Source organism: Anarrhichthys ocellatus, unplaced genomic scaffold (assembly GCF_004355925.1).
Source record: "Anarrhichthys ocellatus isolate YVR2014 unplaced genomic scaffold, GSC_Weel_1.0 scaffold28, whole genome shotgun sequence".
Taxonomy (NCBI): Eukaryota; Metazoa; Chordata; class Actinopteri; order Perciformes; family Anarhichadidae; genus Anarrhichthys; species Anarrhichthys ocellatus.
The window spans coordinates 1,100,577-1,241,732 of record NW_022280058.1 but is presented as its reverse complement, the minus strand read 5'-3'; the positions used below and the strand labels follow the sequence as shown (position 1 = coordinate 1,241,732).

The following is a 141,156-nucleotide window of genomic DNA, read 5'->3' as shown; positions in this document are numbered from 1 at the left end:
ACACTTCATATTTTATGTTCAGGGTATCTGTGTGGCGTCTGTGAATCTGTGTGTTTGTATGGTAGCTTGAGCGCTGTAAGCTGTGATTGTGACGTGTGAGTCGGTGCATACCTGCTCCGAGTCTGATCCACTTTGGCCTGGATCAGAATGGCTCGGTAGCGTCTCACTGCCACAAGAGCCAAAACACCAATCACTGTCACCATGACGAGTAAGATGGCAAGACACGCGCCCACGAGCCGCGCTCGAGTCATCCTCACGTCACACCTCTGACCCATGTACCAGAAGTCCTCTCCTACAAGGCAGCTGAAACACAAACAAGAAGACGTTTGCATGTACAAAAACCTTCTTGGATGGAAGAGATGCAAACTGTATGTATTAATGCCTCTGTCTGGTCCTACCGGCAAACTGGGAGCTGGCCCGGGTGGTGAGTACAGATGCCATGATGGTGGCAGTAGTCAAAGTGGCAGACAGAAGAGCAGCTATAGTTTGAAGTGCCAGGGTTAAACACACACTTGTAGCCTGCTGGACACTGCAGTAACCAGTCGCACACATCGCCCTGCAGACCTGGAGGGAAGATATGTTAAAGAATGAGGCTGGTGTTATTCTTCATTTTGATTATTGCCAACAAATCCCACTGAACAGCTACATCTTAAATATTTGGTTTACTTTTTTAAAAGGAAACGCAATGTCCACAATCAGGTGCTAACGCATTTGTTGACGACAAGTTTCAGCTGTGGATTAATACACGTTTGGTGCACTGCACTATAATTAAAATATAATCTACAATGGACATCTACATAAAAATTAAAACAATAAAGTAGCCAAAAAATATAGAATATTACCAGCATTACTCTTTAAATGTGTCTGCCTTTATGTCAATGTTTAAGCATTAGCTGAAATACCTTGACGAATTGGCAAATCAAATAATATACAGTATAAGTCTTATTTAAGTGATTATGGTTACATGCAGAGTTGGCACGATAAGTATCCCTGTTGGCCCAAATAAACTGCCAGAAGAACATGCCTGTCAATGCACTTTGTCCAACAGCAAACATGCAGCTACAGTACTTGAGCCATTGTGAATTGGCATATATGGCAAACACCAAAAGTGAAAGCAGTAGAGTAAGATGATGACATACCACAGTAACCAGTTTAATATCCGAGTGAGCCAGACTTCATAATCAGATTTCCCATAACTAGATTGTGAGTTTAACTGAGTCAATCTGACTGTGTTATGATGTTTACATGAGTCTGCCTGTAACTGGGTTAATTAAGTAAGCAGGTTAAGAATGGAATTCCCACAGAGGACATCTGGGACAAGGGTCTGAAATGTGTTAATGTCTATTCCCTTAACGCCAGGCTCTCTTAGATGCAGTACAAAGGTTGCTTTACTCAAAAGGTGAAACTGCACAAAAATCTTCCCATAAATGTCACCAATTAGTGAGAAATGTGACCAAACAGAGGCAGATTTACTTCGTAGCTATGCATTATTATGCATGAAGCTACAAGAATCCTGCGTTGCAATATTTTCATTCTGTTCAAAGAATTTTAAAGTCCAAATAAGACCCGATCCACTTTTGGTCATACTGGGGGCCTGTGAAAAGTCTAAAAACCTACAGAGTGCACAAATCAACTCCTATTGAAAGACTGGAATGCCCTGTCAGGTAAACGTTAAGGACAGTAAAGAGATGACGGGATATCAGAGGAGAGCGAAGAACGAGTTGCAACGATTCGCCTGAGACCACTCAGGTGCCTGAAAAGTTAAGCATCTTTGGTCAGCTGTGCGTAGGCGGGCATCTCAAATTGCCTTACCTCCCAGTGTGATGTTGGTGATCTTGGATGATCTGAAGCTCCTCCCCTCGCACACAGCCTGAGCTAGTCCTGTTCGTTCCAACAGCGACGCGGGGCCAGTCGTGCCGAGCCACCGCAGAGCCCCGCTGGTTCTGAACTCCACCAGACTCTGCACTGCATGGCCACTGAAAAACGGCAGCACATCCACTTTCTGCAGCTTTCTTCACAAAACCCTATGCAGCGCAACCCCAGTTTGTGCCTCTCATGTTTTACCACTGTATTCGAATCACAGAGCTAAGCATCTTTTCTAAAAGATAAATACCTGGCAATCTATGAAAACCCCATTTAAAGAAGGGATTCAGGGCATTAATATAGCAGCAAACAATGATTTGCTATGTAGAGATGTATTGGAGTAATGTCTCCCTCTGTGTGGGTTGTAATCCGAGTTTCTACGTAATCCGAGTTTCTTGGTTGACACAGCCAGCCTCGTGTGCTTTTAGTGCATGTTCATGCATGTGAGCATGTCCACTGGTTAGCTCACTAATACGGCGGTTACAGCTGATAACGCCCCTCCGGTTTCCCCCTCAGGTAAACACTGTTAGCTTATCCGTCACCATGTTGAGAGCCGTTGAGAGGCAATAGAATTAGCTGATGGACATTGTGGAGCATTAAGCAGCTAAAGAGACAAAATACTGCCCTCCTCAGGAGTTGGAGGAGACCACAAGAGAGCTAAAGGGAGAATGTGATTTACATTTGTGACTTGACCAGAAACACAACTTCAAATGAAGGATAATGTAGTTCCATGTCTGCTGGACGTGATAATAAGAAACTGTTTGCCAATTACAACTTGTTAGTGCGTCAAAATGTCAACGTCCTATGACTTGACTTTAATGGTAATAGATGAGAGGCTCAAAACGGGGCTAAATGCAGCTTAGCTACAGTATATGTACTCTATAGGACTTCACCTGCTCCAAACTCCCAGCAGCCGGCTGAACCCCGGGGCTTTCTGAAGGTACGGCTCCACCTGAAAGAAACATAGAATGAGGACTTTGTAGCAGCCCCTAAATCAAACTCTAAAGCTATTGTATAATCGCACGATTTGTTGGTGCTTTTCTGCATGCCAGTGTGCGTCTGCGTGTGTGTGTGTGTGTGTGTGTGTACATCATCCCTCACCCAGGCAGCGGTGTCTTCCTCCAAACCAGAAGAAAAAGCCGATCTGGACTCTTCCACAACAATCTGCAGCAGCAGCTCAATTGACTCCACTGGACAAAACAGGAAAATAAATCCATTACAAGCCTGGACACAGAAAAAAAACTATTATTTAATCACACACAAATATGTACATTACCTCTGATGGCTGAAGGTTGGTCTGGCACGATGTAGAACTTGGGTGTGTGACTAGTTGTGGGGCTCCAAGCAGAGGTTAAAACAGGAGGTGTGAGTGCCAAACGGTTCTCCTGGCTGGGATGCAAGGTTGTCCACGATGGAGCTCCGGCTGTGGGAGTTAGTGTGGTTGTGCTGCCTGTAAACCATTGCCAAGACTTATCCTCTCCCTCTACTTCCTCTACCTCTCCATGTCCATAATCCGATTTTGCAGTTGTGAGTGAGAGCAAAGACGTCTGTACAGTAGTAATGTGGTTGTGGGGCTGTTTAAGCGTAACTGGGATATTAGTAGAAGACGTCAAAGGCAGGGGGTTCTGTGTATGAGGTGTGTGTGAAGATGTTTCTGAGGGCGTGGGCGTGGGCGTGGTTTCGTGGTCGACGAGTGGTGTGTGGGCAGCGGATTCAGTGGTAGAGGAGGGCAAAGAAAGGGGTGTGTGAGATAAATGTGAATGACCAGGTGATGGAGTGTGTGTTTGCAGCGTGTATGGAGATGTTGATGAGGGTATGGACGTACTGGACGACGAAGGAGGAACAGGAGTCGGTGAATTTGTGGGCGAGCTGTCATGTGAGAGTGTGTAAGTGGGACGCAGTGTGTATGTTTCAGTGGATGTTCCTGAGGGAGCTGAGGTCTGGACTACATCTCCCAACATCAGAGGTGTCGAAGAAGAACCCGTGAAACTCAAAGTCCGGTCATCAACTTCGGTGATGCCAGGCGATGAGGACATGGTGTCGGCAAAACGTTTGCGTGTACTCTGCGATGCCGTGTGTGTCTCGTCTTTGCTCGTCTGTGTGAGCGGGGAGGACGTGTCAAGAAGTGGCGAGCACGCAAGGCCCTCTGTGCTTTGTGGAGAGCTTGTTTCACTCTGTGTGGAGGAAGTGAAAGTGTGAAGGATCTCAAGTTTGTCAGAGGACTCGAACGCAGCAGTTTGATTGGTGACCTCTGACGCAGATGATGCCGATGAGTCAGTTCCACTCGTGTTTGGATGAAATGAAGCAGACTCCACGGCACCAACAGCGGTTTCAAGCTCTGCGACGTGGGCGGCGGGTGGATGAGTCCCGCTGGAGAGCTGTGAGGATGATGGTGACGGCGCAGTGGGTTCAATATCAGTGTGTGAGTCACCCTGCTGAGGTTCAGTGGGGGATTTTAGAGGATTAGAGGTGACGGCGGAGGTCAGATCCGAGTTAAGTCTGTCTGTGCTTCGCTGGCTCCTCCAGGAATGGGGGAGTTGTGTGTTTGTAGATAGCTTAGATGTCTGAGTGGCTGTATATTTGTGAATATATGTGCCAAGCAAGGTGTTGGAGCTAATGGCTGTTGCATGTGTCACTGCAATCTGGGTTTGAGGGAGCTCGTTGCTTGATTTTTTCCCCGTGTTTGTCGTGTGCGATGGTTGAAACAGCGAGTCTGTACGCTGAAAATAGGGGCGTGCTCTCTCTCTGGCAGATATTTTTCCATCGGCGAGGTGAGGAGCTCCAGATGTATCCGCTCCATTGTTAGGTTCTTCCTCAGGAAGCGGGAGAGTTTCCCTATCAGCTCTCCCAGCCACAGTGAGCACAGTGAGTCCCTGCGGGGGTGAGGTGGGGTGCAGCGGGCCCTGGTCCTGAGAGGAGGGACTAGACGCAGACCGAGGCCCGGAGCTCCACTCCAGACCTTCAAAGAGGCGACCTCTGCCCCCGTCTGTCCCCCTCACCACGTCTTGACCAACAGGAGCGGCGCTTGTAAAGCTGGTTCCTGTCCGTGACCAACGCAGGAGGTCTTGGTCTGAACGTGGGCTGGTAGGGTCGTCCGAGGAATTCCTCTCATCTTCCTGGACTTGATGACCAAAACAAACACAAAAAAACAGAGAGGGAGAGGGTGAGGAGAGACAAGAGTGGAAATCACAACATAACATATCTGTGTCTCACACCACAGTGAGTGTGATAACAACTTTCCGACGGACTCAAAGCTTTGAACAATACATTTCCACAGTTTCACATAGTACAGTCAATGTAACCATAATATACTAAACAAAACCTTATATATTCATTGAGACAACTAAATAAGCAGCTTTTTCAACAATTGGATCATACTCTCATGATCAGGGTGCAGGGAAGTGGGCCATCCTGACTCAACAAGTCAAACTAGATAATTGAGTAATTGGTTTCTCACCATAATAGGACAGCTGCATTTCATTTGAGGAGCGTCCTGCTCCTGTCCAAGTGAAGGTGGCTTTGTTTCCATCACAGTGGGAGAGCAGAGCCGTCCCCCCGCTCTCCAGGACCTGATCTGCTTCGTTCAAAACACAGCGCACTACTACGCTTGAACCACTGTCCAACCACACTAACTTTAAAAGGACCGTCGGACCCAGAGGAACACCTATCGTCCAGGTGCAAACTGAAACCGTCGGGGTTCTGTCAGACTGGTGGTTCATGGGTGTGTTGCTGGTGTCAGTAAACAGTCCAGGTAAAGTGAGATTGATGTGACCAGCAGGCTGTTTGTCCAGGCTGACATCTCCACCACAGTGGTGGTGCAGCAAGGCCAGTGTTTTATCTGAGGAAAGAGAAGAAGAAAAAAGACGCTGGTAAAAGAGGGCATCAATCTGGCATAAATCTGTGTGATGTTGCAGTGAAAAGTGATTTATTATGTCCAGTTCAAACACAGATAATTATCATTCTCCGATTTTTTTTGAAGCAGGAAAATGTAAAAGCAAAACCCAGACAATTAAAGGAAAAAACAAACTTAATAAAAATGCACAGATCGTCCCCCTCTTTAATCATCTCTTGAATAATTTGATGACCCCTATATATTTGGATCAGGGCTTGAAGCAGGGTACAAAACTCAACTCTACAGAAACCTACCAACCTCGTTTGTATTGACAGAAGAGCAGCGATGTTGTGACTTAATTTAAAAGTAGCTGAAAACGAAACAGCAGTTTCAGATAAAAGAAATACAAAGCTCGGTGACAATAAAAGGAGTGGGCTTCATAATAAGACAGCAGTTTACAGCAGAGGTCCTTACCTGTTGTGATAATAAAAAGCAACAGGCAGGCGTGGAGCTGCATTTCCAATCCTGAGACATTTCAGTGTCGGAGACCTTATTAATCCCAAATCCATATAGCTCAGATATACAGTATCTGTGCGTTATGATGAGGACGAGTGAACCGCGCAGAGCGAAACAATGATCTCCAGTTTTCCTGCGAGCAGAGCAGTCCCAGCGAAACGGAGAGGCGTCAGAAACTTTCCTTCTCCATCATTTCCTTCTAACGGAAACCACCGTGCTGTCAGGGGCACGGCGCCGCACGGTCACCCAAATGAGTTGCACGTGTGTCGGACGGTGCTCCTCGTAATGCGGGACGGACAGAGGTTTTATGTGCGCCCCCGGGCTGTTCCGTGCGCCAGTTTGTTTGATTCAAACGAACGTTTCCCAAAGATGAGAGGAAGGAATCCAGTGGTCGCGGCAGGGAGCTGGTTTTTACACACATGCTTAAACGCAACACAGGAAACCTTTACCACAGGAGGCATGGAGGCATGACAGGGCGGGGGCAGTTTATTAGTGCTTTTACATTCACACCCCACTGTGTGTCAGACAGGGAGAGTTGGAAACCAGTGCCCGGTAGCAGGATGGCTTCATTATCACTCATCAGACATGAAGATGAATTATAGAGCTGGAGCCTATTATTATTGTTTGTGCGCGTGGCCACATTGGGGCAGAATAACATCAGAACAAGCTGACAAACTTGAAATTAAAGGCAGGGTTGGTAATCTTCTTCTAAAATATTGTTTAAAATCTTATCACATCCTGACAGCAATCAATGAATCAAACACTGACGAAAAAGAAAAATATTTAGGTATCTAAATAAATATATATATAGGCTAGCAACCTTGGGTTGGTTTTTGGTAAATGTATCGGTTATCTGTCGTCTCTGGAGGATTGTTAAAATTGCTTTTCTTTTACACTTCTAAGTATCTATTAAAGGGTCTCACCGAGATAAGTCTTTATCTTTCTCATTAGCCTTTTGAAAATGCTCTCATCCATAAACTACCATTTGAAAATGTATATGATCTCATTGTTTAATTCTGCTCTAAATAAACCACAAAACAACAGACTTATAAAAAGATATTTTTATTGATGCAGGAAAAACTCTGAATAATGACGGTGTTACAGGTCATCTGAACTTTGATGATTTTAAAAGCTGCAGAGCTGATTGTTAAAACCTGGAAGTTTTCAACTGTGCCATCTTTATCTTTGCATATCCTAAGGGAGAGGACACATGCACTTTTCAAAGTGGATTATGACAACAAATGATCGTTTCTTACTGGATATCTGCAAAGGATAACGAACTCAAATCAATGCGAAATGTAGAGAACTCAGAATAACAGCACTTTCTCAAACTGCAATGTATTGGATGTATACTGTATATGTAAATATTTTAAACATCTTACGAATCCATTTTCCAAAACAAGATCGAGGATCTGTTCAGGCACACATACAGTAGAAATGGAAAAGGTTACAGGGAAACATACAGTAAATGGTCCTTTTTTGAAGACATGCACATACAAAAACAAGCTTTTACAGACGCACTTTCAAACATCGCGCATCACATGAAACTGTTTCCACGGGAGGAATCACTTCAACAGAGTCACAGGCACTCATGTTTTTATATAATGGTATTGCCAGGGTTAATAAAAGCTTGAGGTCTCACAGGAATAATCTGCGATACTCCTTGATGTTCAGTGTGATTTAATTGTTCGTACATGTCCGATAGTGCTTGGAACAAAATGATCCCATTAAACTCTTGTTTATTGGGTGGTGTGGATCATTAAAATAAATCGGGTCAGGTTGGGTTGGACTGTGTGTGTGTGTGAAGACTTGAGAGGAAAGTAAAGTATGTGGCTTCTTCCTGTCAACCAGTACGTAGGATGATGTGGACTCCAGATTCAGTAAAAACAGGACCGCTCATGTCTCCCACTTTGAGAGCAAAGGAGGCATCTTCAAAAGGCTTCTGCATTTGACCTAAAACATAAACAGATATATTATGTTGAAGTAATACATTCTTTTATCCACATTCAAATGAAAACTCACACATGAACACGTTGTAAATTATCATCTGTGACCTGTGGGTGCATAGATACTTTTCTTTATTAAAGTACATTAGGTTTTACTTTCAACTGTGGGCGTGTCACTGAGGCACAGCCAGTGAGTGATGGTTATTAAGTTGGAAGCTTGTCAAATATTGCCAGAAATTAAATGAAAGTAAAACAAACGTCAAAATAAATCTTAAAATAATAAAACTAACTACAAGTACCATGTAGTCCCACCTCTGCAGTTTACATCCACGTCTTTCCAAAATATCACCATTTTATCCTATTAGACATGTGATATTGTCATAAATAGTCTATGAATTCTTGAGTGTTTTGTGAGCTTGCAGTGAACTTCAACCACCAAAATCAGATCAGTTTAACCTCGAGTCCAAGAGGGCGTTTGTACCAAATTTGAAAAAATTCCCTCGAGGCGTTCCTGAGATATCAGGTTCACGAGAATGGACCGGATGGACAACCCGAAAACATAGGATATAGGACAGCAGGATACTGTAGTTTTTAATAAACATTAAATAAGAGTATTTGTTGCTGATTACTACACGTTCACCAGAGTTATCCTAAAACACACTCTTCTGCACCTCTCCTTTATTTCATATGAATTTTAAAAAGCTTAACCAGGTACTGGAGTACGTACCTTTGCCAAATAATCCCAGATCTCCACCATTCTTAGCTGAGCTGCAGTCGCTGAACTGAGAAGCCAGGGACTCAAACTTCTCCTCTCCAGACTTGATGTCTTCTATATACTCTGCACAGAAGAGAGGAAAAAAAAAAAAAAAAAAAACTTTAACATGTTGATCAGACGTGATCGAACCCCCCCCCCCCTCCAATGCCTTACGTACTCTGAATGAGCTCCAGGGCCTCGTCTTTAGTTCGTGTGATAGTTTGTTCTCGCCAAGAAGATGGACGACGTGACTGACTGTGCTTCACCAGGAGGTGAGAGCAGCGTACCTGAGTGAGTGAAAAAAAAAAAAAAAAAAACACAAACCGATCAGTGTCAAGAATCAATAAGACTGGTATGAATAAGTCAGTACCACCATCTAATACGACAGAGATAAGATAAATAAATTGTAACAAATGTGCTTTAGTGTTGTTAGTATCGAAGTAAATGTTTTTTTCTTACTCGAGTTGTAAACGTTCGGAAGTCATCAAGACTTCTTTCACAACAATAACTGATCGGGTCAGGAGTTGTAAACGTTCAGAAGCTTTTAATCCCTCAAACCTCAGTCGGCACAAACTGACGCTGTTCAGCCAAAGTTTGTTTTAACCCACCAAACTTTAATTGAAGTTGTAATTCACCAGCCACATAGACATTTTCCTGGCAAATCAAATGTTGTGGTGCAATGATTTTCTAAATATTTAACAAAGCACCATTAAAAGTGTCACTAGTTACAATTTATGAACTAAGAGGTGTTATTAAACATGTGGGACTGAAACCACAGCATGCAACCAGCAGGTTTGGCTCTAGTCTTACGGGGCTGCAATCATTTCTACAAACCACCACATGTCCCTGTGTTTTTTGTTTTTTTCAAATCCAAAACTTTACTTCTTTTTGGCAGGAAGCCCAAATCTTCATTAAGCCTCGTCCACCCATCACTAATTTCAGTCGTCACTAAACTAGTTCAGTCTTGTTTTTATGCCATCTTGTAAAACACTTTGTAACTCTCATTTTGAAGAGTGCTCTGTAATAAAAGTGTATTGTTATTATAATAATAAATACATTTAAAATATTACACATAATAACCTTGTCTGGCTCTCCACGGCCATCTCCCACCGGACGTTCCCACTGGCTGGCGTTGGTGATGTGGTTGAAGTAGTAGACTTTTCCTGCAGGACAAAGAGTGACAGCAAATAAAGATGCATTCAATTACTTTTAATACAAATGAAGGCAGCAGAACAAGCTGAAGACACATTTAATGGTGCTCAATATGAAATTCTGAACATATATATTGCCTCCACGAGGCTCTCAACATGGCAACATAAAGCATCGTTGTCCTGCGAGAAACACATATCTCTAAAGTCAACTTTTCATGAGCTCAGAAAAAGTGCTTTCAGCTTTGTGACGGTGCATTTTCCAGCGGATCCAAGTGAGGTTTTAAATAGTTTATTTAGCTGGAAAATGCATTGTCGCAAAGCTGAAAACAGAGCTGTTTTTCTGAGCTCATACGTTGTTCTCACAGGGCGGCAACTGTATACAAACATAAGATGATCTCATAGAATATGATGCATTTCTTTACATTAAACTAGCCAACATTACAGTTAAAATTAACATGGCTCAAACATCTACAGCAGTAAAATGCAACATAGACATTAATGCAGCACTAACGGAGACCAATTTACTGCTCAATGAGTACTTTTACTTTTCACACTTAATGTACATTTTAAGATTAAGATACACCCTTATTGATCCCCAGCAGGAAAGTGTTGTTTCAGCAGGACAGAAATAAATAATAGGCAATACATTGAATAAGAAATTGACAGTGGTGTAATTAATATGTGTGCATTAATAAAATTGAGTACTGTAACATATTATGTTATATGGTACATTATGATATAGTATGGTATATATGAAACATAGTAGAAAGTGCATCATTGTAATAAAAAAGGCACTACAATAACATAGCAGACCTATATAGTATTTGCTCACAATACTTTAAAATGTAATACTTTAAGTAAGATTTTGAATGCAGGAATTGTATTTGTAGTAGAGTATTTTTAGACTCTGTATACTTCTTCCCTTCACTGTTATGCTGCAGCTAAGTAAACCATAAAATAGTCATGTTTTAATGGGATTGCAATCTACTAAGCTTGTTTTTTTGGCCTCCCAACATAAATATGTAAAATCTGCTCAGGCTCGTGCAGTGCAGGTGACTGAGGCACTGGAGCAGAATGACGTCATGCGGAGGGCCTCGCAGCAGCAGCTCTGGCGCGATCATGAAGCAACACACCCCAAATAACAGCCAAACGACACATTTAGCAAAACACACCTATGAGACAGAGTTACCCGCCACTTGTTTCAGCACATCAGCATCAAAGTTAAAGTCTCATCTGCCTCGTTTTAACACTAAACCACGATGCTGGGTCTGCTAGCTCGTAAGCTAAATCCATAACGGTACATATTGCCATTTAGCTTAGCTAGCTAGCATATTTAGCTTCTCGAGGCTTCTGTCTCACCTGAACTGCGGCTCATTCTTTTCTCCCATCCACCAGGTAACTTCTCCTCGTCTGCCATTGGTATTTCTGCAGCAGCGTTTGCAAATTAAATTTCAATGAAGCTACCGTGTGTGTGACAGGTTGGGCTGCAGCTAAGCAAAGTACGACAGTTAGCAGCGTGTTTACGGTACGAGTTGTTTAGGAATCAGGTCCCGCCTTTTCACTGTCCTATCATAGGCTAATGCTGGCTGTCAATCACCGTTGTGCCCATTTGATTGGCTGAGAGGCTTATACACAAAACAAATCAGCTTTACGGACGGAGGACAGTCCACAGAAAACCATCTAAAAGCAATATTTGTTATTCTAGTGTGAATTTCCAGGTAGGAATGTCACATTTAAGTTAATTTAACACACTGTCATTGACATTTTAAAGACCGAATGTTGGTTTTCTTGTGTGCTTTGTAACATTACGCACATTGGTAAATACAATAGACGCTAATATAACGTTAGCGTGTTGTGAGCTCTAGCTAGCTGGTGTTGGCTAACACCAAACAAAACAACCTGACTTATTTAAACAGATTTTTACAGTTCAGGCTCTGCTTCTCTCACGTGGCCACATGGCTGTAGCTTCTAACTAGCTAAATGTACGACCACCATTGTCTTAAGTTTTATGGACAATTGTTTTGGAGCTACTCAACATTCACACATGTTCATGCTAACCAACTATCTTCATTTCTTCTTTGGCTGACAGAAACTGAAAATGATCGAGGTGGTTTGCAACGATCGCCTGGGCAAGAAAGTCCGGGTAAAGTGCAAGTATCCTTCTCTGAAACTCTGGAGTTACTCCTGAATAATGCGTCCTGCCACACGTGTTGTACCCGGGTCCACGTACAGCTAACGTGGAGTTGATTACAGAGATGCATTCGTTAACAAATGGAAATCTTGGATTTAAGGCCTCTTTTGAACTCAAAATATAGTATAAGGAATAAAACAAGTAAAAATTAGACTCTAAAGAAGACATCAAATAGTGCAAAAGTTAAATGATTGGGATACAATATATCATACAGAAAATAATATATATTTGTGGTAGACTGGTGTGCAGTAGTTGCAAAGTGAATTAATTGCCATTTTATTTAGGTAGTTTTGAAGTCCTAACTTCAAGCATTAAAAAATGCATATTTTCAAAATAAGAGCATTCTGTAATTCAAGACAACTTCCTCCAAGATCAACAAAAAAATATCCATCAACATATTTTCAAGAACCAAGTAAGGCTAGATGACACCATGTTAACCTGTGTTAGTTAAACCACGTTTGAATTGTTTTTCGGTGCCATCACATTGCTACTTCCTTAACTGCCATGTTTCAGTTCTGAAGACACTATTGGAGATCTGAAGAAGCTCATTGCTGCTCAGACAGGAACACGTTTTGACAAGATTGTACTAAAGAAATGGTAAGTTGCTTGTACTGGAGTACTGATCATAACAAGTGTTTCTGTGGCTGTCTTTTATTAGCGGTTGATTGTTCCTCCTCTGTGCCCACAGGTATACCATATTCAAGGACCACGTGTCTCTGGGGGACTGTATCCTATAAACAATCTTTGAAGCGGCTGCCTTTGAATTATTTGCATGAGTAGATCCCATTACCACTGATTTGGATGAACCTCATCTTCATAATATACTTGGAAGTTGCATGTTTTCAATTACTTTTTGAGGTCATTTTAACTTTGATGAAATATTTATTGCAGATACATTAACAAGTCAATATTGTGGATGTCAGCGGTAATAATGTATTTCTGTATGTCATCTGAAAACAGAAGAAGCATTTAATGGTAGCAAACTTTTACCAAGCGGAACTATTTTATCCTGATCGGTTGTACTTAACCACAACATCTGCAGATGAAATCCATGATGGGATGAACCTGGAGCTGTACTACCAGTAGACCAGAGGAGGACCACAGGTCGATGCCACAGATGACCCTCTTCATTGACAGACTCGCAGAGAAATGGAATTGGTCGCAGAAAACCACCTTGATCATCAGAGAGAGAAAGAGCAGTATCTACATAGACATTGCATTGGTCTCAGTTTTAGCGTATGATTTTGTTTGCCCGGAAATTGTGTGAAAGACATGTGCAGTTGTTTTGATATTTTGGAATTAAAGCGGATATTTACCTACCAACAAGGCTGAGTGCTGGTCATTGCTGTCCTGTAATCTTGACTGTAAACTCTTGTATGACTACAATGTAATTTTAAAATGTTTGAACAGAGATCATTGCACTAATTTCTCTGGTACATTGTCAAAATAAATGAACATGACCTAAGCTTATTAAGCAGAAGTATGATTGTGTACTTTTGGTCTCACTGGCATGAAGTATAGTACATGTATTTATTTAATCACTGTACAAACTTGATGTGTTACTTGAGAATTACAATTCTTTGCTACTTCTACTCCACTATATTTCAAAGATACTTTAAAGTACTTTTTACTCCATGTATCTGAAAGCTGTAGTTGCGTATTACTTTACAGATTAAGATTTTTCATGCAAAAGATCTAATCTGTTTATAAAACCGGTATGTAAAGTACCCAGCTGTATATAAAGCTGTTAAAAAGTACAACACTGAAATCCTGCATACACATTAATGCATCTAATTATACAGTGTGTAAAATAGACTCAAATAGCTGGATCAGGTATCCGATACCAGTTACAATCCAGTACATTTATCTGTATTAGTTACATTTTGTCCTACAAAATATTTTCAAGGATAGTGTGCTTCCAACTTTGTGACCATAGTTTGGAAAAGACCGTTTCAACATCACACTAACCCAGTCGTTACACCAAACTAAGCTAAGCATTACAATGCCGCCATGCAAAAAGCCAGACCTGTTGGGGAAGAACTTCATTGTCCTGCACAGAGCTCTGAACTCAACCACATCCACACCTTTAGGATGATTGGAACACCAACTGCAAGCAAGGCCTCTTGACACTGAATGGGAGAAAATACCTGCAGCCAGGTTCCAAGATGTTTTGGAAAGCCGTCCCACAAGAGTGGAGGTTGATACAACAGATTAATGCCCATTGTGTTGAAATGAAATGTTCAACAGTCACATGTGGGTGTAAAGTTTGAGCACATACTTCTAAACCAGGTTAGTTGTATAGACATGAACTAGACATTCAACCGGACAAAACTTTTATTCACAACACTAGACAGTCATTAGATCACAAGTAACAGCATCTTTCTTTCTCACTCGCACACAGCCACACTGGTGCATATGGGTTAATGCAATCGATGGAAACCAGGTATCACGTAGACCTCCACACATACAGTTTGGGTCTATACATCTCCCCTGGAGCCACATCAGCAGTAGTCAGAGTAGTCCTCCTCCACGTAGTTGGCTGGAAAGAACCCCACCTGGAAACAAAGGGGCAGTGCAGGTTAAGACAAGATGCCTGAAAACCTGAAAACCAGGCTACTGAGTGCACCTTTCTAGTTCTTTTTATGTTTGCAATTTCCTCACCCGGCCGTACACCTCTCCTTTCCACCAACCACTGTGAACTTTCTTGGAGAGGATCTTGATGGTGTCTCCTTCCCGCAGCGACAGCTCTGAGCGGTCCCTGGCTGAGAAGTCATACCTGGCCCTCACCTGGCCCAAAGTCCTCAGGCTGCCTCCTGTCAGAAAAGGCCAACGTTGCAACACAGGTGAGCTTCAGAGAATAGTAGAACATTTTGGAAAATCACCTTACTCTAATGTCGATCTTCTCATTTGACTCTCGGCAAGAAAGCAAATACGCATATTTCCCAAATTGTCAAACGATTCCTTAAACATGATCATAATAGTGGGAATGGACAGAGATGTACTGTACCTGGTGTTGTGTTTGCCGTGGTCTGTGGCGTGTCGTTAGGCGAGTTGCTTTCCTCTGGTTGTTTGTAAGGCGTACACAGCGTGGTGTCCACATCCTTAAAGTATTCCTTCAAAGAGTTCTGCTGGTAAAACTGAATCATCTCCTGACACAGGAAGAAGAACCGTAACAAGAGGGGAAGGAGAGTATGAGGAACATGTGAGAGGGATACAAATAATATTAATAATAATCATGATAAACTTTATTCATATGGCACTTTTCAAAACAAAGGTTGCGAAAGCGCTTTACAAGATACAATTGGTAGACAATTTAAAAGTTATATAACATTGACCAAATAAGAAACATTTTACAATAATTAAAACAATACAATATAAAAACATGAAGATAAAAGTCAAGAGAATGGCTTCTCTTCAGGCCAAAAACTCACAAATAAAAATATGTTTTTAAGAAGGATTTAAAAGAGGTTAAGAAGATGTTGGAAGCAGTTTGACAAGAGGAAATAAGTTTTAGTGTATTTCTTCTGGTCACTGGCAGATGCGGTTTAAAAGAACAGCAACTTACAATTATACCCTTGAAGGCTTTCTTGTCATTGATGCGGTACAGGCCTTCATTGGACGTGACCTTAATGTGTCTGGTGTCCATGTTGAACCTGCACGAGCAGAAAGAGGGTTGTTGATACAAGAGATGGCAGTAAAGTAGGTACTCTAAGATTAAAAACATTAATGAGACCCTATTTTAATTATTTGTCTAGAGTCTATGTATGATCACAAAGAGGTTGAATAGTGAGCATTGTTTAGTGCGATAGCTGAATGGTGTCGGTGCTCCTCTAAAAAGGAAAACAAACTTTTTTAACTTCTCCAAAGATTAGTGGCTTTCATATGAGAATGGGTTTTTGTATGAGGTACTAGTTCTTTGTTGCAAAACCTGCATTGTCTTGTTTTTGAGAGGAAGTGATACCAGAGCTCATAGGCATTCAGCAATTTATCTACGTTTAGTTAAGTCATCATTGAACATTGCTGAGCAAGCATGACTGATCATTTATAGGTCAACAGGCATCAGGTGTGTAATTTAGAACTTTAGACATCTGCTTTACAAACAGGGCTGCGACCATCATTCACTTTCATTATCAATTAAACTGCAGATTATTTTCTTATATTAATCCTTTGGTCCTTAAAATGTCACACAATTGTGAATAAAGCTCCCAGAGCTCAAGGCAATGTCTTCAAATTGCTTGTTTTTTCCAAGCAACATTCAAAAACACAAAGATATTTCATTAATTATAATTAAAGACGAAGAAAAGCAGCAAATCTTTAAAGTTAAGAAGCTGGAAACAGTTACGTATTCATTTCGACAGCATTTTAAGATGTAGCTTTACAGTAGGACCTTCATCAAAATTAAATATAGTCATTGAAATGTTGTTGCAACAATATTTTACTGAATACAACCATAACATCTAAAAAAATCTTCACTTTTTAACCAATTTTTGCCCAGTTTGAACCTAGATATCTAGCCATCTATCAACTTGTAAATGACCAAATCAGTCATCTTCAATCTGTACACAGAAAATAAAAGAAAACAAACATTCATTAAGATAAAATTCTCTTAACCGATAAATCTGCGAAGGCTTACTTGAGGCTGATAGCAAACTCTCCTCCATCTTTCTGCCGCACGAGGAATGTTCCATCGGACCGGGACATTAGCAGGTTCTTGGCTGCGGTTCTGTCCATGTTCCCCGCAAACCTTCAAGCACAGTGAGAATCGGAACCTTATGATTTGCTTAAAGCAAGAGTGAAAAAAGTTTGGCCTTTTGTTATTTCTTCTGTCAAAGTGTCCCGACTGCTGCAGTTTTAGTTTGTAGAAAAATAAAGTGTGTGACAATTGGTGCAGTCAGTAGATAACTTTGTGTTTTCGTTTCATTCCACAGTGTCATACTTGATGTTGCCACCAGGAAGCACTAAAGTAACTCAAGCCATTTTTGATTTCATTTAATTCATTGTTATTTGCTGCATTTTGAGTCCTCTTGAGCAAGAACATCATTGTAATTATAACGAGTATCATGATGATAGGTGATGAATAACTAAAGATTACTTTATGCATCCAAAGCTGCTTCAAAAGCACCAGCACTTTGCAGTATCTGATTCTGTTTTTGTGGGGGTTTTGAGGGTTTTCAGTATCAGCTCTGTGGTCTTAATCCTTCCTTGTTGCAGTGCACTGAATTACCAGCAGAATTACAGCTATGAGGTTGACAGGGGTTTGGTGAGAAAGTTATGTAACCGAGTTCCTGTTGATACTCACCAGTTGAATCCAGACAGGTCAGGGTTCTGCCTCTGGGAAAGGGTGAGATCACACAGAGGTTAGATTTAAAACAACGGTCTGTGGTCACAGTTGAAACTCTTTTTTTTTTTTTTTTTTTAAAGAAAAAGAATGTTTTCACATTATTTTGAGTTTGATGGAGGCTGTCTGGTGTTCAGGAGCTCATGTTGGCTCGTGGTTCGTACTCACAGAGATGATGGGCTGAACCTTTTGGCAGGGGAACCATCCCATCTGACCGACTGTCAGGTTCCTTCCCTGAGTGTCACACACACACACACACACACACACAACAGCAAATCACAGGCCGGACCAAGCAGTCATTGCAACATATAAATGAATAATAACATCAACAAGTAACTTATAAACAAATCACCACCCCAAAACAAATGATTCATATGCAGTTGATATCGATCTAAAATAATTTACACCAAATTTGTATGTAGGAAACTTTTATGTTTTTATGTTGTTCTAAAATATTTGCTGTTTTAAAGTCTGTTGTCTGTCTTTTTATATAGTTTTTATGGACACTGCCATCTTGACCATGACTCAGGAGGTTAAATAAATAAATAAATCATGCAACCATAACATAACTGACAAAGAAAGTGTGAGGAGTCAACCTTCAAACTACATTGGGCTTTTGTAAAAACGATCAGCAACAATGTAAATGTCAATCTTTTTCAAAGCAGGTGTTACTAATAACTTTGACGATGGCTCTGTGCTATTCAACCCTGAGAGTGAAGCAGCTAAATGGCATCCAGACATTAAGTTTGATTTATGTTCCATATCAAAACCTTTTAAATGAATCACAGTGGAGTGCTGGTTGGGCCTGAGGGAGGAAGTGGAACGAGATACATGGAGGAAAATGACGAAAGAGTCTGAAAGAGACAAACGCATCTCACACCTACACATTTACCAGAGGAAGCAGGGCTTGAAAACACAACTAGATTACGTGTGACCCCCCCCCCCCCGTCAGAGTGTATATGCTTGTATTTGTTTTTTAACGCTACCTCCCACCAAGGCAAGTCTGCATCCGCCCGGGTCAGCTCAATGATGTCACCTTTGCAGAGGTGTAGCGGTTGACCGAAGCCCACGGGGGGCGGAGGCAAGCCATAATACTCTTGACACACCTCCATCTTAGGAAATCCTGAGTGAGGAGGAGGAAGAGGAGACGTTGAGGAGATCTCATAGGCAATGCAAGAACTTTGACTCATCAAGTATTTAATTTTGTCTTGAACATTTAGGAGGTCGTTTTGGAGAGAAAGCATGACATGACACATCAGACGAAATGAGACCTAAGGTCTGCTTTACACTCGCTACAAATGGGACAGATGCCTCTATTGGAACTATCTCCAGGGAGATTCAATTTAAACATGTTATTTCTTACCAGTGCTTGAATGTCCGGAGGACCTCTGTTTATTCTGGAGGAACAAAAGACAAAAACAAAATTGGAGGAACCGTACCTCAACTTTTATCCATTTGCACAAGTTGACTGTTAAAAGGACGTTAAAATGTCCGTGTAAAATAGTGTGCAGGAAGAGGAAATAAGTCCAACAAGGGCTTATTCATCGCCTCGACAATGTCAAAGACAAACGTAGTCTTACCTTCTTCAGAGTACCAGCATGATCTGTAATATAAAGACAATTTAATGTGAGAGAAGTGATAATTATGCTAATTAGAAGTATTTAAACACACGCAGACAAACCTGAGTTTCGTCCGCAGGCAGGGACTCTGCCTAAACACTCTTTATGTGCAGTCATTTTACAGCGAGTGCAGTGATAGCCCTGGTAAAATATCCCTCTGCAGAAGACAGACGGAGAGATTCAAATGTTGAAAAAGATTTGGAGCTAAGAGTCAAACTGAGAGAAACAGCGAGTGAGACAAAGTACCTTAATAGCATCGAGCAGGCCTTGCAGGAGGTGGTCTCCTCGAAGCAGTGCATCTGGAAGTCGTGGTTGTTGGCTGTGGAGTTATCTGGACACATATTCGACCTGCAAACGTGAAGTACAACTGTTTTAACAAGCATTCACAGAGCGAGAGGGAGGATCCATTTGGTATTCCTGAGACTGAAGAAACCAACAACACAGTGCAGATTGCAAATAACAATCTACAAATCATGTGCATTTCCTATAGCGTTGAGCAATCAGCAAAGATGCAGCACAAGACCATGCAGCTAACATTTCGCAAACAGACTTTCTTTACTCTGATCTTTGGCAAGAATTCAGTGTGTGTATTTATTTCCATGTGTGTAGATGTGTGATAACTCACTGAGCCATCTCAAACTGTTCCAGCCATTTCTTCTTCAGTTCTCTGGTTTTGAAGAATAAATCGTACCCACTCCGCCCGTTGCAGTCCAGCAGAAGGAACAAATAGGACCACTGTTCACAAACACACACCGTTAGCTTCATCAATGCTTTATGGTTGTCTGGTATAATTGGTGCCACAGAGTGGTAGAAAGACCTTCTTATTGTCTTTTTCTCCTGTGGTTTCGTCTCGTATCTGGTAGTACTGTAGTTCAATGATCTCCTTTAGCTCAAACGTCTCTCCGCTCTTCTTCTTACAGATGAACATGGCCTTATCGAAGAGGAACGCATACCTGACGAACAGCCACAGATGCGACACAAGGTCAGATGTATGGCATTAACACACAAAGGACACACTGAGACACAAACAACACACACACACCTGTCCTGTTTAGACTTTTTCTCCGGGATGCAGATCTTCAGCTCTCCGTCGATCTTGGGCCGACCATATAAAGCTAGAGACTGAGACTGAAGAGCAGAGGAGAGTGAGGATGATCAGTAAAATATTAAACACAAGCCTAAAAGAAATTAAGCGTGAATAATGTGACCTCACCATGTTTTCTATGGACAACTGGAAGGTGGTGATCTGTCTGATGATCTCGTTGTCTCGCTTCACCTCGTTCACACACTGCGCCAAGTCCTGCAAACACGCACACAAAGACGAATGAATGAGCGTGTAAATATCCTAAATTAAGGTTGGTGATTAACATAAACACTTACTCTCATGGCGTCGAGAGCTGTGCGGAGGTTGTCCTTCTCTGTAGGGTCAGTGGTGTGCTTCATCAGCTCCTGCAGGCACAAACAGACAAATAATTGACACAAAATGGAAAAAATGAACATACATAAATTATTATATTAGTAGATGATTATAATTTATACATTATTCTAAAAGCAGGATTTTACTGTTGTAGTTGGTTGAGGTGGAGATATTTTGTGTAGGACAGCAGCTACTGATTATGTCTATGGTAGATTTATCTGCTGATTAATCGATTGTTTGGTTTTTAAAACTTCTCAAAATGGAGAGGAAAGCGTGTCACATTTACCCACACAGCGTGACAAAACACAATGCTGGTTTAGTCCAAACCTCAAAATAATTAAAAGGAAAAGCAGCAAATCCATGAAATCTTACAGTTGCCAAGTCAATCCGCTTATTCCTGTAAACTGCACGGTGTAACAAACAAAACATATTTCATAAATGCAACAATCTTAATTTGTAAAGTAACTAAAGCGGTCAGATGAATGTACAATATTTCCCTCTGAAATGTGGACTGAAAGTATAAAGTGATCGGAAAACCAAAGACTCAAGTAAATCACAAGTACCTCAAGTTTGTACTTAAGCACAGTACTTACAGAGTAAATGGGCTTAGTTACATTCCATCACTGCCACACACACACACACGTACAAACATACCTGTAACAGCAGGTGATATTTGAGGACCCTCTGCATTGGGACCATGAGTAAATCCCTGAGAGAAAAACGTCGACTATTTGCTCTGTTTGAACACTCCTAAAAGAGATAGAGAGAGTAAACATCTGCAGTTAACCATTGTCGTGTTAAGAGGATGTTGTGCAGCAGACCCAGCTTTCCCAAACCAAAAATTTCCCTGTAGCCCAGAAAGCATTTCCCGCGTAGACCATCATTATAAAAGCTACGGCCAGTTACTCTTTGTATTTTTAAACTAATATTTAATATTTCTCATACCTTATTGAGACTCTACCTGCACAAATTTGAACCTTGAAAGTACCCAAAAACAGTGCGTCCCTTTCTCACCTCCAGTTTCATTCTTATGTCCTCCCTCGTAGTCGTAAGCTTGTCCAGGTGTTTTGATGCCGCTTCCACCTGACTACAGTAACGACCGTACAGTAAGAGCCTGAGGAGGGGGGTGTGTGTGAGACGTATATTAGAATATATTATAACATACATGTATTTATAGTGTAACTGTACAACAGAAAAAGATGCGTCTGTGTGTGTGTCATGTACCTCTCCTTGTACTTCAGAAACACCTGGTACAGGTTCTTTGCTCCGTAATCGAGGATGGAACTCCGGACCTCCTCCAACATATTGCGATGGGTGTCGGCCAAATCCTACAAATACAAAAAAAAATGTAAACAGGGATAAATACATGAAGGTAAACATGAACTGTACACGTGACCAGGTGTGTAGCAAATCCTCTCAAGTACCTCTATGTTGATGAAGATACTCTCCATGTCTGTAACCTGGAGAAACTTTTGAAGAGGCTTCATAAAGTGCTGCAGAAATATAGAAGGCATGGTTGTTACTCTTGAAGAAATGCATGCTTGTGTGTGTGCCTGTGTGAGTGACTTTGTCCATGTGTGTAAATGCATGGATCTCCTTTTATCAGATTGTAAACGTGTGCACACCTGTAATATAGATTCCAGTGTATCGGAGTATTTCTCTTCCGTCTGTCTGATCTCCTGCAGGCAGCACTCTCGTTTGTCTACTCCGGTCTTCAGCTGCTGCAGAAACACGCAGAAAAACATGTGGAGAGGCATGACGAGACCGGACTTAACAGAAAGTTAATCTTTACATATGTTAGCTATAAAGGACATCATTTGAAGCATTAAAACTTTTTCTTCATATTGGTAGATTAATGTATTTTCTTGCTTCTCCTACTGGTTATTCAATGAAAGTAATTTTTGAACTTGTTTCATTCTTTTCACATAGAAAACAGTAGCAACAATAAATTGATGCATACATACAGTATTTGATAAAATACTGGCATATGACAAGAGGTCTCAAGTAAAAAAAGCTTAACTTTAAGCGGTCATAGGTCACAATTGTTGGAAATTTGGATCATCAGTCAGAGACTGGACCCTGGATTTCTGAACTACTGTGACCTGGTGGCCAAAAGAAGGCCGAAACCTTCCTTTTAGTCCGATGTTCACTTACAGTTTCAGGTTGTTCATCCGTCCTCATCAAGTCTTCATAGATCTCGTCTCCTTCGTTCTCCTCGTCCTCCACAAAGTCGTACAAGTCGTCATCCTCGTCCACCGTGTCACTGATACGCATGATACACATCATCATAGTATAAACATCACCTTCTCACTCCACAGAGAGCTTCTCAAGTTATTAGCAAACACTGGAAGAAGACTCTGCTGTATGTATTTTAAATTGACAATAATTTTCATCCTTTAAGATGATGATTTTAACATTATGAGAAGAAGACTTACTCAATCTGGTCAGACAGGCCGCTGTAGATCTCATCATCAGGAGTGCATCCTTCCAAAGGGAAAGGCCTGGAGGTGGAGAAAGTGTGTGTTTGTAGGCGATGGTGGTAAAGGAAGAACGGAGTAGAGATAATGACAATAACTTGTATTCAAGTAATTAATGTTCCTATTGAATTCACATTGTAGGTGGAGGTAGACAAGTTGCCATTACTGTTATGGCACTAAACAACACTGTCAAGCATTACAAGGATTTCACTTTTAAGTGTCAAGAAAACTGTTATATGTTGAAAATATAATCATTCAAATGCCATTAAAACTAAGGTTTTAATCTGAAAAACTGAAAACTTTTCAACACAATATATTCCAGCAAAAACAGACAACCTCTGCTCCATTAAAATAATTTTACATTATCAATCTCTATTTATTCCTTATCATTATGCAGCAATATAATATGTATATATATTGATATGAACTGAGCCATTCTGCATAATGGGTCCTTTTGGGAGGTCAATGCAAATAATTTTGTATTTTGTACAACTACATTACAGTGTGTTATAAACCATTTATAAAGAGTATTAGATTAGATCCTGATGAGCAGGTGGCACCTTGTATGTCAGCCTCTGCCAATCGGTGAACGAATGTGTGTGTGTGTGTGAATGTTGGCATGTAGTGTACGGCGCTTTGAGTGGTTGGAAGGCTAGAAAGGCACTATATAAAGTCCATTTATCATTTATTAATACTGCTTATGAATGCTAAAAAGAGGAGCATAAAGTAAGGTGTCAAAAAAAACAGCATGAACACTTTGATTACATAACAGAGGAAGGAAGTTACTTACTGGAGTCTTCCTTGTGTAGCAATGGATGAATGAGAGAGGATGGACAAAGTGTCTATAACCTGCCACACACAGAGACACAGTATATCGTTAACAGAGAGAGACACCGCCTGTTAGAGGCACAGTAAGAGCTGTTTCACACTTCAAACATTCACGCTGAATAATTCTTCTCTGACCTGGTTTCACTCTTATTCTAACACTATTTGACTATTTAAGCGAGAATTGCAGTATCATGATGAGTGATCTCAGATAACCATTTTCATGTAACGGGAAATAAACTCAAAGATGTCACACAGCCATCCAAATGAAACTGACTTTTTTTTCCTTATTAAGCAACAATGTGTCAGTGAGCTCTAATACATCTGCCTGGAGTTGGTGTTATGTGTTTAAAATGTTTTATAACTTCTCCCTTTCCAAAATCAAATTGTGACTTCTGTTCTAGTCGAAACTCAGTCCAGAGTTGCATACAAATCAAAAGCTGCCTCCTGAACTGAGGTTCTTTTCTTTCTGAGAGACAAATAGGAAGAAGGTGGGCCGGTCATGACTCTTCTGGGGATATGAAATAAACACACTGTCCGAAGAAAGAATGATATTTCTCAGTCGGTACTGCTGAGCAGCTTTGGTGTGGTTTCTAATTTTATTCAAGACAGTGTTAAGAGGGAAGAATTAACAAGAAGTGAAAGTCTGAAGGAGAAGTTTAGAGGAAAACATTTGAATAGACCGGTTTACAGTCATACTGCCATCTGATTACCAGACTTTGAAAGGAAGACATTTTGGGATATGCACTTATTAGCTTTCTGCTGGAGAGTTAGATTGGCATCACCATCATGTTTGTCTGTTAATTATGAAGAGTGGACTATCTACCGGACAAATTCTTGACACAAAACACCCTTAAAATGGTCAGTTGCCCTTTTTTTTTTTTAATGCCATCGCCCTTTTGAGAGCCGTGTGGAGGCAACAGATATGCTCCGAATATCGAATTTAGCACCTTTAAATTGTAGTGCCGGATTTTCAGTGTGGTAATACTACTTTTATTAAGGATCTGAATACTTCTTGTACCACTGTCAATCACGCTGTTCAGAGTACACCATGCCAGTGTGTTTTCTGCATTTTATTGTACTGGTTGACCGACTTGATACAGTTAAGTGAAATGAGAAGCTCGGTGACAGTAACTGCCTGTAAACTGAACAAGAACTGTAAAAAGACTCCACAGTAAAGTTGAGGTCCACCTCCTGAATCATTGTTCTTAAAGACATTGCTTCCTCTTATTTGTACAATCAAACAAGTGCACTTTTGAAATCTACAATTGTTCACACTAAACTGCTGTGGCTGCACTGCACCGAAAGTGAAAGAACTGTGAAATACTGAATTCCTTCGTTCACTCAGTCGTTTCAATTAGAGAATCACCAAAGTACTTCCTGTTAGGGCTTTGTGGGTGTCTGCAAGCTGCAGTGAGGACTCTGTTCACGCTTCTGACTTCTACCGTAACGACAGTAGAAAGAGGGCGCAATGCGTTTCCCTCATACATTACTGTAATGGATGGACGGATGGATATGGAAAGATGAAGTGGTGCGATACCTTTGCGAAGTCTCGAACATCAAACAGGTCAAAGGCTTCAAACAGCTCATTCTTTTTGAGATGAAACTTCTCCTGACAAACTCCCAGAAACGTCCGGATGTTCTTCAGGCAGAGGAACTAAAAACAAACACACACGTTATATTCACTTTTACTAAAACGATCCACAGAACATGGTGCTGAGAATGGTGCTGAGAAAAAGGTCAGAGGATCACCAAAGTCAGTAGGATTCATAACGTGAAAATCATAAATGTCTGTGCTGAATTTTGTGGCAACCATTCCAGTAGATGTTGAGATATTTCACAGGATAAGTGAAAACTTTGACCCACTAGTGGCACTAGATGCAAAGCCAGGTGATCACCAAAGTGAGTAGGATTCATCCTCTGGGGAACATGAATGTATGTGCAAAATTTCATACACCGCTAGCGACAAAAAGCCGATGGCTGACAACTTTAAAGGAATACCTGTGGCAACGTTCAGCGTAAGCACACGCACACACACACTACAACTTAGACTAAACATTTAAAAAGACAAATAATATGACGCTACAAACAAATAAACGATAAACGTGAAGCAGGAATATATACACAGCACATACAGTAAGACAACCAGAGTTACACATCACATGAAACGTGCAGATTCCAAACAGACTTGATAGATATTGTTGAACAAAGGAGAGCAAATTGTTTTCTCACATTAAGTGACGTGCATACTAAATACAGTTACACAACGCGTACATAAATACTTCTCAGCCACACGGGCCACAGGAAGACGAAGAGCAATGTACCAATACGAGGAAATGTCGTATACTAAAAGAAGCAGCGTGAAGGGCTTTTTCATTTTATAACCAAAAGAAACCACAGAGAGCGCAGTGCACAGCATTGTCTGACATATATCATTTTAGATAACTTCCTGAAGCAGCTGCTCTCTCTCTCGCTCACTTCTGCGTCTCTGTCTGTTCAGCAGTGGGAAATGCGGAACTCTAATTTGAGAAAAGGGGAAACGCTGAGTTCTAACTGATACTGCTGCACATATCGAATCACTCTGTCAAGAGCGCACACGGGGGCACATCCCTGCACCACAGCGTAGTGTTGCAAGAGCACAGGGAAAATCCTCTACTTGTGCAACATCATCAGGTGTGTGTGTGTGTGTGTGTGCACACATCACTGCGGACTGCCGTCTTCCCTTAATCACTGCATGTTTCTTAACCTCATAGGATTTCCCAGAGTTTCACATGCATGTGTAGAAGCACATTAACCCCTGCGCGCGCACACACACACACACACACACACACACACACACACACACACACACACAGTGAGTCCTATCATATATGATCAAGGACTTCTATTGGCACATTTAGGCCAATCCCGTGACAGCCTGTCTTTGTCTCATATTTTCCTCACAGCCTGATTTTGAATCCTCTCTTCTGAGTTCGCGTGCTTGTTTATTAGTTAACATGATGTCTCAAAAGCCTGACAACAGGTTTACATAAAAGACAGTCCATGATCCAAGTTTTAAGTGTGGATCCAGATCCGGGTGAACCCTGGTATTTCTCGAAAGGATTTCTCAGGTGAAAAGATTGATGCCACTCTCAAGTCTGTCGGGTAAATATGCTGGAGCCAGAAGCCGGTTAGCTTAGCTTAGCATAAAGACTGGGAACAGGGGGAAACAGCTAGCTAGGTTTTCCAAAGCTCAATCAACACATATCTTGTTTGTTTGATCCGTACAATAAAAATTCAAATATGACAATTAGCCTTTTAGTGTCGAGTTGTTTCTTGGCGGAGAGAAGTTTCCAGGCTACAGAAAGTTTCAAGAACCTGTTCAGATAAAACAGCTAATAATATTTTTAGAAAACAAGACTTTTAAAGTTTAATAATATAGATTTGGACCTCTCAGAGTACTGCCTAGCTGTTTCTCTTTTCCAGTTCTTCATCATCATCCCCTCCTCAATCTCTACAGCTCTACACTCCCCTGATGGGAACAGATAGAGATCACAGTATTTTCCTATCGGACACCTTGGAGCTTCAGTGCGGCCTCCTGGTTGCTATGGAAATGGCCTATGGAAATGGATCAGGAAAAGGTTTTTGTGTGTGTGTGTGTGTGTGTGTGGGTGTGTGTTACCTGGGACATCTGTGGGCGCAGGTTGATCTCTCTCAGGTTGACGGCCTGAGGCAGCAGGTTGTTGAGTAACTGGCAGAGCAGCACGCCATCTCTCAGCACCTGAGCCAGGTCACACACCTGGCACAGCACACACACAGACGCAAAAAATCAGACTGAGGAACCAAGACATGATGCGTGTTCACGTGCAGGTGTGTGTACTCAATGTGGCACAGCTGATTTACCTGGGCACTCTCCAATGTGACCCGATGGTTCTCAGGAAGAACTCGACAGTCAATCAACCACATCGCACACTGCCGCCACAACTCCATCTTTGTTTTCTGAGGGACAGATCGATTGATTGACACGCCAGATACATTATCACAGGCACAATATTTCAGTAACCACTGATCACTATCACTCTGTACAACATCCAGTAGTCAGTCAGATCAAGTTCAATCTCTTCCGACAATCAGAGATGAGTTAGCTTCACAAGAAGCCATTTGTAGAGTTCACACTGAATGTATTCACTGTCAGAATTTGCACACACAAAATTCTCTGGAAGTGTGAGGTTTGTGTGTGAGGTTTGTGACAGTTTAACTTCTCCCATTGTCCTCAGTAAACTGGAACCTGGATATGGAAATGATTAAAGATGTATTCAATCAGTCAGAGACCAAATTAGTAGCAAATCAGTTGGCCTCCAGCGAACACTGTCATTCGGTCCCTTGAGTGAAATATTGAGGCGGCCCACTTCAAACTCAGTGGAACACCAGAAAAAGAAACTACTCCATTAGAAAACGTAATACATTTCTAACTATATCAGTGTGGGATCACTACTACAATCAGCTCTCACCTTCAGTTTCTGCCGGCAGTTCTCTGTCTTCTCTCACGATGTTCTCCCTCCTTTCATTGTCTGACTTCAGCGCTCTCGTTCTGCCTCTCTTCCGTGGTGGGTGTTCTGCAGATCTGCACTGTGTCGAAGACTTTGACATTATCCCGCAACTTCCTTTTTCGTCTGACGCACCCTCACATTCACACACATGCATACACACAAAGCTGCTGCTGCTGCTGCTGCTGCAGCTGCAGCCGAGCGGCACAAGTTGATAAAAGCAAAGTGTGAAATGGGGCCGTATTATTTGTGTACCAAGAAATCAGATAGAATAGGAATGGCTGTGTATTTGTGCGTGTGCAGTACAGAGTTTATCAAAAGACAATTGTGTTGCAAGGGCAACCACATTATTTAGACTAGTGATTCTCAAGTGGTGGGTCGCGGACCCGTTTTCAGAGAGAAAATAAAAAATAAAATCCTGTTCTTTTAATTTAAAGGGGATTTTTTATGCAGCGGAGTGCCGTCTATTCATACTCCTTAACAATATTTGGCGTTAATGCCTTGTAATGCTAATATCAGCAGCGGATAAACTGAAAACTATACCTCTGTCAAATGACACTATAAGTAGGCGAATTGAAGACATGTTGGATGACAACAAACCACAGCTCGAATTTAGGCAAGTGGTCATTTTACATTACAAATGGACGAATCTACAGACATAACAAACAGAACAGTTTTACTCGTTTATGTGAAACATGTGTGGGAAGGGGACTTAAAGGAACAATTTATCTGCACAAGAGAGCTCCCTACTACTACGACTGCAGAGGACATTTTCAGCTCAGGTTCAAACTGCACCATCTTTTTATTAAATATATTTGAGAAGTTGAAAATGTTCCTCGATTTGGGTCGTGGCTTTAAGGGACGATGGTGGGTCCCGCAGCCAGACCAGTTGAGAACCACTGATTTAGACAACCCCCCCAAACAAACTTCTAATGTGGTAAAATTACCTCATTTGATGCATATGCAATTTGATATGCAAGTTTATGGAGGTCATATGCACAATTTAAAGGCATCAAGTTGAAAGTTTCTTCACAAAGATCTATTTTTATGTCGCTAAAAGTTTTTAAGAATTGCACAATAAAAGATTTAATTTGTTACAGTATCTTGAGAGCATTAAACTATCTTGAACTACAAAAGTAAAATCTTATATCTACATAGGATTAGATGTATTGTTTGATTGAACTCACAGCTGAGAATCCTAACAATAAAAACTCATTCACATGAAACATCTCAAACAAAAACTTTATGTTACTTTGCAGGTTTTTCATGCAAAAAACATAAATTTAAAAATATTACTCATTCTTAAGGATTAAGTTCCCAACAGCATGTAGCAAACTTACAATTATCTACCTGACAAACAGCTAGAACATACAATCTTTGACAGGGGCCATTTTTGTGCATTACAAGTACTTTTACTCTTGAAACTATAAGCATCTTATTGACCCACCTGTATGGCGGATTTAGCAGTTTTACCTTCAAATGTCCAGAGCATTTTACGGGCATGCTTGATGGGTGGAGAATAAAATGCATTTATTGCTGTATAACTCATGTGACGAAGTGGATGAGAAAACACCATTTGTCCCCAGATTACACTGATCTATAAAGCTAAACCCTGCTTGTCAATTGTTTGTGTACCATACCCACCATGTGTTCTAGAGGTTAAAGGGGGAGGCACCCAACCATTTCCTCTATTTATACACTGGATGATGTCTTCAGTGATGTCATTGGGTCAAACAAAGTATGGGGGGGGGGTGGGGGGAGTGGAGTATGTACAGGTAGATTTGTAGGTTAGTTGTGATCTGTTTTACATTGTTGTGAGTGTGTAGCATATTGTAAACCATATCAAATTGTTGGCTACCTAAAGGGGAGCTGTAAGGTATAGCTTTTGTCTGGTAACTATTGGAGTCAGTAACTGGTGTCACCTGCACTCATGGTAGGAACTAGAGCCTGCTGATAGAAGGCTCTATATAAGGAGATGACTTTGACTCAACAGGAAGATTTGTGTGTAGCTGTGTGCACGTGATTATGTTACTTTATGATGAGTTGAGTTTTCTTCAGTTAAACTAAGTTAAGTTAACCGTTTGTTTGTATTGTTTGTATATATGTTTGGTTACACGTGTTTGAATGTTAGATGCTAAATCCCAGTATGGGTTTTTCTACGGTGTTCCTCAAGGTCTTGGTGTCTTGTTTTGATGTTCTGTAGGGGATTCTTAATCATTTTAATCAATTCATGAGAATGGTTAAAAAGGTTAAATTTGGCACCAAATCTTTGTAGCAAATAGTATCAACCAAACATTGTTGCAAAAACTTATGAGACATAACTGAGCATGGGAATGGCCATCATATATTTCCATCGTAATGTACTATGCCCTTTTACACTTTAACAATTTATGTTAATTAATTTATACATTTTTAATCCTATGAACAACTTGACACACCCTGCTGGGCTGAATTTCAAATCAATTTTCAGGTTCCCAGCTTTGAGTTGACAGACCTGCTATCTCCCCCTAAAGATCCCCTGTTCCCTCTTAAAAACAACAAAAAAAAACAATGTGGGTCTCTAAGGGTTAAAGGGGCACTCCAAGGATTCAAGTATTGTACATCCATAAAGTTAGGTGACCTGTGAGAGATAGATAAACAAGAAATAGTCAAAATGGAAGCAGTAGAGGCTGAGATATCCAAATTTTTGAGCATAGAATGCATCAAGCTCCAAAAAATGCTTGATCCTACATTACCCATAATGCTCCATAGCATCTTTTGTTACACTCCCTGCCGCGTAAACACCTACGTCTTTCAAATCCAATGCTACCAGTTTGTCATCAGTCACAGAAAATACAAAACAATTGAACTTAGTCTGAGTGGTAATCCTCATAGAGAGTAAATTCTGGGTCACTTTTTTCTTCAACACTAGATGTCAGCCTTGTTCACATCGCCTTTTTTTCTGCAGATACCGTCTCTCCTAACATACTGCCTCGACAGACAGGTTTCCAGACAGACCACAGTGCATGCATGCCGAACTTTGACTTGACATGTCGCCTAACAGTCTTACATTTAAATAACCCCCATTCTTGTTTTTCTAAACTCTCTCTCTCTCTCTTGTGACAGGCCTCAACCTGCCCTCTCCGCCTTCTGAGAACTCATGCTAATTCCTGTGCTGTGATTTGCTGTTGTCTGTGGGGCACGGTGTGCCCACTGCACGATTTGATTGGCCTTTTTTTAGAGACCCTGCAGGTTTGAGGGGGAGCGGGCTCCCACTGGTACCACAAAGACAAAGTGGTAGACAGTACAACTCAGATGAGAACAGCTGCAAAGGAGGAAGGAAACCTGAGGGAATGTAGGACGAGAAAGACGCATTATGAGATAGAAATATTAGAAGGCGAAAGAGAGGGGCCTTGGTGGACCCTGCAAACAGGTAGGTGTTACATACTGTAGCTGCTGCAAGGCAAACAACACAAGGGCTCTCTGCTTATTTGTCTGATTGGCTGATTTCTTACAGTAAGCTGATGTCACTTTACTTTACTCTTTCATTGGTACTTTACTCAGAAACTTCTGCTGAAAAAAAACATGTACAAGCATGTGTGTGTGTGCATGTGTGATGGTATGTAACCAATATCTTCTCCTGCTTCTGCTGTTCAGACATGAATAATCGCTCCATCGCCTGGTGGCTGAAACAAATCGGCCTGCCCCAGTACATCAAGGCACTAGAGAGAGAATATTATGGTCTGGAGGTACGTGAATGTGTGAAAATGCATCTCTACGCGCTCGTCGATATCTCTTCTCCGCTTCAATGTTCATAACCCTCAATCTCTCCTTATTGCTTTCTCACTCTCCCCGCTTGTGTTTCTCTCCAGGGTTTGCTGAGTGTAACGGACGGCGAGCTGAAGGAATCAGGGGTCGAGGATGCAACAGACAGGGAGACCATCCTCAATCAACTTTCAAGACACCGGCAGAGACTGGAGCCGCACTCTGGTGACACTCACTGGCCGATAATTCAATGTTCAAATCTTTGTGAAAATGTTCTAATTAACGGTTTATCAAGTGGAATACATATTGCATTGTATTGCATCTTAGCCCTACAAAGTGACTGAAAGTAAAAAAACAAAAAAATGTTTCTGATAATTGTTATCATCCCGGCCTGGGTATCGTTTGACATTTTTAAAATATCCATGACATTCAGGTCCCTCACAGAATGCATTCATATTTTTGGATGGTCCCGTGACATTTCCTGCATCATTAGGTCAAAAGTCTTTTGTTTATGACTGCAAAACAAACAACAAAATGTCATTCCCATCAGTCTCAGCTGTACTTTGTGTTTAGTGCTAATTAGCAAACTAAGATGGTGCACATTAGACCTGATTAACATTGATAGCACTGTAATCGTTGGCATTCTACTGATGTTAGCATTTAGCTCAGAGCATCACAGTGCCAAAGGTCAGCCTAAATGCTAATGCGCACAGGCTTCCTAAAAAACTGTTTTGCTTAAAGTGGCAATTTCAAAGACTTTGATTTATACTGCTTTAAATTAAATAGTCAAAAATTGGCAATTTTTATTTAAAAATACAACTAAGGAGAAGACAAGTTCAAGTTAATGAAACCGACCAGACATTCAATACCAGCTTTCATCTTTAACAGTCAGACACATTTAGGTCGGTTACTTTAAAAGTTTTAAAGTTAGATACTCAGCCATATTGATAATGGAAAAGTATAATAGAGCAGCAGTTGTTGGAATCATTAATGCTTAGCGCTGGCACTTTGTACACGCCTGTTTATTAAGTCAAAATGTTTTACTAAAATATATTTTAATTGTTTACTGTCTTGTTCTTGCTTATTGTGATTCAAAGAAGTTGAAAAAGTGAAATATGAAAATCTAGAGAGTAAGGCCTGAATGAATGAAAATGTCAGATAATGTTGTATATAGGCGTTTTTCATATATCCACACCAATTAAAGGAATAGTTCAACATTTTGTGACTAAACAGGTGGACATATCTGGCTAAAGGTGACTAAAGTTCATCAATTAACAATATACATCTCTTTGGTTTCAGCTTCATATCTAACGGACGAACATAATAGTGGTATGGATTTGCAGGAGAGCAAACATGCATATTTTCCAAAACGTCAAAGTATTTCTTTAAAATGTCCATGTGTCCTCTCAGGTGTGCAAGTGGAGCGCAGGGTGAGCCGCAAGTACTCCCTGGGATCGTCTATGGATCTGGTGAGACCACTAAAGTTGGCGCTATAGCGTCACAAAACAGTTGACGTCAAAGAAATAAAACAATGCAAGCACGAAACACTGTTTGGGTCTCAACCATTTCCCGGCAGGTGAAGCCGAAGAAGGACCTGTTTCGTCAGAGTGTGCTGCCCCGCCTCCAACGCGCCGATAAGAAACACCGCCTCTCCGCCTCCTGCACCCAGCTCCGCCCCCTGAACGAGGACAACGCTATCAGCGAGGCAGAGCGCTGTCAGGATGGCAAACGCAGGTAAGATGACCTACAATGGGTGGTGTCGGTGTGCGACCCACTTTCTCCAGGTTCGGCTAATAATCAACTAATGCCTCATAAAATATCAGTTTGTAAGGTGAAAGTCTACTCACTTGACAATATGAATGAAATGCCTTTAAGGATATAAAATAACATCATGATATTTACATTACAGAACAGCTGCTTTTTTATGACTAACACAGCAAACGACACACCTTGGGACTTTGATATTTTGGTCACACTTTGCTCCCCGGTGAGCGGTCAAGGACTGATTGACAAAGGCCAGTGTGTGTGTGTTTGGAAGTTGTTAATCTTGAAGTCGCCCTTAAAAAGGTTTATTGCAGGCTCTCTCTCTCAGCATTAAATGGCCAGTTCACCTAAATTACAGAAAGACATGTTCCCTTTCACTCTCTCCCTGGTGCTATTTAACCATGCAGATAGTTTGGGTTTTATGTGTTAACGGTTTGGAGATATCCAAACCTGAGATTTCTGCTGCCACTACAATAAAATGCGAGTGATTGGAATTCAGTTTGTGGTCCTGAAAGCACTGAAAATGTACAGCAACTCCCAGAAACAGTTTCTTTTGTCTGACCAAACAGCAAAACCTACAGGTATTAGTATAGAACAACAACAAATCCTCAGAATTTAGATGCTTGAGACAAGGTAATGTTTGCATTTCTGCTTGAAATGACATTTGGCGATTTATTTTTCTGTCGAACATTTAATAAGCAGAACTTATGCACGTCTGTAGGTCGACAGGTGCGTAAAGGTGAAGATCTAAGGTTCTATATTGTCGAGCATTTAATACAACTTTTTTTTTTTCACCTCTATGATATCGGTACAAGTTATATTTTCTCAAAGTTGAGCATCTCAGCTGCCAAAGATGTTTATCATTTTACTGAAGTCTGTACTGTGCAGCTGTATTATGTTGAAAACAATATATTGAAGTGCTCAGATTGTGATAAACAGCAGAATCTGATCTGAATCATCAGGACTTCCCTACTTTGGTATGAACTGATCCAGCAAGAAATGTTTATTTAGCTCTGGTTAGGGCCCCAGACCTTTACTTTTCCACTGCACGCACATAAAACCCTAATAATCTTCATGGCTAGATAATATAATTGGTAGTTCAAACAACACCTACCAATTATGTTGTATGTTTTTGTAATTTGTGTGAACCAGCCCTTTAATTTAGTTTTAAAAGTTATCTTTCATACATAATTGAATTATACAACTGACAAGTACTTTAAGTGTATAAATGGAGGCTGGCTGTCAAGTTCAGGCACATCTCTGCTCACCAGACATAAAGTGCTGAATGCTAAAAGGTTGTAAACCAAACACGTGGGGCTAAGTGACGTAGATAGTCCCGGACCTCAGGGCAGTCTCTGATTGGCTGAGAAACGTTGAAACCAGGTGTAAAAAAACCCACAGATAAACACACCTAACCGTACAACAGATTACTATATAATGCTAATTTAAATATGAAATGGTAAGAATTGGTGTGGCTGCTAGTAAGTGTTGAGTGACCTGAGAATGTGTGATTTATGGGTACAAGCACCTCCGTACAGCTACCTGTCTGCAGCCAGGTGATGCGTTAGCTCGGCTGTTTGTGTCGGTATCCGAGGAATGCCAGGCAAGTAGCCGTGTTTCAGCACCGGGGCCCGGGGGGCGAGGGGGAGAGCGAGAGAGAGAGAGAGGGGGAGAACTTGTGGGAACTCGTCTGAAAACTGCGCAGGGGAGGAGGGCGAAGAAGAGGAGAAGGGAGGGGAGCAGCTGGGAGGGACCGACGGGGAGACGACTTGAATGTTGCAGCTCCAGCTGTTGTTTGACGGTGATAATTTGGACCACAAATCGATAAAAGCATGTCCGGGTCGGGCGAGCTGTGAAGCGGACCGAGAGGTAGGACCGATGGCCGTTCATGCAAAGCGGTTTTTGAACGACTGTTGACTTTATCTTAACGCTAATTACCGCGAGACTTCCGATAAAGTTCTTGACCGCTAATTTAACTTTCGGTGTGCAGTAAATGGCTTTATTCACACGTATGACCTAGTTCTGACATATAAAGCTGTTAAAATCCTCACTTTTTAGTCTTTAATAGAGAAAAGAAGTCGTCAGTATGTCGTTTTCTTCTTCTTACCTGTAGCAGTAGAGTCAACTACCTGTTGCACAATCTTGACTCATAAGAGACGCACGAAACCAGTTGAATGTAATAATTAGATTACAGTTGTCTATTAGCGTTAGCGCTATTATACAGAGTTATACCATTTGGCTGGTGAAGCTTAATGAAATGGTGTGAAACATGGCTAAATGTGGTGTCAGGTTATTTGTCTCTATCGCGGCTCTGCAGCACATTGCTCAGGTGTTTCTGTTGTGCTGTCCGGACCAACGCCCCTCAGACAGGATGTTGCACGCTCTCTTTCCTCGTAACAAATCCCACAGCTGTGATTTATCTGAATGTGTGTGTGTGTGTGTGTGTGTGTGTGTGTGTCTGGCAGTGTCGTGGCTTATTAAATTGTGAACACGCAGCTATAGTTGTAGACCTTAAATAAATGCTACTTTTTTATGAAGGTAATAATGTTGAGTTTTTGTTTAAAATGTTTTAAAGAGGTGCTGTTTATGGTATTTTGGATTCTTAAGTTTGTGGTGTTGTTTTGATATTTTTTTAAAATCTTGCCATTAATTTAATTATAATACTACATTTTATTTACAGTGTTTTTCCTGATCCTCTGACACTTAACATGACGATTTAGGTCAGTAAAAACTGTACACAATACAAGGGCAGAATAGTAGTGTAGAGTCGAGCTAATCACTCGATTAGTCAATCAACACTCAATTAATTAGCAACTAATTTGACAACATCAGTTTTCTTTTCAGAATTTGCTGTTATTTTTATCTTATGTGATATTAAACTGAATATATTTGGGTTTGTTAGTCAGACAAAATAAGCAATATGAAGACACAGCCTTGGATTATTGGCACAACTGTAGCTACAGTACTATTGAGGACACCGGGGTAATGTTGTTGTTGTTTTATGTATGGAGGTTTTAACAACCTTGGGGGACTTAATAACATTCTACAGTTAAACACTTGCATGTGGTGGGCGTGTAGAGTCATTCCTTTATTTTTACACTTGATGTGATCAAAGATTCAGTATTTCTCCACTAAAAATGTCTGTCTGGTAGCATTGAGAGGGCTTTGAAACAGCATTTAATCATTTATGTTGATATATGATTGTTAGAGTTAAGCCTATAAACTTAAACACAACTAGTTCATAGGCCATTGATATCCAGATAACCTTTGAAGAACAGCTCTAAATCTTGCTGGAAATATAGTTCACCATTAAATTCAATAAATGAAATATAAAAAAACTGCAAATTTAACTTATTTAGACTTTTTTGTTTTGGTGCCTGGGGGGCTCATGACCTCAGTATTTCTAAAATGTTGGTATGACTCTGTCTGTGTGATAACAGGCGGCCTGTTATGGCTGGATTTGTAAAAAATGAGTTTATGGGGTTTATTTTTACTGCATCACAAGCTACACGGCCTCCAAAATGACCATGAAGTTGAATCAACAGCATTCTGAAACAGTTTTAACCAAAGCTAAATATGATAGCACTCATGAATGTAGGATGTATTGCAGAACTGTTGTATTTGACCAAAGTAGTTTTTGTTTTTGTACCTAAAGAAATTGGCAAATCAGTGTAATTAGAAGTATCAAAGTTTGTGTTGTGCTTCAGTGGATGTTTTATAATTAGTTGTTGTATTCAGGGTCACAGCAGGGTAAACACGTAAATGTCACACCACTGTTTGTGCATATCCCTCCAGCAATCCCTGAACATATGATTTGTTCCACATTGTTAACCCATGTTAGAACGCAGCGAGAGGCAGACGTAGATGTAGATTTGCTAGAGTGGCTAATAGCTCATGTGATGGCTGAGGGTTATCTTGTTGAGCGGTCCTGCTGTGACTTCTCTGAGCCGTTCATCTGTTAGCCTTGTGTTTACAGAAACAGGAAGGTGGAAACTTGGTGAGGAAGGAAGGAGGAAAACGAGGCCCGCTATTAAAAGGCCCTCAGTTTTTTTTTTTTGTTTTTGTGCCGTTAATGACGGATCCAGACCTTGGCAGTGGCCTTCCATCCTTGTACTATTCATGTTTAAAAGAAAAACATTGCACCGTGATCTGTGACTCCCTATTGTTGAGTTTAGTAGCTCCAAAATCATCTCTTCTCTCTTGTTTTTCAGCAAGAGGAGGAGCGTCAGCGCATACTTCAGCCAGCTGAAGGTAAGAGGTTAAGCTTCTCCGTCTCTCACTAGCCCTCTGTAGCTGCCTCTCTGAAACCATGCAGAGTAACTTTGCGTATTATGGTCTCTGCTGCGTGCCTTGCAGGTCTTTGGTGGTCGGAGAGACATGGACTCATTAAAGAAGGAGCTGGAGGAGGAGCTGAAGCTCAGCACCGATGACCCGACGAGCCATGCATGGTTCCACGGGCCACTGAGCCGAGAGGTGCTCAAAGGACCATACTGTTCTCGCTGTGTTTGCACTTAAACAGCACATTTTTACACACACAAACTGAAGGAATAGAACCCTTTTTGTCTTTCTTGTGTTGAGTTAGATGAGGAGATTAATACCACTCTCTCATCTATAGAGGCAGATTAACTTTCGACAGAGCCAGGCTAGTCGTTTCCCCTTGTATCCAGTATGTATGCTAAGCTAAACTTTTGGCAAAAGTTTCATACACAGTTGCCAGTTTATTCGGTACACATAGCTAAAACTAATGCTTCCTTCATGAAGGTGTTGATCAACTTAACCTGCTGACTTGTCTCCAGGCTGCAGAGTCTTTGTTTGAGAAGAACGGAGACTTCCTGGTCCGAGACTCGAGCTCTTCCCCCGGCGACTACGTTTTGAGCTGCTTTTGGAAGGACGGGCCCATGCACTTTAAGATTATACGAGTGATCCTTCGTCCCAAAAAGGTATGTCTAAGTTATGCTTCTCCATGTGCTGCAAGTGAGGAATAATGGATGCATTGTTTAAATAAGTTATGTAGCTGCAATGCCAACTGTTCACTGGTCTCAGCTTCTTCAATGTGAGGATTTTCTGCATTTTATATCACTGGTTAATTGAATCTTTATGGGTTTTTGAGTGTTGGTCGACAAAACAGGTGATTTCAAGATGTCACCTTGGTCTTGGGAACTCACAATTGGCTCTTTTTTCCCCCCCTAAATTTTTCGAGACTAAACAATTCTTCAAATAATCTGAAAAAATAACCAAAAACTATTTAATATTTAAAGAAGATATGTTTCAAATGGATTTTTGGTCACTATGTTAACTACAACGAGTCTGAGCTGACTTCCACAAAGCTGCAAGCTACAATATCCACCTTTCTAGCCTCTGAGTGGTGAGTATCTGTTACTAAAAAGATGGATTATTGTCGGACTATTTGTGTAAAAGCTCTGCTTGGTATATTCTGTCTGTGTGACAGGGCTACACTCGGGAGCTGTTCCAGTTTGAGGAGGATCGCTTTGACAGTGTTCCGTCTCTGATCCGGTTCTATGTGGGCGGGCGTCTGCCTATCTCCCAGGCCTCTGGCGCTGTGATCTATCACCCAATCACACGGACCCTTCCTCTGCGTGTCATCAGCGAGCGACATGGAGAGCCCACAAGCGGCAGCAGTGGTGCAGGGAAAGAAAGACAGACTCTAGCCAACAAAAGGCGCAGCTTCAGTTCTGAACACACCGACAGACTGCACGTCATCAATCCACTGCTAAGGTGGGAGGAAGTCTGGTGAAATGTAGTCCACTCCACGTACACATGTATAGTGATGAAACAAACTGCACGTTCACAAATTCAAATAAACCTTCTCACGAACTTTATTTTATGCGTGGCAGGAGTGGAAGTCAGCCTGCGAACCTGGAGAACGTTGGACGCAGACCTTTACTTCAGTCTGCACAGTCTGACGGCAACCTACGAACTGGTACGTTATACATACATGTGTCTGTCACCGCTAACCCGTCATGGCCACTGGATGCAGCTCTGTCACAGCCGCTGGAGACGATCAGTGACTGGTTGGCCTGTATTGTATTTTTGAGGAGGTGTAAAAGCGTGAAGCAAAACCATCATCAGAACACAAAGAAGAAAAAGGATTCTGCGACACCGTCTTGTTTATCTTTCACCTTCCCGCTGTCACTCTTCCTCATTCAGGCGTTCCACAGAACACTCCTTCGAAGGACACTGACCCCGCCCCCATCTCCCCAGTGTTTCGCACAGGCAGTGAACCCCTGCTGAGCCCTCGGCCACGGCACACACGCCCCTCCCATCCAGGTGACAAGCATACAGACTTTTGTTTATGGTCCGATCAAAGAAAGAACAGCCATAATACTAATTCAAGGGTAGAAAAGAGACAAAGTTCTACATTTTCAGAGTAATTTCCTTGAAAGAAGAATTCCATTCCATTGTATATAATACAATTTAACAGTTAATTATATGAAATGCTTATAATGAAACAGAAAATTAGAGACTTACTAGGGGTGGAGGTGTTTTATGACTTTCACTTAAAATCTCAGTATTTCTAAGATCCTGGTTATGACCTCGGTGCTTGGTACAGAAGGGACTAGTTACAGGTCAGAAACTTCACTCAGGACGGTGGTAACAACATCCTGTTGTGTATTCCTACTATTTCACTTGAACCTTTCTGGAACTTGTGTGTGTGAGTCAGCAGCTTAAAAGTTTAAGTACCATAGCAGCACCTCTTCTAAATATGGAGACTGCCAATGACACAGACGCATAACTCCCTCCTCCGTCCCTGCAGGTGGTGGTGTAACTTTGCGAGGTTCAGATGGACAGCTGCACCCCAGAGCTCCTCCTAAACCTCTCAGGGTCTCTACAGTGTTTGCCAATAGCATCCCTCCCCCACCCACTGTCCGGAACGTTGACCCCTCCTCTTTCTACGATGAGCTGGTCATCCAGGTAAAGAACTCATCACAAACCACAGCTCGACGGGCCATGTCATCTCCCTTTCTGTTCAGGGAAATGTGTCCTTACAAGGCAGAGTCTGTAAATCCTCCATGGAGAGTTTATGTCCTCTGGCTGTTGTGTTCAGGTGCCACAGGCCCGGCAGAAAGGTCATGTGGACCGACTGCGTGCAGAGGAGAAGTGGCAGAGCCGCGCCCGCCTCACAGAGACTTCCTTTGGCTTTCTGGAGGCACAGAATAGTGAAGAGTCATCACAGCTGCCGCCGTTGCTGCCGCAGAAGAAGAGGGCAGAGGAAGTGGAAGACTGGCATTTTGAAAAGCCACATGTTTGTATAAATTATACACGGTTTATAGTTTCCAGTGTTTTGCAAGTATTAGCTTCTTAATCACGAACTATGTAAACACTACATGTTTCTTGACTGTGAAATAACTTGATCATTGCACATCACAAAGGGTCTGCTGTGTACTGACGTTGTAGTATCCATCTTACTCCATCACAGGTGGAGTCGGTCTCGTGTTTCCAGTTGGATCAATTTGAATCGCTTCTCTTGCCGGAGAACAACCGACCTCTTGATCCCGGCGTCATTCTGACGCTCAAAGAGCTCTTCAACCGCTCAAACGCCGACGCTACAGCTCTGCACATGCTCAGTGTCGACTGCCAGGTAGCTCTCAAATCGTCTCACGTCAGAATCAATATACGTTTTCATTTGTTATGTTTGCACTCCTGATAAATGCAAAACAAAGGTGACACATTATCAAATGCAAATAGTAGGCTAATATTTCACTATTCTGAGTGATTCATATTGCTTCAGTTAACGCATTATTCATAATGACCAATGTGTTGCAGGTAGCACGCATTGTTGGGGTGACTGATGAGCAGAAGACGATCATGGGAGTTGGATCAGGGCTGGAGCTCGTCACTTTGCCACACGGACGCCAGTTACGACAGGATTTGTTAGAAAGGTACAACTGACGAAGATCAATGAAAGAGTTGATTCACCCATACAACAACAACAAAAATCACATTTCCTCACATAGTGGTATCCATGCAGATATCTTTGTTTTAATTTGTCCAGGTTGTAAGTAAGGTCTATCTGATCGCTGACTTCACTATGAACAATGCATGTGAATGGTCTTTTGTTTGGGGTGCCGAAAGTATTAGAAAATCAGTTTGACGGCGACATATTTTTCCAGCCTCGGTGTCAAAAAGAAAAATCTCTTGCAGTTTTCAGTGGGAACTCGAAAATGTATGTTTTTTTGCTTTTTTTTTTTTTTTTGTCATTTTTAGATTCTTTGAGTAGGCTACCACAAAATTCCATTAACCTCATTGTTGTGCTGTGGACTCCGAATAGCTAGAAGTGGGAAGTGAGAAAACTTCCCCCCCCAGCTGCGTCCTTTTTCAATCTTCTACCCTCTCACACCTCTAATCTATACACTTTTCATTTTTTAGGCATCATCTAATAGCACTGGCAGTGGCAGTGGACATCCTAGGCTGCACAGGGACTGTGAGCCAAAGGGCAAACGCTTTACATAAATTTATCTTATTGGCTCAGGCCCTGAAAGAATACGCTCACAACCTCTACTCCTTCTCAGCTGTGATGAAGGCTCTAGAGATGCCTCAGGTAATGTCATTATCACAAACATATGCTCACTGTGGTAACGCGGCAGCAATCCCGTCAAATGAAACAAGTGACATATGTATGTCATAGAAATGTCATAATATAGTATGCCATGAGAACTGTCATGAAGTCATTCCATAGTACGTCATAAAAAATAACAAAAAAATCATAGTATGCCATTACAAATGTCTATAGTATGCTTTTAAAAGGCATAGTATACTATATCATAAAAGGTCATAGTATAGTATGCAATGAAAAATGTCATAAAAAGTAATTGTAAAGTATTTAAAAAAATGTCCTATAGCATGTAATGTGAAAAGTAATGGTATGTCTGGAAAGTCGTAATTTGACATAAAAAAGTCATACTATAGTATGTTTTTATAAAGTCATAGTATAGTATGCACAAAAATATCATTAAAAGTTTATAGCATTTCATAAGAAATGTTTAAAAAAATGTCATCCTATAGTATGTTATAACATAAGATAATATGTATATTTGTGCATGCAGATAATGCGACTGGAGATGACGTGGCGAGCACTTAGAAGGAACCACACGGAGTCAGCAGTTTTATTTGAGAAGAAACTCAAACCCTTCATGAACTTGCTGAACGATGGAGACGGTGAGTGCTGCTGTTTGTCACAGAACAACTGAAAGGAGCTGCAGTCGCTTTGTTTGTGTCCAATTTTAAAATTGATAGATTGAGAGTTTCTATGAATGAAATTGATCTCCTCTCATCACTTTTATACAATTGATCAGACTTCCTGCTGCTCCCTCTGGAGCCACTAAATGCTTTGTACAACTTTACTCCACAATACCTATAAAAAAAAAATACTTTGATGGATAAAATTCACTCTTTTTAAGTAGCACATGTACTGCATGGAGTCTTATGTGCGTCTATGTTTTTCTGTAGACTCTGTAGTCCAGGGTCCCATCGCCGTGCCACACCTGGTTCCTCTGCTGATGGCGATGGAGGGAGACGACCCGGTGGAGAACAGTGAGCGAGGCTGTCAGCTTCTCTACGATGTCCTCCAGTCGGCTCGCAGAGCCGCGCTGCATGCGCAAGATTATCAGCAGCACACACAGTCTCTGCTCACAGGTACACGCACGCATGTTGCAGTAATGTCTTCTCTTCTTGTAGACGGTTGCAGACAAATGGGCCTCACAACATTACTCTATTCTTATCCTAAATCTTTGCTTTTTTCTGTGAGGTTGGTTTGCACAAATGTCAGCATCACCAATTCTCTCTTAATTACCCAACTTGTCATAACCTGATGAATGTAACCGGTTGTTGAGGTGTGAGTTACAGTATTGGGATTTGATAATTAGCATAAATAACAACTCTAAATTGCTGTATAAGGGGAACTGTTCTGCTCTGTTTAGGCAAGTTTAATTTACAAAAAATGTAAAAAGATGAATTTCCTAACAATGAAAGATGAATGTATATTACCATGCCAAAATATGCCAATTAAATACTAAAATCTAGAAACATTGCAAACCTCAAATTGGCAAACCTAAGACGCTGATATGGTGAATATAATATTTATTTTGCATGACTTTATTTTAAATATAGTATTCAGTTATTTAATTATAGTATGATGCCTTAATCTGAATGAATTTGATACAGAAATCCTAATTAAATAAACAAGTTAGACCAAAATATAAACTAGTGTAGTGTACTAGTATTCTGTACATGACTTGTGCGACAGGTTTGGAACACTTGTGTGTACTGAAGAGAAAATTGGTGACGGCAACAAATTCTCTTAAATCATTCATAGCGTCACTCAAGAACAAATCTGTTTGTCTGAGTGCTTCCTACATGAGGCCTGTTTGTACTTCCTGCCAGAGCAAGTGTGTTCACTCTTCATTACAAAGTACGTACATTGTGACGTTAATGTGAAATGACCTAATTCAGTGCATCTGATCCGATGTCCGTCACATTGCTTCAGCAGGAAGCTGGGAGCCGGTCCCTGAGCTGCTGGAGGTTTTCCGGACAGAGTTCGCCCTGCGTATGTTGTGGGGGCAGGCGGGGGCAGCGGCCGACAGAGAGGAGCGCTACGAGAAGTTTGACAAGATTCTTTATGTACTCTCGGATAAACTGGAACCCGTGGAAATCAGCCCACAGCAACCTGAGCCTTCGGGGGTCTGTTTCACCAAGTGAAAGGTGAACGTCAGCACTTTCACCAGCGGAAGGAAAGATGAAAGTGAAATGTTTTTAGTTGAGCCTTGGGGCGTTGCGGGTCTCACCCCTAAGGTCACTCGGACATAAAGGAAAAGTTATTTTTGAGTGAGAGACTTTCAAGCTCGTCAACTTTAACTTATAAAGGAATGAGTTGTGTCTTGAACGTGTGAGCCCTGGGCAGTCTTTTACTCTGAAAAAGAGCTGCGTTGGATTCAGAAAATCTGGAACAGTTTACCCCAAAAACGATCTGTTAACTTCTTGAAATGTGCATTTCTCATACTCGGACACAGCGTTATCAATCCACACCACTCCGATACTTGAGATTCAAAAGGATCAACACGAGTAAAACAAAGTTAGCTCCCTTTGTACACGACCTGCTGCTGTAAGGGACCACACTGGGAATTGTTTTGTATCTGTTTCTAATCCAATGAATGTATGTTACATATTTGCATGTAATGATTCTCACAATACTGTAAAGGAACAAAGACGAGAAAAGATTCTTTTTTTTTCTTCCTGTTTACTTTATGACTCAAACAATACACGTAAATACATGCATGTTCTCTTTTTTTTTTTTAAATGGATCATACAATAATACCCCTTACAATGCTCAGAAAACATCTACTAGTGCAGGACAGGGTGCTAGAGAAGGAGATGGGTAAACATTATATGGCTCAATGAAACATTTGTATAGTCTGAGCTTCACAGTGCAGAATGAGTTTGAAACAAGAAATCGGACGTATCGGCTGAAGGAGAGAAGTTTCTCTGCACTCAGTGTATAAACGAATGTCCAATTAGTTTTATGCGAGTCTTTAAACACCATTTTAAAAATTCTTGAACTTTTTACTTTTCTCTTGATCCATTGAGGAGCTAAATCTTAAAAGTCCCATTTCCTTCCTTTGAAATCGACCCTGTTATTAATTCAAAGGTTCTCCACCATGATCAATGTTTCAGAGAATTTGAGAAGATCAACAGCAGTGCTAATCTGGAGGCTCAAAATATGAAAGCAGGTGCTTAAAACCTGTCAAAGAAGAACCAGTTAAGGACCAGAATTGAGATCACTGCCGTTTCTGTGCATCGCTGGAATTCAAAAGTGAAGACGAGTTGCACATATTTCTGTTTGACATTAGCGCTGTTATGATCTCTGAAACAGCAACCTCAAACGCAGGCAGTTCACCAAGTATTCGTGGCAAGAATTATAACTTTGATCATTATTGCCACTGTGCTTTTCCTTTTTACACACCATGTCTTAAATTCACAATAAAACAAAAAACGCAAGGTAAGTTTCCATTTTTAAGTTGTCTTGAAACAGTACTCTCATGCATACATGTACATTGAAGCAGTTTTTAATATGCCGTTATTCTTCCTGTTCATACTGATTATTTAAAAAGTCTTAAGTGCTTCCAATATAAGTGAGTGATGAAAAATATATCTATATCTTATAAATATAGAAGTTAATTTGTCTTTTTAGAATTACATTCCTCTTGGTGTTTTCCTGCTGAGCTGTCGTGGAGGGAATTGTTTGTTAAAAACACAAACTTTGAAAGATACCCACTTGATTAGTCTAACCCAGACCGCTTGAGCTTCACATTTTCAGAAAACCTTGACTCAGAATGAGATTCTGTCCCGCATCACTTACATTAGAAGCACATTAGGAATCTATTCATGGCCAGTATGAACCAGACGAATGATTGCAGCGAGCAAAATGTATTTCAAAGTTCATATGGGCACATGACTGTTAGAAGACAGACATGAGGGGCGACTGTGGCTCAGTGGTAGAGCAGGGTCCTTCAATCAGGGTTCGATCCCCGGCTCCGCTATATCGATGTGTCCTTGGGCAACCCCAGCTGTGGCTACGGTGTATGAATGTTAGAGTCCTGATGGGCAGGTTGCACCTTGCGTGGTAGCCATCAGTGAATGTGTGTGAATGGGTGAGTGATGACAAGTAGTGTTAAAGCGCGTTGAGTAGTCGCTATACAAGTACAGTCCGTTTACCATTAAAACAAACATTTAAATCTATACTTTACAGTGACACTCCATGGTGAGACGTTAAGAGTAGTGGTTTTAATCCAGTTATAAGTCATCACTATAATAAAAAGACAAAACTCACATTTGTCCTGTCAGGAAAGCCGTTTTAGCAGAGGGCCGTTGTTACACGAAGAAAAGGTTCAGCAGGTGGGGTAAAAAGTCAAGTGAATGGATATATCAACATAAAGATATGTAGCGCTTAAAGGCTACTATGGTGCTGGATATGTTACGCTAGTCATCACTTAACGCTGCAACAACAAAAAGTTCAGGTATACATTCACAAGTTTGGATTTAAAAGAGCTGAAATCCATGAAGATCGTCTGCCGCAGCGAGCAGAGACGGGGACTGTGTGTAAGAAGCTTTCTAAATCACTCACTCTCATCTCGCCATACACCGGAGATAAAAGATGTAGAGAACTCCAATTATTGTGGATGACTTTGTATTCACCTTTGGCTCCTAACCTACCCTACAAGCTGTGTGTGTGTGTGTGTGTGTTATGGGGCAAGTTTGACATAGGATGAAGGTATATAGCCCTCATCTCCACTGGCTCTGAGGACTCTCATCCATCCATCTCCTTTATCATCCTCCATTATACTCAACATCTCTCCCTCCGTAATGGAAACGGTGCCCTCGCTGTTGCCTGCACACAAACACACACAATAAGGACACATACTAAACAGGCTAAAATGAAATCCATTGAGGAACAAGTTGAGTGTGAATTATTACAACGTACCTTCAAAGGTGTACAGAGCCGTGCACTGGCCAACAGGATTTTCTACGTCTTCAAACTCATCATCGAACTCTGAGTAGATGCTCTGAAATTGGTCAGCTGCTACCACACTGGAAATATCAAGAGAAGAAAGAATCAAGACATGTCATTTCTTAAGTGGATTTTGCAAAACACGTCCACAATTTAAAGAAATAGTTTGACATCTGGCAACCTCGCAGTGATGACAAAGGTCTCTAGGCGAGGGGACATGGTAAAAAAGGGTCACTAGGCTATTTTTATTTAGCGTTGCTAGCTTCTGTACTAGCACTGTTAGAAGAAGAGGAAGAAGAAAATATCACAACTGTCCCGAAACAAATGCGTAAAACTCTCCGAATCTTGCAAATCATCCTGCTGCATTTCTTTTTTCTTTGACCTCAAGTCGTCAATTAATTAATTTTTCATAAAAATGAATGACTTGTAGCAGCCAGTTTCCCTTCAAAAATTGCATTATATCTATTATAAACAATCATGCAAACATAGCGTCCGTCGAAAGAAATATGATGATGCTATATTAAGACTTTTTAATGAATTTTTTGTACATACTGTACTATGAATTTTTTCGACATATTATACTATGACTTTAAAAGCCATTTCTAAAATACTGTACGATGACTTTTTTAACAAAATACTGTACTATGACTTATTAATACATTTTTTCAATATACTTTACTGTCTTATTTGACAAGCTATGCTATGACTTTTTTCAACATACTATATTTTTCAATGAATATCAGGACAATTTTAGTCATACTATACTATTACTTTTTTATAACGATACTATGACTTATTAATGGAATACTATGTATTTTTTACTTTTGTAGATACTACAATACCATGCAACACTGACTTTTTTTGACATACTATACTATGACTTTTTCCGACACACACTATCCTATAACTTTTTATGACATGCTATACAATGACTTTTATATAACATACTATACTATAACTGTATTTGACCTGTGATACTATGACTTCTAATGACATGCTTACAGATTAGCTCTCTAGCAGTACAGCTAGCTCTGCTTCTCTCGTTGGTCAAGCTTGCGGGTCGTAGCGGTCCGTAGAGGTTTTCCTTGATTTTACTCTTCGTGTTTAGCTAATCTAACCAGCTGCTGGCAGTAGCTTCTTTCTTTAACTCTTTTAAATAAAAGGTCTTACCCATGTTGAGTATTATTGTTGATGGCGTTGGAAGATTCCTCTCCTCCCACTGCCTCTGACAGCCACGTCTGTAATAAACCAGCAATAGATGTTAAGACTTGCACAAATGCAGAAACTCTCTATCCTGATCTGTCACGCACACATCATTGGCATGTTTATTAAGTGTATGTTTGTGTGATAACCTCATATTTGGCGAGCTCCCCCGTCAGGCGGCCAATGTTCTGGGCAGTTTCTGAGATCTGAGGCTCCAGACTGGAGGGATCTCCCATCTGTGGATTCTGCTCGTACACACCCTTCATCTTCTCCAGTGCCTCGCTGAGGTCAGACAGGGCAAGAAAAAAATGTGAGCACTCATCAAGGAAATATTCTCTCCGGGAGAGAGATATGAACAGGAGGGGATGGAGACAACTTGCTGAAGGAACATGTGGTACTACTGTATACAACATTAGTGAGGTCAGGCACTGAGGATTGGCAAAGAAGCCTGGCTGTCAGTTACAGTTCCTTCAAAAGGTGTTTGATGGAGTCAGGGCTGCGTAGACCAGTCAAGATTTTCTACACCAAACTGGAAAAAAAACATTTCTTTACGGTATTGTCATGTTGAAACTAAAAGAGTCTTTAACAAATTAGGAGCACACTGTTGTCCAAAACATCACCGTGTGCTACAGCATTTTAATTGAAACTAATTTTGTGAGCCAAAAAGTATTTAAAAAAAAAACAAAAAAAGCCCCATGGCCAGAAACACAGAAGTATGTTGGACAACTTTGGCCATGTACAGTAGTTTTATTTATGTAAACTCTGAGGCGAGCCAACGTTTGTGTGCAACTGTGGCAAATTAATAGATTGAAGTTATTTGACAATGTATGTAAAAATGTACATGCATTGCCTGTTGCACAGAACACTATCAAATAGAAGATATCACAATAAAGCTTATTTCTATAGTGGAAATATATAATTTGAAGCCTTGAAAAAAACCATTCTGCTTTCTTTAATTCACATGAGCGACGTCTGTGTTCTTATCCGTCCTCTTTAATTACAGAGGTTTGCTTTGAATACCAGACACCTATCAGTCACATTTGATCAAAGCACCAAGTCCTGATGAAGCAGATTAGTTCAATTTTAAACTATATAGTAATAATTAAAGTATTTTTTCCCAAAACTTTATTCACGACTAAATAAGCAGCAAAGTTTTTCAGCATCATAGAGAAACGTTTTAAGAGCTTTTCTCCCCAATGCAGTCCCAAAGATCCTCCAATTAATTCAGGCTGAACTAATTAACGTTTTTTTGACACCTACACCTGCTCCTGATGATTATTTTGAAGCACTGAATGTGTACTATTTATGTACTTTTTAGTGTAACTCTACACTGATTTAAATAGTTGCTGACAGACCAAAAACAGGGATACCGCCACATGAGGTCCAACCTATGCTTAAATTAAAGCAAATACTCGACAACATTTTGTGATGAAGAAATTACAAGTCTGTGTTTCCAGGCCTTGGGGATGCCTGTTGATGCTGTGGGTGACGTTGTCACCTTTGGTCCTGCGTCTTCTGCAGCTCTTTGGTGATGTCGTCAATCTTTGCCTGAAGCCTCTTCTTCTTCTGCTCCGGAGGAAGGTGAGAGAAATCTTCTGCAGCAGGTGGCTACACACACACACACACACACACACACACACTTACAGTAATTATCCTGAGCATCAGAAACTTATCAATGATCACCACCAGATGTCTCTCCTCCCTGTTTCTATCCGTCTTTCCAACACAGAAAGAAACCTAACAAGAGAGAGAGAGAGACACTTAATCTATCCGTGTCATGCAAACAAACCTTGTTCAAGGTATGAAAGTAATGTTTGGAAAACACACATAGTTACAGACAGAGAGAGTGAGGAGAAAGACAATGACATCCCCTGAGAACACCACTGAATTTCAGCTGTGCAGTGTTTTGGACTGACGCACACTGAACGAACAACAGGTGAGAGTCTTTCTCCTGCGATGCCATACCAACGTACATTTAGGCAAGAGCAAGAATTCCGCTTAATTCAACGTAGCAACAACACTATTTCTGAAAGTTATATACCAGTTTGGCATCACAGAATAAAGACTTGGTAGTCTAGAGAGAAAGTTAATGATGTTCCATGAATAGAAATGTAGTTCCCTGTGCCATGAGGGAAATAGTATTTAATTTAGTCAATTAAAAAGTACCTGCACCAAGACAAATAATCCTGCTTGCACTGCCAACTAGGTGACTACATGCACATTCATCAAGCTGTGCAGCGTCACAGCTGGTTGTGCTCACAAGTACAGTAGACCACCTGACACACACCCAGCTGTGATGACATGAAACCCGGTCACACCTGCATTTAAAAACGAAAGAATGTTGCATCGGAATTAGCGACATTTTTGTGGTATTTGCACCGTTGACCGACAGCCATCTGTCGTCACAGTGCCGACTTTAAAGGGAACGGAGAGAAGGAGAGTCCAAAATGGAGGAAGCTATTGTAGCTTGTTAGCTATCTTTCTCCCTCTGCTTATATTTAACCGCCTTTATCAGAATATAAACTGCTCCACAAAGGACGAATGGTTTTTAGTCATAAAACAGGAGTCGATGATACAAATATGTCTTTAGAATAAACTCTGTGACCTTATAGTCGTTTTAGTGATGGAAAACCCAAAACCCAATTTGTGTCTCTCATGTTTTAGTGGCAGCGCTCATGATCCTGCTTCACAAAAAATAATTATTAATAATAATTCATCTTGGAAAAACCTATAAACTCGTTAAAAAACCTTACGTCTGCTCTGACAATATTTCCAGAGTGCAGAATTTAATAATTTTTTATAAAGAGAGCATGGACATGTGTCATGTTAACTGGATTAGGAATTAAAGGGATTTTTTGGATATTTTTTCAGACAGAGGGTGTTATGTGCAGACTGTAAAGCCCCTTGAGGCAAATTTGTGATATTGGGCCATATGAATAAATTGACTTGGGAAACAGGTTAAAATAATATTTTATCATTCTTTGTTCATCCTGAGGGTTAGAAGAGTCTTTGAGGATTCTGGAAGTTGGCTGATCCTGCGTTTTTCCAAGATCCCTCGGTAATTATTCTTTTATATGCTTAGAAAGAGCAATAGAGACACAAACTGGGGCCTGACTGAGCTGACTAGCTAGCGTGGCTTTTTATTTCCTCTCCAATTACCGAATAAAACGTACAATCCTGCGAAACAAAATGCCACAGGGCAGAGAAAATAAAAAGAATACCTAATGCGACCATGTTCCTGGCAGGCTAGCATGTTACGTGCTAGTTCAACAATGTAAGTAGCTTCTAGCACTTTCTCAAAGACGCGTGGATGAACTTCAGTGCGTCACTTTCTGGTGTGACCGGGCCTCGACACATTTTTACCTGCAGATGTCAGTGTAGCACGATCCAGAGTTCCCCTTGAAAAGAATCCAGCACCAGCACATTTTTATTATAGCACCTTTTCAGTCTCCCATGTAATGTTAATGAATGTTACCATGTGCTTTTCAGCATGCGCTATCTAGACGGAGAGAGACGGACATTCAGTATGAGATGCATGGATAAATAACTCTCCACATGGGAAACACTTAACAAGCATGGTATCTGTATGGATGTCAAGGTTTGACAACTTATTCAGATGAACAGCATCAATGAGACAAATACATGAGGGGGGGGAGACGTTTACAGACAGCGTGGGGGGAGGGGACCTGAGCAGATGTCGTCACTCACCGAGTGCCGTTTGTGTAATATCTTTAAGGTGGAAATCCTGGGTTTGACAGAGCGATTAAACTCTCTGAGGCAGAGAGAGAGAGGGGAGTGCTGCAGCTTGGAGAGGGAGAGGGGGTGGCTGCCCGGTGGGAAAGGGGACGGGGGTGAGAAAGATGGAGGGGCATACTGAGGAAGGGGGAGAAAAAGACAAGGGAGCAGGGGAAAAGAAGCAAAAGAGGGGAAAATGAAGACGGGAAAAGAAGAAGGAAAGCGAGTCAAACAGATTCAGAGAAAACTGGTTAAAGAGTTAAAGAGGATGTTATGGGGCAAGTCTGTGCAGCAGACTGGAATTAGAATTGGCCCCTTAGGGCAACAGGGTGGTGGGTTAAGACATGAATGGAATGTGTGTTGACTTTCATGTGTGTGTGTGTGTGTGTTCGTTTGTTTTAGTGCATTGTTATGAGACCATGCGTCATTTGCACTTCTACAACAATCAACAGGAGGATGATAAGAAGAGAGCTGGGCCCCGATGTTTGCGTGGATTTGACTGTTGAGTTTTAAGCTCTTTAAAAGTATCGTGTTAAATGTATCGGCAACAAGTTGTCAAACCTGCAAAGGAACAGGTTTATCCACAGTTAGCTGTAACATTACACCTTTTCTTAGTTCGTAGTGTATTGAGAAATGTTGCTGCGATCGTTATTTGAAATGAAAACATGTCGGTTATTAAAAAGGATGAGACTGCCGGTATTTATTTTTCTTACGTCAACAAATCCCATTAAAAGACCAAAACCAACCATGAACTGATCCTACTAGCAAAGCATCATATACTCTAGCTTCTTGCTCCGTCACATCAGTGAGCCACACTGTTGTAGGCTACTGGGTGACATGTTTCTTTTTTTTTTTTGAAAATGGGTTACTGTAAATTACTGTCCCAAATAAACTGTCATAAAAAAATCCCTTCCATGCTAAATGTGTATTCATCCACAGCTGAATATAGTTCCTAACAGATGCACCATTTCCTCCTTTTTGAGTAACGTTTGCTAAAAACTACACAGCTGTTTTAAGAAATGATTTTGCCTTTCTTTAAAAATGAAACTATATATTTGTGACACATTTTTTTTAAAGATTAACTTCACTCTAAAGTTGAAATGTCTGAAAGTATTGAGAGATGGACTAACACTTTGGTGGTTTTGGTCTTTTCATGGGATTTGGTGACATTAAGAAAAATATAATAGAACACCAGCCTTAAATAAATTGTTTTTTGGGAGCATTTATTTAGTGTGGTGATTTAAAAACTAACATGTATTAAATGCATTTGCATCTTGCACATCAATTAAACCACTTTTAATTGGAGTGGGTTCCTAAATTATGTTCTAATTATAAAATCAACATCATGCATTTTTATCTCTGGTTTTGGAGTGTATTTAATTTGCTTTAAGACAGATTTTTGCAGGGTTTATTTTCATAATAAGAATATGTTGAAGGCTTCACATTAAACTGTGAAGCACTCTCTGATCATCACTCATCATGCTCATTACTGTTTCCAGAAATAAGAGCAAGTGGTGTTTTAAGAAAGGCCAATAAACCAGCCCGTTAATTGTGTTTAAGTTATATGGACTAGACATGATCATTTTAGCCCGATAACAACTTGTTTGTCCAGATTACTTTTTGAAGAACAGGGCAGGGAGGATTTTCCAGTTGTCGATGTGATGTTTATGCAAAATCTATGCGAAGCAAATCTAATGTCAACAGACTGCAAACTCACCTTGTGCTTCTTGCTGAAAGGCCAGAGCTTGGTGCGCACTTTGGGGGGGTTGAGGCTGGACTCGGAGGTTGCTGGTCTGATTCCTTGGGTGTAGTCTTCAAACTCTACGTCTGCAGGCCGCTCAAAACCAGACTTGTGCTGCTCTATGAACAGTATCGAGTCCTGCAGGGAGACAAACAGACACTGATAACAATATTGATTTAACACATAATCACCTACACCTTTCTGACCACGACAACTACCGTAGGGATGAATCAGCACCTCTGAGACACAGTGTCAACAATAGATCTTAAGTGGTGCATTGAATTGCTTCAGTTAACCGAGTAAACCTGTGTACAAAGAAAAAGAAACTCATTACAGGACTCTCTATCATTTTAGTAATTAATGCACTTTAGGACACCGTATAACAATCTGTTATCAGCAAGAGTACTGTAGGATATATGTACAACAGCTACAACCAGCAGATGATTATCTTAGCTTAGCATAAAGGCTAGAAGCAGGGGGAAACTTCAAGCATGGCTCCGTTCAAGGTACAACATCGGGGGTTATGTGCAGGACTGTTTTGTAGTGACTTCCTGGAGTCTCCGCTGGTTGCCAGCCTTGTTACCTTACAGTGAAGACAAAACTTTAGGAAGCCACCACGTGTTAATTAGGGAGCTTTAGAGGGCTGGTTATTACCTTTGGACAGAGCCAGGCTAGCCGTTTCCCCCTGCTTCCAGTCACTGTGCTAAGCTAAGCTAACTGGCGGGTGCTTGCAGCTTCACATTTAACCGGCATATATGACGGAGATATAAATCTTCTTATTCAGCTCTCAGCAAGAAAGCAAATAAATACATTATCCAAAATGGCAAACTATTCCTTTAAAACACCAGAAGATTCACAGTCACCTTATTTTAATCATGTGGGCGAAACAGAATACAACAAAATGACAAATGCATGTATATTCTAATAAACATCTAACATTTACCTGTTTCTCATTAATTTTCCTCCCTGCTGAAGAAATCCCTTCTAAACACTTGGTGATGATGGGCAGCACCTTCTTCTCGATTTCTGAAAACTGGCAGTAGCCCTCCGCCAGACTCCGAATCCTCCGCTCATCCATGTCCTGCATCTTCTGCTCGACACACAAACACACAACAGCCTCCTTAAATATCATATAATTGCACATTCCCATTTATACGAAGACACGGGAGAAGATGATTACATTTGTGAAGGGGTGTGTTTTGGTTATCACATAATTGAAGCAGGTGTGTGAGCTCTGCCCAGCTTGTACTGCTTTGCGAAAGTGTGTGTGTTTACGCGTGTCTTTGTCTCACGTTGAAGATCTGCGGTATCTCCGAGTAGTAGTAGAAGTTCTGTTCCTTGTTGTATTTCTGGAGCTGTGCTGCATAGTCGTTCCTGCACTCCTCCGCTGTGTGTGTGCGGGCGTGGGCATGTTGTTTGGCCTTCGGAGCGAGAGATAGGCGGAGCCACGGAGGAGAAAGGGAGGGCAACATGAAAGGATGCAGGGAGCGGGAGAATAGATGCAAAACAAAATGCAAAGTGGGAGAAATGTGGGAGCGACGCAGGGAGGAAGCAGAGGGAGACAAGGAGGTAAAGAGGCCACGGAGGGAGAAAGACAAGAAAATATTATAAAAACCAAACATTAAAAAATGTATGTCAGTGCTGCTCAGTTGTTGACGCTAACCTGTGTTGTGTGAGTGTTTACCTTATCGACATCGAGCCTGGTGGCATTGACGTCACTCTCTATTTTCTCTGCTTGTTGTGTGGCTTTTTCAGACTCTGCCCATTCCTTGGCATAGCGCTTCTTAATCTGCAGGCAGGCATGTATACAGTACACACACGTACACACACTTTAACAAACTTAAATAAATAGTATAGAATTCAGTAGCAGTAAAAATCCAGTCAGGGTATTCAGTCCCACTAGAGGTACCAAAAATGCAAAGGGACAGTCCAACAGAACAATCTACATCACAGGGTCAGTTAACACAATAGAAACAATATATGTATATTAACTAATTAACCTCTGGTGGTTGTAGTAACTAACTGACTAGTAACACAGATAGCTTTAGTTTAAGTCGGCCTGGCTTTGAGATATCTGTCTCAGGGATTTTTTCTGGAAAACCCAAAGTTGTTTAAACAATTAATTTGCCAAAAAAAGTAATTTGTTCAAACTTGTAAACAAGAAAGTGGTACCAAAATTGCACTTAAAATATTCAGTGGCAACAGACCTCGCTGTGAACTGTTTTAACTAGAGAACAGAAGATGTTGCTGTTCAATTTCTTTGAAACTATTCATTTCTAAACCTGACAAAACATGAAATGGTAACACTATGTTACGGCTCTACAAATTTCAAGGTTTCTTGGAAAGAATAAAATACTGTAAATTGGTGCCGACTTATACAGAGTTATATAGAGACACAATTCAACTCTCACACTCCGATGAATTAATTCCAAATACTTGTTAAATCAACTCATTTTAAGGTACACAAACCAGCTCTGCTCGGCGAACATACCATTCATCATATATAAAAAATAAAGTTTCCAAGACTAAATTAATGATGAATAAAGATTTACTTTAGTTTCCTATTAAGAAAACTGATTTTGAACTCAACAAAACGAAGAGCTTTGTTTGAGTTTCCTCGAGAACAATGATTAGTACGTAATCAAACAGCTCCTCCCAGGAAACTTTAAAAAAAATTAAACAACAGACCTGTAAAATAAATCCACAAAAACCATCTGCATGAAGATCCCACAAGAGGCAAGTGAGATCTTCTTTTCCCAATTCGGGCAAACAAATTCTTTAAATGACAATCCTGTGATCCAAACTAGACATCTGTAAACAACAAACACAAGTGACTCACACTTTCTAGTTGTTTAAAGCTGCTCTCTAAAACCTGCTGGGCCTTCTTGGCATCAGATAGGTGCTGCGGAACAAAGAGGTTTCAGTTAATGTGCAGCAGTTTAAGATGATGACACAGCGTTCCACGTAAATCTGCCAAATCTTTCCTGCTCCCTCCCTGGTGTTATTTGTTTCTCCCGCTCTCACTGTTTTGCGTTCCTGCTTCAGCTCCTGAAGGTACTTGGCGAGTTCCACACAGATGCCGGTCATCATGTTTTCAGCGATGAGCTCCCGTTGGCCGGCGTAATCGTTCAGCTCGTTCAGGATCTCCTGGAGTGATGCGTGATTGCTGAATCTGCAGCAGGCGGGAGAGACAATTTGGAAAATCATCACAGCTGGAGAGACCGACATTTAACCGAATAATAAACCTAAATAGGACTACAGGCCTGTCAAACTTTGGATTTTTCTATATGCCAATGTGATGTGCACGGTGCACTAATAAGTGTGCGATACTATTGTATGTAATAAACACATGAACAAAAGTGAAAGAAATCGATTCAACTTTGTGTTTATCTGCGCTGGTGGCATGTCCGGCTAACTAGCTTGCTAACAACAGTCGAAACCTAGCAATATTTTCAAGATAGCTACATTATTTTGTGAGGTTAAAACTTCTTTAGAAAAATATATTTTCAACACAAGAACATCCACCCCGTGGAAGACATGATGCTGCTATATCAGAGATTAGTTTAAAGCTGCTAAATGCATTGTAATTGCCTCTTAACGGCTCTCAACATGGCGACGCCTGAGTGGAAGCTAACAGCGCAAACTACAGCAACAGTGAGTACAGAGCTAACATTGTTTGCCTGAACGACTTTTGACTTTGATCATCAATTCATCTTGATGCATCACAACTTTTAATTCCCATACTTTTTTTTCTTTCTCACTTACGATCTACTATTTTCAAAAAAATTGCATATTTGTAAGGAACTTTTAATTATTTTTTTATTATTTACTGCACAATAACAGTAGTCTTTACATGTCTTCTTTAATAAAAAAAAAAATCAGCAGGTTAGGTTGCTGATTTTTTATGTTTTTGCCTGGAATATGTAGCTTCATGTAGCTAGTATTTTAGCATTATATCATGTATCAACGTTAGCCATCATGTGCATATTTAACGTTGAGATGCTTTTACGGGAATATCAATTCTGGATAACATTACCTTATGCTAGCTAGCTACAATTGTCAATTCAGCTGAGAAAATCCACAGACGTCGGCTAGAAAGGAGAAGCCTGCTTGTGTTTAGTTATGGTTGTAGTAAATCTGCTCACTGTTATCATTCCTACTGCATGTTTGTGGTGCGTGATTATAAAGCTTGACAGGCCAACAGCAACAGTAACATTTAGTAAACAGTAAATTGAAATTTTGTATATATGCAAAACAAGGACAAAGAAATGGACATTTTATTGTTCTCTCACTTGCAGTCTTGCTCTTCTTTGCTCCCTCGTTTGGCATATTTCTTTGATAGACTCCTGTTAGAAAGTGTAAAAGAAGCAGTGTGACTGTCTATTACACACACACACACAAATGCACAAAGACACACATTTAAGAAAATGTGTGCAAATATAAATAAACGTTCAGAAACAAGCTCAAAAGGCACACCTGAGTTGTTTGGCGTAACTCTGCTCTATCTCCGTCCGTTCCTTCACAAACTTTATGTAGCGATCCACCAGGTCGTGGCCTGACTGCGTGTGCTTGTCGATGTGATCATACTGGTCCTAGAACAAGAACAGCACAGAGCAACAGATGTTTTCATACATGTACACACACACACAAACGCTGCTGACACGGCGCGGTCTAAAAGCTTTTTGGATAGCGACATGTCTTTCATTGTTTTCGGCTCTGTGTTCCAGCACTTTGGATTTGAAATGAAGATAAATCTGAGGGTGATGACATCAGTGTAGGACTTTTTTTTGCACAGTACAAATTTATGACAATGCAATAGAACATTGAGACCAAGGAGTTTTTTTGTTATGTTTTTTTAAAAAAGGTCAAAAAGTGAAACTTTCTGGATTGTCCGAGTCAGTCACAAGACTAAAGTTGAAGTTGACATGTGTTTCACCCACCGAGGACCAGACTGAAAGCAAAAAGCGCTCGAAAACAAGAAGTGAAGCCGGCTGTATTTTAATGCCTGAGAGCAACAAAGGGAACAAGAGTCTATCATTTTTTTATTTTATTTATGCAACAACTGCAACCGGTCCATTGTTCAAAAGGTCTTTTATGTTTTACTATGTGTTCTTTAGTAGAAAGGGGTTTTGTGTAAGGTCAGTCTCACCACCTTCTCCAAGTAAGTTTAAAGTGGTTGCTGACTAATTGGTTAATCGACTGATCATTTCAGCTCTACTGTAATAGTTTTATTTGTTAAAGCCGCACCCACTTTGTGTCTGACAAAGTGAACAAACGTTTTCAAAACCTGACATCTGCAGACACAGAGAACAGCCCTGTACTGGATTTAGGGCTGCGATTAACGATTGTTTTCAAGTTCACGGCACCGTAAAACCGTAGAACCAGTGAGATTTTGACATTTGTAAACAATTAATCAATTATTAAAATAGATGCTGAATAACTTTACAATAGTCAATCAACTAAGCGTCTCAGCTCCAACCACATTTGATGAGGCTGTGGATCTGACACAAACGGAAACTGTAAGTCTAAGAATAACTCTATACACACACACACACACACACACACACACACACAAAGTATCCTCCTTTCTTTCAATTTCTCTCACACACACAAGTACAAAGGTGTAGAGCATAAAAGCAAACTATCCTTTCAGCATTCCTGTCTCGCTCTTTACATACATCCATTCCATCAAAACAGAAACTCAGACACACACACACGCACACACACACAAACCTGTCAGGCAGGTAACATTTGTCCTCTCTGTACCCACTGGCTTAAAGAGTCCTGACATACAGTAAAGGACTCACTGAATGTGAATGTGACAAAGAAAGACTCCACCTTGTCATTGTTCGTGTGTGTGTGTGTGTGTGTGTGTGTGTGTGTGTGTGTGTGTGTAGAGGCTGCAGGGTCGTCTGGAGCCAGAGACATACATACTGAGTCCTCAGAGGAGGGGGAAGCTAAATGGAGATCATCGTAACACAGCTAATGTCCTGGATACGAGAGGGCTGGGGCGGAGGAAGGAACAGGATTAGAAAACAAAAAGAGGACGATGGAGTGAAACAGACATTTTGTACCAGGAAGGAGAGCGATGGAGGGAATCAGATGGACGAGAAACAGACTGCAATGAAGAGATTATATAGCTTTGAGACACACTCCTGCCTGCATTTGCCACTTGTGTTGCTGCGCCCCATTGCTTCACTGCAACACATCTGCATGTTGTTTTGTGCGAGAGGAGGAAATACTGATAGTGAGACAGGAATGAGATAATCATTAGCTCAGAGCGAACCTCCGCCCTGTGACTGACCGTCCCCGGGGCCTCTACAAACCCTGGAACCAGTCAGACTAGTCCCGCCCCTCTCCGTGACGACTCCCGGCAGCATGTTTCCTCTGCTCTGAGCTCATGTTTTAGCTCACCTCAATCGTAACAAAAGCTACGAAACTGGTTGCACCAGCTAATCCTTATTAACTTAGTACCAAGTGATTTACTAAATCAGTTGATACCATCAGGACTTAAACGTTTTAGCTAGTAAAGAACTTAGTAATGTGTAAACAAAGCAACTAATCAAATAAAATAAACAACTACTCTCTATGTTAGAACTAGTTCAACCAATTTAAATTACAGTTATAAGTCTAAATTTGAATTTACACACTGGACTGCACCAGATATTCACAGTTCCGTAGACGCTTGAGCGTAAAGTCCTTCCTAAGTTCTCGGTGACTTGCGGCTGGTTTCAAACTGATTTACTAAACCGGCAGGTTTATGGCACAGCAGTGAGGTGTATTCTAACTAAGTACATTTATTCAAGTATTGTACTTCTTCGGTACAATTTTGAGGTACTTGTACTTTCCATTTCGGAGGGAAATGCAGTACTTTTTTTACTCCACTACATATAATTGATGACTTAAGTTACTAGTTAGGTATAGATTCAGATTAAAAATAAAATAAATAACCACAAACAAATTGTGATTCATTAATAAAGGATTTAATAAGACTATTGAAAGGTAGTATATTAAGGAATTCAAATGAGCATCTCCTTTAAATGAATGCAATTATAACCCAATGACAATATAATATTTGAACAATGGGCACTTTACTTTAAATATACTTTGATGCTCATACTTTTGTACTTTTAGCCAATAGATCCCTCTAAATGCTACATACTGTTCCTTTAAATAACATTTTAAACGCAGGCGTTTCACTTCACACTGTCGTACTTTTACTTAAGTAAAATGTCGAAGTACATCTATCTATCTTCCACCACTCTTTGTCATTAATCACTCGGCTAAGTTCAAACTTACAGGAATCTGGTGCCGCTGACTTCATTGCTGTACAGATTTGACAGTATTAACATAAATCAATCAGCCAAACAGCGTTCAAACCCACCAAACAGGACGTCCCAAAGTTTCCAAAGACACCAAATATTGGGAGAAACGTGTCTTTCACTAAGTGTAAATATGACATCGTTGATACGGTCAGACAGTGTGGCATGCGGTGATTTTTCCTCCTTAAAGCTACAAAACTGCACGATATCTACCTGGGATTAAATGGAGGACGTGTATCACTTTCATAATATCAGCTCATCCGTGTGAGAGTACACGAGGTGACAGCTGATAAGAATAAGAATGTAAAATGTTTGTTCTTTTTTTGGGAACATCCAGTGAGGAACAGCTCAGTTTAGGGCTGCAACTAACAAGAATCCTCATGACTGACTCATGTGCAGATTATTTTCTCCATAAATCAAACCTCATTCCGTCTATAAATCACAATCACAAAAATGCGAATCACAATTTCCTAAAGCCCAGGGTGACGTCTTCATATCGTTTGTTTAGTCTGACCAGCGGCCCTCGACCCAAAGAGATTCACTTTATTATTAGAAGGACATAGAAAAGCAGCACCTTTGAGCTTGGTAATGTTTGACATTTCCGCAAAAATGACCAAAAAAAGTCACCTGTTCCAGCCTAACAGATGTGAGATCCAGCTGCTTTTCTTTGTCCGATGAGCTGAATATCTTCAGGTTTTGGGTTGTTGGTCGAACAACACCAGCGATATGAAGACATCACTTTGGGCTTTGGGAGAGTGCGATGGGCTTTCTCACATGTTATAGACCGATTCATGAAGAAAAACAATACAGAGATAGTGAAAACAATAGTTTCTGATTTATTTTCAGACCGATCGTTCTCAGCTCTGGTGTGTTTTTTGGTTTTCTCCTCCTAAAGTCCTCCATTTGTCAGAACACAAGCAGCAGCGGTTGAACGATTTTGAACTTCAACTGTTTATCCACAAAGTGCCTCACCCAGTCTGCCTGTGACTGTGGAACAATCCTCCCGGGCATGTGCTCAAGACTCTGAACACAATCACTGCAGGATTTTGGGCAAATTAGACGGGTTTGCTTTTTAACCGCCAGCTATTTAACCGACTATGACGAACAGCCGGGACGTTTTTTTTGTTTGAGCCAAGACACAGTTTGTACAGAACACGCACTATTTCCTTGAGGTCATCGTCCACATCTGTCTGTCTGTGGTCAGTGTAGAGCTGAAGTGACAAATCAGTCTCCATGGGACAACGAATCAGGAACTATTTTTTGACGATTAACCTCTTTTTAATGGAGCAAAAAAGAATGCCAAACACTCTAGTTTCAGCTTCTGAAATGTGAGGATTTCCTGCCTCTCTGTGTGGGGAAGTAAACAGGATGTCTTTGGGTTCTGGACTGCTGGTTGGACTAAACAAGCAATCTGAAGACACACGCTTGTCATTCTATACTCACTCCTGACTTTTTATAAGACCAAACTAATGACTGATTAACCAGCAAACAAATCAAAATGTTAATAATTGTTAATTGCAGCCCTAGAACATGTGGAACCAGTTCAGTCCTTGTACTCTGATGCTCCCCAGAGGGGCACATGGTGGTCCGGATTTGGTCTGAACCTGATTGACTGTGATTCACAGCTGAGAGGGACACTGACCAGACAACCGGGCCACAACACAAACCAGCCTTCAGAACACTTCCTGAGAGCTGCTGTCACGAAGCAAAGCTCCATGTTCGTGCATGGAAGGAGGAGTGGGGGAGAGAGAAAAGGTGTTGGAGTACACCTTTAGCCTACAGTGTGTAGATAAGGTGGGCAGACGGAGTAATAAAGCTCTCCTCTTCCCCCTCCGCGTAGGAGAAGGTATGCAGGCAGCAGGAGTTGCGAAATCCTCGGGGCTGCAGTCTTTACAGACTCCTGCTGCTGCCTCAAGATTACTTAACCCGGGCCTACCGGGGGAAAACAACAGCCCCGTGTACATAACATGTCGACAAAAACAACAGCGGGAATACTCTCAAGGGAGGTTCACGGGTTTATTTCTATCGCTCATCCCAGAGGACTCTTCTCGTGTCAGCTGTCAACTTACCCAAAGATCTGTTCCCCAGTCCATGTCTGCAAAAACACGCAGGAATCCTTGTCAGAGAAAGAAACAACCTGGTGGTGGTGGTGGTGGTGGAGGAAACAAAACAAAAAGAGATACAATAAAAACTCCTCTCGTTACAAAGAGACCACAAAACTTGTGAGTCTCGAAAGCGGAGATGGCGGAGGAAATGTTTGGAGGAAGTCTACGCCTTCTCCTTTGCACGGAGGACACGGCCGTCCTGTTTCTTGCAGCGCAGCGAGAGAAAAAAAATATGTTCAGGCGCTTTTTCCTGAAACAAGTTTGGGTCCCGGAGAGAGAGAGAGAGAGAGAGAGAGAGAGAGAGAGAGAGAGAGAGAGAGGAGCGGTGGGAAACCTACCGTCTCTGTTTGTCTTATCTTAAAGAAGCAGCAGGTTAGTTTCATCATAAAAGCTTCTTAAATCCGGAACCTTTAAACACACATAATGGAGTCTGCCGGAAAAACAAACCACACGAATACACTTCAACACTGCTCATAATGCAGCTGATTAAATTAACTTAAATAAATGAATATATTGGACGTGTCCTGACTCAATCAGACGCCTTGTAAAATAAAATACAGGGACTATGTTTTGTGCGCTCTGTGCTGTTTTCTTTTTTTTTTTAGGAGCTGAAATGTGCTGACCTTCCTGAACTATCGGATGGATTGTCATGAATTTTGACTTATTTGACATTTATGGGTGAATCCTAGTTTTATCGCCACCAGCAGGTCAAATTGGTCTCTCACAAAGTGGAATTTCTTTACATCTACAATATAAATTGGTGTTAAATGTGTACAGATATACACGTGTCATGACAGGACCAATCCTAACTTTGTTGACCCAGTGGTGGAAAGTAACTTAAGTTCAGGAGACCAGTTAAGTGATGAATGTATTTTTATTTAAATGTATTTATTCTGCCGTTTAAAAAAAAACATTTTTATTGTTATTTGTTTTGTTTCGCTGCCTGACAGGCCTAGTGTCTGTGTATGGTGTTGGTGTGTCTGGAGGAATACAAATTGAAATGAAAAAGAAATTAAAAGTTCAGTGAAACACGCTTGTCATCTTTTGATATAGGAAACATACAGTATATATGTGTAATAATACAATTTATATATTTTGCAAGAAGTCAAAGAAACATCACTTAAATATAAAACTGATGATAAAATGTTTAATTTAGTTTCTTGTATAGTTTTAACAAGGGTGTGGAGCAAAAACCTAATTGTTTAAACATGGAATGATTGTGTACGCGTATGATATGACAGCTTTTTATTATGTCGTGCTGCTGTCTACTACAAAACTTAATAACAATACAAATATTTGTACTGCAATGATAAGATCTTGATTGATTCCAGTGGGAGGACATGTCCTCTTCTTCATCCAGCAGCAGTGGAGGATCTTTCTGTTTGCACTCTTTTTGCTGTGTGAGATTAAGTCAGCCGGCCTGTTGTGAGACCACACCTTTCCCTCCCATACAGCCAAATGAGGTTGTGCAACACAAGAGCGACACTGTGTGTTTAGTCAACATGTCTGTTATTAACCTGCCCACCTAAGAAAGGCTCGTCTCAGACAGTCTTGAATGCTCAATGTGCATTTAACATCCGTTGATCCTGCTTTGATGGTCTCTGAAGTATGTGAGGGAAGGGAGGCATGGAAGAACCAGAACCAGAATGGATAGGGGCAGAGTGTCAGTCCCTGCTGCAGTAAAAGGTTTTCTAAAGGGACTCTGGTGCTTGAAAACACTACCACTTTTGTCCACAGGGAAACAACACAAAATGAAAATTGTGGATATTGAATTCAGTAGTAAAAACACAAACAACCTCAACATCAAAACTCCCCTCACCTGTAGGATGAAGTACGCACATAATCCGGTTAATGCACAGATAATCTGGTTACTGTGTGCATGTACATGTAGCGACTGATCTGATCTTCATGGCAATAGTCTTGAGGGAGTAGTTCGGGCCTTTCCACGTTCGCCAAATGTTGAGGACGCTGTCATATGCGATGGCACCATGAGGTGCGTACATGCCGGTGGGGTTAGCCGAGTGGCATTTTCCGTACCAGAAACCTCCTAGAAAATGCTGAGCGCAGTTTTTATCCCACTGGTCCTGATCTTTGTCAAACGTGGTGAACTTCATGTTGTTGTGTTCCTCCAAACTGTCCCCTATAAATAAAGTTAGTTGAATTCAAGTTGATGTCTGACACTCAGAAGCCCTTCTACTAGTGCTACTGTGTCATCATTTTGCTTGTGAATTATCTAAGTTACCTTTTTTTTAATATATATATATATACTTACGTACAGTAATGGTTATGTAAACAAAGCACAGAGAAACACACACAGGGAGAGAGACTTCTCTGCTCATGTAAACATTACTCCACCATATCCTCACACAGCTGTTGTTTGCTGCAAAAATAATGCTCTAAAAACATCGTATAGCTGTATTTAACAGCTTTAGTCACTTTTCACGTTCATATCTTACATAAAAACACATGTGATTAGCGTTTCAAATACAGTAAACTGTTAAATATTAAACCAGCGGTTTCCAATCGTTTAGATTTGTGTTTGAGCCTCAATTTGTGTTTTTAAATGACACCAGGTAAAAGGTAAAATTATCCAGTATTTCACAAAAAAGCTCATATTTGAGAAAAGTCCAAAAGAAGAATATAAATTTGTGAATACTCAAGACCCCTTTAAATGTATCTAGTGACCCTTAGGAGGGATCCCAACCCCAAGGTTGGGAACTTTCTATTAGTACATTAACTTCATGCTTCTGTCATACCTGGCCTTAAATAGAGGATCCAGTCTGTTAAGAGTAATAAAAGCAGACAATGCTTTCTTTCACTTTCACAAAGTGAAATCATCATTGTGAAAGTGAGGTCTGTAGCCCCGCCCAGGTAAATAATCACCAGCTGACTCTGGTTATAGGGTCTTTCTTTTTGACTGAATTAAATATAACATTCAGAATTCAGGATTTCTGCACAGCCCTCTCTTACCTTCACATAATGCATTCTATATTTTAGATAAACAAGGTGTCTCAAAAAAACTGTATACCTATTATTTTTTTCACATGAACGGTATGAGAAATTGCAATCTGAAAAGTAATGAGTGGAAGTAGAATCAAAAGTACAATATTTACCAAGTGTAAGTATCTGACATTTGCAGGCTGCTCAAGTACAGTAGGCTACATGAGTAAAACACGTTTACACTGAAACTTAAAAACATCCTGTATTACTTACAGTTCATTCATCCATTCACCGTGACATTTAAAGCTAGACTTCCCAAAGCAACACAGTAATCCTCACCTGCCGCTCCGCCAGTGAAGCTGCCCAAGTGAAGCTGATAACCAGCGTCCTCAGAATCGATGGAGAAGGAGGAGTACTGAGCGGACGCCTTCCCTCCCTCCCAGTCCTCCATGTCGACCCGCAACTTGTTCTTCTTCCTCATAGTCAGCAGGAAGAGGTTTTCCAGGCCTGTGAAGGCACACAAAGACCTGTTTCACCTCCTGCACCAAGGCCCTATGTCATTACTCTGCATTCTTCTTAACCTCTTCCACCTCAGATCTCTCAGCGCCTTATCTAGTCTAACAAAACACATTAAGATGGAAAGCAGCACAGGCCCCCATGTGTTTCATGTATTTTTCGCCCAAGAAATTACCAAGCCAATATTCTCCAGCCACATTCCCAAATCCAGTCTTATAGTTCTTCCAGGGCCTGAAGAAGTTTTCAGTCCCATCGATCCTCCTCTGAAATACCTGAGTGAGAAAATGGGAGGAAGAGAGAGATGTCCTGGTTACAGTGACTGTTGTATTGTAAAATCAGACAAGCAAAACAAAGAGCTAAAAGGGACTAAAAGGTTTCTTGGAGTTGTGAGAAAACGAAGACTAAGTTGACAATTCATCACTCAGAGTTTGACTCAGTGTTAAAGGAAGATTGACATTTTGGGAAATACATATATTTACCACTGGACAGTGTCGAGTCACCAAGGACAAGTCAAGTTATCATGAGAAAATCTCCACTGGAAGGCTTTCAGGTCCAAATGCTGACCTTTAGAATGACACTGCAAACTCTTTCCTGTCAAAGCTGTGCTATTTGAACCTTTACTGAGCGCAAGTCCTTTCAATGCATTGAACAAGTAGATAATATAATACAATACATTTAAAGCTGTGTCTGTGTCTGATACAACTATGTTCTGTCGTTGCAGTAGTTTGGTGAAAAGTTGATACCATAGAAATAAAATAGGAGCAGAACAGACATTCCCATTAAAATCAACGTAGCAGGATGGTCAGAGCGGCGGCCATTGTTTTATTGCCATTGCGTTGCCATTGCGCCCGTTCTGCCAATGCCTGATCCATCCAATGTGCGGCCACACCTACCCAGTATGCCTTGCGAGGAGACCCGCCCTATACTCTGCCTCTGATTGGCTACTGGCTGCTAAACGCTAACGTTAGCCTAGCTATGATGTTAGACTGTATGGTTTGGAGTGCCAGTTATGCTTCAAACTAGACAGGCCCTGGTGGCGACTCAGCCATGGCAGCTCATGTTTTTGTTCCCGTAGTCTGAAGGAGGGCTTTCCAAACTCGGTCCAAACAACAGTGTTGTCTGTTTTTTGTTTACAATTTTTTTTATGGTTTTTCATCATTAAATTCATTTCTGAGGTGTACTGACAGTCCATCGACCTCCGTCAGTGTCCATGTCACAGTAGACATGCAGCGGCGTGGTGGGGCCTCCTGGGTAGATGGTGTACACCCCACTGGAGCTGGTGTTGTCTTGGCGATAGATGTCATCACAGTCGATGGGCAGATAAAACTCGGAGCCGGAGGGAACTGAGGCCGCAAGAACCAGCACAGCTACGAATAATCTCACCTGGATGTGAAAGAAAAGGGATTAATGATATCTACAGCACCTTTACAGTGATTTCCTGCACTCATGGACACACATCACTACAAAACAAATTAAATAGTTAAGTGGAATGAAGAATGGTGACAATTAAGGTTATTTGTAGTAAATAAAATGGCAAGAATTAATTTATTATTTGTTGCACAATGATTCAATCTCTGCTTCAGTGACAGCTCATGTTACAGTCATTCATCCGTTTGTGAGAATCTCAGTGGGATTTTCTGTGTGTTATATATTTTTGTTCTGTATTGTATAATTCATATATATTTACTGGTTTTTCCATTTGTTTCAACAATTATCCTTCTCTGCAAAAAAAGAATTATCTGCCACTGAGATTCCTGCCTCTCCACCTCAATAATAAACAGGTGAATGCAATTAAATTATTAATGCATGATTTAATATATAAAAATGTCAACATCAATGTCTCAGAGTCTCGATTAATCTGGATAATCTGCTGACCTCGCTGTCAGATGCAGTGTTTAATTTTTGTCATTTTTATTTTCTGTGTTTAAAACGTTAGTATTTTATTTTTACTGTTCCATTTAAAAACTTCATCACATGCATGGTAACACAGAGGAGAGTATTTAATGGTCGGTGTATTTATTGTATGGATTCTCTGAACTGCGAGTGCGCACAACAGCAGCAGAGAAGAAGAGTGTGATCAAGTGTTTTGGTATTGATCCTGACGCCAGTATCAAAGAACAAGTTTCATCAATACTTAAGATATAAACACATCCACCTCCACTCCTGTACTTTCGCTGCTCGATAATTCACGTGCATTGTGTGCATTTTTTTCTGGTTCAGAAAACTACCAAGTTACATCACTGGAAGCAAACAACAGTTACAACATTTGGGGTTTCCTGCTGAGTTATTCTGAACTCGTCACACTGGGTGTTTGAACTGCAGCAGTGCTGTGTTTATTATTAGTCCGAGCCTCTCTCTAGAGCAGAGGTTCATTTTAAAACAGTCACAAAACACAGCAATCTACCTACATCTATTTCCTGTGCGGTTTCATTTGACATTGTAATATTCTATTTAAATTGCTTGCTGTTTGCTTCAGTGAGTTCACAGATCTGACACCTGGCAACAGATAATATGTGTTCACTGGGGCTGACAGTGCCTGTTAGTGTGTAACTAACAACACTATAAAGCCAACAATAAACTCCTCAATAATATTAATCAACGACACCAACAAGTGCGCATTATAATAACAGTGAGAAGTAATTTGACTATTTTTTTGTTGATTAATTTAATAATAGCAAGATTAAACTGTTAAATAGTTGAGATAATCTATTAGAAATAACTTTAACTTCCTGCCTTTACACCTCAACCTATAAATAACAAACCTTTGACTGTAAACTATGAAACACACATTTGCTTCACTGAATAACATTCGTAAATTTTACCTCAAAATCTCCGCTGAAGTTCTGGTTTTTGAAATCTTGACAATATAAAGCTGCTCCCACAGACATTACTAGTTCTAGTACTATTACTACCAATGACATTACTAACAATAATGCTAATCATTAATATGATACACTCTTAATTATAGCACATGATAAGAATGAGGCATTTGTTTTCGGAAACATCAAACATTATGAAAATCATTTCTAAGTATCAAGAAAATAGAAGCAGCATTTGTTTTTCATTATAAAATAAAAATAATCTGGTTTAAATGAACCTGTAGCTCTTACCTGCATCATCATCATCATGGAGAGGAAGGTTGGACTCTGTCAGTTGAAGTAAATCTTCATGGGAAACAAGGCACTTCTAAACAGTCTGCTCGGCCCCGTCTGTGGAAGCATGTGACACTGATAAGCTTTGTTTACACAGACCAATGAAGTTTATCATTACTCAAAGATCTGCAGAAGCTGAGGTCATATTGTTGCTTCATTGGTTCTGGTGAATGAGGTGGTTTTACAGACTGGAATTATTCTACAATTACACAACAATCCAGAAAGCCATTGCAGATTCTAATATCTTTGATGTGTTTGAATTTAACAATTTTTAGGCACAAAAAAAAAACGAAAAGGAAATGAAAATAGATATTTTTATTCAGGAAACTTGAATAAACATTTGAATGATATGCGAAAAAGTCATAAAAGTCATGAAGTCTGAACATTCTAACCTTCTGGGGGAAGTTGAACTCGTGGAATTTGCACTCCTGACCTCAGTATTTGAAGTCCAGAGAGAGAATTTCCTTATCTAGCGTGTGAATAACACTGATGACTCATTTTACAGCGTAATTTACTGTAAAGCTCCATGCAGCAGACCCCGTCCTGTGTGGAAAGTAAGTTTATGAAAAAGCTGTCACAACATGTGGTATCAAACAGCGGTCTCTTGGTTGAAAATCATGCGTTTGTTGAAACCATCGTCTTACCTTCTCACACATCATGAGTGGTCTTAATACTACTCTGACCTTTGCTCACGTGGATGCCTTTAAATTTGAGTCCATCACAAAAAAAGGATCCTAATTGACTTTTCCATTGGCATTGTTTTTCATGCTGAGCAATATGAGATTTTGTACTTCCACAATGAATTCCTAAGCGTTTACATGTTGACCTTTCCCACGATGCATAGTCTTTGCATAGCCGGAGGTGTTTTTCCAAAAGCCAAGCACTTTCTCAGCGGCTGCTGGGCCCTGCCAGGGTTGAACCATATCACATTTTACATTTGTTATTGTCACACAGATTACTGCCACATCAGCAGTAATGTGTGTCAAACTGTTAGTGGCTCTGTGTTCTTTCCATCACTCATCTATGCTCATGAGCTTTGGGATGGTGAAAGAACTGCATTTATTTGGCAGCACTCGGTTGTGTGGAAACGCTTAGAGGGGAATCGCTGATTCTTTGCAACAGTTTGGGACAACTGATGAAGGACGCCTCCTGGACATCACAGTTACTCAAACTGGAGTGGATCTCACCGCTGCAGACCCGAAACACTGGAGGGATTACACTGTGTATCCCACAAGGCCTCATGGCTCAGAGAGGACGTGGCTAGAAAGCTGTCTGGGCTACCTTCAGACCTGGATAAGCAGCGGAAATATGGATCAATGGATTCATTTAGAAAAAAAAAAAAAAAAAGCACAAAAGTGGGATCAACGATGTCAAAAGAATGTATCTTCTATTGGCCGACAGACTGGCATTGCAACTGAGAGCTCGACACCAAAAAGAGTCTTCAGTGGTAATTGTGGCCTGTTCATTGGAGCTACCAAGGAAGATATAATGACGCCTCAACAGCTGTGTGTGAGCGAGAACATGTGTTTTTATTTTTAGTAGAGATGCTATCTTACTCGGAAGCCATCATAACCACATTGCTGTTCTGCTGTGAAGACAGAAAGCAGTTCAGTGAAAAGTATTTCTTTTGGACGTCCACACTGACAGTCACAGACAGGTAGTATTTCACCCTCTCTTCGTTGCACTTTTACTGTTTCAATGCTGAATTTTATAAATATATCTATGGGCTGAAAATGACCAACTGATGCTGATAAACTACAGATATTAATATTCATAATCATACGGTCAGCTGACCATTAAGTAGGATATATGAAACAGAGTCGATGTTACAATAAAGACTCTGAATTGATTTGAAACCATCCATTTGTTCCTGTAAGTGATACATCTTGATCTTTTTGTCTTCTTGGGCTGACTATGAATATGAAGATTTGTAATTTGGGTTCACCTCTGTAAAAATGAGTGACCAAGAAGGAGAGGAAGTGCGTTCATCCTTCAATCGGTCATCAGTCACCAACCAGACCAAAGACGACGGTTTGACCTGTGATCATGCGTACAGGTCAGCCTACCTCTTCTTCGTGATGGTCCACAGTCTCGTGTTTCTGGTGAGTTTCAACAATTCAGGTTCATTTCCTTCTTCAACACAAGACACAAGTGTCAGTCTGTTCAGATGTTTTATGCCTTTTTTCACGAGAGGAAACATTTTCATAGATAATGTTTTCCTGAGGAAATGAAACTCGTCATGATTTAATTCTTTCACCGAAATCTTTTCTGATATCAGGATGTTTTTTGGTCGGGTTCATACAAGCTTCATTCTTACTGACTTGTGTAAAAGATGTAAGCTATAACAACTGCTTTTTGGACTTTGATTCCCTGATTGGGTAGAAAATGATGATCTTATGTCCATCAGGTCAAATCCAAAATTCTTTTGACTGACTATCAATCCCTCCATCCTCACCATGTTTTCTCTCCAGGTGGGTCTCCCCCTCAACGGCTTCATCGTGAAGTTTTACTTCTGCCGAGCTCAGCAGACGGCGTCCAGCAGCATCACGATCTACCTGAAGAACTTGGCAGCCGCCGACTTCCTGCTCTGCCTCTGTCTCCCAATCCGCATCGCCAAGTACGCCAGCAACTCCCCCACCGTCCACTCCATCAACTGCAACTTTGCCACCGCCGTCCTCTTCCTCAACATTTACGCCAGCATCATGTTCATGGGCTACATCGCCGCTAACAGGTAGGCCAGTTTGAAGTTTGATTCTCTTGTTGCATAAAACAGACTTCACAATTGTATCAATACAAACAGGAACACAGCAATTTCATGTTTTGTCAGTCCTCCAATGGCGCCTCTCTCTCCTCTGCAGGTATCTGAAGGTTGTTCGACCTTTAGGAACTCACATCCTGCAGACGGTGCGGGCCGCTCATATTGTCTCCACTGCAACCTGGGTTTTCCTCCTGGCCGTGACGAACGCCTTCGTCATCCTGTCGTTCCTCGGCCAGAGATCTTTCGCCTCTGTCCTGGTGAGATGCAAAGGCTCGAGCAACGGCCAGTTCAGCTCGCTGTACAAGATCATTCACACCTGCTCCACCGTCATGTTCCTGTCTGTCCTCGTCTCCCTGGTCTTCTTCTACTACAGCACCGCCTGGCAGGTGTCGCTGGCGCAGCAGAGGCAGCCGGCATCCTCCAGCTCCACGAAGCTTGCGAAGTCACGCAGGAACATGTTAGTGCTGGTCAGCGTCTTCTGCTTTTGCTTTGTCCCCTACCACCTGGTTCTCCTTCCCAAAGCGTTCCGGTGGAGCTGCTCATGGAGCAAGTTCCTCCACTACGCGACGGAGGTCACCATCGTAATGTCAGTTCTCAACGTCTGCCTGGACCCGATCATCTACTTCACCCTCAGCAAGAAGTTCAGGACCCGGATTAGGCTGTTTGGAAACTGATAGTTACTGTTCACAACACTTGAAAAGCCAATAATGTCAATATAGCAGCTCTGATAATGAAAAATGATAACATAACGGGCCATTACATAATGAATGCAATGTAATAATTCCACAGAACGCATTAACTGTTGTTAAAAAGGCGAGGTAGCATTATAACCTAATAACATAATTGTGAAGTGTCATGAAGTGATAATTGTGAACAATGTTAAATGTTAAAAAGTGTAATAAAACGTGTAATGTAATAACTGCTTCAAATGAAACATTCTCCATAAAGTCATTGCTTGTTACATTTTGTGATTGATTGATTGATTACATACATTATAATTTCAGTGGCAATTTAAATTCTTGTTTTTCTGACCAACACAAAGGTGACAGGAAGGGAAAATGTATTCATGACATTTGCAGGATGTTGAGCAGCCCACAGGTCACCATGCACATGGAAGGATCAACATCAGCAGGAAGACTGTAGTATGTGTAGTATGTAGTATAGTCATCGCATGACCATGAATCCTGCGGGGGAACTGTCTGTACCAAACTTCATGACAATCCATCCAATAGTTTTAGACATTTCACTAAAAACCTACAAATGTCACCCTCTTGGTGGCGCTATAGAGGAAAAGTCATTAGTCTTTAGTCATTAGTCATTAGTGTCTGTACAAAATGTGCCATTCAATTTCAGTCTGCATTAGAAATAGTGGTCGAGCAGACCAACAATCCCAATAGCCACCATTATCTTATAAATACTGTATCAGTGTTTCATTTGACTTTGATGTCCTGTACTTGAAAACAACAAGAGAAGCTGTGTAACTCCTCTCCTCTGATTTCCCTACCAGAGGAACTGTTTGACTTTAACAGCTCAGTTATTGATGGCTCTTCTCTAACACAGAGGGAAAAATCAAACCCAGGGCCTTCGCTGAATGATGAACCAAGAGAAGGCCAGTGACGGTCAATCTTTCTTCTGTTCTCATATATTACTCCGTCTTCTCTCGCTCGCTCTTTTTATCTCAATCTCTGTGTCAGGTGGTGCATTGGTTCAGAGAAAAAGAGAGAGAGAGAGTGAGAGGTGTAGCTGCTGATCATCTGACAGGTTTTGTTCCCGTCGACATATAATCCATGTTAATAAATGGCTTCTGATGTCATCGCAATGTAGCCGGAGGGAAAATAGAAGAGATAGAGCGGCAGGCAGAAAATAGGCTTCTTTGTGAGAGAGAGCTTTGAACAGGGTGTATATTTTGATACGCTATGTGGACAAAAGTATGTGGACACATGAACATTTCCACCACATGACATTCTTCCACCAGATTTTGGACTGAATAAATATATGTTTTAACATATTTATATTAGTTACAGGTAAAGCAACCCTACTAACAGCTATAGTAGGACAAGAACAGGTGTTAACATTATTGATGGATCTGAGAGTGACAGCGAACCAGAGGGCACGATAACAGGATCCTGAAATTCAGACATCATTAATTGTTTTTGAAAAAGGCCTTTCGCAATTATCACAATCAAGAGTTCCAGGAACTTATTCTCAAGAAGAAAAGTGGAAAAACATCTGATCATCATTATATTTAGCTGCTAAATGCTGCATTATGTTCACCAACTCGTCGCTAACTGTGTCTGTTTAATGTTTAGTGCTGACCAAGTGTGCAGTAAGGGGTATCAGAGCCTTATCGCTGAAAACAGGAACAACGAGATCCGTGAGACTGAACCAGGCTATAAAACAAAACAATAAGCTAAAAGACACCAACAAGTCATGTGATCCATTGTCAACAAGGAAAACCATTATAACAGCTTTAAGTTGCTCTGGCTGAGACTAAAATATAAAAAACAGTACGTATAAAAGTTATTTTGGCAATACTGTATGCTTTAGAATATTGTCATTATTTATAATTTGTTATTTTTGTGATTTTAGTTTTTCTTGTGAAAATAAAGACTAATCATACACGCAAAAAAAAATGTGTGTCTAAATGTGCTTTCAAGGTCAGAGTGTGTCTGGGGGACCATATGTTCACTGTTTATCAGCGTCTGTTCCAAAAAGAGGGCTGAAAGGAGTCGACTGTGTTTTTGCATTTGGCTCGTGAAGTTATGAATGAGCAGCACGCTTTGTTAACACACACATACAAACACAAGCACACAGTAACAGATGTTTATCAATGAAACAAGGAGAGAAACCCTCAGTGCTGCAGCATTCCTCTGCACCACTGGATGGCACTGCTCCTCCTCTCTCGTCTCTCACTCCACCACTCCCTCCCTCCCTCCCTCCCTCCCTCCATGTACTGCTCTTCTCTCTCGCCCTTTCTCTGCGTCTCCTCATCTTGTGTAGGAGGAAGATTAAAATCACCAGAGAGCACGACGAGGATTACCAAATCGATATCGGAGACAATCTCTTTCTCCCGTCTCTTTTACATGGTCTATCCCTTCCATTTCCCTCTGCTCTCTGCCTCTGTCACTCACTCGCTCTCTGTGGTTCACTTGTGTTTTCACCCTCTGCCCTTCAAGTCACTCATTGCTTTTGGGTGCATGAGGTAAAACCAGAGAGAGAGAGAGAGAGAGAGAGAGAGAGAAAGAGAGAGAGAGAGAGAGAGAGAGAGAGAGAAGGCAAGAAAAAGACAGATACAGCTGTGAGACAGAGATGAAGATGAGAGATTGTGTTTCTTTTCACTCCACAGATACTATTGATTCACCGTGACCTGCTTCCACGCACAGTCATAATATACAAAGCTGTTAATTCATCACACAACAGCAAACAGGCTTAGCTGAGGCACGGGGAGCGATGGCACAGCCCATTTCATACACGGACACAAGATTCGTAGCCGAGTGGCGATGATTATTTAAAAAGAAACTAGAGGTATTTCTCTGTCCTCTCAGACAGACTGAGGCCTGAGGAGGGGAGGAGAGGGGGGGGGGGAGGAGAGGAGGAAAAGACAGAAATAAACACAGGTGCACAGATCCAGACAGGTTTAAAATAAGTGGAACCGAGGAACCTTGTTTGTCCAGTTCCTGAGCACACAGAGAGATAGCAAATTAAATCCTATAAAAAGAAGATTAGTCAATACATTCAGGTAAACACTTTCAGATATAGTGTGTGTGTGTGTGTGTGTGTGTGTGTGTGTGAGAGAGAGAAAGCAGGGTGGAGAGGAACTCATCTTTTATGTATGAGTGTTTGTTTAGCTGCACTTGCAGCTGTGCCTCGGTTACTTCCCGTCTCGGTCACACACAGCTGACTAATAAACCCTCTCACCACGTTTAAACCCACCACTCGACTGAATGTCACTATATTTACAAAATATTATGTTCAAACAATGCATTCAGAAGCATAAAGAAAAAACATCTACGTCTACCAGTGTGAAAAGAAGCATAAAATAATCTCTTAAGTTTGGCGCTGATTAATGGACTTGTTTCTTTGCTTGTGCATGTTTTTTCTTTTTTTGCAAGTGAACAGAATGTGTGTGTGTGTGTGTGTGTGTGTGTGTGTGTGTGTGTGTGTGTGTCTGTGTGTGTGTGTGTGTGTTTACTGGCCACCTCCTGGTACAGAGTTCTGCCTGGGACAGTGTGCCTCACAATCATCTGTTCCCGACCAAATATGCATTTCCTGTATCCAACTGAGATCCAAGCTGGCCACACACACACACACACACACACACACACACACACACACACACACACCAACTCTTGCATAATCAACCAAAGTAAAGTCTGCCAAAAACTCATGGCCGAATCAACAAATGCAAATATCAGAAAGACTGCTGTGAATAACGCGGACGTATGCAGTGACACACACAAATAAAACATGACTATACAGATGTGTGTGTGTGTGTGTGTGTGTGTGTGTGTGGGTGTGAATCTCATTGATATGCATGAGCAAAGGCGTGTTATTGGTTCCTGCGGGCTCGTTTGGGGCTAATTAGAGAGAGTAATGAGATAAGAGGAGTGGGAGAGAGAGGGAGGCGATGCTCTGATGGATGTGGGGAAGGGGACGGCATCTCAATGAAGAGAGACTCCGAGGGAGGCAGAGAGATGAAATTAAGAGGATGAAAGAGAACAAGAGGGAAGGTAGCGAACGATGGAGTAATGCAGAGAATCAATAATGTGGGTTGAAAGGGAACCTCGGCGTCCGGGGCTAAACGTTCCCAACAAAGTAAATCATCTCCACTCTGCAGCAGATTTGATTCAGCACACTTAAACTTCAGTCTTGTGGATAATCTCAATCAATTATTTATTTTTCACGACCGTCCCCAAGTTGACACTGAGAACCGTAAAGTGATGTTAGGGTTCACCCTAGCAGATCAATAATCGTAAAATTCATGTGATCAAAACTATAAAAAGGAGTCAATTTAGAGGGAGCAGAGTGACAGGCTGTGGCATCTTAGAAACAGCATCGCTCAGACAAAACATTTAAGGAATAATCTGTTTGAGAAATACGCTTATTTGCTTTCCTACAGAACCAGCAGCTGGTTAGCTTAGCATTAAGACTAGAATCTTACCCGATAACCCCCCCTCCCCTGATAAACCCCCAAACTGACGTTTTTACCCTGTGTTCAGACAAAATGTGAAACAACTTTTTGAGGTCAAAGTCAATGGAAATTTGTGATTAGAGCTCTGGGCAGCGCAAGTTAATGCAGCGACCCTTCTGCCCGCGTTGAAAACATGTCAACTTGAGGGAAAAATGAATGCGAATCCCAGGGCTTAATGAATCTGCTTCATAAACATACAGAGAAGAGATGAAAAATGAGATTGACTGGAGGAAATGGAACTGCTAAACAACAAAGAACTGGAGTTCCTGGTGAATCCAGACCGAGGCTGATCCGAACAGACACACACGCTATTAATGTGTCCTCTACTAGATAGCTTACAGCTAACGTCTGTACAGTCGGCCCATTGGCTGTTTAAGGCAAACATATTACATGGACACTACAAAATCCGTCGTTCTTCCGTACACCAGAGACGTGACTGTGTCGTACTTATGTCCGGTGTTAAAGAAAAACGTTAATTCAGAAGGTGTGTGGTTGATTTTAGGTGTTAGAATATTTCCTTTATTTTCTTTATTTATCAAACGTAGTGAAATTTGCGCGCAATGCATCCTGGTACATGTAGGCACAGCCGGCACAGCTCTGCAGCAGAAGAGGTCAGCTTTCTCGGTCAATGTAGCACGCACTGGGGAATTTATTTCTTTGTTGACTACATCACTGGCAAAGTTGTTCGTTAAAAAAAGCTTATCTATGATTCCGAGATTGATTTCATTGAGTCAAATATCTCTAGTTGCAAAAGTTAAAATATACACCGGAAAAATAGATTGTGTGAGCTGTGTGATTTGGAAGATCAAAAATCGGAAAGATTTTAAACGTCACAAGAAAATGTATGCACTGCAGTGTGGAGCTGCTTTAATATACATTTTCGGTATCTGCAGGCTGAACATATTTGTATGTGTGACACAATAACAAAACCTTCATCATCATCATCATCAGTCATCTGAGCCGAGAATACTGCCGTCTACATTAAGTTTATGTTCCCCCGGTGATTCCGCAGTGCAGTCTGCGTGTTGTTTGTTTTATGTAAGCAAACGTTTACATCGTCATTTAGCTTTTACTGCCTTTAAAACTCAAAGTTTGCTGATACAGCAGTTAACGTTCCCAGCTAAGATGCCCAAATGTTGCTTAATTTATTCCAAGATGTCTTTTGTTTTTATTTTGATTGATTAGGTGGCTTTCATTGCAACAGAAAAGCAACTAAATCTAAACATGAGAAAACCTTGACACAATCAAGTTTAAATTGTTTTTTGTCATCTTTCATGCAACCCAGGCAGCCTTTACCTTCATAACAGCTCAACTTTCTTCCCGTCTATACTGATACCATCAGGAGTAATTGAATTCTTGGCCAGGGGCACATGTGGATACGAGGAGCTGGGGATCGAACCACCTGCCCAGTGATTAATTGACAACCACTTTTGATTGATTCAATTACTCTTTCATCTTTTCTTTCACTTAAGTCTCTCCTTATTGAATTGTATATGATTTATGAAGTGGGCTAGGACTCATGGGGGAGAAGAAAGTGCAACCTCTTAATGCCGGCAGAAGGGTAAAAGTAGATCGTCTCTGCACTGCAACCGCGGTTACACAGGAAACATCTAAACCAGATGTAAACCGTGTGTAACAATTTGTTATTTCACTGCTGCAACACTGCTGGTTTACATCACCACTACCACACAAAATCCCCAAGTGCATCAGAGCCCCTCAGGCCCGAACCAGAGAATTTCAACCTGTGCGGCACCGTTCCTGCACACGACGCGGCCGACCAACCAAACGTCGTCGGTGAGCGTCTGGGTTTGGATAACGACGCCCGCGGCTTCCCATGGAGGTCTCTGAAGAGATGATCCAGGTGACAATACCAGCAAGTCTGACAGGTTTCTGCATGCATGTGTCTGAGGGTTTACCACTGGTAGTGCAGCTTGATTCTAATTGGCTGGTTTCCCCTCCCCAATGTGCTCTGACTTCTATTAATAGAACAGCAGCTCGGGTGGAACCTGATGCCTCTCTTTTCTCCCTCAGACCCCCTCATCCTCTTTGTCGCTCTTTTACACCCTGAATTTTTCTCCTACGTTCAACGAAGGAGAGCAAATTATCTGCCACCTTTCTGACGTCCTCCTCCTCCTCCTCCTCCTCCTCCTCCCACCCGTTGGTGTCCCCCTTCCAGGCTAGCTTTCAGCCTGTGTCCTTGTTTAATAGGCTGATCCCTCCGTCATTAATTAGACATGATCACGGGCCATGTGTCTCACAGTGCTCGGCTGTGTGTTTCGGCTGCGCATCCCTCTCCTCCCCTGTTTCCTCCCTTCCATATCAGGATTTCCTTTCTTAACAAAAAGGTCTCTCATCTCTCCTTCCTCCTCACTTTACCTGTCCTCGTTCTGTTTTCTTCTCTCCCTCCTCTGTCCCCCTCGGGTGGTCTCCTTTAACAGCAGTAAATTATTCATCAGGCAAGATATCCGCCCAGGAGACCGAAGCCAATGGATAGATGGACAGATAGAGATGAATAAATAAAGAGGTGAAAAATGATATATCAGGCAACGTTTTGTCTGAGGATGTGTGTGTTTGCACGTAAGCCGTGTGTGTGTGTGTGTGTGTGTGTGTGTGTGTGCATGACTGCGTATCCCCCTGTGTGGAATTCCGGCGGGTCTTCCGGAGAAGCTCTTCCACGATGCAGAAAATCAGAGCCAATGATGGTGATAGATGGAGAGAAGGGATCCTTGCAGCAGGGACAGTGCCAAGGCGACTGCGGCCTTGCCAAAGGCAGCAAGGAGGTGGGCAAACGAAGAAGAGGGAGAAAAGAAAAAGAGAGAGAAATAACCGTATATAGAAGCACAAAGGGATGGAGGGCAATTGAGCTGAAGTCTCAGGGAGTGCGTACAGTCTGCCAGTGCAAAGTGAAGCCAACAATATGCTCACTTGTGTCACAAAGCAGACAAACTTGTTATGTAACGCGTCTGCCACGATAACATCACACCGCAATACTAGACATGGACTTGTCGTTTACTGTGTGCAATAGGCTGCAATGAGACGTCGCTGAGAGAGGAGTCCCTAAACGCACTTTAATATTGTGTAAATAAAAAAATTAAAAAAGCAGATGTGGGCTGTAATTGGTTGATACATCGGCCAAATAAAATGTCTTAATACCTTCGGAGGTTTTCTGGAAAGAGTGATTTGATTCGGTTCTAATTAAATGGAAATGTTCAATTAATGCACTTAGTAGCTAATCTAGAGAGTATTTTAGTCAGTGCACAGCAGATCAGCTGAAAATGTATACTGCTGAACTAGGCATGCATACAATTCAGTATATATGGAAAAATAAAGTATTCCAATGATAAATAATAATTCTAACTTGGCACAGTTTAAAAAGAAAAGTAAATTCTTCTTGAAATCACCAACTAAACAAATAAAACAAAAGATAAAAATCGAAACCAAATTGCATTTAGGAAACGTTCTATCACCCAAACCACGATATTAAAGGTAATACTTCAATTATGGTAGTTTGATGGAACATTTTAAACATGCTAAAAGGATGACTATAAGACTTAAGGAGGTGGTGATATAATAGCACAAATGAGGAAAATAAAAGGTGTATCATTTTTTTGTTCTTGGTTTTAACTGTTAGTTGTAACTTGAAAACAGTTTTGATGCTGCTACAAAAAGTGCATTTTATGTCTTTATCTCAATTTCAATAGAGCTGCACCTAATACGACCATGCTAAAATAAATAAACAGTTAGAGCGGCTATAATCAATATTTGAAAATGAACTATGAATCGAAGGACTACTTGCATGAGAATGGAGAGGCCTGTAGCGTTGAACTCAAAGAGAATTCTTTCAGCCCGTTGAACTTTGCTTTCATGTTTCTGGACTAAAAAGGGTTCGAAACAACAACTGTACACTCCCTGCTCAGCAACAAACAGCAGAGTTAGCAACAAGCTGGTGAACATAGTGGAGCATATGGCAACTAAAGAGAGATATTTCTCTCAAGAGATGCTGGAGACCAAAGACCGAGCAAAAAGGAGAATACATATTGGACTCACATCAGTCAGGTATAGAGAGAGACACGACTCTAAAGGAATGCTTAGGTTACTCTCAGCGCAAATAGGCAACTGTTTGTTCGCAGTCTTGACTTATAATAGTCAATGTTTTCTTCCCAAGTGGCTAGAAACATCAGGTTTAAGGCACAGCGACATTACACTTACGTGCTGTGAGTATTAGTATCTGTCTCCCATTCACATCAATTGAAGTCCTTACTAAAGAGTAAATCAAGCATGCACTTCCTGTTTCTGTGTGTCCAGCAGGTCCGAGCTCAGCATTTTTTCCAATTTGACCTGTTGAATAGAAACACCGTGTTTGGAAACGGAGAAATCAACATCCGACTGGTGCGTCAACATCTGTTTTTGCACAATATAACAATACACAACCGTACAATGTAAAGCAGACTACAAGCTGTCGCATTGCTATGATTATAGAGCGACATTAACATCTTTTCTTCCAGGGCTGAGTGAGGTGTAAATTTAAATTGAATTGATGCAGAAGTTGGTTAAAGACCAGCTCCGTCAATTCTTACAGTACGACCTTGACGCAATAAAGAAAACCTTGTTAAGGCGCTTGTATAAGCGCTGTAATTATATGAACGTCGCCTCGTTCTGGTTTTAATCAACTAATTACTGTTGTTGGAAAGGAAATGAACAGGGGCAGCAGGTTCACACCTGGTCTCTCTCTCTCAAGGCTGTTCAGGAAATCACACACTGAAGAAGTAGAAGTCAGCGGAGCAGGCCGAGGAGAGCTGCGACTCTTTAAAAAAATGTTGTGAACTTCACAGTTTATTGACATATGAGATTGGATTTATTCCCCTTGGTGCACGGATTATTAATGTGTCTGCACGGAGAAGTTTCGATTCATTTTTTGTTAACGTAAAAATGTCATCATTCTAGTAATTAAATGTCTCTAATTAAACAACGAGGTAGAAAGAAAACCAAGTGGAGGATTTTTCATATCTGACCCGAACTTCAGGACACAACATTATTACAGTCACCATGGCAACAGAATGGCCATTCGTGATGTTTTCACAATTACATCCACACATAGCCGAGCTCCTTTATTATCCTCCGTCGCTTTGTATCGATCCAGAGATTTTATCCCATCAGTCTGTTACACCTGCCGCTTCTTCTTTGTGTCTATAGGTCTTTTGTGTATCTACAATATGTGCTGTGTGTATCTGTGACCTTGTACGCTGGTCTATGATAGTGTGTGTGTGTGTGTGTTTGCTGGTTTCCACCAATAGTATCGACTAATCTCTGGGGACGTTACCCTCCGTTTTCAGGGCATAATTGCCACTTAGACAACAATGAGCATTTTAACCTTTGCATCTGTGCTTGAACCAAAATCAAAACGACGGTCTCCTTTGAACTGGGATCCTCCATAACTCTACTTGGATCTATTAGGCTCAATGAAAACATCATTACACAAAGAGAACATGCACAGTAATTAACACTGATCCTTCGATTGGGACTTCAAAGAGAGCTCCAGCCAAAGACACAAAAGCTATCTTTTATGTGACGCACGTCGGCAATGCGACCCCTGTGACAAAACTACATCGACTGAGAGGTTATTGATGCTTTCCCGAGGTGAACGGTTGAGACGTTTGCCCTGCGAAACACAGCTGATACTTTTCAGCGTTTGGTAGTTCTGCCTGGGGTTTCTGTCGGGCACGAGGCCGACTCACATGAGACAGTTAATCTCTATTTGAGCTCTTGGGACGAGCAATGCAGCAACTACACACAGTGTTTGGTAAGTGTTTATATCATCATCTAATGTGAAACACCAGACAGAGCTGTGCGTGCTGGGCATTGATTCACCAAGTCTTCAACCTGGTAGTTAACTGTGAGTGTCCCTCTACACTCAGTTTTTTTCTACTTTAATAATGTGCTTTGTCGTGTTTTGCTTCATATTTGTAGTCGTGTGTGCCAGAAGTATAGCTGCCAACAAGCACGAATAGAACTTTTGTCTCCCGAGCCTGGTGGACCGTAGCAAAGGAGGACAAGCTTCAGTGCTCGTTTAATCTCGTGCAAAACGCTTTCTCAGCCATGACTTCATGCATTTTTTTGGTTTTCTTTTTGTTTGTTTTTTAGGGCAAAACTTCCATCCATCTGACGACCGTCCATATTTGTTTTTTTCTGAAGTCCAGTTTGATTTCTGTGAGATCCCAAGTCCCTGTAATCACCACTCTGAAATCATTCAGCCAAGTGTGTGTGTGTGGTCCTGCGTCTTGATTAAATCCTCTGCTGCGTTCTTACGATTAAAGTATTAAAAATAAGTTAAACATGTCGTTCATCCCGTGGTCTACCATGATTTTTAAAGGGTTACTTAAGTTGCCTCGGAGGTGGCACTGCCTTAAAGTCAAGTAACAAAAGTCCCCTGTGTTTGGTGAACGCCACAGACTAAAGAAAAGACTGGAACATCATTGACTGCAGCAACTGTGGCTATTTTAAAGGTGTATTGTAAATCCCCCTGCCCAGGGATTGGATAGTGTTTTGGTGTTATACGCGCCCTCTGTTGGCATTTCCTTTCCCTTTGTTTTGTTGTTTTCTCTCACCTCTCAAGACCCTGACAGTCAAAGGAGAACACCTGAGCTGATTGAGTCCAGATGGCAGAGTAGAGGAAGAGCGAGAGCGAGAGCGAGAGAGAGAGAGAGAGAGAGAGTGAGTTTCGGTGTCATGGTCTCTATTTGAGCCATTGTTAAAAGGTTGTAAAAGAGAATCAAACCTGTTTTCTACCAGGACAAATGAAATATTAAAAACAAGTTAAAAACCTCCCCTCTCCACCCTCTCTGCTCCGAAACAGAGAAGACAGTCTAGACAAAGTTTTACAGTAATGTTTATTGAATGAACAACCATGCTGACTGAACACGTCCACGATCACATCACAAACCCAGAATATCTCCATCAGGTCCTTCGTCGGAACTCGAGGTTTGAAGCGAGTTAAAATTCAGGTCACGAGATGCATTTTTTTTTTTTTTTTTTTTTGGGATGATACGACCTCAACTTCCAAAATCAATTCTTGAGACACAAGTGGAATGAAACGCAACAGAATATGGATGAGCGTGAACTGTCTGATTTCTTTCCATCAGCGTTTCTGGAGCAGAAGCGGTTAATTTTCCTCTTCATTGTGATGAATACTCTTGACTGTGACCTTTAGACGTGTGTTCCACAACTGAGTTTTGTGTTTAGTTATTAGCTCAGTGAGCTGTCGCAGTCTTCAAGTCATTCAAATTCAAACTCAGAAAGCATTCATTTTCCTGTTGACGTGAATGGCCATTGAGTGTGTGAGTGTGTGTGTGTGTGTGTGTGTGCATTTGTGCGTTGTAAGTTGCAGTATCCTGTAATGACCCATTGCCTCCGTCTCTACAATAACTCCCTCTCTTTTCTTTAAAACATTTACTATGCGTTGATCTATCCATCACTCCTGATGACGTGAAACAGTGTGACGTTGTAGAGCACCTGGTGTCCGTTGTTCCAGGTGTACAGCGCTCTCTCTCTGGGGTTGTAGTCCATCATGCTGATGTGGGAGTACTGGTTGTGGAAGGGGATGTCGGTGTACTCGTACGTGGAGGAGTTGGTGTGGTAGGCGAAGTGTACTTTGGCCCCGGCCAGGTGGGAGTTGGTGACATAGAGGGTGCCGCAGATCATGAAGGCCTCCCCTGCGCTGCGCTTAGGAAACCCTGTGTCCCAGCTCCGGAGGACTTCCAGCGAGCGAGAGTCCAGACGACTCACCTGCAAACAGAGAGCGACTGTCGGTCACAGAGATCGCAAGATCATAAAACAGTTCACATGGTTTTAAAAAATCCAATCAAAAGCTGATTGAAGAGGTAAGCTGCTGTTGTGTAAGACAACAATCTTCAAATTTCCTGTTTTTACAATACCACGTTTGTTGAATTGAATGAGAAGAAGACTTTTGCACTTAATCACATGGTGTACTTACAGTATGTACAATCTTTTTAAAATATCAACAAGGCCAATAAATCTGCCCATATTGGCTGACTGTAGATATATCTGTATCGGCACATATGCCAGCTGGTAAGCAACAAGCAAACGCAGTGCAGAAATGACAAAAGAAATGTTTATTATCATCAATGTTTATGTAATCAGGCTCGCAAAGCTTGCCAGACCTGCTGTGCCTAGTTATGAAGCTGTAAGTGTGTTTCCATCCACATGTTTTTCCTGCACATTTGGAATATGCAAATTTAAAAAAATCCCTGAGTGGAAACGTTGAAAAAAAGCTTTTACATTTGGCTGAGGTGGAAAAGTTGGTGTATCAATAAATGCAAAAAAGCTTTGTGAATAAATCATGATGTACACGTGACTTCAATGTCTATTGATGGTGTTTTCTTTTACTCGAACCTTAAAAGCCGAATCTTCACCCTAAAATGTAATGCTTTACATTATTGTATTTTTTCCCCACTTTGTCCCCAACAGGAAGGCGAGTCCCCACAATGTGATTGTGTAATCAGCCTTATGTCCACACAAGACCAGTAAAACACACACACACACACACACACACACACACACAAACACACACCCTTCTTGTCCCCTAGGTAAACACACAGGCTTGTAATAAGAGAAAGAGAAAACTAGGCGTTTACAGTTTATTAAAATCATGTTATGTAAAACTACAATGCACCTGGTGTTCATTATGATAAATTACATTATTCAACGCAGCAATCTGCCTCAGCTGTTTTAATGGACTTTTAAAAACCGTGGGAGTGTACGACTTTTAGAAGGTAAAGCAACCCTGCTGACAGCAGTAAGTCCAGACTTGAACAAACACACCAGTGGGTTTAGATTTAGCTGGTCAGTTAACATTAAATGTCTCTTTTTTAATATAGAGTGAAAATATTATCTCCATGTTTTTTGCTGATTATTATGTTTAGTTATCACAAGAGACTGTACCATAATGTTTCCAGCGTTTGGGATGGAGGTGTAGACGGCCCAGAGTCCCATCTCATCAGCCATGAGGTCGATGTCAGAGGATCCTCCCCAGCTGTAGGGGAAGGTGTTGTTGTATCCGGCTCCACTCAGGCTGCGCTGCAGCAACACGCTGCGAGAGCGGAAATGGTACTGAATCTGGAAAGACAAGAAGCATGCATCTCTCACTCTGGCCATCTTTCAAACTGTTACTTCTCCTGGGTTTCCATTCCAGCCAGTCTCCTACCAGGATGTTGCTCTGGTGTTTGTTGTAGTAGAGCGACCCGTTGTAGACCACGTGGCCGGTTCCTGCCCAGGGATGGGGCAACAGATGCTGCACGAAGTTCTGCCCCTTTGTGAAGTCCCCCATGGTTCTGTACTCCAGCACACGCCTGCCCTTATAGTAGCCGTCCATCGACCACACCTGATGGAGGAAGAAGGAGAAGGTTTACCTCTGATCTTAACTCTGTATGCGGGATGCTAAACTAACAATTCTGTTTAATTTACAGAGATCCGTAATGGTCACCTGCCATGCTCCCCAGCAACTTGATTACATAATGACATGGTGTTTGGCTTTTGGCTGGTACTCAGACGGCCCACCTTAAGCCAATGAAATCAGTGACAGAAAACCATTTAACTGACCCAACAGCGGTTGTCTAATCATAGCTTAGCAACCGTGACACGGCACCGCAGGTCTGTCGGGCTTTTGATTTCTCCACATACTAAAGAGGTGTGCATGGGGCTGCAGTGAGAGTGATATTCGATGAGTTTAGAGGGTTGTGGTTTTTAAATAGTTTTTTAAAAACCAAAAAATACAAGCAAAAGTGTCTAATGTAAGCTGGCATACCCGGAAGTAACCTAACCTGCAGCTAAATCTGAGATTTTAGGGTAATATTAGCGGCTCTGTCTTGCTCTTTATTGTATTTGTGAAAATTCAGCAACCCCAGCCAAACCTGTTACACAAGATAGTGTTATGTTTGTCAAACACTCAGGATTTTACTCTTGTAAAAAGGAAAATATGGAGATCAAAGCATAAATCTGTGTTGCTCCAACAAGTAGGTTATGTTTTACTATAATGAGCATCCAAACAGAGTTATGTTACATCCTTATCATTACTGCATTATAATACAAGATTTCTTTTATTTCTGCATGAACCATCAACTGCTGAGGATGCTGAGTTTTTATTGGGCCGTGCAGCTTTAACCTCAGTCTTTCAGCGTGATATCATGTGTGTAGCCATCAAGTCCATATCTGTCGAGTCAGTCGGAGACCGTTTTCAGCCCACACGGAGTTAACATTAATTAGCTAACAATGGCTAGCTACACAGCTGGAGGAACAAAGAGAGAGGATGAAGGGGGGGGGGGGGAGATTGCGCATCGCCAGCATAGAGGATTAATTACCCAAAGAGGGACGAGAGGTGAAATAGATGAAAGAAAAGAGCAGAAAGTGCTGGCGAGAGGGAGTATTGTTGGTGAAAAAGATGCTTGTTATTCTCTCTGCAAACAGAAAAGTCGAGGGCAGAAGAGATGGACCGGATGAAAAGGACCCGTTTTTGTTGTGGGTCAAAGAAAAGAAAATCTCTCCTGCAGTGGCAGCACCATTTTCAAAATTAGAGCTAATTTGTAGTTGCACTATTTAAAATTCATATTGAATTAGAAATCATTCAGACAAAAGCAACTGATTGCAGTGATTCTGAGGGCCTTCAACAACAGTGTTTAAATGAGACTTGGGTTGAGGTTTGCAATGACAATGAAACAGACTGATTGCTCTCTCTCTCTACCACCAGCACTCTCTCCTCTAAATACCACCAGCTTCACCAGCTAATTTCATGACGCTTTCTCTGTTTTAATTCCCTTTAAAACTGTGTTCCAAAGGATCTGGAGTCCCTTTGTTTTCTGGCGGCTGTAATCGTCTCCCATTTGAATGCACCACATGCTCTACATAAACAAGCCCCAGACACCGATTATACAACGAACGGCGCGTTCTAGAAAGTGAGCAGGGAGTTTTCTTTATTTTTGTTGAATTCACACCTTAGTTTTTACAGATTGTTGCACCGTTTTCTTTTTACTCCTTCCCAGTTGGCCTGCTCCCATACTCGCCTAGAGGATAGATTTAGTCTGTCCTCATACAATACTTGCATGCCGTGAAGCGATCTCGTCGTGGTGAAACTACACTGTAAAAGGTAAACAGAAAAATCCACAGCTCTCGTTCTGTGCTCATATCTAGTGTTAAGTTCAGCTCGTCAAACAAATCAGGTTGGTATCACTGCCTGTGCTATGTTTTCTGCTACCTTAGGTCACTTTGACACCTGTAGTTCAGTTCAGCTGATCCAGAACAAAGAAAAGCATTACACATTGTTCCCCTTTAGTTCTGGTCTGGTTTGCGTTATACTTTTGGGTTTAACAGTAGTTTGGGCTTTTGAAATCTTGCTAAAATTGTGCATCTACTACAGCAAACAATTGCAACTTACTTCGTTAGCTAGTCATATGCAAATGTTAATCCTACTAGATTATTTAGTAACGCTGAAGTCATGCGTCTATGTGGGTCACAGAGACTTGCAGTGCGACACGCAAACTGAATGGAAATTTTAAAAAACACATGTTAAACTAAAAATGATAAGATGAACAATTTCTAATCCTTACATGTGGCATTGTGATACTTGATTTGTCTAATTCAGACTGATAAAGCATCATGTCATCTTCAGTTGAACTTTTGTCACCACTTTTAAACAGGACTGCAGATAGTGTCCCTTATTTCTTACAGTGGAGTTACACTATAAGGGATCGCTTCACGGTTAGTATGAAGAAGAAGGATTACAACAACAAAAAAAACTATCTTTAATGTTTACTGCAATATGTCTTAAAGTCTTTTCCCCTCTCGCTCTCTGTTGTTTTTCTTTGTCATCGCCTCCCATGCTTCTTTCAAACCATCCTGCCTGCCTGTCTGTCCCGACTGCTGCTCGTTTGATCAAACTTCTCCCGCTTCCCCCCTATACTCTCTTTGTTTCTTCCTCTTTCTGTCCACCCACTCTTTCATTTCCCCGTCTCCCGTTCCTGCTTCCCACCTCTTCACCAAAAGGCCCCATTCTCTCTCTCTCTCTCTCTCTCTCTCTCTCTCTCTCTCTCTCTCTCTGTTCTTTGCTGTGTGTCTCTCATCCTCTCTCTTCCTGTCACACTTTCAGCAGAGGCATCTTGAGAGATCAGGGGATATCCACACCTCAGCAGCTGTTCTCAAAGACAGCGACAGGTGTGAGTGCATGCGTGCGTGTGTGTGTGTGTGAAGTACAATGTGTGCACACAGTCACACACTGATGAGCTAATGAAGTATTCATAAATGCCAAACTGGGACCCTGTGCAGACACTGTAGTCATGGATACCAAAGGATGGATGAGGATGACTTACGGTGTGTGTGTGTGTGTGCGTGTGTGTGTGTCACTAGTTTCCAAACAGCTTTAATTGAGAAGATACAGGTTGTCCTGCGTGGAAATTCACTGATAGATTTATATGATTTCTTTTTTTTGTCAAACAAAATATAATAAGAAATAAAAACATTCCTCACTTTGTAGCTTAATGTCACTGGCTTCCCTTGAAAACGACTTGCAGTCGTTGCTGCGTCGCTCGTAGTGTGAACGCAGCATTACAATCACGACCTTATGAAATATCAAAGGCTGACAAAGTCACCTGCATGTTAGAATTATTCACAACAAATATTGTTTGGATTTGTGTTTATACTTCTTGACAGAGAAAAATTGCTGCAAAAAGTTCATTGCAGAGACAGTGTATTCACAGCTTTCGTAAGAATGAACGGGGCTCCATCTTCCAAAGCGGTATCCAGTTCTCCTTTATACAATTGATAGAGGAAGTTAGGCCGCAAGGAAACACACTATGCATTCAACTAAATGTAAACATAAGTTTATTTACAAGAGAACGCCACATAGTTCCTTTAAATGATAAAAATGATTTCAGCAGATTACAGCTTTTTAGCTTCCCTATCTTGTTTATGATACAAATCCAGAACGACCATTTACTGGATGTGTCTAGTACACAACATTAACTCACAGAGAGAAGAAAAGCTTCCTATTCTTTGGACAAATATGCAAACAGACACTGGGACCAGGAAAGAGCCCCAACCCATAACTGTGACTGTCAAACTGGTAGAAGGCAATAACTGGGCTACTGCTGCTCTGTGCGGCTCCTTGTCGTCACCAGGGAGAAGCTCTAATAGGGAACAGGCAAGGGTCACCATGGCGATATAAATCACACCTGGCAACTGGGAGACAGTCTCCTTGACAACTAGCTTAATATGCGCCCGAGTGTGTGTGCCTGTGTGTGTGTAGGAAATGGGTGAAGCTTGTAGCGAGTGAAGACAAAGTGGACTCTGGAGTCATGTTGGAGAGGAGGCAGAAAGGCAGAAAAATGCATTAAGAAAAATATAGCGCTTAACTACCTTATGACCACATTTACAACACCTGCTTCACTTGTCACGTACACACACGCACACACACACACACACACTGTACACCTACCCTGCTGTCGGAGCTGGGAATCATTGCGTCAGTCATCCAGGAGCCAAAGCGGGACCCCGAGGCTCTCACGGTGATTGGGGTACTAACTGCAGTCAGACGACCACAACCTGTTAACAAAGGATGGACAGAACACGTCAAATCTGAAATGAAACGTTCAAAATATAGCGAGTTTTATATTTGCATATATAGTGAAGATTATGGAAGGGAAGTAACAATGCGTGCTCATATTTTCTGGATTGGAGTGAGTGATTCTGCGTGTTAAGGTCACCTGGCCTGCTTGTTTATAATCTCCGTTTGATTTACCAAAACTTAATGAAGTCTATTCAAGTAAAATAGGTTTGTGCCAAAAAGATTTACTGTTAAAGAAATGTGTTTCCGTACCAAAAAGAGTCCACATAGTTTTTCATTAACTAACCCCGGTGACATCAACAGGGAGACTTTTTCATACATGTTCTATATAATCTGTGGCGTTAAACCCCTTAAATACCAGACATTTCATGTACTCTCCTATTCAACCTCATGACCTAATTGGAAGGCAGCGTGAGTACAACTTTTTAATCAGAGTATTACTGTTCCGTACCAAGTTTGTTCATGCAGCTGTGTAGCCTCGTCTCCAGCAGTAAAACCCTCTGCTGGAGCTCCTCGTAGTCGTACGCTCCGACCTCTTCCTGAATGGCTGTCAGGATGATGGACAGGTTGAGGAGCTCCAGCCGCAGGGTGGCCAGCGTCTGCATGTCCAATCTGTACTGCTCCACCACTGACAGAAGGGGTCGTAGCTGAGACATCTGGCCCTTTAACTCCTGTGGGCGCATTAAAGACAAGAGGGGGAAATAAGTTAGAAGGGAAGATGGATTTGTCCGCACTAATGCAACTCTGTCTTTTTGGCTGAGGCAGCTCGGAGTAAAGGCACCGCTCCTTCACAGCCATCCGAGGTAGTTTATGTGTCTGGTCAGGATGCCCTCTGAGTGAGACTTCTTCCCTGTGGATGAAGAGAGCACAGAAAACACTCGAGGTGCTTTCCATTCAGCTAATCAGGCTTCCTGTCCTCGCTCCTCCATCCTGCAGCCTGTGACCCACAAATTGATCTGGTGAGGAGGCTTCCACAGGAAACGCAGGATTTTTCTATGTGGACGTTTGTTTGTTTTGTTTTGTTTTTTTTACCAGAAAGCAAGTGTCTGGTGCAGTGTTTATTGAACTGACAGGAAACAGTAAGAGAAAGATGCTCCTTTGTGGCCAACAACATTATTCTAAAATGAATGTCACTGCATGATTTAAAATACTGTAGATAAGACAAACTACTTGTGGAAAAAGGAATAACAGCACCAGCTGCGACTCTGTTATTCATTATTCATAAAATTTAAAAAAAGGATTAGTTGCTTATATAATCTGAATGATGAATGAATCATAAAAGTTCTCTTGCAACTTTGGCTCTTTTTCTTCAACAGCTCATTTTGTTGTCTTCTTCAAGTGCACGTCGGCTCATTCAGGAGAAATATACAGACATACACCCCTTTATATCCACACTGTTATTGTTGTCCTATAATTTCAGCCGGAGCCTGAAAAGTATCAGACTTACTGTGTCACATAGACAAATAATAGAAAAGAAATCTATAAAGTAGCTAAAAGATAAAGTCTTTTTGTATTGCTGGTAATCCATCGCACACTGAAAATACAATAGATCTCTAATCAGTACTGGAGCAGCAGTCATCAGCTGCTTTTCTTTCAATTTCCCTTAATTATTTCTAAAAAGTACAAAACGGGTTCCCACTCCCAAATCAATTAGACTGTTCCTTTAATCAGGTTTCAATGTCAGAGGGGAGTGTGTTTCAGTGAGGCATGTCTGACGACAGGTAGCCACCTGGTGCACCATGTTGGGAATACGTTGATTGACACACATTGCTGGTGAAAAGTTAGACTTTAACATGAAACTGAAGGACTATCACACGATGGCATAGTCAGAACATATGAGCATTTCCTTCCTGTGATTAAGTTTCACACTGAAAACCGAAAGAATGGATCTAATTGATTTGGGTGTGCACACCTTTTTCTTTCTCCTCTACTTCATTAGAGAGTTGAAACGCTGTCATGAGTAATTGCTGTCTCCATCCTCGCGTCTCTTCCTTCGCACCTCTCTCACCCAACCCCGTTGGGAGGAGCTCTGACGCGAGGAAGAGACGCAAGTGAGGGAAGCGAGGAGCCAAGTTAGCGAAATGGAAAGCGCCCCCGGGAAACGCTGGAGGGACGACATATCCCATCTGGCCCGAGAACGCCTCACAATCCCACGGGAGGAGGTGGAAAATGGGGATGAAGGAAAGTACGCCTGGGCTACTAGTTTGCTGGCATTGCGACCCAGATTCTCTGTTTAGGTCTCGACACTTTGACTTATTTTCACCCTCCAAAAACAATTTCCCTGTGTATGAAGAGAGGATTTGATATGGAAAAAAGGGAAGGATTAAAAGAAATGTCAAAAGAAGACAAAAACCTTATCATCTCGTCAGAACATCTCACACCCCCGCACACAAACACAACAACACATCCAGGAAACAGAATTGTCAGTCAGTCAAACACTTTATGAGTCGTATCCCTCCCCTGCTATCTTCAAATCAGAACCGTAATACTTGTTCTGAAGCTTTATTTTTGGCATCCATTTCTACATGTCGTAAAATAATAGTGTGAAAATGCTGTGAATACTTGGCTGACCTTAAATTTGGCCACTTCATCCTGACTGATTGGTATTGGCATCATTATTTGTGTGTAATTGTAAGTTCATTAATATGCATTCAAATCAATCTCTCGCAAATGCTGGAAATGTCACGGCCTGTTAAATAGTAAACACTTTACCTCGTTAATCCCTCCCCTGCCACGTGTCCTCCTCCTTCATCTTAATCTCTCTCTAATCTCTCCCCTCCGGTTTCACTCTTTTATCTCTCCCCCTCTCTCTGCCTAACCTTTACCTCCCCTCTTACTCCCCTTTGCTCAGTCCTCTCATCCCTCCCTCCAACAGGGGAAAATGGTAATAGGCAATAAACCATGTCTTTCTCTCTATTTGCTCCTCGTTTCTCGTCTCTAAAGCCCTCCATCTATGAGCCCATCTTAATCTCTCTCTGTTTGACCTCCTCTTCTCCATGCCCCTCGTCCCCCCCCCCGGGATAAAAATACTGTTTAGTTATTGATAAACTTACTGTAGCTGCACATCGCATAAATATTCACCAGTTCTGCCTCTCAGTGTAAAGGCAAAAACTTATGACTGTGAAAACCCCCAAGGAGCAACAAGCGTGCGTACACACACACACCCACACACGCACCCACACACACACACACACACACACACACACACACACACACACACATAAGCTAACTGCAGAAAAACTTAAAAACAGACCCCAGAGCGCTGTGATGTTGTTAAGAAGATGCTCGGCAAAAGATGAAAGCCAGAATGGATTTATGGGGAGGCAGAAATGCTCTCTATTTGGGGAAGTAAGGGGTTGTGCATGTGTTTGTTTGTAGACAGCTTATGGAGCCTCTGTCCAGTTCATATGGCATCTCATGTCTTTAAATACTTGATATATTATTCTATAATGTTTAGGGCTGGGTATCGTTTAGAAAATGACTACACTAGTACCAATACAAGTACCCTTAAAGTGATACCATTACCAGACGCCACAGACATGTATTAATGTATGGGTTTGTAGCTGCTGTGATACTGGGCCAATCACACGTCGCATTATGAGCGTGCAGTGATTGGCAGTGATTTTCCAGATCTGGGAACAAAAAGGATCAAAAGCAGGTATTGTTTAGGTGTTTCATTCCTTCTTGGGTATTTTGGTCGATACCCAGCCCTGATAATGTTGGATTAATGAGCTTCTAATGAAATTTTTAGATTCATCTTTGTTATGTTAGCTGTTTACAGTAATATAGCTAAAGTCATCAAGCGATTAGCTCAACAGCTCTGGGGCAACCAACGGAGACTCCAGGAAGTTGCTGCTCCCGGCCAAGAAACAGTCCGATGCGTAACACCCACTAAATTGTTTTTTTTACACTTCAGCATTTGTACAGATTAAACAAACATGTTTATCAGTTAGCTTTAGAAGTCTAGCAGGCAGATTTAGTTGTTTCCCCCTGTTTCCAGTCTTTATGCTAAGATAAGCTAACTGGCTGCTGGCTGTAGCTTCATATTTACCATACAGATATACTGTATTTATGGCTTTTTTATTTTTGACGCCACTGGAGTTTAGTATCAGCATTAAAGGATATAAACACTCATAACTTACTGAACAAGTAAGTTATGAGTGAATTAAAGTGCAGAAGTGAATATGTTTGCCTCCTTCCTCATCGAAGGCAGTGAATTTTGGTCTGACCGCATCATTAAGCTCATTGTGTGATGTCTGGCCAAAAATGTTTCAGGGACCCAGTAAGCCCTGAATTGGCGATTTGCACATCAAAAGAACTCGAGACATCTAGTTTAAATACGGTCTAAATTTAGTTGAAAATGACTATAGTTAAATGTGAAGCATGTCCTCATTACAGGCTGAAATATAGTCATTGAAATGCTGTTAAAACAGCTATTAAATGTGACCTCGATATCCCAAAACTTTTTCACTTTTCCCCCAAATTCAGCCCACTTTTCACATTCAAGTCCAAGAAGACATACATCTCCAAATCAATGCTTACTGGGAAAGTTACATGCAAGTGAAGACAGTTTACAGGGTTTTACTACCCTGTACCCTGTTCAGTGTCATTAGGAGTCCTCAGCTGCCACTATAGCAGACATTAAACCAGCAATGACACAGCTGATTTAACTGTTTGGATCATTCGCTCCTCGTTCCTCAGATCCACAGCCTTCCATTCTCTATAGCTCTAGAGATAATCTTCCACTTTCCTGCCTTTTTTTTTTTTTGTAGCTGGCACAGACGCCTGCCAGCGGCATCATGGCAGGAAACACACACTGATGAGATTAATACTCCAAATTTAAGAGGTACAACACATTTAGATTTCCCTCAATAAAAGGCAGCTTATTCCGCCTTCTTATCTTCTCTCCTGCTAATTTAAAACACTGACACCAAACTGAAAAAAATTGTATGATTTACATGAGCTCCCTCTGCTTTTTGCATGTGACTATTATGTAAATGTCATCATAATATTAAAATGTGAGGTTTCATTCCAGACAGATTCTTTTTTTTTTTTTTTTTTGGGGACAGCTCGAAGTCTTAATGTGTGCAGTGTTGCTGGCACCTTCTGTTCAAGGACGTGTAACACTTTTACACAGCGGACATGAAGCCAGTGAATTGACAGCTTCAAGACAAATTTCGTCCCCTTCATGAAAGATGCAGGGGGAGTGCAGGCAGGAAACTTCAGCTTGGCATGCGTGAAATCAATGTTTTCACACCAAAGGTTATGTGTTCCCTACAGCGACTGTCTTACACTGTGTATGTCTGGGTGTCTGACTGTGTGTGTGTGTGTGTGTGTTTACCTGCAGGCCCTTAGCCGTCAGAGCGCGGGGGTTGGCGACGTAAGTGTGTAAACGTCCGTCCACTCCTCTCAGCAGGGGCTCAGAGTCTCGGACATACTGCAGGTCTCTGGATGTCCGCAGGTCTACCACCTCCATGGACTGACTCACATTCTGAACCTGACACACACACACGCACACGCATACACACACACACACACACATGGTTGATATGATGAGTGATTATTGTGATTATCCTGCATCACCAGAAATGCTTATGATTGGTGTCGGCTTTTGCTTGATTACTGCCACCTGTTATTTGTTTCCAAATACCTGTTGTAGTTCAATATGGCTGTGTGTTGATTTGATGGAATATTTAAAGGGTAGGCCCACCCAAAGCTGCAAATGATATCGCACGTGCAAATAGTTGTATCTGTCCCATTGAAATAGAAAAAAAAAATGGAATTTCATGTGTGCTACTTATATTTAGGAACTCCCATTGTCCCCGTTATTTAAGATAATCCCCAGAGCACAGATTTATTCTCAGAGTTTAGATATTTCATTTTAGTTTCAGATCATTTCTAACATGCTGTGTGTATGCATGTTCTTGATATGTGCATTCACTACAGGTCTTTGGATATCTTATAACTAATTGTAATAACACTGTTTACTATCTGTTTTTGTATTTAAATAACTTCGATGTGAGTTTGGTTATTATGTCACTGTGACGATATTGACTTAATTATCTAATCAACAATATTTAGAGTCATCAGCCTTCCTATTGGCTCTGTGAGGCTTTACTTTAGTTCAGCAGAGCTTTGAGTTTAATGCTGACATGCTGATTTTTAGCAGGAAAATGTTCACCATCTTAGTCAAGCCTGTTAGCATGCAAACATTTACAATACAATACATACTATACAGCTGAGGCGGATGGGAATGTAAATCGGTTTTGCAGGTTTTTGGTCATAAACCAAAGTTTGACCTGATGGTGGAGATAGATGAAAATGTAAGGGGTCCCCGACATTATAAATACTTTTCCAGTGGAGAACTTGAATATTAGTTGCACATCTTATGAGGAAAGAAGACAAGTTAAGGCACCAAGGAAAGTCATTAGAGTTCATCATCTGGGGAGCACACATTTAAAAAATTTGATTCTGGAAAGACACATTATTACTGAATTTTGAGGATATCTTGCTGAGAGCACTACCAGAAAAAAAACTCCTTCCATCTCAATTTCAAAGGGGAGGCGGCAGAAACCTCAGGGACAGATGACTAAAAAGATAAACAAATAAAAAACAAAAGAGGTGTGAGGAAATGTGTCTTTGGGTTATACGTGCATTCTGTGTTTGGGCTCAACCGACCCTTTGATATTATTGGCTCAAGAACATGATGCAAAGTCACACATATCATATTTCTCTTTGAAGAAGCTTTTCATTAGATCCATTTAACACATGAAATCCTCATCTAGTCTGCTCTGAAGAAACAAACACTCCCACGCTTCTCCTCATTCACCACACAGAAATGCTAACAGATACTTCAGATCTCTTTTCATTTTGAATAGAAAAACAAGCATGAAAAAAGAAAAGAAGATAATCCAGTATAATAATGACCCAGATAGTGATATAGAAGTGATATACAAGCAAACAAACACTCACAAAACCCCCAAAACCCACACACACATCTCCCACTGTAACACATGCCAGGGCGGAAAAATCTAAGCTAAACACGCGTAAACCCTTACAGGAGCACACACACACACACACACACACACACAGCAGGATCGAGGTGTCACTTCCAGAGACACGCTGAGCTAATTAAGATTCATAAATACAGAAGCTTCCCAACAGGAGGGAGGGAGGAGGGAAGGGAAGTTATTTCAGATATAGTGTTCATCTTTTTTTATTACTCTTTTCGCGTGAGGTGAGGACAGGGTGCAACACCAGCAGTGACTGTAAATAACCCTCGTGATGTTATTATCGTTAGTGTGCCATGGTTCACCTTTTACTTTGGCGAGAACACGGGATGTATATATCCTAATCTGTGTGAGCCCTGCAGTGGTGCATGCTTTGTGAAATGTTTGCCCGGTCTGATGGTGTTCAATAATTCATCAGCTTCTGTCAGAAATCACTTTTATTTCCCTCTCAGGACGCACATATGCATTGAGAGAAATGTGCTGACGCAGCCAGATGCATATCCTCACATAAATGCACACATACATGTATATGAGCTCATAAACATTCATGCATACAGATACTCATACAGAGCTGCATCTTATAATGTAGATCTGTCAGTTTGAACCCTTCTTTTGCATGTTGAGTGACTGGGAGTCTGTAGAGGATACAGCTACTGATGTATCAGGGATACATCTGTCAGTGAGACCTGTCTGTTCATGTGTGTTTCTGCAAGTGTCAAAACAAAGAGACAGTCCAGTGAATATTTCATTCCAGTATGCTGCCTTTCTTCTGTGCTGCATCGCAATGTTGACCAATGAAACATGCAGGGATGCACTCAGAGTCAAGGGGGAAACACAAACAGATGCACACACACACACACACACACACACCTGTTCAGTCAGCAGGCGTAGTTGTCGACTCCGAGGGTCTCGTTTGCAGAGGTTTCGTGCCGGAGCGACCACCGTGCAAACACACCTGCCGTCAGGATCTGAAGCCGTGCTGTACACCTGCCAGCCCTCCTCCGAGCCCGGGTACAAGCCCTGCACGCAAAGCAGCTCTGCGTTAATGAAGTCACTGCAGGAGGACCATGTCAGCCGTGCATTCGACAGAGGAGAAGGTCAGCAAAGCAATATAAATTAAGGGGTTTATTATTTGTTTCTTTGTTTTTGTCAAAAGGTCACATTTTATTAATGTTATTTCTATTGAATTAAAACACACCCTTTTGTAAATGCATTTCAGTTTTACATTCTACAATGTAAACAATACATTTATGGCCTTCAATCCATTTTCCTGTGATATTTCATACTGTCTTATCCTGCTAAAACAATAAGTGGAATATGAAGTCACCATGGAATCTGGGATTTGATTAACTGAGAAAATAATCAATAGCTTATGCAAAAGTGACTTTTCAAAATCAAATTTTTGTCCCCAGCTACCTCTAAATTATTGGAGCTTGATTTGATCTGTAAAATCTAAAATGTGTCCATTTCCGTACAGTCACTGTGACCCAAATGAGACAATTCACTCAGATATCATACTGTATGTTAAATTAAAGTATGCTTCAACCAATGCGCAAACACCACCAGCTCCATGAACTTTGGCAAGCGTGTAATGGAATATGCTGCCCTGAATCACATCCCTCAGGACCTGCTTCCCTTCAGGCGTTCAACTCTGGTACAGTATGTGCTCAAAAAGGCACATATAGCATCAGTATATAGGAGTACAGTATATAGAGGGCAAGAGCAGGAATCATTTACAAAAAGATCTGCGTTTTTATATGAACGTGACAATGTAACAGAAATAACAATTATAGTTAATAAGGCAGTGAGTTATGCAGTGCTTCTTTGAAGCACAGATGAAGTGACTATTAAAGCTATAATTCAAGGACCTTGAAGTGGTTACATGTCCTATTTTTCGTGCTTGCTGTTTTTTTTGTTGATCTGTTTTTCGGGAAAATGTGTTTTTCAAAAAGACCCAAATGAGTCATATAACTGAAGCAGTTTCTCTTGTGCTTTTTTTCGAACACACATTTGCTCAGCATCTCAGCGTGTTATTCAGGTCAGGCTGTTGTTGGAAGGGTGGATGAATATTTTCCTTTAAAATGTTTCTGTCTATTTCTACCTGAGCAGGATTTCAGGAGCTCTTTACTGGAAGCATATTGTGATTTCAGTGTCCATTCATGTTAAAAAAAAACTTTGCATTTTATCGTACTTGGCTGCATCACAGACAGCTGTGTCTAAATCAGATATTTGTTGCAGCTAAAATTGGCAGTTACGTCGCCCCCCCCCCCCCCATTCCTGTTTCCAGGAAAGCTAGCAGCAGAGCTGGAGAGCTTCCACCCCCTGCATCCACAGATGGAGCTGCTGTTCACTCTGGCAAAAAGTCACCAGCTCCCCAGAGCTCCCAGAAATCTGAACCAAAAAAAAAAAAGATTTCTACCCTACTCACAGTCCATACAAATGCACAACTTCGCTTCTACTCTTGGCGGTACCATTGCATTCACACGCTGAATACACATTTCATCGACAGACTGCATGGTTTCTTCTTTTCCTTTGCACATTGGGGGGGGTGACAAATAAACATGAAGATGCAAAATACTTGCTTGTGAAAATTTCAGCGATGCAAATTTGTGGGAGTTTGCAACACTTTTTCAAAATAAAGTTCCAATAGATTTGTGCAGGCAGGGGACCAGTGGGATCCTATTGACCGAGAGCAGCATCTGAAAGTCTGTCTGAAGTAAATTGTTGTAAAGCCTAAGCTATTTCATTCAGTTTCCTTTGAGTTCCCTCTGGTTAACAGTTACACTATATGTCTAGGGCTTTTATTGTGAAAGGTAAGAATGGAATGAGTAAATCTGGTATGTGCTGTCTCCTCTCAAGGCTTTATGGGTTGAAGCGTTTTCCTATGCACACAAAATACTTATTCATCTTAAATGTTAGTGAGCACTTCCCCTCTGCCAAGATCACCCACCCACCGGACAGGTGAGGCACATCAAGACGCTGATTAAACAGCACGATTATTATAAAGGTGCGATTGGGCTCGTCACAATAAAAGGCCACTCTGAAAAGTGCAGTTTTATCTCACAACACAACGCAACACATGTCGCAAGGTTTGAGGCAGCGTGCCATTGGCGAGCTGACTGCAGTAACGTCCACCAGAGCTGTTTGCCGTGAATGAAATGTTAATTTATTTCCCATTAGCCATCTCCAATGTCATTTTGATAATTAGGCTGTAAAACCAACCAGCCTAACAACTCTCCCCTCCCTCCCCTTGTGGCGACCAAAAAAATGCTTATCTGTAGCCCTAGTCACAGTTCAGCCCCTGATAAATCACTTTTTTAAAGACAACAATATACATTTCAGGCACACCTGTGTAATAATCAGGCTGTCTAATCAGCACCTTGATATGCCACACCTGTAAGGTGGATGGAGGATCCACCAGGCTGCTGTCTTCAGCAAAAAAAGGTTCTAAAAAAATGATTGTACGCTGCCGGCACAGCACCAAAACTCAAACAGACACAGTTAGCGGCTAGCTGGTGAATATAGTGGAGCATTCAGCAGCTAAAGAGTCACATATTTCCCTCAGGAGTTGGCGTTGGAGTAGACCAAAACCAGAGATAAAAGAGAGTGAATATTGTACTTGAATGTATCCAGTGGCACACCTCCAGTTGAATGCCAATGTGTTAATAAGCTGACAAGCTTGCAATGTCGAGTTAAAAAGTGATAGGATGTCAGTGTTGTGCTTACAGCTTGTTTACTTTGCCTCCATGTAGCCAAATCCGTTATTGCAGGTTTGAAATCTAGTTTTTGAAAGTGTACCACTTAAAACGACCTTCTGAAAATTGAGAACACGCAAATTCGAATGGTTCTCTATGTAAAATATTTCAATTTTATAAACACACTGGTATTTAAATTTCACAATTAGGTATCTCGTTGGGAGAATAGTGCAAATACTTTTTTAATGAGAACAATGTGCATTTGTTGATGCGATTTTCAAGGCTGCAGTACACAGCAAGACACAAACATTTATCAATGGTTCTAAAATACTACCAATGTTATATAATGACACGCGTTTCTTTTTTTAATTTATTGGGGGGTTATTTGGGACCTCATTAGGTAGGACTGAGGTGACAGCAATAGTTCCCTGAGGTCTAAACAACCCATTCATTTATAAAAACAACTAGGTCTTCAGTTTGACCTACTTAACAGCAGTGTTAACATTTAGGAACAGTGTAAAGGTACGGCTGAGCTCAACCTGACACGCACCAGCCTGTCACAGTAATCTGTCTCAGAAGCTGCCCTACAAACCCTGATAAGGAATAATGACAGAGGAGGACGCTGTGAGGATTGAGACGCGAGAGGGGGTACGGGAGGGGGAGGAGGAGGCCGGGAGGGAAACGTCTGATAAATCAATCAGCTGGGTTTGGTGTGGTAACCTTGAAGTCCCATTTACAATAGAGCTGACGGTGGCACGGGGGGGGGGGTTTCAAACAGGAGGACGTGGATGTGATGAGAATGTAAGCATCGTTTGGGCCTACTGCTCGATGTAATTAAACAGAGGAGGACATACGGCACCTAAGGGCTCATTTCACACAAGGGAAAAATGATAAAAATCTACTCAGGCGGCTCAGCTGATTGTGATCAGAGCAAATAGAGAGAGAGTGCAGAGAGCTGAAGGAGCTAAATCCCTGCAAGAATTCAACAGACGGTGGTAGAGATAGGACAACGTACAACAATCAAAAATGTGTAACAGCACACAGAAATCTAAATGTCTCCATGTTGTCATCAACCAACACTTGTACCTCAAGAAGATAAGCAAATGTAACTTTTTTTTTTCAATGAAAAATAAAAGCAACACAACCCCGGCTGTCTTCTTCATTCTCACGTGGGCCTGAGCCGCTGCACTGAATGCACCACATGACAGGAGTCGCACTGTTTCATTGATTAAAAATGAAATGTAATGTTAGGAATAATTCAACAACAACTGTCACGATGGCAGAGAACTCGGCCGCAAACTGATTTTATGTCGCATTCAGTTAAAAAGAGATATTCGAATAGTTTGAACCCATGTGTGTTTTTTTCGGAAGGACATCATTTTTGGCCAATTTTGACAGCCCTTTTAATGCTAAAGGACCTGATCACTAAGTATTACGAATGAGAGCGCATGAAACCTAGTTAGCAAGCAGGCAGTCTAAACAGTCCGTTTCAAGTAATGGATAAATAATCACAATAGAGAGCTAAACGTAACGGATACATGCTAAAATAGATTGCTGAAAGTAATGGATAAATGGCTGAAATACATAAAAGTAATGGATAAATGGTTGAAATATTGAGCTTAAAGTAAAGTATTAACAATTGAAATACTATAGTAGCTAAAAATAATGGATGAACTTGGCCAAAACAACCAAAACAAACTCAATTGCATGAAAAGAATACTGCAACAATATCCACTTTTATATAATCATAAGTGGTAAATAGCACCTTGTTTTGAACACGACGGGTGGTGCATGAAGGACACAAAAAAGGGTTGGGAACCACTGATATATATATACTCCTCACTATACAATGTATATACTATATTGTCTGTGTATTTATATATACATACTGTATAGTCAATTTTCTGTCTATCATCCCCTGACGTGGCCTGAAGTAGGAACACTACCTCTAACATCTCTATCTGTTCTCAGCCAGCTCTTGTGTGTGTTTGTGTGTTTCTGAGTGTGTCTGAGTTTGAGTGTCTACTTGCATGAGACTGCATGCACTTTGCTGAACTTGCAAAGTGCCACCACATAGCAGCTGTGAGCTGCCTCTCCAGCCAGAAAGCTAAATCATGCAAAGCCCAAGCGTGCACAAAAACACAAACGCACACACAAACCTGGGTTATATATAAGAGAGACCTGTATGAGCATTGGTCCAGCACCAGGGTGTTTCTAAGGCAACAAATTGCTGACTGTCCCACGGGTGAGTCAACCTTCCCCAGGAGAAATATCACCCCAGTAAGTCAGAGAGAGAGAGAGAGAGAGAGAGAGAGAGAGAGAGAGAGAGAGCAAACCTATTATGTGTGTATGTGCAGTTGGTGCATACTGGGCATGTGTTCTTTATGACTCATATAAACAGAAGATTATTTACTTATTAGTGCTATTTATTCTTCATATTGGCAACACACTTTTGTTCTAAATCTGTTCCTCTAAGCATCTCTTCTTTCTTGTTTCTTCTCCTCCTTTGCTCTATTTTCTGCACCAACGAAACACATCAAATATCTGCTGCATGTTGGCTAAACCTTCCTGAATGTGTCGATCCCTAAACCCGACTCGATTTCCACCATAATTCTAGAGAGTCTTGGCTGTTTTGCAATTTCTCTAATACAATGCAAAGAATGCCACATTAGAGACCTCGTGCAATTATATGTCCAGAGAGTGGATGTTGATGTGTACGAAACAGCTGAATGAAGCATGCGTGCATGAGTGCACATTGAAAGAACACAAGATAACTTAAGCTGCTGGTGGACAAAAATATCTTCCGTTCAACTGACTGACTCCTTCATATTTAGATGAACTTCTGGTGACCAAAAAAAGCATTTTTTGTTTTGTTTTGGAAAAATAATTATTCACACAATGTGTTTGTCTGTAGTGTGTATATACAGAATACATACGCTGACGATCCGCTCATGTGTGCCCTCAGAGGAAATGACGGTCCCATTGAGTCCGACCAGCGATGGCAGAGTCTGGGACATCCAGTTAGTTACCATAGCCATGGTGCTGAGCACCGCGCCAATCTTTAACATGGGAACACTCATCCTGACACACACGCATCCACACACACACACACACACAAACAAACACAGAAACTCTGGCTGGTTCTCACACGCAGTCCAAACTCTTCACAGCAGTCATGCTAAAAACGATGCGTACACAACATGATGCTACAGGTAAAACCTTTCTGTTCACGCCCGTGAGTGTCCAGCTACAGAATCCCCCCCAAAAAACACAGCCAGGATCGTCCCACTGCTGAAAGTCTTCGCTACTGCACTGCCACGGGTTAGAGGATAAATCCTGGAGCACAAGTCACTCCAGATGTGTCCATGTGAAGACGCATCGAGTCCAAACATCCAGCGCTCGGCTCAGGCTGCAGGAGACGCTCCTGGACACCGCTGGTTAGGTCCCACTGATCTGTGTGTGTGTGTGTGTGTGTGTGTGTGTGTGTGTGTTTCCTGGACTCCTGCCTTCCCCTGGCAGTAAGAAGCTGTGGCTGAGCCAAGCGCTGCTCTCTCATTTATCCACTAACTCTCTACCTCTCCCTCTACACTCCCTCCCTTCCTCTCCCTCTCTCAGACACACTCGTCCATCTCTTCCTCTCACTAATGCTCTCGCCTATTCTCTCAACTTCTCCATCAAATGAGCACATTCTCCTCCTGAACAATGTTCCACGAAATGAACAAGCGGACAACAAAAACCTGCTTATCATTTATCCTCTTTTCTTTCCTCCTTTTCCTGCCCACACTCCCTTTCTTCATATTTCCCTGTCCTCTAATGTTCCCTTTACATCTTAATCGCAGTGATCACATTTTTTCCTCTCTGTCCATTCCCCCGTATTTTCCTTTACATTGATTAAACGCAAACGTCTACATGCACAATGCTCTAGTCTAGATTGACCTGTCCCTGATCTGTGTGTGTCTGATGCAACAGTGCCCCCGTGTGGCCCGCAGTCACATGTCCCAAGTTTAAACTCCGTATCAAGCTGTTTCACATTAAATTTAATCAAACTTCAGATGAAGTACAAGATGTTCAGATGATGATTCATTTGATCTGTGTCTGCAGCGTTTCCACGGAGACAACAAACTCCCAAAATAACATCCAGCCAGCCAATGTGCCACTAGAGTATTATGGGTTGTTTGTATGTCGACCCGCCAAGGGACTGCAGATCAAAAGGAGCTAGTAGCTCTGCTGCCGAGGTGTCCCAGTTCCACACTACATACTGAATGTATGCAGCAAACACTATACACTTATTTTCTTCGTGTGCTGTATTTGCACTTAGTCTACAAAAAATGAATAAATTTAACTTTATTCTGTCAGGAAGTGACACAATGCAAGCACGGATGCATCAAACTGGAACTTTATAATGACAATGCAGATTCAACTTCACAAATGGAGCTGTTTTAAGTCTGCATGCTGACTGCTTTAAGAATGCTTTATGTTGTCACATTTCAAGCTTCACGTTTCATTTTAATCAGGTTTTTTTTCTTTTGTATTTCGGCCCTGACAAAAATAAGATAAATGAAAACACTTTAAGTCGATTTATTGACTTAGTATATGTTATATGTTACAATATGACTGAATATGTTGATAATTGATCAACGTTTTAAGTCATTTTTCAATCACACATGTCAACCATTCTCGGATTCCTGCCTCTCAATTGTTGAGATGTTGATATTTTTCTCTTTTTTTAATGTGATAATAAATATTTTTTAGTTGAGAATGAAATTTAAGGTTTCAGGAAGGTTTTCACTATTTTTTTGATGATTCATGTACCAAATGATTAAGTGATGAACCAACTGGTAGATTCATTTATAATGAAAATAATCATTAGTTGAGCCCTAAAACAAATTGAGTACAAAAATGACCTGTGAAACTAAGAGGTATCTGGCATCTTTGTGTTTTGTCACATTGTCTTCGCTTCCTCATTGTTTAGGGTCCCACAGATACCACTACTGTATGTTTAAAACAAATAACTGCAAAATCATCCAATGTCCTCCTTTCAACTCTTTCGAACATATTTTTTCTTTTCTTCTGACCTTATCAAAACCAAATGTGCACATTTGATGAAGGTGACAATACACAGAAATGACCATAGAGCATTGTTAATACACCAAATAAGGATATATAAATAGTTGTATATATGCTATATGGGCTATGCAAGAACAAATAATGTATATATTTATTTTATCTGCTAAAAAGAAGTAAGTCAAAGTAAAAGACAGAGAAATAATCAGTACATCCTGTAGCTACTCATGTTTGGGGTCAAGTAGACCCCAGAGACCACTCTTCTGTACAAACTGTTAACTCCAATAACAGAAATCCAAATAGACTTATTGGGGATTTTCAGAGTGGGAGTGCAACCACTGTATTCAACCGTGTTTTACAGATACAGACACCAAACAGAAGTAATGTATTATAAACTGTACTAGCATTTCTTCTAAATGGATGTGTCATAAAGTATCAAGCTGATGAAACAATGTTAAATATGTAGTATGAGCTGTTAAAGAGGGCCGAGGGTCCAAGGCCCACTGCAGAACATTAGCGTTAATAACTGACATGTAAGAGCGCCTCTCACGGTATTAAAACAAGACGAGCATGTGTAACTGCAGCTGAACTACAAAAGGACACGGCTGCTCTGTGGTTCACGCCTGGAGCGATTATGTCGACAATTTAACTACCCATCACTAAATGTTTTATTGTGCCTTTGTTCTCATCAACAGTTCCATGCTCAGGCTTTCTTGTCTGAGTAAAGAACCCCCAGGATACACATGGATTATAGATAAAACGCCCTTCAGCGAATACGCTGAACTAACATGAATATTTCAATCAGCAGCACTTAGGGGTAACACGGTTGTCAGGAGATGGAGGGCCACAATAGAGCCGACATGACAACCGAGCAATGTGAATTGCCTTCAGGGTATTTATGGTCTCTTTTCTTTTCATTTCTAGGAAATATTTACTACTGCAAATAATGATAATAATGTGTTTTTATAGAGCAAAACAACAAACCAAAATTGCAAGATAAGAACAACTGAAACCCAAACAAGCAGCCACAATAATGAGCCGAAAGTGTGCATATCAAAACCCACAATAAAAGAAAAAGACGAGCACAAAACCCAATAAAATGAATTCAAGATAATGTGATGTTTAGGAGTGAGTGGAAGGAAGACTCTGACATGCTGGCAAGAACTCCTCTGGCAGCAAATATTGTATTTATCCATGCCTTTTTATGCCGTCCATGCATGCAGCCTTTCATTTATTTTGACACAGTTCAGAAAGATATAGCGTGAAAGCAAATGGGAATTTTTTTTACAAGATGTGCTTTTTGGGAGGTATAAATACAGTTCTCATGCAAACAAGGGCATGCTTTGCCCAAAAGTGTGTATTACTACCCTGAACTTCATCTGATGAAAAAGAGAGGACTTTATCTCTTCATAGGACAAGAATATAAACTAGTTTTTATCCCTGGACATCTGATGTTAAGTTGGGAAACAATTTTTGGGGGCTTTTGTTGTTCCAACACAGAGATTAGGAGTAGGAGGCAGGGGCATTTTCTTACCTGACATGACCAGACAGTAAATAGCAGCAGCACCCAAAAGGCTTCAGGTGGACCCATCCCCAAGCTTCTCTCTCCTTCAGGTGTCCCACGTCTTGACCCAGGTTTTGGCTCACCGCAGGCATAAACAACAAAACACACGCCGCGTCTACTTCAGGTAGCACTGGACTGGACTGGAGTGGCTGAATCCCCTCTGGCTGTAGCAAAAGAACACAGTCCTGGTGGTGGCTGCATGCTGAGGAGAGCCACTCAGGCAACAACTGGAGAGGACAACTGCTGTCTTAGAGAAGGTGAAAGGCGGTGGGAGGGGGAGGAGGAGTTGGAGAAAAGCATAATTATCTGTTTTGTCTATACATGCAGTGGATACACAGTTTGTTAATGTATGTGTGCACTTGTGAGTGACACTGCATGTGAGATAGCACCCTTGGTTTGGGCCTCATGAAGTTATGCTAGAAAGTGTAGAAATAACACACGTTATGTTTAGAGTCCAGAGTGAGGATTTGCTGCTTTTCTTTGTCTTATGTGATAACAACATATCTATCATATTTGGGACAGTTATTTTAGGACGTGGCCTTTAGGGCATGAGGGAATTGTAACAGGCGTTCTCTCCCAACGTTGAGCTGATTAAGACAATAATTGTCAGATTGACTGATAATGAAAATTAGTTGCAGAGGTATTGTTTTTTTTAATAGTAGTGCTGATGCAACACCTCAGTTAAGGCAGCAATGCCAAAATTATATATTTTTTTCATTGCCTTTGGGGATTATTAACATGTTTATTTTCTATTTCATATAACATGTCAAACTTTTTCTGAACACAGGCAGCCGTGCAAGAACTTTTCCTAAATAAAAGAAGTATAACCTTACAACTAGCAACATTATTGATTAGAAAATCAGGAACTCTCTGATGAAAGAATAAACGTAAAAAAAAATATGAATCAACTTTCAGCCTGAGAGTTTTAAGCATAATTGGAACTCATTATACAAAACACCAATTAGTTTTTTTACGGTATTTTGCATTCATTGGCCATGTCATGAAATAAAAAAATGGGATAAAATGATTATTGCAGTCAATATCAGAGTATTTCATTTCACCATTGCAGTGGGCTAAACTGTGCCTAAAGGATAACTGCTTATACTAGCATCAGGGTCTTCTAACAGTTAACGGTAGCTAGTGTACATGCTAATCTTTAGCATGGAACATGTAGCATTATCATGTTAGCATGAAAGTTTGACCATGTCGGTGCCTGGTTGAAGTCAGAGAACCGCCAAAATTATTATTTTAACCTCTGAGGACCATAAGTTGCATTTATCTTCCGATAGTTGCCGACATATTTAGGATCAAAGACTATTGGACGGACTGACAACATTGCTATCATTAGCCACTAACGTAACCTTTGGTGGTTTAAGACAAATAGAGATAGAACTTCTTCCCTTTACCTTGTTCTTTCTTGGCTTTCACACCATCTCTGTGGACTCTGACATCTATCGTCAGTACACACAAACTGAAAAGGAATAAAATATGAAACCTTTCCTGAAAAAGGTCGGTTTTAAAGCTCAAAAAGGCATGAAATATGCACATTCCCATGTTTGCGCTCACCGTGGGTGTAGTTAACGCCAACTGTGACTGCACTGGCTTTAAGTCAGTTTTTAGTCAGGTCGTCTATATTTAATTGTGAAAGAAAATAGCGGCTAAACACTCTTGTGTTCATCTGCTTCCTCTCATTAAAGTTTCAGCATCGTTGTTTCCAATGTTAGATTTACTGCAGATGTCAGGATGAACAGAAGAACAGTGGAGATGGAAGATTAGTCTCACCAAATAAAAAGGTGAATGAGGGAAGACTGGGGCAGGAAGAGAGAATGATGTATCCTCAGGCTGTAGTGCACAATGAATACAGAATACCAGCACTCTTTCACTTGAGAGTGGAAATTAATAAAAAAAACTGGCCCGAAGCCAGTTCCCTGACAGCAATTTAGAGGATATCTTTGACTCAAATTTGACAAGCAAGTACAAGATGTCTGTGTGCTGCTGAAGAAAGTTATTCATGCATTTATTTCAATTTAAACTCCCCGTGTTCTGCACTTACAAAAAGCACTTTGGAGTTGGTTGCTCGGCTTTAAAGTAGAACTCTCTATTCCTCCAACGAATTCCAGTTGCTTTAAGAATACAATGTACGCTTTTATCGATCGATGCGTTCGATTGATTGGCCCTGGCCCTATTTTTCTGACCTTTCAGGATAACGGCGCTTAAGCGGCCATTTGGTGCATTGTCATATACCACTCTATTTAGGCTGCCTCTTTTAATCGATATGCTCTATGTGGTCATCAAGTACCCCATAACCATCTTCAAAATGTTAGAGGAATCCTAGAGGCAATAGATCACGTGCGGATCAAACAAGTCTACAGACACAGTGGCTCTGTGAGGCTGTACTTAGCTGCGCTAGATGAAGAAAAAAAAAGACATAATCAGCGTTTATATTTCATCCTAAGAGGAACATAAATGTCTACCACATTTCCTGGCAACCTACTAAATAGTTATGCAGGCTGTTTGTGGTCAGTGGAATTAGGGATTAATCCTCTCTGCACCACGCGTACACTTTTATAGCGGCCTTTCTTTCAGGTGGCTAAAATGTGTTTTGCTGCCCCCCCGTCCCCAGCAGCACATTAATTTGCTCCCGTGCTGCTTCTCCAAACTGGTGGCGTGCCGACTTGCCAATCTACTGAAGGCAATTCACTGACTATCTATAAGTGCCTCTTACAACTCCACTTCAAAATAAATCCAAACCATCCCTTTAACTGGCTTGTGTTGTACTGTATGCAGTCATCAAGCACCCTGTAACCATGGACATTATGAAAAAAGAGATGGAAGTGCAGACCTAAAAACAGCACACAGAAGAGTTCCTGGTTGGAGAGCAGCAGATGGTCTCTCTGCTCTTCAAAGCCTTTTTCTCTGTTGGCTTTGCTTGAAAAGCATTCAATAAAACTAAATCCCATCATATTAACTTAAATGTACATAATGTACTTTTTATTAAAATGTGTTTCTCAGTCACTTCCCCACACAACTATACATAGAAAGACCTGGAGGCAATCATGTACCACAGTTTGGTTTGTTATGTTGAAAAAATATAAAACAAAGTTTCACAATATAAAAAATAAAAAAAATGCACTGCCCCAGTTCCCTTTTACAAAGACATGTGCTCCGCGAGGAGCCGCATAATAGCACCGTGATGAATTACACTCCAATATACATCACATAACAGATAATCATAACAACAACATGACAACAACAAACAAAAAAACAACACAGCAAATTGAGGTTTGATGATATCACAGAACAACGTGTTCGGTGAATGTTGCCTAAATACGGTGTGTTTGTATATTCATGACGATGACTCACTGATCGTAATGTTGACTGGTGTAAGTATATCTATAGGAATTGAGTGCATAGATCAATAAATGTATGAATAGACATGGATGAAACAGTGGGAGCACCACTCACTCCTCCAGAAAATGTAAATGTGTGTAACTGAGGATGCGGTTGACGGTCAATACATTTTATATTTACTGCTCTTGAAAACACAATATGCCAGTGAGTTGTGAGAATGTATGAGAGGAATAAGATGAATTAAGGAGAGTGAATGAACGTCTGTATGACAGAGTGAATGTTTAGATGAAGGAACACTGTTGTAGGTAAATCAACTTATAAATATGTGGCACCATAAAGTCTTGAATGTAGTTTTCTCCCTGCATGTAAAAAGTGTCCATGGCTCTATTAAATTACTCCTGTTGTAATCTCCCGGCTCGGTTAACCGTTGTAGCAGACCGGACCGACTTGGAAACCAAATTTCTGGTTCCCCTTCCCAAAATCGGGCACAGCCACGTCGATGATGGGGAGCGTGTTGGAAAGCGGAGCGTCAAACTCCAACACCGTCCTCTCTTGTCCCGAGCGCGTCTACAGCAGAGAGACACAATCGAACAATCAAAACAAAAACAACGTACGTGTACGCGTTCACACTCTGTCTGTGCAATCGTGAACACTCACCTGACACCCGTCGTACAGCGCACTGATGTAATGTGCGTTCTCGTGCGTTAGCTCCTCCCCGTTGGCGCCTCTGAAGCGCAGTGCATGTTCGTGGCTGTAGGTGGCGACGTGCAGCCAGGCGGCGGAGTTGAGGCAGTGGTAGGTGAAGGTCTGCTTGGCAGTGGCGCTGAGCAGCTGCAGGAAGGTCAACTGGACCACGTGGACTGGAACGTCGTCCACCCCGGAGTAGGAAATCTGGTGGAGAGCACCGGAATCACACGCATGTAAAGTACACAGGTAGTTGTGTACGCTCAATCCTATAACCACAACAGATTGAGTAATGGAAAACACTGGATTACTACTAAATTTGATTAGACTAAACAGGCACCATTTTGACTCTACCAGGTCTTTGTCAAGCTAAAATGACAAAGAGAAAGTGCACGCGAGTACAAAATTGTTGACATCAATTTAGATTAAAAAGAAAAAACATGTTTTTTTCAGATATTTCACTAAAAGACAAATACGTCGACCTGCTGGTGGCGCTAGAGGTAAATTCAGAGAATCACCAAAGTCAGCTGGACTCGTCTTCTGAAAATCTTGAATGTCTGTACAAAATGTTATTGCAACCGATCCAATATTTGTTGAGATATTTCAGTCTTGACCAAAGCTCGTTTCGATAACAATGGTGTATATATATTCTGTTTTTTTTATTTAACCTTTATTTAATGACGAGCGTCATTCGGGGGGGGGGGGGGCCTGCCAGCCTTTTGTTTGGTTTTTCTTCTTGTCATAATAAGCAGTAGTTTTTCATTGTGGTAATGTGTGCTCCTCACATTACTAAGACGTACTGCAAGTCTTCTTTCTCTTTTGTTGAACAAGTCCCATTTTGTTTTGTCGGAATACCTGACAGCGCCGACAGCGAGGGTTGTGTTGGATGGGAATGTTACTCCGGCCCCATTAATGTCATGTCAAAGCCATCAGATCGACTTAAGTTAGACATCAGGCAGCAATCGGATTATATCAGTGATGAGCCGACCAGACGTGCAGGAGTTATCGGATTGACAAACAAGCCTCAGCTAATTCTTCTAATGCAGTGTTTTCCTGTTACAGAACAGACAGGCTGTAATGATAAATGACTTAGTAATAAAAACTGAGCAGCGTTGTATGACACTAATGTCAAATGTTGTAAATGCTGCTCCAAGTACCCACTTAATAACATGCTGAATGCTTCTCTATAGCCAACAAGTGCTGCTAATTAGCATTCAACCAAAGATGTCCCACATTTGCAGCAGTGATTCAACTATTTCACATCTGAAATCTTCCTCTATGAAGTCTTGTATAAAAACACACACACCGACGTTGATCGATATCATGCAAAACCATCACACCATACCTGTTTTCCTTTCCTGAATTTACTGTACCAGGTGTCGGGCTTCTCCCCTTTCCAAGCTGCTAACTTCACCTGATGGCAAACAAACACAAGTTCACTAAATCAACACACAGATGATGACTGAATACAGTTTAATCTCTTTCTGAGAAGTCATTCAGTAACTGTTGGCTTTGAACAGGAGTGTGTGCGTGTGTGTGTGTGTGTGTGTGTGTACTAACCGACTGGAACTTCTTGTCAGGCTGCAGACATGTGTCTCCCTGTGCAGTGAAGTTACAAAACACCTTGAAGGAGTCTCGATGGCAACCCTGGTTGGGATCTATCCAGTACTCACCTGGAGAGAGAGAGAGAGAGAGAGAGAGAGAGAGAGAGAGAGAGAGAGAGAGAGAGAGAGCGAGAGAGAGAGAGAGAGAGAGGGGGGGAGGGGTTAAAAAAAAAACTAAGACTAATAACTGTCAACGCCAAACAGAGGAAAACCATACATATGGTATCAGATAGAGAAATAACACACATACATACAATACAGATAAAATGAGTTTACAGATGCAGGCAGCTGTGAAAACAAATGGCGAGCGAGAGACCAACTGATGAAGTACCGTTGGGGAGCTCTGGGTGGAGGAGCCACAGCTCCTTGCAGGTGCGGGCGGGGCTGTGGTACGTCCCTTGTGGGTTACGCAGACCATCCACCTCTACTTTCATAGAGTTCAGAGACGCAAACACCTCCTCCATGCCTTGGCCCTCCTTCTCCTTCATCCGACCGTCCTGCTCCGCCTGATCCCGCTGCATCCATTCCTCCTCGCCTCCGTCCATCGCCTCCTCCTCCTCCTCCTCCTCCTCTTCAAGTGCAGCGCCATCCACCGAGGTGTGGGTTCTCCGCCTCCGTCCACGCTCCGGCAGAGGGGACATGCCAGCAGCTGGCTTTCCCTGAGGAAAGGAGGCACATACGGGTAGTGGACAAGTTGAGGATGCAGCACAAGACACATTTTAACACACGTTTTTATAATTATAAGTTATGAGAGTTGTATGGTTGGTTGATGCACTAAATTTCTTTAAGCAGAACTTACTGGTGGTCCTGGATATCCTGCAGGCCCGGTATCTCCTCGAGCACCAATTGGACCCTAAATACACACAGAGCAAAGGCATTCATTCAGGGTGGTATGAAGCAGCAACGTGACAGTACGGACTAATTCAATCAAATAAAACAATGAGCATCACAGTTACCTGGTTTCCTTTAGAGCCCTTTGTACCAATACCACCCTGGGAGAGAAGTAAAGAGTTAAAGCTAAATCCCGATGCGGTCGGTGGTGATGTCTATTTTTGCACGTCAAGATTACTTTGTATACTCACGGATAGACCATTGATGCCGGGGGGTCCGGGGGGACCTGATGGGCCGACTAGACCCTGATAATAAACACAGAAGAAACCAAACTGTCAGATAACGAGAACAAGTAGATATATAGAATATAGAATATTGCCGGCTTTATCCTTTAAAGATGGATTAACTTGCTGGTTACACAGAAACCTGCAGGCAGGCTGCCTACTTAAGGCTTCAGGCTGCCTACTACTTTTGTCTATTGTTTGTATATATTTTAAGCACCTCATCTCCTTTCGGACCCAACAGTCCCTGGTTGCCTGGCAGTCCTCTGTCGCCCTTTTCTCCGACGTCCCCTGGTGGCCCGATCAGACCTATAAGACCACCGTGACCCTGCACAGGTGACACAAATGAGCTCAAGATCAAAGGTCAGAGTGAATATTTATGTGTGTTAAGTATGCACGCACCTTGTCTCCCTTCTTGCCATGGTCTCCCTTTAGTCCTGGCAATCCCGTTGGACCCTGAGGGACGAAGTCATGATGGGATTAAATGCAAATTGAAACATACTGTCCTTGAACTTTATTATTTTTCTTAATATTACTTAATATTTTTCCTGTATTATGTTTATGATTTGATGAGTCATCTTACCATGGGACCTGGGGGTCCTGTCTGGCCAGGTGGTCCATTTAAACCCTGATCACCCTGAGACACACACACACACACACAGAGAACATTTTTAACCTCCATCTCTTTCATGCTCCGCTTCAACCGCTTCATTCTTCCCTGCCAGACTTACTCCAGGGCCGGGGATCCCTCTTAAACCTTTAGGGCCTGGCTTGCCGGAGTGTCCCTGGGCACCTACGGGCCCCGTCTTCCCTATGGGACCCTCCAAACCGGAAGCACCCTGAAACAAAACGGCGAACAGGGTGACCTCCAGAAGCTGCGAGCATTCAGCTGTTATTACTCGAAGAGTTTCCAAACACTCACCTTCGCTCCTTTCAGACCCCCCTTTCCGTCTTTTCCTTTTTTTCCCAAGTGGCCCTGAGGAGCAACAATTTAAAACATTTTAAACTCTCAACACACAGATGCATCGATGCACAAATTTGTCCTTTTACCTTTTATATTAATTAGCATTGTCGGAGGGAGCCTGAGACTTAAGTTTTTCATTGCCAACGACTACTTCTCTGTAATTGTTGTGCATATGACAAAGAACTTGAACACACCGTGAGAATGCAAAAAGAAAAACACCCTCAACCTCGTCCTCACAGAGGAAGAGGGTTTAACTGTTTACTTAATCAAACAGGAAGTAAGATGATTCTGAGCGAACACAAACCCTTCGCCCAGGAGGTCCAGAAGGTCCAGGTTCTCCTGCTGCTCCTGGTGGTCCCTGAGAAATATGAAGAAACTATTGTATGGCCAGCCATTGCATTGTATGGTGACTGCATCTTTAATGTTTATGAGTTGTCATGGATGTTGTGGTGTGTGATGTAGAAGGGAGGAGCTCACAGATTTCCCAGGGTCTCCTGTGTCTCCCTTAGACCCGGCCAGACCATCCACCCCCTGATGAGGTAAGAGAAATAGTGGTCAGATGAAAACTACACTTCTCTTACACCAGATAATAGATTTGAAGCCATGGCTTTTCCATAAATCTTTCCAAAATAAAACACTTTAAAGACTCAAACTATTACCTTCAGACAACCAAAACAAATGCATATGGTGTTTAATATAAATGATTATGTGTATTGATCTTTGATATTTCCCCTTGTTCCGTAAAAAATATTTAATGTTTCGTTCTATCGATCACAGAAAAATGTTTCTTTTAAAAACGACACAATTCAGAAGGACGACATGTTTAAGTGACATCCCTAAAATCAAGGAAAGTCATGTGTTTTATCCCAGAAAGATAGTTTTGGTCAGCCTACGCTCTGGCAATTTCACACGATGTTTCCATAACTGAAAAAAGGATTAGAAGAAGAACAGAAAGAGCAGGAACTCACATTGGGTCCAGCCTCTCCCTGCTGTCCGAGGTCCCCGGTGAGACCTGGAGGACCCTGAGAGAGAGTTGAGCTGGTTTAGTGTTATATTGTAAAGCATTCGTGTGTTTTTGAATCATGCACTGTGCTAAAAAGTGTGAGAGTTCGTCGAAATGAATATTTTTCTTTTACAGATAACAGCTCGAGAATGCAATTTGAACCAAATACGTAATGTTTAGCTTTTCTATGTGTACAGTAAAGTAACTAAACTAGAACTACATTAAAGTGCATTGTACAGAATAATAAGGTTCCAAGTGTATTGCAGAGCTTTATGTTGCATCATATTGTACAGTGTAAAACTGCAGTATTGAGGAGTGTTTGTTGGTCTGATTGTTTCTCACAGAGTTGCCCTTGGCTCCGTCCTCTCCCGTTAGGCCCCTGGCTCCTGCAGGACCCGCTGCTCCTGGAAGGCCCGTATCTCCCTTCTCCCCCTGGTCTCCTTTTCCTCCCTAAAGTAGCGGAGGAGCAGAGCGAGCGATTAAGAGCGCTGAGAGGAGACGAGCAAAAGAAGCTCACGGAATAAGCTGAAGATGGTGGGAGCGCGTTTTGAAGACGTCTTTGAACAAGCAATCAAACTCACCAGTCTTCCTGGAAGACCAGCTGCTCCAGGGTCACCTGCCTCGCCATCCTCCCCCTGAGAGAGAGAGAGAGAAATAATGTGTAAGGTATCCAGGAAGGGAGTGTTTGCAGGGGAAGGAACAACGTCGTCATGCACACAAAAGGTGTAACTGTCCATTCTTTACCTTCTCTCCAACAACACCTGGCTGTCCTATCATCCCGAGTCGTCCAGCCGGACCCTTCACAGAACACAAGGAATCACAGTATTTCTCCAGATTTCAAAACAAGTGCTCGACTAAATGAGGACGCTTAAACATTACTGTGAGACTTACCTGTCCCCCAATAGCTCCCTGAGGACCAGAGGGGCCTTGTTGACCAGGTGGACCCTAAAACCAGGTGTGTAACGAGGAAGAAGTAATAAAAATCAGTTTATTCATTTGTGTGTAAGAGGAGGAGTAAATAAGGGACAGATCTTTAAACAGAATATCAGCTCACCATTAGTCCCACATGTCCGCTCTCACCCTTCTCTCCTGGTAGGCCGGGCATGCCCTGAGAAAAACACACACAGGATTAGAGGATTTAAGTGAAGAGAGACAATGTCACCCTGTCTATTCTGAAGACATCGCTTCAATGACTGACTGCTGTACAGGTCTCACCTGTAATCCTATTGGTCCTCTGGAGCCCTTGAAGCCGCGGAGTCCCTCATCTCCCTTCGGACCGTACATGCCCTGCTGGCCCCGGGGGCCCCGCAGTCCATCTATACCCTGATGCACAGAGGAGAGAGAGTGTCTTCATGACTTTTAAATGTAAAAATGGATTCCCCTAGTGTGATGTAATTCCTGTTGAAACAGGTTCTTTTGGCGGGAGAATAAACAGTGACGGATCTACACAAAGTACCAATAGGATATCATTTATGAAGTATTATGATTTGATAGGACTGGCAGAAAGGCAAGATTGCAAAAAAAAAAAAAAAAAAACTGTGATGTAGCGACTTTTTACTAGTGCAGCTTAACAGTTCGATTTTTTGGGGGGATGCGCTTATGGGCTTTCTTGCTGAGAGTTAAGGCTTTTATACACACAACAACACAAAAATGCACACGAAACTATTCACATCGGCAGCGATTTGCTTTTTCACCAAAAGGTTCAAATAGATTACCGCAGACAGACGACCAACAAACGGGATCATGTTGACCCAGAGCAGAGTCTGGAAGGCTGTCTGTCTCGCCACAAATTGTAGATTTTACACTCTGGTCTTTGTTCAGGTTAAGTGACCGAGATATAACGTTTATGTTTATAAGTGGGCTTTTGTCCTCTTATCTAACTCTCAACAGCAATCAGGTCTCAAAGACCACATTTGTTGTTTTTTTCAGATTTGGACTGAGTGGACTGAGAATATTAAGCCAACATATAATATTATTCATATCATTTTATTTCATCTCACAACTTTTTCTTTTCTTTTGTTTTTTTAAAATATTAAAAGCTCCACGTGTTAAACTGTAGATAATTAAAGCTAATGATATAAAAGAAAACCTCTAGAGAAGCTGTGAAATGTTTTATTAAACGTGCACAATGCAATATGAATCTACTTGTAGTAATAATGATACTATTTAAAGTGATCAATGTGAAACCAATGCTTTTCCAAAATGATTATTCCTTTCACAATTAATGCATTTTGAGTCCAAGACAAATATTCAAACCGCAGTTATAACAACCAGACAGTGAGTGTGGGAAACAGAAAGAAAATATACATAAGAAATGTGAACACGTCTCATCATAGTTGTGCAACGGTGCGATTTGCGGTCTTTCAGTTTTGAAGACACTGAACAAAGGTAAACAGAATACAAAGAGCAGATTGGACTCACCGGAAGTCCCGACTGACCAATTACACCTTGAATGCCAGTGGGGCCTGAGGGGCCCTGTGGAGAGAGAGAAACATTCAGACATGATCAGATCTACTCTGTTTCTTTTGTCACAGTCCACGTTGATGTACTTCTTCAGCTCCAGACTCACTAATTCCCCTTTGTCTCCTTTGCTGCCTTTCTGCCCGGACAGTCCCTGCTCCCCCTGTGGACGAACACGCAGAGAGAGGACACAAAATGTATCATCACAGTACAAACACACACACACCATCTCTTTGTCTCTCTGACTCACAGACACACGCAACTTTACCTTATCCCCGTCGTCTCCTGGAGGTCCTGCAGGGCCCGTAGCCCCTAGCATCCCCACAGGACCCTGATCTCCATCCTGACCCGCTGGTCCCACCGGACCCTTCTCTCCCTGGAACACAGACACATTCAACACATGTTATTCTGCATTAGAGCTAAATACACACACACACACACACACACACACTCACACACACAGGCATTAAAAAAAACAACTGAATCAAACGGATGTTAACTCAAGTGCTGAAAGTATAAAAGGGCGTCAATCAAGTGTACTAGAAATGAGTCTAGAGGAAACGTATAATAAAATAACTACTAAATACAGAAAGGTATAAAAAAGGAGGCGTAATTACAGGCTCGCCCTTCTCTCCCATTGGTCCAGGTCCTCCGATTGCTCCGGCCCGACCAGGCTGTCCGATGGCACCTGCTGTTCCAGGAGTGCCCCTCTCACCCGTCGACCCCTACAGACAGCACATGTTGGTCCTTGAGCGTCTTTGCGATTAAAAGTACCGAGGCAACGAAGGCCACAAATGACGGCTGCATTAAAACTGCTGGAATCACGACAGTGTTTGATACTGTTTTTGATTAAAAAAAAACATCACAAAACAGTTGAAAAAAATGTTGATAATTTATGTGAATTTGTTCAGAGGGAATAAATAGATCATGGTGTCATTGAACATGTGTTGGATATTGCACTGAAAACACACGCAACTAAAGAAATATGCTTTCATTTCACAAACAAAAAATAGATTTAGAAGTCATCCAGAACAGGAATTGTATTAAAACACAAAGGGATGTACTGTAACTCACTATGGCTCCTGATGATCCAGTAGGTCCTGATCCTCCTTTCAGACCAGGAGGTCCCTGGAAAGATCATACGTCATTTGAACTATGTTGCTGAAATAATTCATAATAGAAATCAAGTCATTTGTATGTGTATCTGTGAGCGTTACCATAATTCCGGGGGGTCCTCTGCTCCCCCTGAACCCTTTCAGTCCTTGAGGACCATTCTTTCCAAATGTCCCAGGTAGACCTGGATCCCCCTGAGACACAAAAAAAACATTGTACAAACAAAACACATACGCTGAATCTATGAGAAGTTGACGATCAGTGTTTATGTGTGAGTGACAGTGTGGACTTACCTTTCCACCTTCCTTCCCAGCAGCCCCTGGTAAACCGTGCTCTCCAGGTACACCCGGTGCCCCTGGGTGACCCCGGTCCCCCGTAGGACCGGATTCACCTGATTTGCCCTGAAACACACACAAGGTTAGTTGTACAATAGAGAGACGAAGTCCCTCCCGTTCTGGCGTTCCCCATGGGACCTTATTTTATAAAAAAAAATATGGACGATAGTCAACAAAATTAGACTTGCTTAAAGTTTAATTGACAAACATCATATGTGTAATTCATGGAACAGGATCAAATAATTATTTGTCTCTCGTCGTTTATTTTCTAAAATAAGGTCCCATGGTGATCCACCGGAAAGGGGCGGTGCTTAGCCTCTGTACTACAGACAGAGGCAGGAGGAATATTACATAACAGAGCAAAGTCACATAGTTGAACTCACCTGTGGCCCCACAACACCTGAGGGTCCTGGAGGCCCCGTCTTCCCTTGGAATCCCTGTGGCCACAAAGAAAGATGGATCGAAAACATCATATGGTGTGTGTGTGTGTGTGTGTGTGTGTGTATGAACTCTTGTGAAATTTGACCTCACTCACCGGCTCTCCTCTTTGACCTGGGTGACCTGGAAGTCCGTCTTTCCCAGCTGGACCCTACACATGCATGCACACAGAACCACACAGACACACAGACACACAGACACACAGACACACACACACACACACACACACAAAGACTAAGGTGAGAAAATAAATGGGAGCTCAGGATAAAAAAGGACTTTATTCATTGAGCTATCCAAACATAAGTGCAGGATTTGTGACCTGTAGGTGATTCACAGCTGCATAGGAGTAGGATTTCGTTCCAGAACCTTCTCAGTCAGAATTCTTTTTTTGTCAAAAAACAACTAAGACTCTTGAAGCAACATGAAATATTGACACCTTGCCACCTGCCATCCAAGCCACGATATCGAATAAAAAGAAAAATCAGATGCTGTCTTAGAGGTCAAACTCTGCTTGCCAAGGTTTAGAACTTTTTGTATTTTTGAAAGGTTGCGTTTCCGCTGTGCAGGTTTGTCGATGAATGTTCCTGGTCTTGTTATATTTATGTAAGGTTGAGATTGCTGTCCTTGGTTCGTTCTTATTGTGTTCCTATCTTCAATCTTCCTAAAAACCTAAAAACCTTTATAAAAAACAATAAAATTGATTTGGAATAAAAGAGTTTTTAGCAGTGGAAAAGGGATACATTTACTATATGTACCTGGGAAACTATCCATAGCATTTGTCAGAATGCAAATCTGGTATGTTATATCTCCTTGAGTCGTCCCAGAACAAGAGAAGACTGGGTGGAGTGGAGTGAAGCGGTGGAGTAAAGCTAAACATTATGACTAATAAATCAATTTTAAATATGTGTGTGTGTCGTGTCCCAACTCACGCCTGATCCTTTAGGTCCCGACTCTCCATTCCTTCCTTGCGGCCCTTGAGGCCCCTAAAAAAAACCCACAAATAGCCATTATAACAGGCGATCAATCAACTGGTCAATCAATTAATAACATATATTAACCGTGTTTTTCTTACCCTCTCTCCAGGAGATCCTGAGGGTCCATCATGTCCGGAGATGCCCTATGAAAATGGAAGAGAGGAGAGGAACATGGGAGCAGTGATGGATAGAAGCGCAGCTAATAGCGCAAGTGTATTCACCCATTAACAATGACTGACGGGGTGCTGCTATTGGCTGAGAGGAGAGTCAGCTGACCTTTTCTCCTAATTTCCCAGTCGGCCCTCTTGCCCCTCTGCCACCTCGTGCGCCCTGCGGTAAAAGAAACATGTGTGAGACCAAACCCAGGACAGCCATGAACTGTTACTGACCCGAGACAGAAGGTGTGGTTCAAACAGATCTCCAGTTTAGAAGGTAGTGACTCACTTTACAGTGAACCTTCAGGAACTTATTATGATCAGTGAACACGGTGATGACTCGGGGATCTGCAAACATTGTGACTTGAAGGTGAAAATGATAACATCAGCAGATTGTTCAGACTGTTTTAAACCTGCAATAACGGATTATTTTGGCCACCAAGGCGCAGCAGAAACAAGCTGTAGAAACAAGCAGTGTTGGAAATAAACTACCATCCACTCAATAGATTACCATTGTTTTTTGGGCTGGTGAGTGAAGCAAATCTAGCAGCCACTTGTGTAATTTACCAGCATTTGGCTGGTGGTTGGTGATCATTTCCAACCCTAAACACAACACTGAATTATTATCACCTTTTAAGTTCATATGGAAAACAGTTGCCTATCTACACACAGGGCAACATTAGCATTGATTTTGGGGTTGTCTTTCCAAGTCTTCTAGCTCTGTTTTTGGTCTCCACCAACACCGGAGTAAAATATCTGTCTCTTTAGCTGCTAAATGCTCCACTATGTTCACCAGATAGTCGTTTACTGACGTCTGCTGCAGGACAGGAAGTGTACATGAAATGTGAGAGTGACCCAAAGCAGTTGCAGTTGCCGGCAGATAAAACAAAAACAATGAGCTGAAAGGCTCTAAAAAGCTGGGTTTGTCCGACCTCCATTTCATTTACATGATACAATATCACATGATACAGTGTTACTATAAAACGATTAGCTATAGCTGCTTTATTGTACTATTAACAGTGCTTACATTTGTAGGTGTAGTGAAGCAGAGATGCAGTGTTATTTACCTCATAGTCTCCAAGTATGTTCATACATAATCTAGACATTTATTAGCTTTTCAGGTTAAAGTGAGCCTCTACAAGAAAACCCTTGAGTTACAAACGGACAGCTAATGGATGAGAGGATATCTGGGAGAGGGGGCGGGACTATAGCTCTCTATTTCCAGTCATCTGACTCACCTGGTTTTGCACTCTGGATATTTTCTAAAGAGCTCAACTTGATTTGCTTTTCAAAAATATCTCACTTTCTTTCATTCATTGCCTGAATTCGGGAATGTTTCGAGGCTCAGCACTCACATTTGGACCCCGCTGGCCTGCGCCTCCTGCTTGTCCTGCGGGACCCTGGGTAACACCAAAAGAGACAGAACATTAATGGGAAAAGTCTGATTTCCTGACACAACATGATCATGATTTTTAAACCTTCTACTCACTTTCTTCCCTTTCTCTCCTGCAGCTCCCAGTGAACCAGGAAATCCATCAGAGCCCTGAAGAGTAAGAGGAAGCAGCACACATTCACTTTGTTTAAATCATATCGACAATATCTGTAACTGGTTGAGATTAATAGAATCAAACATTGATCATTTTAGTCATTATTTTACCTTTGGCCCCAGTCGCCCCGGATATCCTGGCAGCCCAGGAACTCCCAGTTTCCCCTAAAAAAAGAGACAGATTGACTCTTAACTCGTCTTGTACAAGTTTAAGAACTTCTAAAACAAGGTTAAGAACATTTAAGGATATACTTTTATCAGTTTTGCTTTGTACCTTCTCCCCAGAAGTACCAGAAGTGCCAGCGCCTCCTAGAGGACCCAACTGTCCTTTCGGTCCCTCAGGCCCATCTTCTCCTCGGCCGCCTGTAGGTCCGTTGTCTCCATCGTCCCCTTTTGCTCCCATCTCCCCTTTGGACCCTGGGAAACCATCCTCCCCCTGCAGACAGAACGATTTGGAGACAGAAAGAGAATCACATAAACGTAAAATCACAGATGTCGGTGAAAAAGTAGCATGTGGTTGATTTGTGGGGGTATAAAATGTTATTATCAGACAGCCAAACATCCTGAATGTGCTCGGACTGATAATCTTTTCTGTCTCTCTCACCTTTTCACCTTTGCTTCCCTTTAATCCTCTTATTCCGTCTGCTCCCTGTCAAACAGGAGAGAAAACCAAACAGGAAGTCAACAAAAAAAACGTGAAATGATGATATTATATTCCTGGCTGTAGATGACATCTTCACGAGGAAGCGAGAATATCAAACTGCTAGCATGCTTTGCCATTAAACCTGTGGAAACAATAACCTGCTTATTCTTTTGACTAGGAAATGGCGATGATGTCTTGGAAAAGTAAACTTTTCTACAACTACAAAAGCGAGCCTTATTTTCCGAACTGTCTCATCCATTCCATCCATTTTCATCCACTCACAGGAATATTTCACGTTTGCATTTCCCACCTTAACTCCTCGTTGTCCAGGGTATCCGACGGGGCCCTGCACTCCCAAAGGACCCTACAAATGAACAGACACACATCAGAGGAATAGCTCGACATTTTGGGATTATTCGTTTTCTTGTTGGGATTTAGACGAGAGCGTTGACGCCACTCTTATATCTGTCCGTTGAATATGATGCTACAGCCAGCAGCCTGTGTTAGCTTAGCTTAGCACAAAGACTGGAAACGTAGGGGAAACACCTTAATTAAAAACAGCTCCTCTAAAACTCACTGATTAACATGTCATATGTATATATTTGTTTAATCCTTCTTGTTAACTGTAACTACAGCAACACAACATGCATACAGCAGACTTACCGGCAGGCCTTTTTCACCTGGAGTCCCTTCTCTTCCGGGGTGACCCTGATGACAAGAGGACTTGTTCATTTCTGAATTTAGGCATGCCGTTGTGATGTCAAAGTTAGGATTAGGGACAAGGGAATGCTTAATACAAGGAGTGGTACAAACATGCATGTACTTACTGAGGGCCCGTCGTTTCCAGCTAAACCCTGCATCCCTTTCTTCCCTTGAGGCCCCTACAAAGCAAGGATGACACGATCTATCACAACTCCTTCACCCCAAAGTGTAAAATCCAAATAAAAGCGTCTTACCTTCTCTCCTGGCAGCCCCACTAACCCCTGAGGACCAGGGAAACCCTGTAGGAGAGACGGAGCATCAGTATTTCTGTGCATGCATTTATGCAACCGAGTTAATGTTGGGAGTATCTGTTCTCTGCTCGTACCACAATGCCAGGGTTGCCTTGCTGTCCAGGTGCTCCGATGTCCCCTGCAGCTCCCTGTTACAAACAGGAAATGATGTCACGGGAAGTAATTTGTTAATCGGGCTCTTCTGTCTTTACTTTTTTTTTTTTTTTAATCTCTAAATGTGGAAACGCTTCACGAATTTGCGTGTCATCCTTTCGCAGGGGCCATGCTAATCTTCTCTGTATCGATTCCAATTTATTAGATGTGCTGCCTTAGCAAGCACACCTATAATAATACTCACTATGTTTCCCTTTGAACCTTGAGCCCCGTCAATTCCTCGAATGCCCTGTGAGGAGAGAAAGCAGACTGCAAGTTGCCAACTCTATAAACCAAGTATTAATTCCCCTGTATAGTGTCTATTTTCTGGTTGTACCTTCCATTACTAAAAATATATATTTATTTTCCTTTCAGACTATCAGATGACAATAAATCAAGGTGCATCGCCTCGTATCTTTAACAGAAATGTCCCTGAGGCTTGTAACATGAGCTTCCTGGGACAACAACATTATTACCAGCCACCTTGTTGGTTTTGGTTTTACCACTTCCTTGCTTGAGGCATTTAATGCTCAATTAACCAACACCGAGCACAAATATATATATTTCATACAAATAGAAAGAGTGCTTCCTCCGTGTGCTATCAGATTCTTACAAGTGCCAACTCGTGTTTCTACAAATGCAGATTACAGAGGAACTGCTTGGGGGTGTTTGCAGATGTTGTATTTGGCAAAGAGGTGGAAGTTTCATCAGATGAGGTAAGAATTACATAACATCGTGTTAACAAACCGAGAACAACTGTAACATCTCGATTATGTTTTATCGTGTGGCATCATCTGATAGTGACACCACAGCTGGATTTATGTTGGTGGTGAGCACAGCGGGATAATAACTGGTACTTTAGGTCTTTTACTGTTGTCGAGAATGGAGATTAGTGTGTGTGTGTGTGTGTGTGTGTGTGTGTGTGTGTATGTGTGTGTGTAGATTTCACACTCACAGGCTGGCCTGAGGGACCAGAACGACCTCTGGGGCCGTTCAGACCTCTGGAACCCTGAAATACACATCACAGTTAATATAATTACATGTAATTGAGTGTGTGTTCCCTTATACTTCCATCTTTGTGAGGACCAATTTGAATATTGGATCTTCAGAGATTTTTAGAAAGTACATTGGCTACTTCAAAGGGTGGTTTAAGGATCCAGACTTTGTTTTAGGGTTAAGGTAAGGCACTAAGGGATGTTTTATGACAATATACAAGTACAGAAGTGCAGTGCATAGGTTTTTACTTTAAATTAGAAGACATTCTTTTGTTTTGTTATCATCTGTAACTTTGTCCATCACGGAATAAGAAGAAAGTCGCACAGATTTAAGGAACCATAGTTACAATAGTTTGACATTAGGTGAAATAAACATAGTTGTTTTTTAGGCGAGAGTTAGAAGCAAAGATCCACATATGTACATATTAGACAAACGAGATGAAGGGCGTGTATGAAGGAGCAGTGCCAAAGTTCTGATCTACTGTGTCGAACGAATCCCTTCTCCTCCAGTCCATCTCGAATGACTTTATTAACGTCACTATTTCGTGGACTTTATTTAGCCTATCCTGTATGTTCTCTTTGGCCCGCATGTCAAGCAAACATCGGACTTCTGCAGAAGTCTGAGTCAGTACCTGTGTACATCTCAACAAATGCCCGCGTTGGCAGCCTGTGTTTTGGATCACTTCCTTAGACTAATGCCACATTAAATAAAATGGTAGTGCATTTAAATAACTCATTTATTGTGTGTTAACACTTACAGCATCGCCTGGTTGTCCTCTTGGTCCATTTGGACCCTCAGAGCCCTGTGTGAACAACACAAACGTAATACATCTTGTACATACACAAACACAAAAACCTGCATAAAGATGAACACCAACAACCACAGTGACCTCTCACCCGTTCTCCCGGCTCTCCAGAAGGACCTAGAAGGCCTGGCTTTCCCCTTTCCCCCTGACAAAATAAACCACACACACACGAGGTTGTCAATCTGTATTATGAACTAACACCACTCCCTCATTCAGCCAGATAACTTACGTTGTGTCCTTTGTTTCCAGTGAGACCTGGTAAGCCATCAAACCCTCTATCTCCCTGAGAAGAAGACACAGATTAGTTTATATTTTAAGAGGACAGAGCAGTCAGTAAGTGAACAGTGTGACCGCGATGTCAGGTCTTCTTCACCTTTCCTCCAGTCTCTCCTATCGCACCACGGCCCCCATCTGTACCCCCTCGACCCTAAAAATCACACACACACACACACACACACACACACACACGTTAGACATGTTGGATTCCTCACTGACAAACTTGAACTGTTTGAGCTACTGAGAAAAACACAATTTGATAATCATTCTGTGGAACAAGAACATAATAATAAGATGACAGAGGATGATATTTATTGAGAAAAGACTCCAGTAAATAGTCTCACCCTTTTCCCAGGTCGTCCACTTTGACCTAAGACACCTGTCTGTCCAGAAGGACCCTATGGGGGGTGAAAGAGAGTCAACTCAAGAGTCGTACAAAGAGGAGTGAGGTGCTGAGCTTGTTGCCATGACAACCAGCTAACTCACCACTGGCCCCACGTCTCCACTGTTCCCCTTCAGCCCAGAGGAACCTGTTGCACCCTGGGAATGAAAACATTCAGTTGTTCAAACAGGTCTGCTGCTTCAGGACCCAGTGTCTGCACGTGTGTGTCTACACGTGTGTTTGTTTGTTTGTTTGTTTGTTTGTTTGTTTGTGTGTGTGTGTGTGTGTGTGTGTGTGCGAATCTACCTAATAGCGGACTTGACCTATAATTCAAAATGCATCTATTGTCATGGCTTCTGCTTTTGTTTTCATTGAACTCTGGCTGCTTTCAGGGTGACTTCCTGAATCTGCAGCACGTTTTGGCACTAATTAGAGGGTGAGTGCAACAGGTCGTTTGCAAACACCACAATTAATAAAGATGGACTTGTGCTTAACTTGCAAAGAAAACAGGTGATATCCTGATTCACAATATCCGACATGTGTGTGTTTTGCTGCCTTGTTATGCATTTGTCGGTGTAAACTGTAAATCGTAAAAATCTTGAAGATAAAAAAAATAATTCTCCAACAGATCCTTCCTCTGCCCCTCCCCATCTTCTGATTCAGGAGAAAAATCAAGCAGCGGGCATATGTCACTCACCAGTGGTCCGGGTCTTCCCCTGAGGCCGAGCGGCCCTGGAGGTCCCTTCATAGCCAGCTAGAAGAGGAGGAAGAAGGAGTCAGACAGCGACACACACACACACTTCAGTGGTTCAGCTGGTTTGTGTGTTTAAGATGTAACGGTAATACTTCAGAAGCTTGTGTACCTTGGTCTGTTGCAGGATGGCCTGAGCCTGCGCCTCCTGTGCAGAAACCACAGTACCTGCCTTTGGATCACCACTTGACTGGAACTGCACATATACACACACACACACACACACACACACACACACACACACACACACACACACAAACACAAACAATATGCCTTTAAGTCAAACTCAATACTCCACCCAGTGGCCAATATGTAGCACTGCTATTCAAGTATTGCATAAATGTGCAGAAGGGTGAAATTAAAGGACAAATCTGAATAAGTTATTGGAGGAACGTGACATACGGAGGCTTCCGTACGGGACACGAGAGGTTTCTGAATGGTTTGATGAGTATGAAAATGATGTGAATCACAGTTACCAGATGTTAACCCAAACAAACACCCAATTAAGTTTTAAAGAGATCAATAAAATGACGTCTGATTGGTTTGACACAAAGTCACACACTGAGGAGCTAAAGTGAATGTTTGATTGACACCTATATAGACTACATGTTTTATATAGGCTCAGGAAAAAGTTAAGTAACGATCCGGAGCCAGCCTATTTCTCAGTTACGACATTCAAACATTTGCCCCGGAGCTCCGTAGAGGGTTAATGGGACCAAATAACTGCCAGAGCAACATCACTGCAGCTTGAGAGGCTGCAGGCAACACAGACGTGTCTTCATGTTACCGGAATGAGCATGATGTTTCCTGGGGGACCTGGTATCCCATCGGCTCCGTTAAGGCCTGGCCGCCCTGGCGGACCCTGAGAGGAGACAGAGGAGGACAGTTATGGAGACACGTCAACATGTGGTGGACTCAGCCACTCACACAGCAAACAGAGGACAGTCCTCACCAGCTCCCCTGGGTCTCCTCGAGGTCCCACTGGTCCTGTGATTCCAGAAGGTCCCGCCTCTCCCTGCAAACACAGAACAAACACACAAAAAAAAAAAAACAGCTGAGTTAGGTGGAATTATATTATATGTTTAATTGCAAGCTTCCAATTCCATAGTAAAAGACACTGCAGTTGCACGTTTGACCCCCTTTGCCCACATGCAGTACAGGTTTCTAACCTGAACACAAAAAAATGTTTGAAGTTACATGTCATGCAGCAAAATTCACTAACCTCAGGTCCCGGAGGCCCGTATGGTCCTGTAATCAGCGTTCCCTGCAGAAATTTCACAAAAATGTACTTTTTTTTTTTCCTCTGAGGTGGTTGGTTAAGGTGTGCACATACTGCACATTTTTACAGAAAAGCAAGCTTACACAGACTTCAAGTAGCTTATAATGATGCAATGAGAATACTGCTGAAGAGACCTCTATAGTGCGAATGAAATGTTTGCGGCTGCGGGACTCAATACTCTACAAGCTGTTTTAAGAAATATCAAGTATAAATGTACCTGCCAGCTTAATGAGTCTGATAATGAAATCCTCTTGACCAAACAAACTATGAACAAACTGTTTCGACATAGTCGTCCCCGTTTCTGTGATATCTTTGGTACTTCTGTCTCTACATCTATGCACGCTGAAACCCATTTATATCTGACATCCTCATGGTGGTTGGATTTTTGAGAAGTGTAAACTGATTCATTCATTTAAAAAATTATGCTAAACCTCCTGATTCATCGCTGCTGTGTTAAGTCTTAAGACATGCAGCTTTAAATTATTTCCCACATCAGATGGATGGAGAATCAAGTAAACAAGACTATGGGTGCGGTGGAATCATTTTTTTTTTTTTACGTAGCCTAGTGTAGTGCTGCGTTCCATTTAAACTGGGATGCAGGAATTTCCAAATTTCAACTGGAGAACCGCCTGAAGTTGTTGCCTAAAGTCGCCGCTTAAAAGTCGGAAATCCGGAAAGCCAGACAAACCCCAACGACGCCGACCTCAAAATCCAAGATGGCTTCTCTTAGTATTGCAATTTTCTTTTCCTAACACCTTGTGAGTACTCCTTCACATCTTTCTCTTGTCTTTTCCTAATAACTTCTCCTTGAACTCGATGGAAAAGACAGAGGACGTACTTTTTTTCCACTATTCGACCACAGTCGAAGACTTCGACAAAGCATTTAATGCCTTTATTCCCAATCTTGACAGTTTTTGGTACTCGATGCTGTGGACACGATTCAAACTGTACTAAAACATTTTAGGTACAACATTAAGCCTCCCTGTGGTTGTGTATGATTTTAAGCCTGAGTGTGTTTTCCTTACCGCTCCCAAAATGCCCGGCTCTCCTTTCTCTCCTTTTTCTGGAATGTCCTAATGAGAGGAGAAGAATATTGACAAATGAACAACGTTAAAGTAGATGAATAAGAGGCACAGATTGTCTCCACAGGATTCATTTATGTACAACTTCCCAAGATCTTGGTGTTAGATGGTTGGGATGGTACCTGTGTGTTAATAGAGTGCTCTCGTTCCCTCTCGGCCGGCCCGTAGCGATCGTCGTATTCCTCCTCGTACTCGTACTCGTTCACGTGGTAGAGATCTGATGTGTTGTCGTAGTCTTCATACTCTATGATCTGTCCAACAAACGTACGCAGAGACAAAGTGTGAGGGCCCGAAAGGAAGTTAAAAAACCACAGAAGAAGACAAGCCCACGCTCAGAGTCTCACCTCATACTCTGTGACATTAGGATCTGCTGTCACAGCGGAAATGTCTTCGTAGAAGTCACTGTAGTCAAACTCCTCAAACTCCTCCACCACATGTTTCTTAGGTACTCTCTCCACCTGAAGACAATAAAGGAAACAGAGACGATGCATGGTATAAGCATGTGTTACATGCTGTTTATATATACACAGAACATTGAAATGGATTCACTTGTTATCGCTAAGACGGGCCGCCGCCAACGCACCCGGCCGACATACTGTCTTTCAGAGACTGTAGATCCATTTTAGAGACGGAGTGAAGGTATCATCATATGGTGTCATATGAAACTAGACAGCTTAAGAAATCCACTGCTACCAACCGTGTCAGGCTAGCTTTTTGTAAAGTATAACCAAATAACGGCCAAAGGAAAAACTTTTTCAAAGGTGTCCCTTGACCTCTCACCTCAAGATATTTTTTATCACTTTACGTTTATCCCATGCAGTTTGGGGCAAAAAACATTCACATTTTTGCCTTTGTTACAAATGTGTTATCTTCGACTATTTTAAATTGAGGTTAATATAAATGATCAAATGAACAGTTTTAGGAAATAGAGCATGCCTATTATCTGTTATCTATACATGGCACAGCTACAGGTCAGTCTTTTCATTTTAGCTCCTTCAGGAAACCCTGTTTAACGGCGTGACGGCTTCATCGGAGTGTCATCCGACTACACATATTTATCCGCTGGCCGATTGCATTTCTGCTGGTGTAACAATAAAAGAACCGAACACAATAAACCAGTTGAGTCCTGAGCTGTAAGCCAGAATCATAAATCAAACAGCTGCATCGGAAGTAGATTTGAAACCGTTCCCAGGAGAAGAACCTGCCAAAGTATGAAGAGTGGAGGATAAAGAGAAAGAGAGAAATATAGTAAGAAAGAGAGGGTCAGATCTCAGTACACACTACTAGGATGATTTACTACTTTAGCTAAAAATGGAAGTATCGTACAAACGGCGAGGAAGAAACCGGCTCAGGCGCCCGAGTGATGCTTCTCAAACTGAAACTAGTAGTAATATATTCGTGTGCTAAATATCTGACTCTTCATGCCACAAATGCTTCTTCACAGCCCACAGTGATCGTTTAATTTATGGTACCGGGAGGATTTTCTCCCGAGAATACATATCTGACTGAAAAATAATTGAACCATTTGTCATTTTTTGTCAGATTAGCCGTCTAAACTGTCCATTAATACTTGTAATAGTTTCTCCTCTTACGAATGAAACCTTAGGGGGCTCCTTTGCCCCCTAAGACAGTCTGGATTTACAACATTCAACACCTGAGATGCCTCGGAGCGTGCGTTGTGTGTGGAAAGGGCCAGGTACGCTGAAAGACTTTAGCGGGGTCCACACGTGTGATTCAACTCTCTCTCTGTCTCTCTTTCTCAATCAGCCTTCTGGGATTGGCTGTGAGAAGGGGGCTCACCTCCTCCGCCTCTGCTAATATCCCGCTGTAGGGCAAAGCGGCGTCACAGTCCGGGATGTAGTCCTCACAGTACGTCTCTGCTGCTCTGGGGTCATCGATGATCAGCAGCTGCTGGATGTCTCCCTGTGTCACAACAACACCCACACACATAAAACTGAGCTGTGGCTCTACAATAGAGAAACCAGATCAGGAATGCACATTATGTCACTGCTCCTCACTGTACAATGTGTCATTAATTAGGGACAGAAGGGACATATAAACCATGTCAGAGCGCTGAGCAACAACGTAACGCTCAGCAGACAGGTAGATTTGTTTTGAATGTGCAGAAATCTTGCTGAAACACTTCATACATAACATCAGATAACTTTAAAAAAACAAAGAGCCTTATTGTATTGAATTGCCATATGCTGCCTGCATTCTGTGTTTTCTGTTCACATAAATAAAGACATTTCCACCATAAATTGGTGCATGACAATTCACCAGAATGCAGGAAAAGAAGTACATTTCCAGGGGGAGTACAGCCAGACACCTCGCTTATCAATATGTCTCCGCAGCAATGTTGAAACAATAACTATGCCCTTGCATGACGGACATGTCATACGCATCTGTCTCCCATGTTTTCATCTTCCACTGTATGTGTTCATTTAGTCAGATCAAAGTGGCTTAACTGTCTTTTTATCGTTGCTCTGCAGTTAATCGTCCCCAGAGCTTCAGTCTCAAGTGGTGCACGTTCAGTCCGCAGACGGACAAAAACTCTTTCTCCCTTTCGGCTCACACATCCGCACACACGGAGGGGAGTCCAAGTCAAACAAAGGCTGGGAGTTGTTCAGTTAAACAGATGGACCACCTGACACTCGAGAAACAAAGGTCAATGGTCACACTTGGGATCTGCCAAAGTGACCGCACACTGCTGAGGACGCAACAGAAACAGAACTCATTAAAGTCTACAAAGACTTTACACAGCTGCAGATTTGGAGGAGATTTTTCAAAGGGCTTATTGTGAGTAATCTGCTAGTTTTTGTGGGTTTAAGCAGGACTGTGGTAATCACTGCAATAACTACTGATGAGCTAGGGGAATAATTCATATTATAGGAGATCTACAAGCCTTTGCATACGTCTAATTAATTATCTGCAGCTTTGTGAAGTTCGAGCACTGAAAGTTTGTAGCAGAGGTAAAGGAGCAGTACAACCTCACGGCCACTGGAGGGCAGTGTGAGGAGAACAGCCTTTACGGTTCGTTCGTTCGTAGATATTTGATGGATAAATCGAACAAGCAGCAACAAGCAGAGACGCTTCCTTGACACACATTTTTACAAAGGTCAGATGGGTTTATACCTATCAAAGGGAGATTGCGTCATCTCTATTCCACTACCCCCTCCGTGTCTTTTACATAACACACACACACACAGTAAAAGCACACACCTCGAACACGTCTTCGTCCAACAGTCGCGTTCCGAACACGGTGACCCCCTCAGTGCTGACGTGGGGGTCGGGACCTCTGAGCAGGTCCAGGGTGTCCAGTTTCACACAGTCCAGGTAGAGAGTCACTGACTGGCCCTCCACACTGTAGGCCACTCTGTGCCACCTGGCAGGAAAGCAGAGAAGAAGAAAATCATTAACTCTCCTACTTTTTCTTTTCTGAGAAGGTTGTGTGCAGGGGAAACAAAAATAAGTGTGTGTATAGCTGCCTGTGTGTGTTTTTGTGTAGTCACCCACTTGCCATCAGCCAGGTTGATCTTTCTAAAGGTGGGGTACAGCTCTGGAGGTGGCTGACCCTCGTGGTTCTCGTACAGGAAGACGGGAGAGCGGCCGACCTCCACGCCCAGCTGCTGTGTGCCCTGAGAGACAGAAGGAACGAGGGATGATATGATGATGGGAAAAGGGAGATGTAGTTTTCATGCCAGACAACAAAAAACAAATCATCAGCTGGTGTATTCAAGTTATTTACATATATATATATATATATATATATGGCATTTACAGAGTAGTTACATACGTTGCAAATGTAGCAAAAACATATTCCCATTTTGAGGAAAACCTGTGATGCTGACCCCAGCAGGAGTCTTGCAGGGTGCATGGTTGCCTGGTGTTAGCATGCTAGTATGGTGGACAAGTTTGCCAAAGTATCTGATTCAAGGAAAAGGTTCCCTTTATTTAGAACTACATTCCTGACGGACAGTCAAAAGAGAGAACGTGCAGTAAAGCAGACAGAAAACAGAGTGGCTAAACATTCAGCATGAAGTGTAAGTTTGGTTTCAACATCCCAACGCAGAGCGTGTGATGCGTACCTGCGAGTCGTACAGCGAGAGGAGGAAGACCTGTGAGCCTTTTACAGCTCTGACTGTTGTCATCACTGAGAAGTCCACAGGGAATGGCGAATCTGCAGAAAATGCACACACACACACACACACACGCTCATATTAGGACGCAGGCTCTCAATGACCAAATACATTCACACCACACACTCGGTTATTTACTCCATCAAACGAGCTCACGCAGAGTTATATTACCAGGGAAGAGTTGATTGGTGGGCGCGCTCAGTTGAATCTTCTTGTCGATCTTAAAGGAGAGGTCCGTCTCCCCTCGTCCCTGCCTGCCGGTGCACAGCCCTGACTCCAACGACACGCCCTCCATATCGTCCGACAGCTCCAGGACCTTCAGGACGTCAATGGGATTGGCTGCAAAGAGACAAGAAGGACTGGTGAGTTCGATCTGCAGTTCCTCATCATCATCACTGGGCCAGCGCCTGCGTTTCTGAGGGTATCTCTGCATGCACAGAAATCTGCACTCCAGAAACACACACTGGCAAGCAGTGACTTTTATAAGCCCCTTTCACACATGGACTGAACCCTGGACTTATCTAGGCATTACCCAAAGAGCTGTATGTGAGAACGCAAATGTCTGAATCAGTTGGACCGGATATTAAACGGGCTTTACCCTGCCAGCTCCCTAGTGCAAAGTCTGTGCAACATCCGATTGAGCCCATGTGTGAATAGATTGTCTGGAGAACTCACAGCGAACGAGTAGGCGAGTTGATGTCGTTTCTATTATGCGACTGCTGCGAAACCGGAAGAATACAAACATCGTAGGGTAAAGAAGAAGGGTCAATTAGAAGAAAACGGCAAAGGTAAAATCAAACTGAGATTCGGGGACTTCTGTTGGTAAGGGCCGATGCTGGAATTGTCAAGACAAATTCAAGGAATGGCAAGAGACTCGGTTGTTTATGACCAAATTACAAACCAGTTACGTGACCGCAGTGTACTTTTGCGCCATGTCCTGCCTTCTGCACGCTCTACCCAGGTGCCTAAACCAAATCCAGTATTTCCAGGAGGTGAGAACACGTCTGACGAGCACAATCTCTGGCTACATGGGTGAAAGGGCAAGTGCATGTGAGAAAGTGGCTATTGACATGATCGAACTAAAGCTGCAGAGGCAAAAAAAAAAAAAATAGAAATATCGGTGCTTCTAAATGAGTTTCTGAGAGAGCCTTTAGTCATCCGCCTTGGACGGCCTTCTGCCCCAAGCCCTCATTTACAGAGCACCTGTGGGAGCCCTAAACCCCCACATCAGGACCCTTTGATATGAAAGAAAAAACACATTCACCAGCAGACTTAAAACAAGAAATAAGATGCAGTAAAAAGACAGTAGTTAAAAGTCTGTTTAAAGTGGCTTCTTTCCGATATTCTTGGACAGATAATTGAATAAAAGGACAGAGTTCCATCATTTTGGCCACTGACAAAAACTTCTTCACCAGTCAACTTTTTCGCTTTCACTGAGGGAGAGCACACAGGGAAGACGAGCGTGGAACCAAAGTATAGAGAAGGAATAAAGGCTTGCATAGGAATCAGAGGATCTGATTGTCTGGAAGATGAGCATCACATTGTGTTTGTATGTAATAGAAAGGATCAAGATAATGAGAATCTTCGACCTTTCTTCAAGTAATCTATGTCGTTACTATGTCGTTCACTGATCTAAAACTGCGTTTAAGAAGTCCTGTTATACTTCTTTTTAAAGCTGCACCATTCAATATTGTTTACATCACAGTGGCTCAAACGCTCTACAGAGCATTTAAAGCCTCTTTTAGCCTTTTTTAGGAGTTTTCTGACTCAAAACCTTCTCTTATCAACCTCTCTTCCAGCCGAGCAGAAAGACATTTTCAGCTAACCAGCTCTCATAAATCCACTATGCATTTCCCACCAAATAATTTGACTTTGATCAAAATCAAAGATTCTGAGCAATGGCACAAATACACAAACAAACCGGCAAATTCCTGTGAATGTACACAACTGTACATGTGGGTGATGCCAGCCCTATAATTAAGCTATCTTGTAAACAAACTAATGAAATACTTTTATCAGTCAGACCATGTGCTCTGTGTCTCTCTCTCTCTATGTCTTTCTGGGACACATACCTGTTGCAGAAGCTTAATGTATTCCCACGTAGTGTATTACGCCCACGTTGGCACGGACACATGCATCATCAGTCATTACACAACCAAGACTAATAGACTAACCAGAGGGCAGTAAATAATACATGTGCTGTGACGATGGTTCAGCCTGAGAGCAGACACACACACAAAAAACCCAAAAGAGACATTTCTAAAGATGTGGCCAGAGTCGTAGCATGAGCAGATATTCATATCGTATGCACAAGCACATTCTTTTGAACACTGTCGACACAATGCTCACAGAGATCTGTGAGATGGACTAAGAGGAAAAACATGGGATGTAAAGAGAGAAAAATGTGCAGCACATTGAAAGTGAAAAGGGAGAGATGGAGGTAAAGAGGGGAATAGAAGAAGTAATAGATGGCAGGGGAGAGCAGGGCATGCCTCTACTGGTGCGGCTCCTTTTCACACGTATTTCTGGGGCTTACGTAAACTCTCCATCTGCTCTGCACCTTTACACACACACACACACACACACACACACACACACACACACACACACACACACACACACACACACACACACACACACACACACACACACACACACACACAATGTCTGAGTGCCAGATGCATTTTTTGCCCTTTTATTCTTGTTTGGCCGTCTGCCAGCCTGACTGCTGGCATCCAGTCAGCGTGTAATTATGTCTTTCTGTGTGCAGCAGGGCATCGTATTATTTACTGACACAACTAAAACTACACTGTTCAAACTTTCTGTCGCTTCACGAGCTGCGAATCGACATTTAGAGGATTATTTGACATTATTATTTCAGGGATTTGTGCTCCGATTGTTCACTGCAGCTTGAAAAAGACAAAGCGTGCACTGAGTAACCAGAACAATAGAAATAGTGAAAGGTTTGTTTTTGTAACTATTACTGGAACTTTTCTTTTTCTGTGGTACAGTTTGAAGCGACATTTTGTGATGTGGTGTTTGGGTCTACATTATATTAAAAAGGTATTTTTATATTTTGCACATCTCAAGGATATAATGCAATCCAATACACACTAAACACACTAAATGGCAGGAAATAGAAAGAAAAAGCAACCCTGGCTGTGACCAAAGGCAACAAAATCGACCTACAAGTGGTGGTTTTATGGGGGGGGGGGTTATGTGCCAGACTATTTTCCCCGGCATCCAGTGTTTATGCTAAGCTCCGCTAATCGGCAGCAGCTTCATATTTACCATACAGATATGAAAGTGGTATCAGTGGGATTCATCTTATTATTAAAAACATAAACAAATGTGTCCCAGCAAAGTATTCAACAACAAATGCAACACAATATTACTATCATTCCAAGATTGTTGTTATTTCTTTGCGCTTCTCAAAAGCGAATTCACAGAAGGATTGAACAACTAGTGCTGCCTCTAAACCTGCACGACTAACACATAAAGAAACCGTGTGATTCTCAAAGCACCTGCCAAAGGCGGTGAAATGCACCACTAACTGCTCTGGCAAGCAAATAGCGTCTTTGTGCTCCTGTGCTATTTGCATGTATTTAAATGAGGTAATAAGCAGATAGTTGGTGCAAAATTAACCCTTTCTATGCAAATGAGCCTCATTGCAAAACACACGCCACACGCAATTACAGTGTAATTATTACTGTTTTCAGAGAGTTGATGGTAACTGGAGCGTATTTCTAAGAGGTGACACGCCCAGACTTTCCAGTAGTGATGGCAATGAGTAAAGCTCCCTTACATGTTTTAATTCATTTTTGAAAATGTATCAGAAACAAACAACTTATTTCTTTACTCTCCTTCTGCAACAAAAAGGGCAAATTGCACTCAGCTGCAAAACTTTACGGCCGTGTTTACGCCGTAATATCATTATCGCGATGTCTTTTGTGACTTGCGGTTGCAAGTGATGCACAATTCATTGTGTTATCACTAGCCGCAATCCATTCTTAGTGAATTCGCCCCTCAGTGTTTCTGAGTTTGGTCATTACAGTAGATGGACATGGAATGGGGCGGGGATTCTATGCAGTACTGCTGCTTTTCTATTGGTCCAGTAAACTGTCACACATATCCAGCCAGGAACTCATATTGTTCTTCTCATCTATAACTTTCAGCAAGGGGAGAAATAAACTGTCGAATTATTCCTTCAACGTCCTCCCACCCATTTTATTCTCAATATAAGAGATCCAAATTAGAAGTATTTCCCCACACAGTGTTCCAGCACTCTGGTGGTAATATTTTTCTGGTCAATTGTTAGCATGTCTAGCTACTAACACTCTTTTCTTAAAGCCATAAAAAAAACAGGCTTAAGGTATAGCTCCTGGTGTTCAGACATGTTCGAGCCATGGATAGATTTAAGGTGACACTGCTCCTGACACTCATAAGCAGTGTGTACAAGAAGAGGGGTTTCAGTCATACATACCAAGAAATGATCTGACATCTGAATGCAGCAGAGGACAAGACGAGACATGGAAACTCTCTGCTCATCTGCACTTAAAACACATCAGGTGCTGTTTCCCTATGCTGTCCATTCTCAGCATGCACAAGTACAACGCCCACATACAGTGGGCTTGTGCACAAAAACGCGCGCGCGCACACACACACACACACACACACACACACACACTGGGCTTTACAGACACAAAGTGATGTTCTGGTCTTCATCGGCTGCTGCCGGTTTCCCGAGGCTCTAAGGTGTTCGGGGGCAACACGATCAACATGCAGACACATGCAGAGCATGTCAAATGTAA

The 141,156-nt window shown here is 41.6% G+C and overlaps 10 protein-coding genes and 1 non-coding gene across 17 annotated transcripts in view; 3 read left to right on the top strand and 8 right to left on the bottom strand.

Annotated features, from left to right (window-relative positions):
* LOC116392045 (uncharacterized protein PB18E9.04c) overlaps positions 1-6,563 on the bottom strand; it is a 9,689-nt gene extending 3,126 nt beyond the window's left edge. Inside the window, exons 1-8 of one of the 2 annotated variants that reach the window (XM_031863172.1) lie at positions 6,170-6,563; positions 5,321-5,701; positions 3,140-4,984; positions 2,965-3,053; positions 2,757-2,815; positions 1,813-1,976; positions 399-564; positions 112-303 (exon numbers count right to left, since the gene is read on the bottom strand). In XM_031863172.1, coding sequence (XP_031719032.1) covers positions 112-303; positions 399-564; positions 1,813-1,976; positions 2,757-2,815; positions 2,965-3,053; positions 3,140-4,984; positions 5,321-5,701; positions 6,170-6,212 — 2,939 coding nt within the window. In that variant the 5' untranslated portion in view covers positions 6,213-6,563. Of the gene's footprint in view, positions 1-111; positions 304-398; positions 565-1,812; positions 1,977-2,756; positions 2,816-2,964; positions 3,054-3,139; positions 4,985-5,320; positions 5,702-6,169 lie in introns of those variants that run through there. The other variant, XM_031863173.1, reaches the window with a different exon arrangement.
* Positions 6,564-7,256: 693 nt separating this feature from the next.
* On the bottom strand, positions 7,257-11,586 carry pin1 (peptidylprolyl cis/trans isomerase, NIMA-interacting 1). Its single transcript, XM_031863251.1, has 5 exons — positions 11,422-11,586; positions 9,992-10,074; positions 9,090-9,198; positions 8,885-8,995; positions 7,257-8,164 (listed from the first exon to the last, which is right to left on the bottom strand). Exons 1-5 carry the CDS (start codon positions 11,477-11,479, stop codon positions 8,055-8,057), a joined length of 471 nt encoding a protein of 156 aa, XP_031719111.1. The 5' UTR covers positions 11,480-11,586; the 3' UTR covers positions 7,257-8,054.
* A 107-nt stretch (positions 11,587-11,693) lies between these two features.
* ubl5 (ubiquitin like 5) lies at positions 11,694-14,292 on the top strand. Its single transcript, XM_031863252.1, has 5 exons — positions 11,694-11,780; positions 12,152-12,216; positions 12,767-12,850; positions 12,942-12,979; positions 13,296-14,292. The coding sequence occupies exons 2-5, from the start codon at positions 12,161-12,163 to the stop codon at positions 13,337-13,339; spliced, it is 222 nt and encodes a 73-aa protein (XP_031719112.1). The 5' UTR covers positions 11,694-11,780; positions 12,152-12,160; the 3' UTR covers positions 13,340-14,292.
* Positions 14,293-14,573: 281 nt separating this feature from the next.
* Positions 14,574-28,507, bottom strand: vav1 (vav guanine nucleotide exchange factor 1). The gene is made up of 29 exons (XM_031863188.1): positions 28,420-28,507; positions 27,812-27,907; positions 27,591-27,707; positions 25,470-25,586; positions 23,895-23,953; positions 23,063-23,128; positions 22,782-22,890; positions 22,253-22,348; positions 22,052-22,120; positions 21,852-21,955; positions 21,642-21,741; positions 21,282-21,377; positions 20,591-20,659; positions 20,424-20,510; positions 20,253-20,338; positions 20,028-20,163; positions 19,836-19,945; positions 19,457-19,558; positions 19,273-19,367; positions 19,172-19,194; positions 18,955-18,988; positions 18,578-18,714; positions 17,760-17,825; positions 17,553-17,584; positions 16,887-16,997; positions 15,819-15,906; positions 15,261-15,402; positions 14,915-15,066; positions 14,574-14,808 (listed from the first exon to the last, which is right to left on the bottom strand). The coding sequence occupies exons 2-29, from the start codon at positions 27,896-27,898 to the stop codon at positions 14,755-14,757; spliced, it is 2,544 nt and encodes an 847-aa protein (XP_031719048.1). The 5' UTR covers positions 27,899-27,907; positions 28,420-28,507; the 3' UTR covers positions 14,574-14,754.
* Positions 28,508-33,520: 5,013 nt separating this feature from the next.
* Positions 33,521-45,145, top strand: sh2d3a (SH2 domain containing 3A). Of its 3 annotated transcripts, none has more exons than XM_031863203.1 (15): positions 35,380-35,422; positions 38,175-38,214; positions 38,320-38,436; positions 38,760-38,903; positions 39,413-39,699; positions 39,819-39,904; positions 40,132-40,251; positions 40,739-40,896; positions 41,030-41,227; positions 41,402-41,563; positions 41,749-41,864; positions 42,352-42,523; positions 43,029-43,140; positions 43,432-43,617; positions 44,468-45,145. In XM_031863203.1, the coding sequence occupies exons 1-15, from the start codon at positions 35,415-35,417 to the stop codon at positions 44,677-44,679; spliced, it is 2,118 nt and encodes a 705-aa protein (XP_031719063.1). In that variant the 5' UTR covers positions 35,380-35,414; the 3' UTR covers positions 44,680-45,145. The 3 variants fall into 3 exon arrangements, with proteins under 3 accessions (XP_031719065.1, XP_031719063.1, XP_031719064.1); XM_031863204.1 differs by lacking the exon at positions 35,380-35,422 and adding an exon at positions 35,723-35,832; XM_031863205.1 differs by lacking the exons at positions 35,380-35,422; positions 43,029-43,140; positions 43,432-43,617; positions 44,468-45,145 and adding exons at positions 33,521-33,528; positions 33,610-33,668; positions 33,776-33,933 and having other exon boundaries at positions 42,352-42,997.
* Positions 45,146-45,977: 832 nt separating this feature from the next.
* Positions 45,978-63,870, bottom strand: trip10b (thyroid hormone receptor interactor 10b). 2 transcript variants are annotated; one of them, XM_031863221.1, is made up of 15 exons: positions 63,556-63,870; positions 58,641-58,756; positions 58,457-58,510; positions 57,189-57,336; positions 57,004-57,066; positions 55,849-55,953; positions 55,457-55,585; positions 55,108-55,254; positions 54,141-54,302; positions 52,164-52,187; positions 50,187-50,296; positions 48,838-48,970; positions 48,656-48,723; positions 47,459-47,565; positions 45,978-47,365 (listed from the first exon to the last, which is right to left on the bottom strand). In XM_031863221.1, the coding sequence occupies exons 1-15, from the start codon at positions 63,577-63,579 to the stop codon at positions 47,220-47,222; spliced, it is 1,536 nt and encodes a 511-aa protein (XP_031719081.1). In that variant the 5' UTR covers positions 63,580-63,870; the 3' UTR covers positions 45,978-47,219. The 2 variants fall into 2 exon arrangements, with proteins under 2 accessions (XP_031719081.1, XP_031719082.1); XM_031863222.1 differs by lacking the exon at positions 52,164-52,187 and having other exon boundaries at positions 63,556-63,869.
* Positions 63,871-64,458: 588 nt separating this feature from the next.
* On the bottom strand, positions 64,459-73,252 carry LOC116392091 (microfibril-associated glycoprotein 4-like). 3 transcript variants are annotated; one of them, XM_031863243.1, is made up of 6 exons: positions 70,158-73,252; positions 68,233-68,430; positions 67,223-67,319; positions 66,871-67,038; positions 65,411-65,731; positions 64,459-65,192 (listed from the first exon to the last, which is right to left on the bottom strand). In XM_031863243.1, exons 1-5 carry the CDS (start codon positions 70,173-70,175, stop codon positions 65,460-65,462), a joined length of 753 nt encoding a protein of 250 aa, XP_031719103.1. In that variant the 5' UTR covers positions 70,176-73,252; the 3' UTR covers positions 64,459-65,192; positions 65,411-65,459. The 3 variants fall into 3 exon arrangements, with proteins under 3 accessions (XP_031719103.1, XP_031719102.1, XP_031719101.1); XM_031863242.1 differs by lacking the exon at positions 64,459-65,192 and having other exon boundaries at positions 65,356-65,731; positions 70,158-70,256; positions 70,592-73,250; XM_031863241.1 differs by lacking the exon at positions 64,459-65,192 and having other exon boundaries at positions 65,356-65,731; positions 70,158-73,250.
* LOC116392089 (P2Y purinoceptor 14-like) lies at positions 72,656-73,631 on the top strand. The gene is made up of 2 exons (XM_031863239.1): positions 72,656-72,930; positions 73,058-73,631. The coding sequence occupies exons 1-2, from the start codon at positions 72,656-72,658 to the stop codon at positions 73,629-73,631; spliced, it is 849 nt and encodes a 282-aa protein (XP_031719099.1).
* An 11,385-nt stretch (positions 73,632-85,016) lies between these two features.
* Positions 85,017-106,189, bottom strand: LOC116392078 (noelin-2). Its single transcript, XM_031863227.1, has 8 exons — positions 105,417-106,189; positions 99,656-99,805; positions 97,117-97,272; positions 92,227-92,446; positions 91,647-91,753; positions 87,369-87,545; positions 87,107-87,280; positions 85,017-85,930 (listed from the first exon to the last, which is right to left on the bottom strand). The coding sequence occupies exons 1-8, from the start codon at positions 105,558-105,560 to the stop codon at positions 85,610-85,612; spliced, it is 1,449 nt and encodes a 482-aa protein (XP_031719087.1). The 5' UTR covers positions 105,561-106,189; the 3' UTR covers positions 85,017-85,609.
* A 6,015-nt stretch (positions 106,190-112,204) lies between these two features.
* Positions 112,205-136,778, bottom strand: LOC116391949 (collagen alpha-1(XI) chain). Its single transcript, XM_031862978.1, has 65 exons — positions 136,517-136,778; positions 136,295-136,386; positions 135,723-135,844; positions 135,429-135,591; positions 134,007-134,129; positions 132,551-132,664; positions 132,329-132,457; positions 132,150-132,197; positions 131,068-131,109; positions 130,798-130,860; positions 130,633-130,707; positions 129,958-130,041; positions 129,792-129,848; positions 129,199-129,252; positions 129,057-129,110; positions 128,810-128,863; positions 128,666-128,719; positions 128,528-128,581; positions 128,389-128,433; positions 127,591-127,644; positions 126,841-126,885; positions 126,578-126,631; positions 126,447-126,491; positions 126,318-126,371; positions 126,154-126,198; positions 125,801-125,854; positions 125,452-125,496; positions 125,122-125,283; positions 124,959-125,012; positions 124,791-124,844; positions 124,657-124,701; positions 123,423-123,476; positions 123,245-123,289; positions 123,102-123,155; positions 122,270-122,323; positions 122,118-122,171; positions 121,693-121,800; positions 121,504-121,593; positions 121,361-121,414; positions 120,904-121,011; positions 120,555-120,662; positions 120,396-120,449; positions 120,248-120,301; positions 119,042-119,149; positions 118,881-118,934; positions 118,718-118,771; positions 118,571-118,624; positions 118,408-118,461; positions 118,169-118,276; positions 117,792-117,845; positions 117,301-117,354; positions 117,128-117,181; positions 116,782-116,835; positions 116,591-116,698; positions 116,443-116,496; positions 116,262-116,315; positions 116,080-116,187; positions 115,830-115,883; positions 115,704-115,739; positions 115,547-115,600; positions 115,079-115,406; positions 114,704-114,816; positions 114,489-114,557; positions 113,117-113,350; positions 112,205-113,026 (listed from the first exon to the last, which is right to left on the bottom strand). Exons 1-65 carry the CDS (start codon positions 136,776-136,778, stop codon positions 112,880-112,882), a joined length of 5,244 nt encoding a protein of 1,747 aa, XP_031718838.1. The 3' UTR covers positions 112,205-112,879.
* LOC116392191 (U6 spliceosomal RNA) lies at positions 126,716-126,822 on the bottom strand. Its single transcript, XR_004213317.1, has one exon. It is a non-coding gene; the product is annotated as a U6 spliceosomal RNA (small nuclear RNA).
* Positions 136,779-141,156: the final 4,378 nt, after the last annotated feature.

Bases quoted from the DNA above. Each gene is read 5' to 3' on its own strand.
- pin1 (XM_031863251.1), bottom strand. From the start codon at position 11,479: ATGGCAGACGAGGAGAAGTTACCTGGTGGATGGGAGAAAAGAATGAGC. The intron at 10,075-11,421 runs GTGAGACAGAAG...TTTGTCCTGCAG, and splicing joins AAGAATGAGCCGCAGTTCAG to GAAAAGTCTACTACTTCAAC. The intron at 8,165-8,884 runs GTACGTACTCCA...TTTATGTTTTAG, and splicing joins TCTGGGATTATTTGGCAAAG to GTCAAATGCAGAAGCCTTTT.
- ubl5 (XM_031863252.1), top strand. From the start codon at position 12,161: ATGATCGAGGTGGTTTGCAACGATCGCCTGGGCAAGAAAGTCCGGGTA. The intron at 12,217-12,766 runs GTATCCTTCTCT...GCCATGTTTCAG, and splicing joins AAAGTCCGGGTAAAGTGCAA to TTCTGAAGACACTATTGGAG. The intron at 12,980-13,295 runs GTATCCTATAAA...CAACATCTGCAG, and splicing joins CCACGTGTCTCTGGGGGACT to ATGAAATCCATGATGGGATG.
- vav1 (XM_031863188.1), bottom strand. From the start codon at position 27,898: ATGGAGTTGTGGCGGCAGTGTGCGATGTGGTTGATTGACTGTCGAGTT. The intron at 22,121-22,252 runs GTGTGCACACGT...ATATTTCTGCAG, and splicing joins CACTGGAATCTATATTACAG to CACTTTATGAAGCCTCTTCA. The intron at 21,956-22,051 runs GTACTTGAGAGG...TTGTATTTGTAG, and splicing joins GTATCTTCATCAACATAGAG to GATTTGGCCGACACCCATCG.
- sh2d3a (XM_031863203.1), top strand. The intron at 41,564-41,748 runs GTAGCTCTCAAA...AATGTGTTGCAG, and splicing joins TGCTCAGTGTCGACTGCCAG to GTAGCACGCATTGTTGGGGT. The intron at 41,865-42,351 runs GTACAACTGACG...TTCATTTTTTAG, and splicing joins CGACAGGATTTGTTAGAAAG to GCATCATCTAATAGCACTGG.
- trip10b (XM_031863221.1), bottom strand. From the start codon at position 63,579: ATGGACTGGGGAACAGATCTTTGG. The intron at 58,757-63,555 runs GTAAGTTGACAG...TTCTTGTTCTAG, and splicing joins ACTGGGGAACAGATCTTTGG to GACCAGTATGATCACATCGA. The intron at 55,954-57,003 runs GTGAGTCACTTG...GCCTGCCTGCAG, and splicing joins GCTTTAAACAACTAGAAAGT to ATTAAGAAGCGCTATGCCAA.
- LOC116392091 (XM_031863243.1), bottom strand. The intron at 67,039-67,222 runs GTAATTTCTTGG...GTGCCTTCACAG, and splicing joins GGCTGGAGAATATTGGCTTG to GCCTGGAAAACCTCTTCCTG. The intron at 65,732-66,870 runs GTGAGGATTACT...CTTTATTTATAG, and splicing joins CTTCACTGGCGGAGCGGCAG to GGGACAGTTTGGAGGAACAC.
- LOC116392089 (XM_031863239.1), top strand. From the start codon at position 72,656: ATGTTTTCTCTCCAGGTGGGTCTCCCCCTCAACGGCTTCATCGTGAAG. The intron at 72,931-73,057 runs GTAGGCCAGTTT...TCTCCTCTGCAG, and splicing joins GGCTACATCGCCGCTAACAG to GTATCTGAAGGTTGTTCGAC.
- LOC116392078 (XM_031863227.1), bottom strand. From the start codon at position 105,560: ATGAGTGTTCCCATGTTAAAGATTGGCGCGGTGCTCAGCACCATGGCT. The intron at 92,447-97,116 runs GTAAACACACAC...ATGCGCCCACAG, and splicing joins TGACGGCTAAGGGCCTGCAG to GAGTTAAAGGGCCAGATGTC. The intron at 91,754-92,226 runs GTACGGAACAGT...CTTTGTTAACAG, and splicing joins CAGCTGCATGAACAAACTTG to GTTGTGGTCGTCTGACTGCA.
- LOC116391949 (XM_031862978.1), bottom strand. From the start codon at position 136,778: ATGCAGAGATACCCTCAGAAACGCAGGCGCTGGCCCAGTGATGATGAT. The intron at 118,277-118,407 runs GTGAGTTTGATT...CCGCTACTTTAG, and splicing joins CTGGTCTTCCAGGAAGACTG to GGAGGAAAAGGAGACCAGGG. The intron at 117,355-117,791 runs GTGAGTTCCTGC...TTACCTCATCAG, and splicing joins AGGGAGAGGCTGGACCCAAT to GGGGTGGATGGTCTGGCCGG.